Source organism: Lineus longissimus, chromosome 4, assembly GCF_910592395.1.
Source record: "Lineus longissimus chromosome 4, tnLinLong1.2, whole genome shotgun sequence".
Lineage (NCBI taxonomy): Eukaryota > Metazoa > Nemertea > Pilidiophora > Heteronemertea > Lineidae > Lineus > Lineus longissimus.
In genome coordinates this window covers 14,967,247-15,093,686 of record NC_088311.1, presented here as the reverse complement: position 1 = coordinate 15,093,686, position 126,440 = coordinate 14,967,247, and the positions used below count along the sequence as shown (strand labels likewise).

At 41.8% G+C, this 126,440-nt stretch overlaps 2 protein-coding genes across 2 annotated transcripts; one reads left to right on the top strand and one right to left on the bottom strand.

Annotated features, from left to right (window-relative positions):
• Positions 1-4,904: 4,904 nt before the first annotated feature.
• Positions 4,905-84,731, top strand: LOC135486767 (HAUS augmin-like complex subunit 3). The gene is made up of 5 exons (XM_064769865.1): positions 4,905-5,009; positions 19,633-19,732; positions 57,076-57,217; positions 81,136-81,313; positions 84,591-84,731. The coding sequence occupies exons 1-5, from the start codon at positions 4,905-4,907 to the stop codon at positions 84,729-84,731; spliced, it is 666 nt and encodes a 221-aa protein (XP_064625935.1).
• Positions 84,732-121,804: 37,073 nt separating this feature from the next.
• On the bottom strand, positions 121,805-122,851 carry LOC135486766 (putative nuclease HARBI1). Its single transcript, XM_064769864.1, has one exon. The coding sequence runs from the start codon at positions 122,849-122,851 to the stop codon at positions 121,805-121,807; it is 1,047 nt and encodes a 348-aa protein (XP_064625934.1).
• Positions 122,852-126,440: the final 3,589 nt, after the last annotated feature.

The following is a 126,440-nucleotide window of genomic DNA, read 5'->3' as shown; positions in this document are numbered from 1 at the left end:
GTGCCTTGTAATTTATGACCCAATCCGATATCTAGAAGCTAGCCGGACATTTTTATTTCTCATTCCCCATTATAACTGCTGAACGGGACGGACGCCTGATGGGCTTCAATTTTCTGTGACATGTTGGGGTGAGGTGGAGGAGGTGACCTATTGATTTTGGGCCTCATCCATTGCAAATATGCCAGGCTGCCATTTTGGATTTTACATTCTGGACTGTAACAGCAGAACGAGTTGTCTCATGGGCTTAAAATTTCCTGTAGCATGATGATTGTTTGGCAGGGGCATGGATTTTGGACTGAAACTGAAGCCATATCCAATATGGCTTCCTAGTGGCCATCCTGGCTCTTGCATTCTGGACTGTAACTGCTGAATAAGACAACTACATGTAGTAATGCCTTTCAATATTCTCTGTGGCATGATTGGGTGTTGTGGGAGAGGTGCCTTATCAATATTTGGTCTGATTTGAAACTTGAGAAGGCCACCCTGCTGCCCTTGTGGTGGTCTTCATTATAGAAATAGACCACCAAGTCATATCAGTGCAGCGGTATAATGCATAAAGTACCAGCCACATCCTGAAGTGATAGAGGCCGGTATTTTAGAACGCTCCTCGAAATTGAGGAACTCCTTTAGCCCATTGTTGTCATCTCAAGGACGCCTTACTGGATTTTAGAATGCACCTCCAAATCCTCATGAAGGTCTCCTTAAAATTGCTTCCTTAGCTAAAGGGAGGGTTGATTTTAGAATGCGCCTTTCGGGAAAGGAATTCCTCAATTTGGGTGAGGATCTCCTTTATTCCTAAGGATGGTCCGGACCTTCCTTAAGAGCCTCCTCGGGCGACCAACTCGCTCCTTTCGCCACTGGACTTCCACCGGTAATGATGGCTGCGTACGTAAACCGCATTGAAAATATAAGAAGACTGGTGGATATCGAAAATGGACACCCCCGTAGGGTCCGCCATCTCCATTATGTGGACCCCGATGAGAACAGGACGGACGAGGACTTCAGAAAGCGGTACCGATTCACCCGATCACTCGTTGAACGCATGTTCGGTGTATGGAAGCGTCGTTTTCCATGTCTGAAATTCGGGATCCGCTGCAAATTAACGACCACTATGGCAGTAATTGTAGCCACAGCTGTACTTCACAATAGTGCGACGGATTTACGTGAGGACGATTTTCCTGATGAAAATAATGAAGCTGAAATGGAAGGTATTGGGGACGTGGACAACGCCGCATTACATGATGTGCTTGGAAATGCAATGAGGCAAACAATAGTTCAGCGGTATTTTCAATTAATGACAAAAGACATTCAGGTACATTTCAATTAATCATTTATTACATCTGATGATAGACGTTATACAACGGATACGTTTGATTTGACTCATTTGATGTTGAACTTGTTTTCTCCTGGAGACTTTGAAGGAAGTGCTGTTGCATTCTGAGGACTTTCATTTTCATTTCTCGGTGTTCCTCCTGATGAAATTCTATTTGCTGTTTCAAGCATTTAACCTGCAGCTCGTGTTCGATCTCCTGCATGCGAACTGCTTTGCCGAATGCGCATGATGACGTTGGACTGTCTGTTGCTTCCACATATTTCCGTTTGGCTTTCCCCTGCGATCCAGGTTTGACTGTCGATGTGGACTGCTTTGGTTCAGAAAACCCCTCTTCCTCAACATCCTTCAGCGTTACCGTCGCAGTGGCAGCTCGTGGAACCCCGGTTCCTTGTGGACATGTAAAACCAAAAATAGGATAATTTTATAAAACAAATGCAGCGAAATGATGATCTTAACGTAATTTAAATCACAGAACATCAAATGGTTTTATGCTGCCAGTGAGGATAGGCCTGTTTGAATGTCATATTTACATGTGCACCATCTCTATTACTTTACAGCTAAACTCTCTCTTTTCACTTCTATAACTTTACTTAATAACTGCCGTCAACTGTCGTATTGAGCGTTTATTTCAACAACATTCCTGAAAGAAATGGGAGTCACGAAACGTTCTGAATCTGACATTTCTGGTTATTTTTAACAGTACCGGTAGTGTTATGGAAGTGAAACTAGAGTAAGTTAAAATACTTCTTGGTGGGGTAGCCCTCGTCACATTCGGAACGACATGAGGCAAACTGCTTTTCTGTCTACGTGATGGTGCATTTTACCATTGAAAAATAAACTATCTACCTTGTCCATGGTATCCCGCATTATCGTCAAATTCGTCATCCAAGGGTCGTAATACGTCACTGCAAATTGATGTCACAAGGTGGGATGCTTCATCTGCCTTGGTGGCAGGATCAGCAGGACCTCCACCTGTCCGGTACCGATCTTTCTTTTCTTTGCTGACGTCCTTCTTTGCCTTGGCTTTCGTGTTGTCCCACAGTTTCTTGAGTGCCTTCACATTGGACAGTTCCAATCCTTTATGTTGATTGAACCCATCTACGATCCGATCCCAGGCCTGATTCTTGGCTTTTAATACACCCGATGTGTTCTGCTTCAGTTCGACGACACACTTTTCTTTTTCGATAAGTTCGAGCAGCACATTTCTCTCGATATCCGAAAAAGTCCTCCGTTTCTTGGCTTCAGTACGTCTTGAGTCGTCCATAATTTCAGCCGTAATGGGGCCTCTGGTGCACTTGGAGCGACGGGGCAGGCTTTTATTTTAACCTTCAGAACCAAGCGCAATAAACCAACCGCAATGAATTACTTGTTACATCAGATCACGGCATTGTTCGCCAGCCCAGGAAACATTGAGGTCGACCTCGAGTGAGGATTTCCTTTCGAAAGGACGCCTTCAAGGCTACCTTTAACTGAAGGAACTCCTCCAATAAAGGACGAGTCGAGGAAGGTTCTAAAATTGATCTTGGATAAGGACGCCTTACAGGAGGCGGCCTTGAATTAAGGCGTCCTCACAGAAGGCCTCCTTAACCCCAAAATAAAGGAGCGTTCTAAAATACCGGCGAGAATCTTTTTCGCTGGAGGACAACTTCCACCTGTTGTACTTGCTAGAAACAAACTTGCTAAGCAAACTAACAGTGCAGAAACTCAGTTCCTTGGCTTCATTGTCGAACACAATCTGGCAATCTCTGTTGCTGATCATACCACACAATCATTCCCGATGATGTTCCTAGATTCAGAGATAGCAAAGAACTTTGCAGCTGGGAGAACAAAATGCTCCTACATTGTTGATGTCCTTCCTGCGAAAACTGTTGAGGACAGTGTACTAAAAATGACATAAGCACCTTATATAGCCTGGCCGCAGATGGAAGTAATGAAGGTGATCAAAATTACTTTCCCATTATAGTTCAAATTATATATGGTGGTATGATCAGATCGGTGTTGCTAGGTAATATTATTTGTGGTTTATTTCTACTTTCTTCAGAATTCAAACCCCCTCTCCCTTGGCTTTGCCATTAGTGCATATGGACCCCCCCCCCACTGATCACATTAATAAAGGTGTTTTACCCAACCTTGAGGACTACTGAAGGACACTCCCACCCCCCTTAAAACTACTTTTAGGCTCACCTGTGAGCCTTTACAACGACGCAGTGTCCGTCGTCCGTCATTGGACATGGGTGGCACATTTCGTTACCGCTGAAGTTATTGAACTCCAAGTTGGTGCACATGTACCCCTTGGTGACCGCTACTATACTAAGAGACCGAATTGCGACCTCATATGATTAACGGTTTGGCCACCAGTTAAAACATGCGTTTTCTCCCTTAATACTGGTCCGAAAAGTTTGAATAAAATATGGTAGGTACTTCTAGCAATGCTACATCACAAAACCTCCAAGTTTTTGATTTGATTACTTTTCAAGGTCACAGTGGTCAAAGTCTGTCGGCGGCACTGACATTTTCTAACCGCTTTAGCCAGAGATCTCAAATTTGATACAAATGTGGGTGAATCGTTGCGTTATATGATGCACGGTTTGGCCATCAGGGGGCCGAACGTCAAAAGTGAAATTATGCGGTTGCTCCCTTAAAAAAATATGGTTGTACTTCTAGCAATGGTGCATCATATATCCACCGCATTATTTTTCCGACCTACTTTTCAAGGCCACAGGATCAAGGTCGTCTGGCGGCACTGTCGTTAGAGAACGGTGGCATGTTTTGTAACCACTTTAGCCAGAGATCTCAAATTTAGTACAAATGTACCCCTGGGTGACCACTTCTCAGAGACTAAATCATGGCGTCATATGATTCACGGTTTGGCCACCAGGGGGCTAAATTAAAAGTGAAAATATGCCATTGTTCGCTTTTTACTGGTCCGAAAAGTTAGAAAAAAAACATGGTAGGTACTTCTAGCAATGATGCATCATATATCGTCTGCAGTTTTTTTACCTACGGTTCAAGGTCGCAGGATCAAGGTCATCCGGCAGCACCGCCGTTAGAAAAGGATGGCACTTTTTGTAACCTCTAAAGCTACATTTTTACCCTAACTCCTTTTCAGAGACACAAATACAAATGAATTCCCTACACATTCAACCCAGCAGACAAAAGGACCTGGGACACATTTGACCCGGGACACACAGAGACCACTGATTTCACCCCTGCAAATACTACTGCTTTTGCAAGGGACTGCAAACCCCTCGTGCCCCTGGTCCGCATCATGGGGTCATTGACAATTGCTGGTCCAACCATAAAATTATATATACTGCTTTACCAATGTCATAATCACTAACCCCACCATTATCACACCTATCAAAAAGGTACCGCGACCTTCTCTTTGACACAGGTGAGCACATGGTCTCTGGACCATTTCATTTTATTTGATATCATCCACATCATTAATGTATATTGATCTTTGACCCCACGAGCCTGCTTTTTACAAACCAGGTTATGTGTGTCTTGTTTTCTTTATTAGGTGCTGGACCAACTGATAATACAAAGGTCACGATATGAGTTACTCACTATGGCATATGAGATTGAAGGAAGGAATCATTGTGATACACATCGTATCTTGACTGCTACCTCATTGGAATTGAAGAAAACACTCTTAGATTTGGAAGAAAGAGAGGTAAGACTCGCACATGAAATTCTCCTGAATTCTCCTTCTATTTTCATCCAGATGAAAAACAATTAATACTTTTGGCTCACCGTAGGGTAGTCTATTGAACAGCGCAGTGTCTTTCGTCCGTCGTTGTCTTTATCCTGTTTCAAAAACAGTGGCACGTTTCTTAACCACTAAAGCTATGAACTTGAAACTTTGTACACAGGATCCCCCAGGTCAGGTGACTTCTGACAATGAAGTTCTGTTCGATTTGATTTTTGGCTTCGCCACCAGGGGGCCAGAACCGGGAACCTAAAAAGTGTGATATCTCTCTCATGAGCTACTCGTTTTGGATAAAATGTTAGTGGTAGGTTCTCATAGCAAGGATGCATCACCTGTCATACGGGTTTCTGAGTTGACGTAGTTTTCAAGGTCACAGAGGTCAGAAGGTGTGAATTAGCCGTTTGAGTGTAACTATGGCACATATCTTAACCAATAAAGCTATGAACTTGAAATTTGGTACACATGACTCCCTATGTCATGTTACCTCTGACACTAAATTTCAGTCCGATCTGATTCTTGACTTGGCCACCAGGGTGCCAGAAGTGGAAACCTAAAAAGTGTGTTATCTCTAGTCGTAGTTCCACCTATCATAAATCCCCGTGTTTTTTCAAGACCTGTGTCTTCGCCGTCTGCCAAAAAACCCGGTGTGCACTTACACCTATCAGTGGTGTTAGATAATGGTTAATAGCCCCGGCGACAGGTGCTCTGTACGTAGGGAGCTCTCCTGTGTTTCTTTCCGGTCGGAGGGGGATTTCGCATGCGCAATACCGAGGAAACTACACCGCGCCATCTGTCACTGGATCTTAGAACTTGCAATTGCCGTGTCTATTCAGATTCCACCTATCAAAAAACCTGTGTTGAACACGGGTCTAAATTAGCCCCCGATTAGCCCCATCGAGCTCGATGGGGCTAATGGACACGGGGATTTGACACACGAGTCTATTTAGACACGGCAATTCATAGGTGTAAGCGCAAAAGACACGGGGATTTTGATAAGTGGAAGTACGACTTCTCTTATGAGTGACATACTTATCAAGAGGCCAAAGTTCACTTAATCAGGTGGAACATTTCGTTTCCATTTGAGCTGGAAGGTTCTAAACTTGTTTGGACATGTATCTAAGGACCCTCTATTCTACCCCCAAAACTTTGCCTGCCCAGGCATCAAGCGGCCATCTCGAAAATTAAACAAATTCCTATTACTAACCGATGATCGGATTGCACCTAAATTTCAGGTGATTATGTATCTATGTTATCTTTACAATATCCTCAATTTTTAGTCAAATCCGTCTACCAATATGGCTGCCAGTTGGCCATCTTGAAAATTAAATAAATAATAATAATAATAATAATAATAATGATAATAATAATAATAATAATGATAATAATAATAATAATAGTGATAATGAGTCCTTTATATAGCGCATTTCCGTGACACTATAGTTCTCGATCAAAGCGCTTTGGGATATCGTATATTATTACCCCGGTCTCCACAGAAATCAATCAGGGGTTTCAAGGAGCAACCAGAAGGTGTTCACTTGAACTCGACGAGTCGTATTACTCCGAAACTAATGATCTGATTGCAACCAAATTTCATGTGATTATGTGTCTATGTGCTCTTGAAGGGGGCCTATAGGCAGGAGGAGATGGGCTAATTTGGCCATTTTCAAGCGACTAGTATACACGGTAAGGGCCCTGAGTCCTGTCAGACTTAGCACTAAATACATCCCTGGTACAAGCGGTAATCATTTCGACCTACTGTCTTGGCTGCCTAGCAGCTGCCTATAATGTCCCTTTAACAATATCCCCAATTTTCAGCCGCCAGACCACCATCTTGAAAATTACCCCTAAACTGTTGAACTGATTTTAACAAATTTCCATGTGACATGCACACTCTACAATAACCCTGAATCTCATAAACAATATGACTGCCAGGTGGCCATCTTGAAAATTCATTAAATATTTGTTTTGCCTAAACTAATGATTAAATGTCAATCAATTTTCATGTGACAATGCACCTATTTTACTCTCGACAATTATCCCTGAAATTCAGTCAACTTTATAACCAAAATGCTATACTTAGATGGTACCGTTAATTTTCTTTGGTGCCATTGAGCAGAGAAGAATAATATTATTCAGTGGAATTAAAACTGGTGGAACTGGCCAAGATATTGAAGCTTAGGCCTAAGTTATTATATTCCTTGTTTTATGGGCACCCTGAAAGTTACCCAAGGAGGGCAAAATGAAAATTTAAAAAAACTTTCTCCCGTATTTTTTTCTCCAAATTTTGGGCCTTAGGTCAACACGTAAAATAGAAAAAAATGAATTGACCCTCGTATTTTACATCTATCAGATCATAAAATTGTTGCCTTAACTGCTAGAACTATGAACTTGAAACTTTGTGCATAGGACCCCCCCCCCCCAGGTCAGGTGACCTCAGACATTGAATTTCGGTGTGATCTAATTCTTGACTTGGCCACCAGGGGCCAAAAATGGAAATCTTAAAAGTGTGATATCTCTCTTATAAGTGACTCGTTTTCGATAACATTTTTTGTTCTCCTAGCAAGGATATCATTCAGGTTTTTGATTTGACCCAACATTCAATGTCACAGAGGTCAAATGGTGTAAATTGGCCGTTTGAGTATTAAAGCTATGAATTTGAACTTTGGTACACTTGACTCCCTACGTCATGTAACCTCTGACACTATATTTCGATCGGATCGTCTTGGCCACCAGGAGGCCAAAACTAAAAAAGGCAGAAAGTGCAATATCTTGCTTATTAAGACTGCATCACACTACATAGTGGTGCAGTGTTAATTGGTTTTACTCAAAATCTCTCTCCGGCACTTCTGGTCTGGGTTTCTGGACGAGATACCTCGCGAAAGACGGTAGGCATCGCTATCAAAGTTGCAGGATTGGTAGGAATGTAACTTGGCTAGAAGCCTTTCTTGATGAGTTTTGGACAAGTTTGTTGCTCGCCTGTAAAGGTATTCCCCTATGACAAAAATAGAACTTAGATAGATCACGTGGGTGCACAAGGGAATCCCGGTGCCTGTTTATGAACAAGTACATATGCATTCAGGAAAAGAAATGCATTAATTTGTGTGGTGATGTAACATGAATCAAATGTGTCTAAGGTTAGAAATAAAAGTTATTATGTCTAAGGTTAGAAATAAAAGTTATTATAATTTATACTTCATTTGTTTATTTTCGTTTTGACTCTGGAATTCGGTACAAACTTTGTTATGGATGAATTCAGTTTTCAGGTCAGTGGTGATCAGGGCCGTCTGGGTCAATGTTGTCAAACTCGCACAGTGACGAAATTAGAATTAAATTTCAGACACTGGAATTGATCAATTACCGCCATCGTGGTCCACATTTTGCATTTCAAGACCAAATATGGATATGGATTTTCCCTGGAATTTCATGCGGGAATTTGAGAGGTTGTGCGCAGCTTGCAGTGCATGTATGATAAATATGATCCATCCATACAATAACGCATTAGTCTGTACAGGAAAGCCTAGTACACAGTGTATATGCAACGAGATGTTGTCTGCCCTAGCTAGGCTATATAGGCTATGCAAAGGCCCTATGCAAATAATCGTAAAAATGTACAGTGTACTCAATATTGCCCCCCCCCCTCAATGTTATTCTCAGATGTGTGCGTATGACCCCTAAACACACGGTCAACACAGTCCCCATCACATAAGGCTAAAACCCTTAATTGCATATTTCAGTAAGATGAATACCACCAATTTCACCCCCAGCTCCTACCTATAGTCTAGTCCCACTCTGAGAAACCCTTTTCAAAACACCAGGAATACCCAAGTCCGCAATCGCCAACGTGCATTTGTTGACCATTTGAACTGAGCACGTGTGTTGGTTTACAATTTCATTTCCTGCCTCTCAAAGATCACATGACCTGCTATTGTTATGGGGGAGAATTAAGGAAGTGATTCAGGGAAAACTAGCTGTAGAAATAACTTGGAGTCCAGTAGATTCTCCATCAAATATTATGGGGGAGAAAAGAATGATGATGGAAATCCAACTATTCTATTTCTTATAATTGACATAAACTTTCATAAATACAAATACACTCGCAGTTACAGTTTCAATCACAGATGGGAAAACCAAATATGTGACCGGCTCTGGCAAAATCAGTCACATGACTCCAGATTAAGTTACTGATGTTTATATATGCCTTGAAAGCAGAGACTCTCAGCTACAATTTGGTGCAAGAATTGTCAATTTATCTGGATATTTGGCCGAGTTATGGCAGAAAATGTACAGTATGACCGGCCCAGTTTAAAAACGCGCGTTTTTGAGAAAACATGTTTACCGAGGTTTCAACAACAATTTTCAGTGGATGTATATCTTACAAGTGGAGTTTGGGTGATTTTGTGTAATTCATTGGTGTTTTGAACGCACAATTGTCACGATTGTGATGAAGTTTCTGGCTATAATTCCCTAATGGTAATCCGCCATCTCATTCTCCAAGTAATTTATGTCGTTGGTTACCAACTTTCTTGGTGAATCTAATATTATTGTGTAGCACTTCAGGTTTTGGACTCCAGGCTGGGAACACACATATGTGACACATTCTGGCGAAAGCAGTCGCATGACGCCAAAGTTCATTTCGAGTAATTAGCCATTGAAACCAAAATACATTGAAAATGCACTACCAGATCGATTTTCAGTTTTGGTCAAAAATGGATTGTTTAATTACCAAAATATCACCTGAAACAAAGTTTATTGTGATCTACTAAGTATAAATATCTTAAAATCCAGTGTTTTGTAGTCATGGTATTCCAGAAAGATCAATAAATTGTTAAAAAATTCACAAAATCGTCGTATTTTCTTCGTTTGCCATTTCTGAACTATCGGGGGGAATCCCCCATAGGTCATATCAAAATGTCCTGTTAGAAATCCCCTTTTACGTCATAAGAACAGGAATCCCGTGCAACCCCTTCATTAGCCAATAGAAAGCCAGACATTTTGTGAACAAACCTGCTGAAACAGGCTTGTTGCCACGTGTTGTCACCACAACGGCACCTGATTGGCTAACAGCCGGGTCAAGGTGGGTCACGGCTTATTACATGGTTGTATTTTTTTTCCTACCATAGTATAACATGCCTGAGATGTTTTTTTCTACTTGCACATGATGTCTAGTATACCTGTGCAAAATTTTAAGCTTTTGTCTCTGTTCCAAGTGTGTGGTTCCTGTGGATAGTCAGTTAATGTTTAACATGGTTTAAAGGAAATCTTTATCCATGCCACACAGTCACAACTTCTTTGTGTGTCAGGCTTGCCGCATCGATACATGTTTTATTGTATTACAGTAATGGTAGCCTTATAATGAATAAAAATATTTCGATTAATAGCGATAAATTTAAGTCATGGCCCCTGGCCCTGCGGGTAAACTCTAGTTACCAATGAAAAAGGGACACATTTAAATACCCTCAAGGTATTTTGCTCATCACGTATACACTCTATTACACAGTGTGTAGGTAATGTGCACAGCAAGCAAGTCTACACTATACACTGTGGATTACACACGTTATACGTGCATACAAACACAGCGAACCCAAATGAAAATCAGCAGAAAAGACAGCTAACAAAACACCAAATTCACAGTCAAAGAGCATATCTATTCGTATGAATGATGTATTACATGATAAATTAACTCAAAATCAACTAATTCAGTGGGTATCGAGTCAGTTCGACTGTTGAACAAGCATATAGCAGTGATTTCTTTGGGCCCAAAATAAACTTGTTTCGATCGCTTTGTTTACATCACGTGACTGCACTGTTCAGCCGCGAGTTTCAGCAGCAGTTCTGTCACGTTTCATAAAACTTTCCCGAAAATAAGTCTTTGATAACAGATTAATACCATTTTTACAGAGGATAATCTTCACAATATTTATAACGATGTATAGATTTTTCTAGTTGGACAACCGTATCTATCATCTCTTTTTTGAGCGAAGAAGCAAGGATTTTCTCAAAATTATGTAAAATTTTGTCATTAACCCTGTCTTAAAAGACCAAGTAAAAATTAATCACATTCTTTCTTTACCAACAATTGGTTCGACAAATAAGCGGAGGTTACTCTTAATCTGTGTCACACAACTTTGAGCAGTGTTTGCAGGAAAATATAGAAACCAAGCATTTTCCGAACCGTGCCCAATCATCGCAAAATTACCGCCTAACATAATGTTAATGAGAAAAAAATGATGTCATCGTGGTTAGAGAATTTGCCCGAAAATGGCGCGTGGCCAGCTGACTTTAGGTTGTGACCATGAATAATGGACTGGATTGTCACATGCTGAACTTCAAAGGATTCGATGTAAAGGTCCAGACTGCAGTTACTGGTTGTCTACTGGGTTTTGACAGTCCAAGGAACCATCCCAAAATATCCTAACCTTGTCTATCATTTCCTTATCACATCTAAAAATTGTCCATCTGTCAGTGTCGGTTCCCCGGAGATGAATCTTTGCCATCACCTGATGGCTCTAGTATTTTTGCACATTTTACATTCCAGTACTGAAGATGCGCCAACCTCCGAAGATGTGAAACCCCTGATGGATTTTACAATACACATACCTATGTACCTTAGATCACACCCTTCCTAAATTACCCTTTCCAAACAGCAATATTCTATTCCATATCAGTGTAGATGGAACTTGCACACAAAAGCTACATGAACAATTAATTCACCAAAACATGGCCGTAGCTAGCATGCAACTTTTAAGAAAAAATTGGCAAAATATGATCTTAGACCACACCTTTCCTAATAACCCTTTCCAAACAGCAATATTCTTCTATTCCAAATCAATGCAGATGGAACTCGCGCACAGTAGCTACATGGACAATCAATTCACCAAAACGTAACATGCCAGCCCCCCCCCCCCCCCCAACTCACTAGCATGAACACATCACATATCAAACGAGGTTCTGATTTTAAGGTCACAGAGGTCATATGGTGTAAATTGATTGTTGGAGTGCAACTATAGCAGGTTTCTCACCTCTAAAACTATGAACTTATAACTTCATACTCATGACCCAGGTATCAAAGTTCATTACCACCTGGTCGCATATGCAACCCGAAAATTTCAAATGTGACCGTATTTGAAAACGCCTCTCGCACGGTGTGATCTGAACAAAACAGCTATGCGACCTCTATTTTGACACGATGCCTGTCCCAACTAATTTATAGCTCCTTTGGCTGCCTGCCTATTAGGTCAGCCTCGCTCCATGAAATGCGACTGTATTGGCTGGCAGATAACAAAGCAATGCATCATGAAAACACTGGGGACGAGTGAATCTCATACTAAGCAAATACAATGTATGTGATGAGATTATGGACTCCTGACCCATGGAGTCTGTTTGAATTATCTGCTTTGTTTTGGATTACTTTCATGAAAGGCTTGCATGATGTTTGGCAAGCTTGAAGGCCTATTGTTTGCAATTGCAAAATCTGACCACGTTTTCGAGATGCGGTTGCCTTGGTAAAAAAGTGAACTTTGATCCTTGTGACCCCCTACATCAGATAACCTCTGCCACTGAATTTCGGTCCAATCTGATTCACGATATGGTCACGAGGGGAATATTTTGTGGTAGGTACTCCCAGCCAGAATGCATCATGTGTCATATTGGTCTCTCAATTTACCTAGTTTTCAAGGTCACATAGGTCAAATGGCGTAAATTGACTGTTAGATTGTAACTATGGTACGTTTAGATAATTTATCGCTCTATTCCTAGCAGATAGAGGCTTAAGGAGGTCTGCATTCATGTTTTTGTTATAAAATTGAATATTGTTTTGATTGATACCACCACTTGGTGTCACTGAGCAAAAATCTTTGTTTTAACTTGATTTGAATTTCCCTCTTGTATAACTCCAAATGTTGTGGGTTTGATCCCACTGCAGGCCAAAAAAAGGTTACAACTTGAATATTACATTTTCTTCCTTTATTTTTTTAATTTGTTAGGTGGCCATCTTCGAAATAAGTCTCCATTACGTATCACTCAGATTCTTAACCCATGGCGGGGCAAGCATTTAATATTTCTGAACCACCGGGACAAGGCATTTCAGGTTGTTGCAACCAATTCAGAGAAACAATAATAACTACACAATAAACCAAGATAGGCCCAATAAAGTATACATTTTTTGAAAGCTTATAATGTTATCTAAATATTTCTGATTTGATATTGAGAGTAAAAAGAGTTTACCCACATAAAAGGGACTTATTTCACCAAAAAGGTCCCGAGGGGGGTCAGCCAGTCAAACCACCCCTCACGACCACAATCCTTGACCAATCACAATGTAGTACTGTGGATTGAAAGTAGAGATGATAAACCATCAAATAAAGTCGTAAACTTGCCCCTATTCCCTATGCTGGATTCTATAATTCATGTTACTGTAGCATCCTCTATATGTGGCCTGGTCGCGAATATTTTTTCCAAACGACATATCCATTACACTCATTTAAAGCTCTCTAATGGCTAAAGTATATACGTCATCACTCCTCAACGGAAACCTTGATGATCCAATTGTGTTAGGTTTTTTTGTTTGTAAACATTGCCGTGTGTTAGGAGAACGCGTCACCCTGATCCTGATCCCACACAAACTCTCTTAATATGTGAGATTTTTTAAGTTTCGATGAAGGTGGTGCCATCTGTGAAGAGTGCATATGAGAAACCATTTAAAGTTACCTCTCTTATATAGACTTATTGGGGTTGGGGAGTTGGGGTTGGGGAGTTGGGGTTGGGAATGGGGATGGGGGAGGTTTAATTTATGCTTTTTGGCTCACCGTTAGGGGAGTCTATAAAATAGCCCTGTGTCCGTTGTCTGTCGTCGTCGTCGTATCCTGTGGCACATTTCTTAACCGCTAGTGCTGTGAACTTGAAACTTTGTACACCTGACCCCCTAGGTCAGAGGTACTCTGACACTGAATTTCGGTCCGGTCTGGATCATGACTTGGCCACCAGGGGGCCAAAACTGATAGCATAAAAAGTTTGGTATATCTCTTATTGATGATCCTTTTTAGCTCACCTCTTAGCAGAGGTGAGCTTATCCCATACCGTGGCGTCCGTCGTCCGTCGTCGTCGTCGTCGTCGTCGTCGTCGTCGTCGTCGTCGTCGTCGTCGTCCGTCGTCCGTTAGCAGGGCACGTTTCGTAACTGTTAGAGCTATTGAGTTGAAACTTGGTACACATGTACCCTTATGTAATGACACCTTGGAGACTAAGTTTCAATCCGATTCGTTTCATGGTTTGGCCACCAGGGGGCCAAACGTTAAAAGTGAAAATATGCAATATCTCCCTTAATAGTAGTCGGGAAATTTTGAAAAAAATATGGTAGGTACTTCTAGCAAAGGTGCATCATATATCCTCCGGGTTTTTGATTTGACCTCCTTTTCAAGGTCACTGAGGTCAAATGGTGTAAATTGGCCGTTAGGATGTAACGATGGCACGTTTCTAAACTGCAATGACTATTGATACCAAATTTGGTACACATTTACCCCTTAGTCAGGTGATCTCAGGGACCAAAGTTTGGTCCAATATAATTCACCACTTGACCACCAGGGGGCAAAATCCAAAAACCTTAAAAATGTGATTATTCTTTAACTTCTTGCTCGATTGCCACCAATTTGATATCATGGGTACATCTAATCACCATACAGTATATGTCACACAAGTTTTTAATTTGACCTTCTTGTCAAGGTCACAGAGGTCAAATGGCATAAATTCGTCGTCAGGCCGTAACTATGGCACGTTTCTTAACTGCAATGACTATTGATCACAAATTAAGTACACATGTACCCCTTGGTCAGGTGATCTCAGGTACCAAAGTTTGGTGCGATCTGATTCGCCGTTTGGCCTCCAGGGAGGGGGCCAAATCCTAAATTCTTCAAAATGCCATTATACCTAGTAATGACTTGCCCGATTGGCACCAATTTTATATCATAGGTACATCTAATTCTAACAACCATTCAATGTGTCACCCGGGTCTTCTTTGATTTGACCTACTTTTCAAGGTCACAGAGGTCGAATGTACTGTAAATTGGCCATTTTGGGGAAATTGTAATTGCTTGGACCTACATCAAACTTAACACTACATGACACAATACCATGCTCTTTATCCATCTTTCCTCCACATGAGGTGAGCACAATGGCCCTGGCCATTTCATTCAATAGAAATTTTATGGTAGGTACTCCTATCAATGATACATCACATATCATACGGGTTTTTGATTTGACCTACTTTTCAAGGTCACAGAGGTCAAATGGCGTAAATTGGCCTTCAGGATGTAACTATGGTACGTTTCTAAACTGCAATGACTATTGATCCCAAATTTGGTACACATGTACCCCTTAGTCAGGTGATCTCATGGACCGAAGTTCGGTCCAATATGATTCACCACCTGACCACCAGGGGGCAAAATCCAAAAACCTTAAAAATGTGATTATTCCTTAACTTCTTGCCGGATTGCCACCAATTTGATATCATGGGTACATCTAACCACCATACAGTATATATTACACAGGTTTTTAATTTGATGTACTTTTCAAGGTCACAGAGGTAAAATCGCGTAAATTGGCCGTCAGGCCGTAACTATGGCACGTTTCTTAACCACAATGACTATTGATCACAAATTAAGTACACATGTATCCCTTGGTCAGGTGATCTTAGGTACAGAAGTTTGGTCCAATCTGATTTGCCGTTTGGCCTCCAGGGAGGGGGGGCCAAATCCAAAATTCTTCAAAATGCTATTATTCCTTAATTACTTGTCCGATTGGCACCAATTTTATATCATAGGTACATCTTATTCTAAAAACCATTCAATGTATCACCCGGGTCTTTTTTGATTTGACCTACTTTTCGAGGTCACAGAGGTCAAATGTACTGTAAATTGGCCATTTTGGGGGCATTGTAATCGCTTGGACCTACATCAAACCTAACACTACATGAGACAATAACATGCTCTTCATCCATCTTTCCTCCACATGAGGTGAGCACAATGGCACTGGCCATTTCATCTATCTTGTTTTACAGGTGGCGATCCTTTCTGATGCAGAAAGAAATTAAATAAAATGGAGGATTTAAAAACATTTTTATGTCTTTATTTACCATATTTACTGAGAAAATACTTCACTTTGCTTTAAAGAGAAAGTCAAGTGATAAAAGCTCCCCCCAACCCCCCAACCCCCAACAATAGGAACATTATATATGGTGGCAGATTCAAACCAGTTCAGAGCAGAGACCAAAAAATGAATTCTATCCCAAGTATCTAGATAATTAATACATGTATTTTCAAGAGATTGGCACATGTATGCCGTGCGGCAAATTTCCATCTCTATCGTATAAGCAAGATAAGATCTTTGCTCAGTAAATCAGCAGCAACAAGTGCAGTGCGGACCTTAGTTGTCTCGCGGTTGGACTACGCAAATAGTCTGCTATATAACATCTCTGAGGCCAATGCGCGTAAGCTTCAACTGTGCGCACTCCACTGGCTTCCTTTGAAAGCAAGGCTCGAGTACAAGGTTAATCTAATGGTCTACAAATGTCTACATGATTACGCACCAAAATATCTCGCAGACTGCTTGGAAGTTTACAAACCCTCACGCTCCCTGCGGTCAAGTACAATGGGTCTGTGTAAGGAAATCCGCACAAACCGGGTGATAGGCTCCTCTGCATTCGCAGTGGCGGGACCAAAGCTATGGAATGAGCTTCCAAATAGTGTTCGTGGCCAGAGTACCCTGGGTCGTTTTAAAACTGCACTAAAAACTCATATTTTTAAGAAATTCTTTTGAATCCTTTGCACGTTTTTTTTTTTTTAGTAATGACTTTTATTCTATCATGTATTAATGTTATGTTTTATTATAAATTGTAAAGCGCTTAGAAGTTTTAACAACGTTAAGCGCTATAAAAATGTTTTTTAATAATAAATAATAATATACATGATATAATGAACTTTAAACAGTTTTAGCACTTCAAAACCTTAAACAAAGTTGGATATTCATGAGAATAAAAACATTTTTTAAAGAAAGTTTTCAGTTAGAAAATGCGTACAAATATATCCTATGGTCCACCCCTTCAGTGCTGTAATGTAAGAAAGCTTACTTAGCTGTACTTTTGCAATGAATTGTTCTGTTTTCTTAGATTAGGAATTAGTGCGAAGTGAACAGAGATGTGAAACTTCCATCTTGAATTGTTCCAAATAAGGAGTGATGACGTATATACTTCAGCCAATCAGAGAGCTTTAAATGAGTATAATGGATATGTCGTTTGGAGAAAAAAAAATTCGCAGCCTGGTCGCCCCTCAGATACACCAACAAAAGCCCTCAAAATCCATGAAAAAGATTAAATCGAACACACAATGGCGAGAAAACATTCGTATTGGTCATTCTTCACGCCTACATGATGATAACTGATGACTTTATGGAGATTTCCCATTGTGGTGGGTGATTCAAATAACACACGGAACTAGCCGTAGGTGCGCGTTTTAAGTTTTTCAAAAGGCTTCAGCGTATGTAGCGTACAGCGTAACAGGTGCGTTAAAAAATGTTAATTCGTAATCAAATTTTAAAATTTCAAAATGTGTAAATATGTACTCAGTACTAATTTCAGCATTGCTGTTTTGTAGACAGATATATATCATACATACAAAATTTCAGCAAATTTGTGTACATAATAACGGCTCTATGCCATTGTGTATAATAACTGCATTTCTATTGTCCTGGACTACCAGTTATTACGAACTGTATACCCCTATAACTTAGTCACCAGTGGGACAAAAGAGAAAATACATATCCAGTTTTTTTAGCTCACCTGGGTGACCTTTGGTCTTCACATCTTGTCTGTTGTCCATAATCGGTGGGTCCGTCCGACGGTCTATGCGTCGATCCGTCGTCCGTCAATATTGGTGGCACTGTTGAGTCACGAAAGTAGGAACTTGGTGAGTGGATGTCTTATGACAACATGACTTGACACGCACAAATCATTGACATTTGACCTACTTCTAGGATCCAGGCGGCCATCTTTGAAAACCTTATTTTGTCAATATCTCATGAACGCTGATAACTAGAACCATGACATTTTTATCGTTGTCTGTATCCTGTTTCAAAAACAGTGGCACGTTTCTTAACCATGAACTTGAAACTTTGCACACATTTTTTGATGATATTTTTATGGTAGGTACTCCAAGCAACGATACATCACATGTCATACCAACTTTGGTTTGACCTATAAATTATACATTTTTTCTTAACTAGGATGAATTCCTAACCACCAAATACAGTGATGTGGAAAAATATTAGGGCACCCCATAAAGTTCCCTATTCTATGCAACATTCTGTACTATTATTTGCAGGACTGCCTAACCTTAGGCTTAATTTAATAACTTTAAGATATACATGTAGTGTTTAAAGATGTGGACAAATATCATGAATGTAATATTACAATTTGAAAATATCATTGTTTGCAAACTGATGTCATGTTATTCTATTCTATTTTATCAATTTTAAGAGATCCTGCAAAGAAATGTCATGAAAAGTCCTCTTAATTTTGAAAATATAATGAGTTAACGTGAATATCATCTGGCACCTCTTCCTCCCCTCAGAGAAAGAATGGAATTATTAACAGGAGGCGTTATATCTAGTCTATGAGAGCTTGATAACATTGACATTATTCTTCCAAATTTGGAAATTTGGAAAATATCTTAATTTTGATATTTTGTAATATCACAAAGGGGACGTTAGATTTTCAGAATTTCTCTCTTCGGGATTACTTAGAATTTGCCATAGAGTTATATGACAATTTTGTTACCAATTATTTTAAGTATCGAAAAGATGGGGTATTTTGTGATGTTTTCGAATTGTTATGTTTTTGTGATATTTTGTCCAACTCTCTAAAGCACTGTGCATAACATATAAAAGTCATTAAATAAAGCCTAAAAGAGAGCCAGTCTAGTTTTAAGGAGTAATAGAACAGATAATATTCTATCTAATGTATCCATACAGTGAGCACAATGGCCCCTGTCAGTTTCATTACTGTGAATACTTCTGATGACACGACATGATATAGAGGTCACAGAGGTCAAACTCTAAAATTTCAGCAAAGGTGGCATATTTCATCATTTAATTGTTCTAGACTCTTCAAATTAGATATGTAAACACCTAGTGGGCATCTGTACATATTAACAAAAACTCAGGTCACTGTGACCTACTTTTCAGGTGTAATTCGGTCATAAAACTCGGTGTCGGTCATCAAGGAATCTTCACTGTGGGATCTTCAAATGCTGAATTTGACACGCATATGATTTTAAGAAATTTCTTGATGGTTGTAAATACATTTTAGTTCACGGATTGGATACTGCATTGATAAAAGGAGTAGAGCATACATGGCATGTATCTTGTTTGTATATTTTGAAGGCCATTTTGGTGAGTATTTACTGGGAGAAATAGGTGCATATGCTGTTCTGCTCGCAGTAGTTAAACAACATTTTTGGTGCCTGTGCTTTACCTTTAAGTCATTGAATATATATGGATTTTTATCAGCACACCAGTATAAACCTCTTCTTCATTGTATTCTAGGAAGTAATGAAAAACAACCCCGGTCATGCCAGCCAAACCATGCAGAGAGAGACCATCGACTCCAGAGATTCATTCATGGTGGCACTTCATAAAGTATTAGGTATGCACCCTTTCCTGGATTCAGTTTTTATTTATAATAGAGCTGTCATGTCTGATCTCAGCTACTAAGATTATCCTGGGGCTATTGGTTTTCTCACAAAAACTGTGAGGGTGGAAATAAAACACCATCGGAAGGCGCAAATTACAAAGTATTTTACAATTCCCCCCTTTGCTTAAACTTGAGTTGTACACAATCAAAATATTAGAAAAGAATCAAATTAAATTCTCACTAAACTTGTGTTTATAACGCACAAACTCAACCAGTACCATATGCCCCCGTTCAACGAAGTTGAGATTAGGGCATTATGTTATCAGCTAGTTTCCGCGTCCGCACTCAAGAACCGCTCATCTGGCAGATTTACAAAATTTGTGGCATAAAGGCCTAGTGTCTCGAAGGTCACAGAGATCAAACAGTCCAAATTGACCGTTATTGGTTTCTGGAGCATGTCTCCATAACTACTGATGCTGAAATGTTCATCATTGAGTTATATGATTGTCCTATAGTGCATTGTGTACTTTGGCACTTTTGCTCATCAGCAAAAAAGGTCCATTTTCCTCACAAACTACTTAGCTATGTGTCATGAATAATGGGCGTAGCCCACTGAGCGAACTTTACTATCGGGTGTGGGCTGAGGGTTATACTCACTTTGCGCTGCTATTTTTGTGTTTGCAGCTCAGCTGACGAAGTTAGCAGAGCTGGTAAAATAATAATACAGTAGAACCTCTCTATTTAAAGGACACCCTCGAGACTTACAAGTGCTGTCCCTAGTAGAGAGGTGTCCTGATTAGAGAGGTCTAATTGAATGAAAACTACCAATCAGGGACCAAAACTAGTTTCCTTATTAGAGAGGTGTCCGCAAAGGAGGTTATTTTGTAACTGTTCAGATTTTGTTTGTCCATCCATCTGTCAACACGGGGCCATCGTTTCATAACAATAAGACCTAGATATGTCAACTTGAGGGATATATTTTTCTATAATCAAACCGAAAATCAGCATGATTATGTCCCCGCTCAACGCAGTTGAGATGGGGGTATTATGTTCTCAGCTGGTTTTCCGCATCCGTGTCCACACACTATTCCGCTAAATAACTCAAACACCGCTCGTCTGGTGGATTTGCAATTTTTATCGCATAAATGCCTAGTGTATCAAAGGTTGTCTATTGATTTTGGGCTTGAGCCCAAATCCAGAAGTATTAAGGTAGCAGGAAGGGTTGGGCGTTTGTGGTTTCTGAGTCTGAGGGGGTTGGTGTCTGTTGACTGTGCTTTAAGAGAGACTAGGCATGGCGCCAGTCTCTCTTAAAGCACAGTCAACAGGCATTTGGTCTCAGTATTTGGGTTTTGATTGCCATGACTGTACCCCTGTAAAAGTCAGAGGAGAAGTTTGGAATGATGAAAGCATTGAAGAAGAAGAAATGTTATTATTAAGGAAAGCAAAATTTATTATGAGACTAGAAGGCAGTGTCCTGACTTGATTATTTTGAAAATGGCGGTCTGAACACATTAAAAGGTGGAACATGGCATTTTGTCGACTTTGAAGTGTTCCGCAGTTAAAGGGAGACTATAGGCAGCAGCTAGGTAGGCAAGATAAAGTCATACAAATTTGCCAATAGGGGTCAGTCATATCTCTAGGCATGGCGCCAGTCTCTCTTAAAGCACAGTCAACAGGCATTTGGTCTTAGTATTTGGGTAAGTACAGAATCAAGGCAGCTCAGAGAGCAATGATTGAACGATGCTGTGGACAAGTCCAAGGATACTGCATCAGTCACAACCAACTTCTCATCAGAAAGCGTCACCACCAGCATATTCAATGTTCAGTTCCAACCTGTACCAGTCCAATGCACGCCTGTCATGGTCAGCAGTGGTCAGCTTAGCGCGATATGGAACATTCTTCCGAAACTCAAGCGAGGGAAGTCTGCTCATTAGCCTATCTCGCGCACTGCTCCTTCTTGTCAAACATCGTAGTGAAATCGTGGTACAGTGGGGCGTCCTCGAGGATTGCAGCTGGTCGGACAGACGTGAGGTGGAATGTGGGCGGCTGCACTTCTTCGTTGATGTGCGATGGCAGATAGCACAGTTGTTGCGTTGCATGACAGCTGAAAGTGAATGTGATATCATAGAACTGAGGCGTTTGCAATGAGACTATAGGTGAAGTAGAAGCAAGGAGTGAAATGGGCCATCTTCCAGTGACTAATATACAGAGTAAGGGCACTGGGTGTTGTTAGATTCAGCATTGAATGTATTCCTCGTACAAGCGTGAATAGTGTGGACATACAGTGAGAGGTGAGAGACCCCTATTGACTACTTCTTGTAACTTTATCTTGGATATTATATTAGTATTGAACTTCTAGCCATGGAATATGAAGAAATTGAAGTTGTAGGCATGGAATATGAAAAATTATTCAACGGTGAAAGACATTATTCCATGAGGCTTTGCCGTGATCGCAAAGGACGCGACGCGATTGGTTCACATGCTAATGAGGTATGATAATGATAATTACCTCTATAATGCTACTTGGATAGCGACTGTGTCGTTGATTGCAACAGTGGTCGATGTCAATGTGTGCCTGTAATGTCAATGAAGTATGATGAGGTGATGACAATAGTGCAATTATTAAATATTGGCAAGAGATCATACTACAACATAGGTCTTGTTTTTGACAGATGACTGTGCGACATTCCCATTGGGTCTTGTTAGAGTCAGCGCTGCATGTATTCCTTGTACAAGCTTGAATAGTTGTGACGGACTTTGAGGGGTGAGAGACCCCTATCGGCTACTTCGTCTAACTTTATCCTGCCTACCTAGCTGCTAGCAATAGTGCCCCTTTATCAAGAGTGAAACCCACTGTGCGGGGCTAAGAAATTTCCTTTATAATCCTAGTTGGATAACCACTGTGTAGATGATTTGAAGAGTGCTCTGTGGATGTGTGCCTGTAATGTCAATGAAAGTATCATGAGGTGATGACGATAGGGGAATGACGAAATATTGGAAAGAGATCTATTCCTAGAAGAACATATGTCCTGTTTTGACTAGGTGGTGCATTTTAGAATCAGCAGTGAGCACGGTGTCGAAAGTATTGTTATAGGGCCTTCCCTAGGCCCATGGGGTTAAATTTACAATCCACGATTGAAAAGACGTAGTTTGATCGCATTCAACTATAAATCCATTGAACAGTTGTAAACACAAGTGAAATAGACCAAAACAAGTGATTTTGGGGCTTTGGTTTAGACGCATGCGCCACATGCGCCATGCGGGATTATACGGTTAATGTGAACTTGTTGACATCTACATGATCTGGTGCTGTTATTGGTCATGGTACATGGTAGGCCTAATCATCATGGCTTGCCGCTATATGTTTCAGAAAAAGCTCGGAGTAAAATGAACTGCCGATGAATAATGACGTTGTTCATGTTTACCATGTTTACTAGTACATAGCCATAGGGTATGCACTGGCCAGTGCACTTTCTGCACGTCGTCATGGTCATGTACGTGATACATTGCATATTTTGTTTTTGAATGCGCATGCTTTTTAGGCAAAATCACTTGTACCAACACTAATGAATAATGTCTTCTTATCCCAATGACTCCATACACAGTGAGGGCATTGTCCCATTCCCATCAAATGGTAACTTATTGTACCGTATGGGCGGTATTAGGGTGGAAGTTGGGGAGCAGATACCTACCGTTGCACGCCTGTCATAATCAGCAGTGATGAGCTTAGCGCGATATGGAACATTCTTCAGAAACTCAAGCGAGGGAAGTCTGCTCATTAGCATATCTCGCGCACTGCTCCTTCTTGTCAAACATCGTAGTGAAATCGTAATGGAAAACGTCTGGCTTTGCGCCAGACGTTGAGACTAATAAGTGAAGAACTAATAGGTAAAGAACTTCTACTTGCGCGAGACTGCTCTGATAAAATTATCATTGCAGAGACTACGGTGACGTACACATATATTTTTTACAATCAAAAATGCCCTCAAAAGACGACATGGAATGATTATTTTATTGATATTTCCTACTATATACCTTCCAATTATCACTTTATACTAATAGATCGGCGTTAGGTCGCATACTTTTCTTTCCTGGTGACACTATAAAGTAAAATAGTTGCAACCCCGTAAATGCGCTATAAGTCCAATAATAAGTGACGGTGACCCGTTATAAATGTTTCGCCAGCTTCGCTTTTTTGCCGCTACGCGGCGCGTTGGGCCCTTGCGTCCAGGAAGGCTTTCTGGCTGCCATATTGGTTTTTTGCATTCCGCCCGATAACTCAAGAACTGAAAGTTCTGTGGTGTGATGAGCTAGTGTAGGGGAGGTTCCCTATCGATTTTGAGACCGACCCAAAATCCATGATGGCCGACAGACTGCCATCTTTGATTTTTGCATTCTGTCCCAGAACACGAGAACCAAGTAAGTGAAACATCTGAAACTTATGTGGTGTGATGTATGAGTGTAGGGGAGGTCCCCTATTGATTTCGCGTGTGACCCAAAATCCAAGATGGCCAACAGGTTGCAATCCTTTTTTTCGCATTCTGCCCCATAACTCAAGAACTGATTGAGTGACAGTTCTGAAATTTTGTGGTGTATTAGCCTTTGTGTAGGGGAGGTTCGCCATCAGTTTTGGGCCCGACCCAATATCCAAGATTGCTGCCACGCCGCCAACTTTGCTTTTCGCATTCTGCCCAATAACTCGAGAACCGCGGGAGTGACAGACCCGAAACTTCTCTGGTGTGATAGCTAAGTGTAGGGGAGGTTCCCCATCATTTTGAGACCCAACCCAAAATCCAACATAGCCACCAGGCCGCAATCATCGTTTTTGCGTTCCGCCCAATAACTTCAGAACCGAGTGAGTGACAGACTTGAAACATGTGTGGTGTGATGACCTCGGGTAGGGGAGGTGCCCAAGCGATTTTGGACCTGACCCTCAATCCAACATGGCTGCCACATTTGTTTTTCACATTCCACCCCATAATTCGAGAACTGATTGAGTGACAGACCATTTCATTAAGATGTATAGATATTGCAGGTGAAAAGCGGTGTTTAAGCTTCATGCACATGTAGTTCATCAAAACTTCTGATCATGCTGCTTTCACATCCATATGCTCAAATAGAGTTGCTTTTTAGCTCACCTCTTAGCAGAGGTGAGCTTATCCCATACCGTGGCGTCCGTCGTTGTCGTCGTCCGTCGTCGTCCGTCGTCCGTTAGCAGGGCACGTTTCGTAACTGTTAGAGCTATTGAGTTGAAACTTGGTACACATGTACCCTTATGTAATGACACCTTGGAGACCAAGTTTCGGTCCGATTCGTTTCATGGTTTGGCCACCAGGGGGCCAAACGTTAAAAGTGAAAATATGCAATATCTCCCTTAATAGTAGTCGGGAAATTTTGAAAAAAATATGGTAGGTACTTCTAGCAAAGGTGCATCATATATCCTCCGGGTTTTTGATTTGACCTCCTTTTCAAGGTCATAGAGGTCAAATGGTGTAAATTGGCCGTTAGGATGTAACGATGGCACGTTTCTAAACTGCAATGACTATTGATACCAAATTTGGTACACATTTACCCCTTAGTCAGGTGATCTCAGGGACCGAAGTTTGGTCCAATATGATTCACCACTTGACCACCAGGGGGCAAAATCCAAAAACCTTAAAAATGTGATTATTCCTTAACTTCTTGCCCGATTGCCACCAATTTGATATCATGGGTACATCTAACCACCATACAGTATATGTCACACAGGTTTTTAATTTGACCTTCTTGTCAAGGTCACAGAGGTCAAATGGCGTAAATTCGCCGTCAGGCCGTTACTATGGCACGTTTCTTAACTGCAATGACTATTGATCACAAATTAAGTACACATGTACCCCTTGGTCAGGTGATCTCAGGTACCGAAGTTTGGTGCGATCTGATTTGCCGTTTGGCCTCCAGGGAGGGGGCCAAATCCTAAATTCTTCAAAATGCCATTATTCCTAGTAATGACTTGCCCGATTGGCACCAATTTTATATCATAGGTACATCTAATTCTAACAACCATTCAATGTGTCACCCGGGTCTTCTTTGATTTGACCTACTTTTCAAGGTCACAGAGGTCGAATGTACTGTAAATTGGCCATTTTGGGGAAATTGTAATTGCTTGGACCTACATCAAACCTAACACTACATGACACAATACCATGCTCTTTATCCATCTTTCCTCCACATGAGGTGAGCACAATGGCCCTGGCCATTTCATTGGTTCACCATAAGGGAGTCTGTACAAAATCACAGTGCCTGGCGGCGGTGGTGTCTGTGTCCTGTTTCAAAAAAGCAGTGGCACGTTCTTACCCGCTAGAGCTATGAACTTGAAACTTTGTACACAGGACCCCAAAGTCAAGTGACCTCCAACACTGATTTTTGGTCCGATATGGTTCTTGACAATGCCACCAGGGGTCAAACGTGAAAACCTTAAAAGTGTGACATCTCTCTTATAAATGACTCCGTTTCGATGAAATTTTTTGGCAGGTTCTCCTAGCAAGGATGCATCACATATCGTACAGGTTTTTGATTTGACTTGCTTTTCAAGGTCACAGAGGTCAAATGGTGTAAATTGGCTGCTTGGGTACAAATATGGCACGTTTCCTAACCGCTAAAGCTATGAACTTGAAATGTGTTACACATGCCTCCCTGTGTCAGATAACCTCTCACAATGAATTGCGGTCTGATCTGATTCTTGACTTAGCCATCGGGGCCAAAACTGAAAAGGTAAAAGGGCAAGATCTCGTTCATTAGTGACTTATTTTCAAAAATATTGTTACGGTAGGTACTCCTAATAAGAATACATCCTATATCGTTCTTGTTTTTGAGTTGACCTACTTTTCAAGGTCACAGAGGTCATATGGCGTTGTTAGGCTTTAGTATGGCCCTTTTTTTAATTGCAGTAACTTTGTTCTCACACTTTGTACTAATGTACCATACCCTATAGTCAGATGATCTCATGGGCCAAAGTTTCGTTCGATCTGATTCACTGCGAAATCTGGAAAAACCTTACTAGTACGATGATAGCTTTATTACTTGCCTGATTGCCACCAATCAGATATCATGGATACATCTAACCACCATATACAGTAATATACGTCATATGAGTTTTTTGCTCAGCTTACAAAGTCAGTTACTTGTCAAATAGCTATTCGAGTGGTGTCCGTCCTTCCATCAATCCATCCATCTGTAGACAAATTTTGCATTTTGTAACCGTAAGACCTAGGCTCTTCAAATTTGGCCATCTGGAAGAACTGCCCATGACATGCTGCTGACAGAAAATGCAGCGCAATTTGACTGAAATTCAGCTGACCAGGGGGCAAAAGCATAAATTACACCAAAAAATAATGTCGCTTTATTCCAACAGATAGAAGTTTGAAATAAAGTTGAAGAGATCTGTATAAAATTGAAGTTTTGATATAAAACATGTTAGTTCGATTGATGTCTCCAGTTGGCAGTATTGGGCAAAAATGTAAGTTTGCATATTGCCAGTCGTGTTAGAATTTTTGCAGTTCGAGGCAATACTTCAGCATCCCGAGCAATATCACAGTTGCGCAGTTTTGTTCTGCATGCCTGAAGGTGCATGTAGACATTAGCCATTTTTGTTGGAGTGGTGATGCGGTGATAGAAGGAATAAAATCACTTCGAATCAATGGTATAAGTCGTTCATCCGCTCAACAGACCATGTAAGATATCCTGATTAGATTGTCTTTCAGAATTCGATTTTTTTTCTTCACTTTTTGGGTTGAGATGGTCAAGTGACCTGTTTGTGGCCATCTTGGTTGCACTTTTATGTGAAAATTTTTAATAAAACATTACTGAAACTGTATTTCGTATTAGTTTTTTTTCTTTCTGTTTTTTATATATCATTTGCGCTAGTATGTCTCCTTATGCCCCAGCACCAGGGATGATGAGGTCTAAATAAGTAAGTATGTCTCCTCCACAACCCTGAAAAACAATTTGAGAAATTTTTTATTTTTGTTTTTGAAAAGTGACTTGATGTGAAGGAAAAAAAGTGTGGAAATTTTCACAAAATACCTTCGTAACTAGGCTAATGACCCCTTGAAGAAAAAAATAGAACTGAAAAGATTGTCAAATCACTCCAATTTAGCAATCCACTAGCTAGTTCCCATGTTGCCTTTCGGAATGTGATATTTAGCTCACATGGGTTAGCTTATGTCACAACGTCTTGTCCGTTGTCCGTTTAGAAAGTTAAAACTCGGTGTGAGGATGTCTTATCATAACAAGACTTGACACAAAAAATCATCACCATTTGACCTTCTTTCTGGGCTCTTTGAAAAGCTTATTTTGTCAATATCTGATGAACGCTGATAGCTAGAATAATGAAATTTTTACGGTCAATAGTTCTGATGAGACTACATGATATACAGGTTTTTGTTTTGACCTACTTTTGAAGGTCACAGAGGTCAAACTCTAAATGTCAGTGAAGGTAGCACGTTTCATCATTAATTGTCCTAGACTCTTCAAATTTTATATGTAGACACCTATTGGGGTTCTGTACATATTTACAAAAAAACTCAGGTCAATGTGATCTACTTTTCAGGTGTCAGGAGGTCAGCTCATAAAACTCAATGTCTGTTTCATCAAGAAACCTTCACTGTCTGATCCTCAAAGGTGCATCATTGATCGATATTGTCAAGATTGACATAGAGCGTATAACATTTTGACATTGAACTAGTTTCCAAGGTCAGAAAGGTCAAACTCTAAAATTCCACTGAAATTGATACGTTTCACTACTGTCACGGGTCGCAAATGGTGTGGACCGGGGCGTGTTCTCCTCTCCTCCGTAAGATATTTTCCGGGACTGCAGCAAATGGTAGGGACACTCGAATGGCTAATCAAGAGCTCGGGAATCAGATACGCCGAGACGAGAGGAAGTCGTTGAATGCAAGTTAATAACACCACAAACAAGAAACGAATTGTTAGATCGTGCTAGTCACTGATGTCCACACAAGAATGTTCAGTTTCGCAGATTTTATAACAGATGATATCACAATACTGGTGTGAGCTTACTTCCACGACGAATTGGTCAAATGTTTAGCCCTGAAGCTAGAATATAGTCACTGCTCTGAAGCTGACTGATCGTTACGCTCGGAAGCAGAGTTGAAACTATTGCCCTTAGGCTAGACGATATAAACTCTGCTCGGAAGCTGACTGTTATGCTCGGGAGCGGAGTTAAGACTATTGCTGCTACTTCGTTGAGAGCTGTTCGTTCTAAAAACGTACCCTTATTTAGGTATCAAAATCAATAAATACCGAACGAACGGATCTTCAAACCCGTAGAGTGTGCGTCATTGCACTTTTCTGTAATTCTAAATAGTTAGGGTTTCCCAAGGTTATCGTGGTCTGGAAGTTCAAGCTCGAGATGTTGTCTACCTTGTACCATCAGCTTACACAGGTGTTTACGATGTTTTAGAGAGAGCGTGGGCTATGTTAGCTCCAACAATTGCACTACCAACTATCTGACTATGGCAAGATGACCAGGTTTTGATATTGGCTTTTGGCTAAAATTAGGAATGGTTTGGAGATAGGAGTTGTTTGGCCATAACGCTTACAGGTTTTACAAGCTTGTCCGATAGTGATTTCTTAAAGGGTAATTTGATTGTGTACATGAAGTTCCTGAGGCTGATGTAGTAGATAACAGTTTAATTTGTTATTTATACAATGGAATTATATTACATAAGTTGAGTCATAGCATAGGATGGGATTGTTTTACAAATTGGGATGACCCGTAACACTACTATTTGTCTGAGATTCTTCAAATTTTATATGGAGACACATATTGGGCATCTGTACTATTTGACCCAGTTTAGGTCAATTGTGACTTAGTTTATCAAGTTCACAGAGGTCAAACTCTAAAAGTGTCATTGACAGTTTCCAATTTTGTCATATCTGAAAGTCAATTTAACCTACATATGTCATTTCATCTGCAGCTTAATGATTCCCAGGTGAGCGCTATGTCTCAAGGACATTTCATTCATTTTTCTTCACTTTTTTGGGATCAGGTGGTCACGTCACCTGGTGGCGGCCATCTTGGATTGCACTGTTATGTTAAAAGTTCAATACAACATTACTGAAACTTTATTTCTTATTAGTTTTCCTTTCTGTTTTTTATACATTATATGCATACATTATATGCTTTAGTATGTCTCCTCCACAACCATGGAAAAAAATTGAAAATTTTTTAGTTTTGTTTTTGAAAAGTGATTTGATTTGAAAAACTGCAAATGTAAAAATGTTCACCAAGTACCTTTAACTATTGCCAGCGAACCCCAGGAGAAAAGATCATCAAATAACTCAAATGGTAATCCAATAGTTATTTCTGCAGTTAATTCTCAGATTGCAGTCATGTAGTTCTACATGTAGCAAAATTGTGGATTGCCGTCAGTCAGATTAGCATATACAGATCGGAACCTTTCATCACAATGTGCGCTTTAAACACATGTTAATGGCTCAAAATCACCCAAACGCTACTCGTTGGGTAAACCTCCACTGAGAATAATTGCTCTAACTTCGTTAAACATGTCACGAGTGCTGACATCAACCATTTTTGAGATATTTTTTTTGTGTGTGTCACAAGTCACAACTGTAGAAATGTACCGTGAACGCATGTATAGATACACGCATAGTGTAGTAATTGTACACACCAATGTAAACAAACTTGTTAAATTATCATCAAATTCAAAGGTATTGATTGTATACCTCTAATATTTTAATTTTATGCAAATCCTTTGTAATTACGAGAAACTTCTTTGTTTAAGTAATGAAGACATTATTACCTATCATATTCTCAATCATTGTCAATAAACTTCCTTGAGCATTGACACTTTCTGCCGTTACATGTACCTTGATCAATATTCATCATTGGCACCTCATCAATTGTTGTTGGTCTTGTATTTTAAAACTTGGAAAATAAAATGTTTTCTCATTATGTTTTACTGGGAAGATCGACAGCTGCATTTTAACGTTTTTCGGTGACCACATCACAGATGACTGAGCAAGAGGAGAGCTACACTGGACAAGTTAGTCACAACAAACCTACACTTCAAAGGAATTGATGTAAATGTCCACACTGTTTCTGGTTGCGACCATGCATCTACTGGGCTGGTTTGTCTCAAACTGCACTTCAAAGGATTTGGTGTAAAGGTCCAGACTGCCTTGACTGTTTGCCCAAGATTGTGACCATGCATTGACTGAACTGTTTTTCAAAACCTGCACTTCAAAGGAATATAAACAAAGGTCCAGACTGCTTTTACTAGTTGTCCCAGGTTGTGACCATGCATCTAGTGGACTGGTTCGTCTCAAGTTGAACTTCAACTGATCTGATGTAAAGGTCCAGACTGCCGTTACTGGTTGTCTACCTGGTTGTGACTGTCGAAGGAACCATGGCAACTAGTAAGATTTACTCTCTGTCACAACCTTTAATTTATTGCACTCATCATATGAATTTATATGTATAATCGGATGGACCGAGCAAAGCTCCTCGTTTTTTTTCATAATTTCGCATCCAGCCATCTTTGAATCCGTTTTTAGCTCAGTTTTGTTACAGAATATTTATATAAACTGGCCCAGGAAACAAAACTGACCATTCAGCTGCGCGCCAGGCCCTTGGACCTCTTTTTAATTTGACCTCAGTTTAGAGGCCAGTGACAGATTTTCCTAGATGGTGAGCGTTAACCTTTTCTGGATCTTGTTCATGAAAGTTATTGCCAGCATGTGCCGAATATTCATGAAGTCACCAGGGGATGATAAATGATGACAACTACATGTAGCCATGTGTAGCTGACCTAGTGGTCCTACTTCTCAGTATAAACAGGGTATCTTGTTGCATTCAACAACATACCCATTTCATTTACAATTGCCTGATCTTTGCATAGCATGAGTTGGTGTGTATACTGTAGGCCTTGATCAAAGTATGTTCGGTTTTGTGGTGGATTTGATTGATGTGTGGCACTCATTCAGTATTTCTTAATGTCTTACTCTGCAGAGTGCTGATTATCTCTCTGGATATTTTGATTCCCATATTGCCTTTGGTGCTCACAATGTGGTGCCTCATTAGCTCAGCTGACAAAGTCAGCGGAGCTAGTCTGCGGAGCTATTCGAATGGTGTCCGTCCTTCCTTCCATCCATCCATCCCATGCCGATCCACCGACGTTGTGTGTATATCCATCCTTCACCGCCGATAACTCCCCCTGATCGGCCATCAGAAGGGCTGTTACTTTATTGGTAGTCTCCCTGCATTCCCTTCCTTTCCCAAGCGTCCTCTGTCGCGACAATACTAAGATTACACTCACTCGTGGTTGTCGCACAAGACGCACACTGGAAGCCATCATATTTAAAGACCAGGTGTTCAATTAATAACGGTTCCAGGGATGCTGACCTGACCCAAATGCACAGTGCATGTTGTAAAGAAGAAGGGTAATCTGATCCTGAGGTTGGCACTATAATTCAGGCCTTCATTCAATTACTTTGTGTCGAGTGATTTGATTGGCCACCCATTCATGATGGTGCATCCGACAGATTACCTGGCGGGAGTTATTGGCGGTGAAAGGAGGAGACTTTAGGACTGATATTCGCCGCCGATAAGTTGGCATGGACAAAATCAGGCATTTTATAACCGTCAGACCTAGGCACTTCAAATCTTGGATTTGCTGCTGACAGAAAAAATTAGTGCGGTTGGACTCAAATTTAGCTCACCAGGGGGCAAAAAGCGTAAATTACGAAAACATTTTTGACGCTTTATTCCAGCAGATAGAAGCTTGAAGGTGAAGAGGTCTGCATGATACAGAAGTTTTGATATAAAATAGATTAGTTAGACCATATCCACAACTCCGTGGATATGGTCTATTGTTTTTACTGAGCCGATCGCCAGGACCCGAGGGATGTGGTTTTCGACACGTATCTCCGAAACTGCCGCACGGAACGACCTGGAATTTGGTTAGGTTATGTTTCATAACCTGCTAACGAACAACGTGTACTTTATTTTTGCAGCCGTTGCTTACTTTTTTAGTTTTCGGGTGATTTTTGATGAAAATCGCCGGTTCTGAACCGTTCCGGTAATAGCACTGCCTCCCGCGTTTTTACCGATTAGGCAAGTTGCTCAACGTTGATCTGTCCCGACCTGAACAGGTGGGAGGATACCCGCTACATTGAAGAGCCAACAGACATTTCGTCTACGCATTCTAGACTGGGTGAGTGTGAATTTTTCGTGATTGTAATCGCCCTCAAATTTGTGTTGAAACACTGCATCAGACAAAATTAACTCATCAGAGGTCAAGAAAAGGATCTTAAGAATATATATTCGCTGTTAGTTTGGGTGATTATAGGGAGCACGTCCATCTTTTGAGGCAAACTTGTCATCCGAAAGTTTCCAGATCCCCGCAATGGCGGATATACATTCATCAAAAAAATTACGAATTCGGGCAAGTTTCATCAAACTGTGCGCCTTAAACACCTAAGAATGTCTCAAAATCACCCAGACTCTACACATGAGATATACCTTCACTGAAAATAATTGCTAAAACCTTGCTTAACGTGTCGCGAGTGCTGAAAGCAACAGTTTTGGAGATCGTTTTTCTGTACATCCTGCTCACTCCTGTAGAAATGTACAGTAAAGCACGTATACACGTGCAGTGTAAATGGACACACGAATGTACACACCTTCTGAAAATATTGTCAGCAAAGGTGATAAGTGTTTGTTCTGAATTATGACAATGAAATTCATAGACTATTAGCAGGTAGTCAGTGTCTGTTGGTCTGAATAATGAATGATAAAACTTCTGGTGAAGTTAAAATATTTCCTCGCTCTGTTTTACAGCCTGACGCAGTGACGGGGATGATCAGCATCTGTTCTGTTCTGCGACCGCATCAGTCACGGATATAGGAGCCTTGACCACGAGGAGCTGATGAGGCAAAGTCGTATAACCGTCTTAACCTTGACATTGGTGCAGTGCTGAATTTGCCGTCCGAAGACAAACCAGTATAATATTCCAGCCGTATTTCGTTCTTTTCACTGTAATACTTTTACTTCAAAAAGACTGAATAAATAAACCTACTGTGGCAGTTAGTTTAAAAAGATATTATTGCATTTTACGTTTTTACTCTTAGTGCTGATCGGTCATACCCCTTGGGCCTGGCTGTAACCTTGCATACTGGTTGTCTCGATGCCGTATGCTATGACCATATATATATCTACTGGACTGGTTTGTTGCACCATGTCGAAGGAATTTTATGTAGAGATCAAGACACTTCCCTCGCATCACAATCTACACCTCAAAAGAATGGTTGTAAAAATCCTTGCCATGATTCCCGGTTGCCCCTATGTTGTGACCATGCATGCATCAATGGCCTGGGATGTTGCAACCTACACTTCAAAGGAATGCGAAGTCTAAATCACATTTATTTTTTGTCCCCAGGTTGTGACTTTCCTAACAGCAATTGCAGACCATATCCCTGGTGATAGTGTTTTGTCATCTTAAAAATGAGCACCAGGACAAAGCACCAAAAACCTGCCACTTAAGATCAGATCAGAAGTTACCTACGTGGTGCCAGTACCCACAAGTGCATGATTGACACCTAGATCATTTGAAGAAAAAATTGGCAGCAGAACCATGTGTGCATGGAGGGAGGTATTATAATATAAATACTGTGGAGACGCAATGTATTATTGGTCGTCCCAACATTGGGAGCTTTCATCCCCACCAGCCATAACAGATGGCCAACTGGTTTCCCTCACTCGACCAGAAAACTCATCAAAAGATACGAAAGATGTTGAGATTCAGATTACATTTGCTTGTTGTCTGCTGGATTCTGACCATCCATATACTGAGTTGTTGCAGTCCCAGAACCATCGCTAATTCTAGTATTTATGATGCACCTACAGTCACAACCTAATTCAGCTGGTTATTCAGAGTTATTTGCCTCTCATTTATCTGGTTATATCCTGGTGCAAACCTAATTTCTCAACATGACAAAATACTTTCACCAGGGATATGGTCTGCAATTTGCTGTTAGGCGAATTGCCCAATACTAGTTTTGATTGATATCACTAGTTGTTTGACTCTGGTTTGAATTTCCCGCCCCCAACTGACATACATTTGCATCCCTGCTAGAATTGGCTGCCATTATCGCCAAGTGTGCTGGATTTGCTCAAACGCAATGTATAATGTACAATGACTTTCGAACATGGAAGCTAATAGTGGCAGAGAGGATAAGGCTGGTGATGCACTGTGTGAGTTTGCTTGCCCGCTGACATCATGCACTGAAAAAAAATGGTGACCTTTTTATATTGACCTGATTGATCTTAGGTAAGTGACAAATTTCATATTTTAAGCCATTTCTGAAATTAATTATGGTACGAAACTTCACACATTCATAGAAAATATTCAGCACAGTTTGTTTATATGCTCTGTTAACAATAAATTCAACCAAATTTGGCTAAACAACCTTCGAAGTGAGTTGACATTCTTTTCTAGATATTGAAGCAATGATCTCATTATTCAGTGCAGTGTCTGTAGCAATGTACATTAAATGCAACATTATGAAAATGACAAATTTTGCCTATTTTCACAGCTTGTTTTTCCTGTCCAAACTCTTGCTGTCCATTCTTGATGATTCGGTAGTCAATTTATTTAATTATTTTACCTTTTTACCCGCAATTTATTTAGATATCATGCTTTCTATCGCCCGACAGAACTGGGTTTAATATATGCACAAGCAGTGCCAAGTCACTGTCACGTGATACCTAAAGTTGTCAAAATGGCGGCAGAGTATCTGATCTGAAACGAGAGACAAGACCACCATTGATTTTTTAAGCCTTTTAGCAGTTAAATTGTCAATGTTTGACCACGACGCATTCAAATACTGCATGGGGTTGTGAATCTGAAATTTTGATTTTATATTCTGGACAGTCAGGCAAGTAAATGGTGAAAAGTAAACTGGTAGTTGACTGCGGAAATTTTTTGATAATCGACAAATTGGACAGACATTGATATTTCCACTCTTTTCAGCCAACTGGCAGAAAAATCTCAAAACACGCCCCCTATTGCCAAATTAGCAAAATTCAAAATTAATTATTGATCAAATAGATTATTTATATCTGTAAACTTGCCACACCAAATATCTTTTCAATACCTCTACAAATATGCACTTGGCAGTTTAAAACATACTCGCGTCTAATTGATATGTCTGGAACCTCCAACCTATGAATATTCAATGGTGGTCTTGTCTCACGATGTCAAAGTCGGGCTCTAACAAATGGATTACTCAACAAATAACTCATGTTACATAGCAGAACTTATGTGAATGAACAGGACAATAATAAACATACTTCTGAAGTAATTGGTAAGGTTGACAATCTAAATAAACAGCGCAATTGATGATCTACTCTGGAAACTTGAAATGTCAACAAACAATGCGATACACACATGCACACTGTACATATCACAATGCATCCACCACCCTCACCGAAAGGCAGTGCACTGAAAATGACTGCATCACACTGCTTTTGACTGAAACCCCCACTGCATATGACTGTCTTAGGCATATCATTTTTTCTTAATGTTTTAATACCACTGATTTTGACTGAAAGACCACTGCAAAGGACTGCCACTTGCATATCATTATGAACGACGTATTTCAAAAACACTGCCTATGACTGAAAGACCACTGATTTCCACTTCTCCAACTCTGATCGAAACCCGTGGCATTTTCAACATGACTGAAAACCACTGCTTTATGACTGGTGAGATTAAGACTTGATGGCAGTGTAAAGCAGTGGTAATTGCAGTCAAATTCAGTGTTAAATATCACCCATAATGCAACCTGAGACAGGAAGCTAGTAAGTTTGAATTTGATAGTCACACATTCAGGAAATCATGGTAGCTCTTCATATTTCTCGATATTTACCCGAATTTCAATATGAGAAGAGGGGAGTTTTAGTCAGTTTGAATTGGAACACATAAGGAGCCAAATGAATGCAAAAAGGGTAATCTAGACAGACACTGAAGTTGTATTTTCAGCAAATCAAGAAGGCTGTGGGCCCTATAGGTGTTGTAATGCATGCATACACTGCAAGATATCTGCATGTATCTTCATGCATCTACTGTAGGCCCTATAGGTGTTAATTGTAATGTATGCATACACTGCAAATTATCTGCATGGGAGCTCAATACACATCAATCAGTAGATCATTATTCTACAGGCCGCGTGCAGTTACTTTATTTGGACGTCAATTTGATCTAGCATCCCTGACATCACTGACAGTAGCTATGTGCCAATTGTGTCGTTTCAATTGTCTAGTAACCCATCTGACCACTGTCATTATGACAAAGTTTGCAATGACGTAGGTCAAGGACGTGAATTTGTCATCTTTTTACTGTGTCACGTCATCATGCAATGGCGATGTCCTCTATTTGTGCAGATGACGTCATCACTGCCATATTGGATGCAAACACACCGTCTAAAATAGGAGAGGAAAAGTAACAGTTTGCTAGAGGTTTTTGCTTTTTCGAACAATTTCTTTGGTTGTCATCAGCACAGGGGGTTCACGTCCCCCAAACCTCTCTCGGCATTCGTGCCTGCATGCCATTAAATAAATTATTCATATTAACACTGAAAATGACTGCTCCCTCCAAGAGGTTTTGGAAATGGCAGTCAAAATCAGTGGTGTTTCAGTGTGGATTCAGTGTGCTGCGAAATATTTAAATTAACACTGAACCCCACTGCCAGCCCTGTGCATGATGCATAGTGAGGAGTCATTTTCAGTGTCAAAAGCAGTGGAAATCAGTCAGCCTAAATATTTAAATGAGCACTGCTTTTGACTGCCTTACCACTGATTTTGACTGTCTTACCACTGCTTATGACTCCCTAACCTCTATTTTGATTGCTGTATAACTGTATGCTTTGGTATTGCGTGACTGAAAAACACTCCCTATGACTGCTTTCCACTGATTTCAACACTGCCATAAAAATGTGAGGTAACACTGCAACCTGACTGAATCCTGACTGATATCACACTGCTTTTCGGTGAGGGCATGGGCTGAGCATCACACTCTGATAATGTTCTCAATTATTGATCATTATATATCCCTCACCGAAAAGCAGTGTGATATCAGTCAGGATTCAGTCAGGTTGCAGTGTTACCTCACATTTTTATGGCAGTGTTGAAAGCAGTCATAGGGAGTGTTTTTCAGTCACGCGTTACCAAAGCATACAGTTATCAGCAATCAAAAATAGAGGTTAGGGAGTCATAAGCAGTGGTAAGACAGTCAAAATCAGTGGTAAGGCAGTCAAAAGCAGTGCTCATTTAAATATTTAGGCTGACTGATTTCCACTGCTTTTGACACTGAAATAACTCCCCACTATGTATCATGCACAGGGCTGGCAGTGGGGTTCAGTGTTAATTTAAATATTTCGCAGCACACTGAATCCACACTAAAACACCACTGATTTTGACTGCCATTTCCAAAACCTCCTGGAGGGAGCAGTCATTTTCAGTGTTAACATGAATAATTTATTCAATGGCATGCAGGCACGCAGGCCGAGAGAGGTTTGGGGGACGTGAACCCCCTGTGCTGATGACAACAAAAGAAATTGTTCGAAAAAGCAAAAACTTCTAGCGAACTGTTACTTTTGCTGTCCTATTTTAGATGGTGTGTTTGCGTCCAATATGGCAATGATGACGTCATCTGCACAAATAGAGGACATCGCCATTGCATGATGACGTGACACAGTAAAAAGATGACAAATTCACGTCCTTGACCTACGTCATTGCAAACTTTGTCATAATGACAGTGGTCAGATGGGGTGACTAGACAATTGAAACACATGGCACATAGCTACTGTCAGTGATGTCAGGGATTGAAGCTAGATCAAATTGACATCCAAATAAAGTAACTGCACGCGACCTGTAGAATAATGATCTAACAGACTGATTGATGTGTATTGAGCTCCCATGCAGATATCTTGCAGTGTATGCATACATTACAATTAACACCTATAGGGCCTACAGTAGGTGCATGAAGATACATGCAGATATCTTGCAGTGTATGCATACATTACAACACCTATAGGGCCTACAGCCTTCTTGATTTGCTGAAAATACAACTTCAGTGTCTGTCTAGATTACCCTTTTTGCATTCATTTGGCTCCTTATGTGTTCCAATTCAAACTGACTAAAACTCCCCTCTTCTCATATTGAAATTCGGGTAAATATCGAGAAATATGAAGAGCTACCATGATTTCTTGAATGTTTGACTATCAAATTCAAACTTGCTAGCTTCCTGTCTCAGGTTGCATTATGGGTGATATTTAACACTGAATTTGACTGCAATTACCACTGCTTTACACTGCCATCAAGTCTTAATCTCAACAGTCATAAAGCAGTGGTTTTCAGTCATGTTGAAAATGCCACGGGTTTCGATCAGAGTTGAAGAAGTGGAAATCAGTGGTCTTTCAGTCATAGGCAGTGTTTTTGAAATACGTCGTTCATAATGATATGCAAGTGGCAGTGCTTTGCAGTGGTCTTTCAGTCAAAATCAGTGGTTTTAAAACATTAAGAAAAAATTATATGCCTAAGACAGTCATATGCAGTGGGGGTTTCTGTCTAAAGCAGTGTGATGCAGTCATTTTCAGTGCACTGCCTTTCGGTGAGCGTAGCACTTCCTCAGTAGTTCCTGCCTTAACCTTGATCAATAATCATTAGTGGCTTATCAGGTGTTTATGGCAAGCTAAAGTGGAAATAATCCAACCCTGGGAATATACTCGCAACATTCAAAAAGTGCATGCAACATTTTTTTTGTTCAAAATTGTTTTTCATCCAATATTTTTTTTTGTCCAACATTTTTTTCATTCAACATTTTTTTTGCCCAACATTTTTTTTGTTCGACATTTGTTTGGGTGTGAAATAGACAGTTTAGTAAACGCCTATTATGGACCCTATTGGCATGAGTGATCGAATCTATTTACAGACTTTTATTATGATGTAATTTTTAACATTCGTGTTGTATTGTGTAAATGTTATGTTTTTAGTCTGGAATATACAGTCCTCAAGGAAGGAAGTGCGTGGTCTGAGTGAGTTCTTCATGATGAGATCGAAATGATACCGAACGAATAAACATGGTCTCTCCGACGGGATATGGTGCGAACGAATGAATTGATACAGTGAACCCATTCGGGGTTGAAATAGTGAACCCATTCGGGGTTGAAATTGTGAACCCATTCGGGGTCGAAATAGTGAACCCATACGGGGTCGAAATAGTGAACCCATACGGGGTCGAAATAGCGAACCCATACGGGTTATTTGGATAGTATAGTATAGTATAGTTTGGATGGTATAGTACAGTTTAGTGACTTAATTTGTGGCGAACCCAATCGGGGTCTTATATATAGTGTTATAGTTTGTGGAATTCATCATGGAACGACTGGTGAAAAAGAGAGATGGTCTTAACCATCAAATGAGATTCATTCATGACTCTTTGAGTAAATTATATGGTCTGAAAACTTTAGATCCTGCGCTTGTCTCTAAAAGGGACTTGGAAAAGAAGTCGAAATCAGTTGAAACGTACGAAGAACGATATAAGCAGTATTACGAAGAAATGAACGATCTTGCTGATGAGGAAGATATTCCCGAACTAGACAAATATTATGCAGAGTTTCAGACTATGTGCAGTGAGATAACGAATATGATTGACAAACTGATGGATACGTATTTCCCACCCGTGGAATTGAAAACGGAGGATAGCAGTGCTGTAATGCAAATGGTAAAGAACTTTGTGAATCGCAGAGTAAGTTTCTTTCCACTTTTAGTGACATAGCTACAAGCGAAACAAAGTCATCCGATGGTGAACAATTTGCAAGACTGCCTAAATTAGAGTTGAAAATATTTAGTGGTGGATACACCGAATGGAATGAGTTTTTTAACATTTTCCTGTGTGCTGTTCATGAGCGGAGGAATTTGGCACCTGTACAAAAGCTGCAATATCTCAAATCGTGTTTGAAGGGCGAGGCTCTAAATGTAGTGAAACAGTTGACTCTGATAGATGAGAACTATGAGCTCGCGATAAGACAGTTGAAAATGCGCTATGACAACTTGAAAACGATTCGAGATGCTCATTTCCAGATTATATTTAATCTAGCAGCCTTGCAGTCACAATCAGCAGTTGGTATTAGGAAATTAGTAGCCAAGTTGTTTGAAAACGTACAGTCGTTGCAGAATCTAAAGGAACCGATTCAGTTCTGGGATTCTTGGCTCATTTACGTTTTAAAGACAAAGTTGGACCAAGACACACGTTTAGAGTGGGAACGGCATGTCTCTACCAATGACAATCCGAAGTTTTCTGACATGGTGAAATTTCTGAATGAGTTTGCAAACGCAATGGAATTATCAGAAACCAAGTCAGCAAAGGGTAAACGGCCTGTCGTGGAAACTACGTCACGTTCGAGTGGAAATGTGAGCTTGCATACGTCATCAGTTAATCAAAACGATCAGTGTTTTCTGTGCGGTAAGGAACACCGATTACCGCAATGCGATGAGTTTCTTGCACTGTCACAAGAGGAAAGGAAACACAAAGTACACGGTTTACGGTTGTGTCTAAACTGCTTTTCTCGGAAACAATTCGTGGCAATCTGTCCTAGACCAGCCAGTTGCCGTCAGTGTAACAGAAAGCATCACCCAACGTTACATTTTAATTCTAGTGGAAATGGAAGTGTTAACAAGGATTCACATTTCGCATGTCCAAGTGAGGAAAACATGGAAGTTCTTTTGTCCACAGCTTTAGTGTATGTGCATACAGCTGGTGGTCAATTACCATGTCGCGCATTGATAGACCCAGGATCACAAATCAGCTTTGTGACATCGGCTTTTGTGCAACGCGCTCGCTTGCGGAAGGTCCGGTTGAAATGTGACATTCAAGTTAGGGGTATTGGTGGCTGTTCTAAGGGTGCTGTGACGAACAAAGTTGAATGTGAATTATCTGCTATTAGTAGTTGTAGTAATCAGCCGAGTGTAGCATTTAGGCCCTATGTAATGGATAAGGTTACTAGTGGTGACTTGCCCCATGATAAGGTGAACATTCGTGATTGGCCCATGCTTCAAGGTCTGACTTTAGCTGATAAACATTGTGACGTACCAGGTCCCATTGACATGCTCATTGGTGCAGATACGTATCCAGAGATTTTATTGAATGGAATGATCAAGAGCCCGAATGGGAAATTGATTGCACAACAAACTGTCTTTGGATGGATGGTGTCTGGCAAAGTGTGTCGGGCTGGTAATACGGGTCCGGAGTCAAGACTAAGTAACCTGGTGGTTACCGATACAAGCACTGATGATATTTTGAGGCGTTTTTGGGAAGTTGAGACAGTGCAACCTAGGAAAGCCTGGTCTTTAGAAGAAAAGGAGTGCGAAAAACATTTCGAGAAAACTTGCGTTCGGAACACTGATGGCCGCTATGTTGTCTCGCTTCCTTTTAAAGATGGTCCCGAATTAGGTCAAAGTCGTGATAGGGCGATAACGCGATTGCAGCAGATCGAGCGAAAGCTTGCTCGGAACCCTGATCAGAAAAAGCAGTACAGCAATGTTGTGGAGGAATACTTCGAGTTGCATCATGCTGAAAGGGTCCCTGAGTGTGAACTAATGAGAAAGTCTTACTACATGCTACATCATTGTGTGATCAAGGAATCAAGCACAACGACAAAGCTACGGGTTGTATTTGAAGCGTCGGCGAAAACGACAACAGGAGTGTCATTAAATGAACGCTTGATGGTTGGTCCAAAGGTTCAGGACAAATTGTTTGACATTATTTGTCGTTTTCGGAAATATCCGATTGGCCTGTCTGCCGATATTGCCAAAATGTACCGACAGGTTAGGCTATCAGATGAAGATAAAGATTTTCATCGCTTTGTATGGAGAAGCAATCCTGGCCAGGAAATATTCGATTATAGAATGACTGTGGTTACATTTGGGGTTGCATCTTCACCTCATCATGCACAGCGTGCTCTGAAACAACTAGCCCATGATGAGAAGGACAATTTTCCATTAGCCGCACCTATTCTTGAAGATGATTTTTATATGGATGATTTGATCTCTGGTGCTCATGAAACAAGGGGCGCCATCTTGTTTAACATCCGAACTTGATGAACTGCTTGACCGTGGAGGGTTTGATTTGAGAAAATGGAACAGTAATGAACCCGCTGTTCTACAGAGTGTTCATGGGGCCGAGGTCAGCCAGCATGTACTTAATATAGACTTGGACAATCCAGTTGCGAAAACCCTAGGAGTTTATTGGGACTCTAATTCGGACACGTTTCTGTATCGAGTAAATTTTGGTGAAAGTAACTGTAAAGCAGTGACAAAAAGGCAATTGCTGTCAGAAGCTGGGAAAGTGTTTGATCCATTGGGGCTTCTCACACCAACTCTCATGTGCGCAAAGATCATGTTTCAGAAACTTTGGTTACTGGGTCTTGGCTGGGATGATCCCCTGCCTGACACTGAATTGCGCATATGGCTTGACTGGAAATCTGACATGCAGGAAATAGATAATTTGAAATGTGAGCGGTGTATAGTGCCAAAGAATGGAGCTAGTGTTGTTGACTATCAGTTGCATGGTTTCAGCGATGCGTCAGAGCGTGGCTATGCAGGCGTAGTGTATTTGCGTACCGAACAGTCGAATGGGACTATCTTAGTGACACTTGTGTGTGCGAAGACAAAGGTAGCGCCAACCCAGCAAATCGCATTGCCTAGATTGGAACTTTGTGCAGCATTGTTGCTAGCTAGACTGTTACATAAGGTTCAATCTGCATTGAAGTTACCGGTTGTGACACTTCATGCTTGGTCTGATTCTACTGTAACGTTAGACTGGAACCGGGGAAACCCAAATCGGTGGAAAACATTCGTGGCCAATAGGGTTAGCGAAGTGCAAAGCTTGATGAATCCGTCACAGTGGAGATTTTGTCCTGGTATTGAAAACCCCAATGATTGTGCATCGCGCGGTATCATGCCTAGTGTTCTGATTGACCATAAACTGTGGTGGAATGGTCCTGAGTGGTTGTCAGAAACTGCAGATAACTGGCCTGCTCCGCACCGATTGCAGGGCACAGACATGGCAGAGGAAACATCGATTGAACTGAGAAAAGGACGCATTTGTAATGTGGCTGATAAAAATGGGACAAAAGAAATGGACTTATTCCCATATTCCTCATTGTCTCAAATAGTACGTGTTTCCGCTTGGTGCTTCAGATGGTTAAACAACCACAGGTCACAAACCCCGAACAAAGGCCACTTGAGTTGTAGTGAAATAGACAATGCATTGACGTATTGGATTAAGGTGGCTCAGAGAGACAGTTTTGAGAATGAAATTGCTCGATTGAAGAACAAGGAGGAACTCTCTAACAAGAGCACCTTGTTACCCTTGTGCCCGTTCTTAGATAACAATGGTGTGCTACGAGTGGGTGGATGCCTAGGACTTTCTAAACTGCCCTACTCGAGGAGACACCAGATCTTGCTTCCAAGAAAGCATAGGCTAACTGAATTGACCATGCATTCCGAACATAAACGAAATCTACATGCGGGACCTAAGTTACTTGTTGCCGTTTTACAACAGCGGTATTGGATAATAGGTGCGCGGGACTTAGTTAGAAACTGTGCCCATTGTCTACTGATCCCTCGGACTTTCAAGCTCTCACACCAGATCATTTCTTAGTAGGTACGGAACTTAACGCTTTACCAGAAATTGATCTGACGGATGTAAAGGTTAACCGCCTGAATAGATGGCAGCATGTACAGTCCTTGTACCAACTGTTCTGGAAGCGTTGGTCGCTGGAATATATTGCTAGGTTACAGAACAGGCCGAAATGGACAAAGGTTCAACGCAATCTTGAAATTGACGATTTAGTGATTATTCGCGAAGACAATTTGCCACCGTTGAAATGGTTGATGGCTCGTGTGGTCGAGTTACATCCCGGAGAGGATGGACTGGTGCGCGTTGCGACGTTGAAAACGGTTAACGGTGTAGTTAAGCGTCCAATTAGAAAACTAGCAATGTTACTAAGTAGCCAGGCTGACACATGTTGATTGAGTTGAAAGGCTGGCGGCATTCAAGGCTGGCGGTATGTTTGGGTGTGAAATAGACAGTTTAGTAAACGCCTATTATGGACCCTATTGGCATGAGTGATCGAATCTATTTACAGACTTTTATTATGATGTAATTTTTAACCTACGTGTTGTATTGTGTAAATGTTATGTTTTTAGTCTGGAATATACAGTCCTCAAGGAAGGAAGTGCGTGGTCTGAGTGAGTTCTTCATGATGAGATCGAAATGATACCGAACGAATAAACAACATTCATGTGACCTAGGTACAGTCACATGACCTCATAACTGATGATGTGTCAGACTTGTTGGAGTCGTCCTAAGAGTTTACTTTAACCTTACTATTAACGTCAACAACAACGCCGGTGCTGATGTCGTCGGGATAAACTCGTAAGAAAATTCCAGATGGGCCGCACAGAAAAGTATGAGTTCAAATCACTTAAAAATTGTAAGTACTTGATCTTCTGTTGTACTTATAATGCCGTAATAAATTGTTTTTATTCCAGGAATTATTTTATTCAGCGCACTTATAAAACTCGGTACATACTAGCACAACTGTCGGACTTGGCAGGATGGTGGTACCAGTCTTGAATTGACCAAAGTTCTAACTGTAAACAAATACAAGTGTTCCATTCTAAATATAATAAGGTTGCATATGCGCAACGGTATACCTCCTCGAGTGACTCACCCATACATCATCAGTTATGAGGTCGCGTGACTGTAGCTTGGTCACATGAATGTTGAACGAAAAAATTGTTTGATGAAAAAAGGATGAACATTAAAAAAATTGATGTATTTTTCACGGGTTGCATGTAGTTTTGAAATTGTTGATGTAATTTTCGAAATGTTGCATATATTTTTGGAAATGTTGCATATATTTTTGGAAATGTTGCATGCACTTTTTGCGAGTATTTTCCCAGGGATGGATTTTTTCTACTTTGGCTTGCCATAGATTTGTTGGTCTTGTATTATAAAACTTGACAATCAAAATTGAAATGTTTTCTCATCATGTTTTTGCAGGAATAATCATAGCTACATTGAACGTTTTTGGTGACCACATCACAGATCACCGAGAGAGGAGCTGAGCTACACTCATACTCATAGAACTGAACTAACACCTTACTGCACCTTCCATCCAACTTCAGTGCTCACCTGTGTAGTCATCAGAAGAACCAGTCAATTCTAGTATTTCATTCTTTTTCACTGTAATACCTCAAAATTGATTAAATAAAGAAAACCGTATGTGGCAGTTGGTTTACCAAAATCAAGTGTATATGTTAATTTTTTCTCGCTATCAATGCGGGCCAAGAAAATCATACCCCTTGGTCCTTGCTTTGCACTTTGGAGCTATTGGTTATCCCTGATATAAAGCCGATGACAATTACTGCATGGCTTTCCCGGCTTAGGGCGGACCTTGTTCACTGGACTAGTTTGTCTCAACTAACACTTCAAATAAAAGGAATTGATGTAAAGGTCAAGACTGTTTCTGTTTGTAACAATGCATCTACTGGGCTGGTTTGCCTCAACCTACGCTTCAAGGGATTTGGTGTTAAGGTCCTTAAAACTGTTTGCCCCAAGGTTGTGACCAGGCATCGACTGGGCTGGTTTTTCACAACCTGCACTTCGAAGGAATATATACAAAGGTCCAGATTACATTTGCTACATGATGTAGTTGTCCTAGGTTGTGACCATGCATCTAATGGACTGGTTGTCTCAAGCAGTACTTTGACGGGTTGAAAAGGTCCAGACTGCAGTTACTGGTTGTCTACTGCGTTGCACCATCCCTGCAGACTACAAGTTAATGTTATAGGCCTTTTTTATAATATGAATGGGGTATTTGTGGCCCCTTTTTTACCTATAACTTTGGTTACGCAAGATATTTCTAGGCAGGTTCACTCAAACCAGCCTGCATCTTGTAGTGGCACCTCTTCCAATTTTACAGCCTGTAATCCAGGGCACTTAATCTAAAACAATGCCTTGGAGAGAAAATACAAGACTCGTGGCAGGGGCTACAAATACCCCGTGGCCTTGGAGTATTTGTAGCCCCTGACAGAAATTTTAAATTGCATTTTTTTTATAACTGTTTATTTCGTTAATGAATAGATGTACATTTACACTAGTGTATGTGTGAAAGTGCTAGCGTGCAGTGTGCTTTACATGTGATACCGAGGTAAAACATATATACAACTTACTGATTTGGTACACCAATACTAATACACTGAGAGCACCAATAATAGCATTCAGATATTGGGGGTTTTCAATGCACGCACAGGAGCTCAATGATCTTACTGGTGTCTGCGTGGTTTAGGAGGTCGTGTCCACAGTCCCTCGGTTTTCAAAAGTTCCCTAATCTGTGTCCCAACCTGTTTCACTCGTTCCTTGCTTTGGGTACCAAAGTGAAGTATTAAATCTGCAGCAAGAGGATTTTTGTTAATGTTGTACTTAGTACACAAGTGATTGATACTATTGCTTAATGGTGATCTGCTCCCTGCAAGGACCAGCCGCCAACCCAATTGAAGTACTGATTAGACGATGCTGCTAGAGAGTTGAACAAATTCCAAGCATGCTTTTCAAGGGTAATTTGTATATGACAATCATCAATTATAACCGGAATCAACTTGCAATGAGTCCGTGGAGGTACAATTAAATTTTCAGCAATTTACTCTTCGTGGCATTGAATTTTAGTGTATACTTGATGGACAATTTGTCACAAACCCCGAGCATTGTCCTCAAAGCGATGGTGCAAGGATTATAACAGCCTCCACGTGAGCAAATGCCCCACAAAAGATGTGACCTATGGCAGCCGATACCTATCCTCTGCAACCCATCCACGAGCTCTCCTATGTAAAAATTGAACAGTATGGTGATAAAACACCGCCCTGTTTGTGCCATTTGAAACCCTGAAGGGGGGGACACATATTGGTCCCACTTAATACAAATTGTCTGTGTGGTGTACAGCGTCAGTTATAAACGTTAAATAAGAGGACAAATACCTCTATCTCGCGGAATCTTGAAAGCTTGATGTAACTCACATAATCAAATGTTTTGGATGCATCAGAGTCTTTATATTAAAAGGTCAGGTCACTGCAGGTTTCCTTTGACCCCACAGCTCTTTCGGGCAATTAAGTGGAAGCCATGATAAAGCCCTTTTTAAGTCAGCTACGAACTGAGTTGATGTGCAAAACAATGATGGAACGACCAAAATTCTGTTAAAAATATTTACTCTGCATATATGAGGTACACATATGATTTATCGGGTTACAAATACATGTACATACAATTTAAATTATATTGATGAGAACGATCTAAAAAATTAGACAGATGTGTTGATAAGCTGCTAATTGCCAAACCAATAATCAAACCACAATTAAACTGCATGCACTCTCATCTCTTAGCAATTTGTTATAAAAATCCATAATTAGGTTGCAATCAATGGCAACATATACTGTAAATTGTTTCTGATGAGGTGACTCAAAATTTGATGTACACATCATAAATGTTTGTAAGGTTTAAGCCAAATTGCGTGTTTAACAACATTGGAACGGTATACCTCACACCACTTTATTCGTGCCAAAACAAGCTCATCGATGGCAAAATGAACCATTTTCTAATCTAAATAATCTAGGAACTGGGCTTCAAAATCGCAAAACTATCAAATATCCCATTAACAGTTACATTAAAGTAGCAAAATTTAAATCGACATAAAATGGGATTTCAAACATGCGAACATCTAACCACAGAAAACGGGACGTTTTGCATATTTTCTTCTTTTTTTTCGTTTTTATACCGCGAACGCGAAATTAAACCTGCTATAAAACTAGTTGTAGTCGGTCAAAATTAATTAATAAGATATTATTATCCCATTAGATGACAACAAATGGAACCATGTAATACCCTTAGATGGTCCATTATGTACCGACAACTCACTAAACTGCTGACCACAAAAATATTGGATGATGTGGCGTAGAAAAACGCATTTTGAAAATTATTCTCAAACCAACTTTTTTGGCTCACCGTTAGGGGAGTCTATACAATAGCCCTGTGTCCGTCTGTCGTTTGTCGTCGTCCGTCGTCGTCGCATCCTGTGGCCCGTTTCTTAATTGCTAGTGCTATGAACTTGAAACTTTGTACACATGACCCCCTATGTCAGAGGTACTCTGACACTGAATTTCAGTCTGGTCTGGTTCTTGACTAGGCCACCAGGGGGCTAAAACTGAAAACATAAAAAGTGTGATATATCTCTTATTAATCATCCGTATTCCATAAAAATTTTATGGTAGGTACTCCTAGCAAGGAAACATCACATATCGTACAGGTTTTTGATTTGACCTACTTTTCAAGGTCACAGAGGTCAAATGGCGTAAATTGGCTGTTAGGATGTAACTATGGCACGTTTCTAAACTGCAATGACTATTGATCCCAAATTTGGTGCGCATGTACCCCTTAGTCAGGTGATCTCGGGGACCGAGGTTCGGTCCAATATGATTCACCACTTGACCACCAGGGGGCTAAATCCAGAACCCTTTCAAATGTGATTGTTCCTTAACTTCTTGCCCCATTGCCACCAATTTGATATCATGGGTACATCTTACCACCAGACAGTATATGTCACGCAGGTTTTTAATTTGACCTACTTTCAAGGTCACAGAGGTCAAACGGCGTAAATTGGCTGTCAGGCCGTAACTATGGCAAGTTTCTTAACCGCAATGACTATTGATCACGAATTAAGTATACATGTACCCCTCGGTCAGGTGATCTCAGGTACCGAAGTTTGGTCCGATCTGATTTGCTGTTTGGCCACCAGGGAGGGGGCCAAATCCAAAATTCTTCAAAATGCTATTATTCCTTAATTACTTGCCCGATTGGGACCAATTTTATATAATAGGTACATCTAATTCTAACAACCATTCAATGTGTCACACAGGTCTTTTTTGATTTGACCTACTTTTCAGGTCACAGAGGTCAACTGTACTGTAAATTGGCCATTTTGGGGAAATTGTAATTGCTTGGACCTACATCAAACCTAACACTACATGACACAATACCATGCTCTTCATCCATCTTTCCTCCTCATGAGGTGAGCACAATGGCCCTGGCCATTTCATTCATATAAATGTTATCTTTGACATCATATGTAAATAGTTTTATAGAGATCAGTGACTTTGAAGCAGGCGTTTGCTTTAAAACGGGGTGTTTGAAACGGCCATGTTCAGCTGATCAAAGAATAGTTCAAAGTCCAGTTGTGAGGAAATGGCTTGGGTGTACCATGTGACCAGAGAGAGCTCTGTCCCAACGCGCCTCTTCCGAAACGGGTGGCAGCTTTGATGTTGAAGCCATACTGTCCCTAGTTGCCTGACTCTTTATTTGAAAGACTCCGGATGCATCAAGCATGACACAATACACAGGGGTGTCATTGTTATTGAAATGCCTAATAACTTCTTCAACCATAAAACTGCAGCATGTAGTTGACAAATTCTTTTTGAAACCAAATTGGTTGTCTTTTGTTAACAAAAGCTCACTATATTAATCTAGAATGATATAATCTAAAATCTTATCAATTATAGTACTAAGTGCAATACCACGGTAATTCTCCGAAACATTCAATGATTTTCTCATATTCTTAGGAATAGGGACAACAGTAGGCCTAGAGTAATCAATAGGGCAGAAACCATGAGATATCATTGTGTTTAACAGGAAGGTGAGATAAACATGCAGCTTCCGTTGTGCATATATAAAATTATTAGAGGATACTGTGACGTCCTGTATGTATATTGATATATGTTAATTAAGGCATATCGGCTATGGACCAAAGGGATGTTACAATGGAGACGAGGAACCGTATTATCAAATGAACTGTTGATTTTATCTAAAAGTGTTTGGAAAACGGTAGGAAACAAATTTTTATTCGAATAAATTTTTTCAAATCTTGAAATCCAAGATGGCGGCAATCAGTCTACCCAACTTCCCAGAATTCGATCTTGTCCCAAGAGAAACTGCTCCGATATGATTCGCCAAATATATCAGACGCATCCAAATCATGTTTGATGCAATGACTATCAAAGAAGCCAAACAAAAGAAGGCAATGCTACTGCACTATGTGGGTGACTGTGCAAGCGACATATTCGAGACATTGGTTGTGCCTGAAGTCGATGCGACAGACACCTCGATTGACAATGTCTATGAATGCGTGGTAAAAGCCTTTAGTGCGTACCTAGAACCTAGAAATGTATCGATCATTTGGTCTACTCATTCCGGAGAGAGAAACAGTTGAACAATGAGACTGAAGGTGAATTCTACGCACGACTTGTAATTTTGGCAAAACGGTGCGAGTTCGCAGTTGTTAATCTTGAAATAAAACGCCAAATTATACAAAGGACGCACAATAATCGACTACGCCAGAAATCAATTGAAGAATCGTTGACTTTAGATAATCTGCTGAAAACTTCTAGATCTATGGCACTAGCAGACAGTCAAACAGTGGACATCAAAAAGCACTGTGATACGCACCAGTCCAATGCATTGCATAGGAAAATCATCGAAAGGTGAACCGTCGTTTCGAAACCCTGGCAATGGCAATCGCAATCAACGTGATCGTAATAGCATATGCGGTCTATGTGGTGGATCATGCCCACATTGAGGTGACTGTCCTGCAAAGGGCAAGGAGTGCAATCGTTGCGGTCGTTTAAATCATTTCGGGAAAGTATGTCGTACCAATACCAGCAGGTCTACCAACCAGAATCGAGACAAATCTCAGCCGAGACTGAGTAACCATGGCAACCAGAGACTTCATCAAAATGGCAACCACCGAGCTAGAGCTGTTGAGTCCAAACGTGATGAGGACACCCAGAGCCTTAGTCACAACACCACGGAAGACGACGATGAATATTCATTCCACATCACCACCACATTCATCAGTGATAAACCAGTCTTCAAAGTTACAATATGCGGCACCCGCACACGAGTAATGGCTGACTCTGGTGCAACAGTGTATATTCTGAATACGGAAGAATATCGCAATATCATACTTCTACCACGGCTAACCCCATCGAAAACGATAATTTTTCCATATCTATCTGATACTCCTCTAAATTTGTGCGGCAAATTTGAAGCAGAACTCCGCAATGACAATCGTCAATGTCAAGAAACATTCTACGTCGTGGAAGGACCAAGCGGTTCGCTAATCAGTTGGAAAACATCTCAAAAGCTCACCCTAATCAGGGTAACTAACGCCTTTACCCATGAAACCAAAATTCCTGATTGTCTTGTAGATTTCCCTAACGTAACCAAAGGTATGGGAGCCTGCAAAGGAGATCCTGTGAAAATACACGTTGACCCAAATGTCATACCAGTCGCACAACCTCATCGAAAGTTACCGTTCAATGTTAGAAAACGAGTCAAAGACAAAATTTTGGACTTGGCAGATTCCGATATCCTCGAACTCGCAGAAGGACCTACTCCTTGGATATCGCCTATTGTAGTCTTACCTAAACCTCATAATCCAGACGAAATCCGATTTGCGTGGATATGCGTTGTGTTAATCGTGCGATCATTCGTGAACGTCATGTGATTCCAACTATCGATGACATAACTGCAGACCTCAATGGCTGCACTGTGTTCAGTAAACTCAATCTTAAGCAGGGATGTCATCAAATTTTACTTGATCCAGCATCACGTCATTAAATTTTGACAACTTTTTCATCTCATATCGGATTATGGCGCTATAAGAGGCTGAATTTCGGTATGTCCTGTTCGGCAGAGATCTTTCAGAAAAAGATCAGTGATGTGATTAAAGGAATCCCGGAGTACGCGACGTAAGTGACAATATCTATATTGGCGGTAAAAACACAAAGGAACACGATGAACGGCTTCGCCTTGTGTTACAAAGACTATCTGAAAACAATCTAACCGTCAATCTACCAAAGTGTCTATTCAGAGTTGCTAGCATGATATTCTTCGGACATTAGTTCAGCGCAAAAGGGATATCTCTGGATCCGAAAAAGGTTGCGGATCTTCAGGCGATAAAAGCTCCGACAAACGTCACTGAAGTCTTAAGTTTGTTAAGTACCGCATCATTCTGCAGTCGATTCATCAAGGACTTCGCAACCATAACGAAACCAATGCGACGCCTAACGTGCAAAGACGTCCCATGGCAATGGGGAGAAGAGGAACTAGCGTCACTGAACAAACTGCAATCAGCTCTGTCTGAAAAGACTACGCTAAGTTACTTTGATCCCGAAAAGCAAACCATTCTGTTTGTTGACGGCAGTCCCGTTGGCTTAGGTGCTGTAATTACGCAACAGGACTTGAAAACTAATGACATTATCCCGCTTCACTTCGCTAGTTATCCGCTGACACCCACCGAATCCAGATATCCGCAAATTGATTGCAAGGCACTGTCAATATACTGGTCGATCAAGAGATTCCATTTGTACTGTTACGGGAAAGAATTCCGCGTGATAACCAATCATTTACCATTAGTGAATCTTTTCAACAATCCTACGTCAAAGCCATCAGCCAGAAAGAGAGATGGCTAATGGATCTTCAACACTACCAATTCACAGTGGAATACCGTCCAGGATCAAATAACCCCGCAGACTATGCATCACGTATTCCAATAAGTGTCCCAGGGAAAGTGAACATTGATGAAGGGGACGGGACAATCCGGTTGCGTACATTGTGGAAAATGCTATACCGAAAGCAATGACACTAAATGGAATTGAACTGGCTACCGCGCAAAACCCATTATTGCAAGCCACAATGTCGTCATAACGATATGGAAAATGGCACGATCCACCACCAAGCGTGTCATTAGCAGAACTCGGTTTGAAAGAATTAAAGATGAACTTACATGTACTGATACCCTAGTCTTGAAATCGATCTGCATTGTACTACCAACTAGCCTTCAGGAAAGAACTACCGATATCGCACATTCAGGACATCTTGGAAACTCGAAAACCAAAGGACTACTAAGAGAAAAAGTCTGGTTTCCGCTTATGGATAAGGTGGTAGAGCAAAAGGTCAAATCTTGTCTGCCATGCCAAATTGCTACACCAGTGACAACCCGTGAACCATTAAAAATGTGCCCCTACCAAAGGGGCCGTTTGAGAAAACAAGTGTTGACTTTGCTTACGCAGAAGGTGAAACTGTGCTTCTCCTGATAGATGAATACTCCAGATTCCCATTCATTGAGCCAATCCGTACCACTTCTGCTCAGTGCGTAATTCCAAAGCTAGATAGGATTTTCTCAACCTTTGGTACTCCAGAAACTGTCAAATCCGACAACGGGCCTCCATTTGATGGACATGAATTTGCAAAGTTCGCAGATACCCTTGGATTTGAGCACCACAAAATTACACCTCTTTGGCCCCGTGCCAATGGCGAAATTGAGAGACTCGTACAAACATTCAAAAATCATGTGAAAGTGTCAAAAGCACAAGGAACCAACTGGAAAAAGGATTTGCAATCGTTCCTGAGAGACTATAGAACTTCACCGCATGATACTACCGGCATCGCTCCCGCAACATTGTTCTTAAAGCGTTTAGTCCGAAATAAACTACCGCAAATACCAGAAATTGATCCAGCTGTGGAAATAGTCAGAAAGCGTGATCACGAAAAGAAACCCATGCTGACAATAAATCCTATGTGAAACCGAACGATCTGGCAATAGCTGATTCTGTGTTTGTGAAACGCCCATTCAACATGGCAAAAGGAAACACTCCTTATGATATAACACCCCTAACTGTCATAGCGAAGAAAGGTAGCATGATAACAGCAAATACAGATGGGAGAAATGTTACTAGAAACTCATCATTCTTTAAGAAACTACTGTTCAGAGACAAATCAGAGCTATCAGAATCGAATGCTGACAGAACCGGCATCAACAGTGAGGCCAAGGACCAAGTGCCAATTTCACCTGGGGCTGAGGTAGAAAATTCAGACAGCTCTGACAAGTCCGTTGTAAATACACCAAATGTAAACATACCCGCTGCTTCAATAGTGCCTGACAAGAAAGAAAATTAACTGAGTGTTGACAAATCAATTTCATTACAAGGACCTGATGTAAATCCTAATAATAGTCAGTCGCGGTCGAGTGAACCAAAACCACAACAACAACTCCGCAGGTCAACCCGAGACAGAAACCCTATAAAAAGGCTGACATAGGAATGAGTTTATGAATTAGAGACAATTGAGAGTTTATGAATCGAGGGACAATTTTATCGGTTTATAGTTATTAATTTTACAGTCATATATCATTCATTAGTTTACATTATATACAAAACCAAAAAAATATCTTAATTCAAAGTTTACCAGTTTATGTTATGTTTTATCTATAAGGAAGGTGATGTGACATCCTGTATGTATATTGATATGTTAATTAAGATGTATCGGAGGACACCAACAAAGTCGTATATTAAATGTGTCATATTATATCTTGTATTCCTTGATTAATACTTATCGGCTATGGACCAAAGGGACGTTCAGATACGTTATTGATACTGTACTTTTTACCCTTCTTCAGGCATTTAATAGCAGCAGCTATATTGTCTACTTCGACATTGTGAGAGGTTTTGCATTTACCGACACAATTGTTTATGATATCATTTTCTATTTTACCCTGCACTATTTCAAATCATCATCATGATATGAGACAGAGTTATAGAGCGCTGAGCGCAGAGCCTGCCAACGGAGATTAGCCAGTATACCAGTTTTATGTATGATAACATAATGTTGCAAATCAGACTAATTGTAAAACACAAAGTTCTACCACACCAGTAACTTTGAAAATATTTTATTTTGAAATAATGTGAGATAAATTAGAATAAAACCTCAAATGTGTCATTGTTGGTACATATAGGGTTCACATTGTATCTAAATCAGATAGATTTATGGTTAAATGATATAATTCAGTTGTAAGAATAAAGAAACCTAGCATCTTCATGATTTATGACAGGATATAATTGAGCTATTTGTAGGGGCTGCAAATACCCCACACCAACGGGCTACAAATACCCCAAGGGTACGGTACCTTGGTCCGAAACGTTTGCTTTTGATAATGATATCAAATGCCACATACAACATTCTCTACACTCAATACTGATAACCTGAACTAGGTTTGAAATATATCAATGCTCTATAAGTGTGGAAAATTCATACCTGCAAAAAGTTCGATCCCAACTTTCTTTGTGCCTGTGTCCGATTTGTTTACTTCTTTCATATCCATGATTGGGTTGGCTGAACAATTCCATGGTTACCGGAAGATGAATCAGAAACATTGCCAGGGGCTACAATTAGACCGGGGCTACGAATACCCCATTTCACCTTACTTATATGTACAGTTTACCAAACTCCACTGGCCCAGCAATTCCTGTCTGATTTCCTTCCATTTTATCAGACAACAGGAGAACTGAGCAATGGTTATCAAGTGTGTAACCCTTTAATTCCCACTGGTGCAATGCGCTGGATTAGATTCTTGGAGCAAATTTACGAAAAGGGTTAAATCTAACAGTCCAGCACGTAAACGAGTTGTTGGTGTAAAGTAACTCCAAATGTTTCAAAACGGCTGGATTTTGGGTCACCGGATGGTTTCATTAATCACTGAAGTGTCTGGTTAGCTGGCTGGAGGAAAGACCAGGAACTAAAATAAACTTTTTAAAAATCACCAGTGACCGCTCATGAGAGTGGGCAATTAAACTGTGATACTGATGCTGATAAGAGTTTTCTAGATTCTAGGTAGGATTCTGTCACTGTCCTTTAAACGGTACTGTTCAAGGTCACAGAGGTTAAATGGCATAAAATGTTCTCTTTGGCTGTATACTATAGCATGTTTCTTAACAAGCATGATTTCTTAACAACCAAATATCTATACGGTGAGCAGAATGGCCACTGGTCTTTTCATTAGCCCTCAAAGTTTGGCTATCACCTTCCCCATCATACTGTACCATTATATGGTTTGGACAAAATTTCAGCTGAGTGCCAGGCCCTTGCTATAAGTTAACTATTGCCATCTCCGGGCTCAGGAAAAATCTCTTCTGAGTCATCTGGAGAAATCTACAAGAGAAGCTTTGGTATTAATATCAGATGATGGGGTCAAGGTCAAGGCTACCCATGTTAGGTGGCTGAGTGTCAGAAATATCCAATAATGTAATATATAAATACACCTTTTCTTTCTTCTACAGGTAATCCTGATAATGTAATATATAAATACCCCTGTTCTTTCTTCTACAGGTAATCCTAATCACCACCAACAGCTATTCCTGACCTACAGTTCTTTACAAGATGCTGCCAACAACATTGAGGATGAAGTGTTAGCAGCAAGAACTAGTGTAGCTACAATATCAACAGCCAAAGATCAGAGAATGGCAGACCTGTACGTAGCTTTCTCAGAGCTTCTCTCTTACTTTCGGTGGCGAACTTTGACCAACAACTTGCCAGATTTAATGATAGGGACATCACTTCCCAATCTTTTTCTTTGTTTAGTATTAAGGTAAACTCGTATAATGACTCCAGCCGGGCCGCAAAGTAAATGAGAAATATGATTTCTTGTATGTGCAGATCCTTATCAGTATGTTACTTCAGAAATTATGTCTTATGCAATATGATACTGATAGTGATTGCTTATTATGATTTCCTCTATAGCGATGAGAGGCAGTTTTGGGCATGACTTGTGAATTTTAGGCAGGTCCTCCGGTTACATTGGCCCGGTTGTTCAAAGCCTGGTTGGTTTAGCGGCTACTACTTTTTAGCAACTGCTACTTAACTTGGCAGATTCCTTTGGGTTCCACTAAAACTATGCAGCAGCCCGTGACAAAACCCTTGAGGTATCGCTAACTTAGAGGTGACATAGCGGCCGCTTTGAACAACCCGGCCTCATACTTCTAGTGTACTGTATCGATCCAATTGTGTTACTCATGAATGAAAGAGGCAACTCGTATGAAAACATTTATAACTTTGCTTGTCGGATACATTATACAGAAATCATCAGCTCATTCCAAGGCAAAGATTTTGCCACAACAAAATCTTATTGAGGATAAGAAGTTTGATGAGGCGGTTCTGCTAGGTCTCACCTATTGTGCCGCTTGGAGGTAACATTCACCTCAAACTGTGGCGGTCGTTAGCAATCCTCAGTAATTCTGCAGTCAATTATTTACCATCATAAGAAAGTCAGTACCCTCACCTCTATTGAACCTCAAATGAACTGCAAAAAGCCAACAATAAGGCCAAGCGAGTGTAACAAAACACAAATTTTGTCTAATTGTTAATCAAAGGGACTGAAGCCTTTGAGACCTAGCACTACAGCTAGCATTATATGTGAAGGTGTTTAAACATCGGCATGCTTACAGTCCTTTTTAGCTCACCTGTCAGGTGAGCTAATACGATACCGCGGCGTCTGGGGTCCGTCGTTGTCGTCGTCGTTAACTTTTGACAAAATCGTGGCATGTTTCTTAACCGCTTGACCCAGAAAGTTCATACTTGGTGTGTGGGTACCCCTAGGCAAGACCTTCCTTCAGAATGAAAATCAGCGCAATTTGACTGCTGGTCTGCCATATGGGGGGTGCTCTTTGAAAACCTATTTTTGTCATTTTGAAGCTTATGGTTAAAGCTAGAGCGATGAAAATTTTATGGTGGGTGTATCTAATAAAGGTACATCACATATCACACGGGTTTTTGATTTGACCTTCATTTCAAGGTCACAGAGGTCGAACTCTAAAATTTCTTTGATCATGGCACGTTTTTTTTACTATTGGTCATAGACTCTCTAAATTTGATATGTGGACACCTATTGGGCATCTCTACATGTTGACACAGATTTAGGTCAGTGTGACCTACTATTCAGGTATAAGTAGGTCAAGGTTAAAAAAGCCCATTTTCTTTATTCCAGCAGATTGAAGTTTGAAATGAAGTTTTAGAGGTTGCCCTGATATTGAGGTTTCGATATTAAATAGATTAATTTCGTTTCATATCACTAGGTGGCAGTATTGTGCAAAAATGTCAGTTGGCACATTGCCAGCAGTTTTGAATTTCGCGGTTCGAGACAATCCGTCGGGGTATCCCAGATGCGCAGTGTTGTACTGCGCCACTAGATCTGCATACTACAAGTATGGAAGACAGCCATTTTATGAATTTGAAGCGAGACGAAGAAGGAATTAAATCACCTTGAATCAATGCTAAAACTTAATCATCCGCTCTTCGGATGAGGTTGTATGTGTTGATTACATTCTTGTGATTGGTTTGAGATTATTAGTTTGTCCTCATTGCCGGTTGTTTTAGAAAATTTTGACTGTGATTGGAAGGTAAAATGAGAAACTTGTCACACTGTTCTTCGGCTTGGAATGGGGATAGTCAATGCAGAGCCAGTTGGTACAAGCTGCCTTGCGAATCGGGGTGGCGTAATAATACTGTGAAAGAACAATAAAATGATGAATTGTAGCAGTGTGTGTCAGAAATTATGTGATTTCCATTGCATTTGACGATCCCAAAGTTTCGAGAGTATGGCAAAATGGCGGCTGGCGTCATTGCAGATTAGCGTCAAGCTGGAACCTTTCGTTATAATGTGGGCTTTTAAACACAAGTTAATGGTTTATAATCACCCAGACGCTACTCATTAGGTAAACCTCTACTAAAAACACTTGCTTTAATTTTTGTAAACATGTCACGAGTGCTTAAAAAGAACCATTTTTGTGATCGTTTTTCGTCGCTGTAGAAATGTGCACAGTCAGAGTCAGTCAGTGTGTCAACACAACAACGGTGTAAGCCCACACGAATCCATGATACACGTAGACACGAATGTAAACATTTGCCTGTTCACCGTTACCGATCACTGCCCCAAGAAAGGTCATCTGAGCTGGTTGACTAAAGTAGATGATGATAATGATGAAAGTGTAGCGCAGCTGTCATCAGTGCTTTTATAGTTAGGCCTAGCCTAGGCTATAGTCGGATTCATAAGTAAATGTCACTGACTGCCCTTTTGGGTCGCTGTGCAAAAACTATTGGGCCGATTTCTTCAAAGTTTGGTTTTTCTTGAATCTAATTTCGGGACCCAACACAATTTCCAGGTTAGAGATTTGCAAATTATAAAGAAAAAATTTTTCAACTTTGGAGCCCTTTGGCCTCTGGCCATTTTGGGGGAATCGGGAGGGCCCGATTTTTTTTGATGGATAGTTCTAAATGAAACTTGGCAGCTTTAAAGATACACACGAAAAAAAATTACCTGAACATTTCAGCAAAATGCATCCAGAAATAAGCAGTACAGAGGAGAAAATGTCAAAATCAACACACTACGTCAATGTACACCAATACATACAAAAAAATTATTTCGTAACCATGGTTACTGAAATATGAAAATCCTCTTGGGTCCCGAAATTAGATTCAAGAAAAACCAAACTTTGAAGAAATAGGCCCAGTAGTTTTTGCGCAGCGGCCCAAAAGGGCAGTGACATTTACTTATGAATCCGACTATAGGGCTGTCTTGTAACTATGTTATTGTCTCAAAAATGAATACAAACTGCTACCTAGTTACTCAGTACATCATATTCTATACTGTGCATTCCTTGCTTCAATTGTTCTTGTATCATATTTTTCAACATTTCTCTCTAATCGCAAGCCGAGGATAAATACTCCTTTCAAGATAGCGTATTCACACGCAATTCCACAGGTACATCCCATTCATTTGAAATTTCGGCCAATGACAGCAGGTTTTACAAAATGTAAATGCGCTGTTAATTTTCAATAGTCACTGAATAGCTAAGACACATGTAAACCCGTCTTAATTGGCCAGAAAACATCTCCCAGCTTCTCCCACAAATAACGATTCACTTATTCCAACGTCAGTTACATGTGCACGCGGAAAATAATACGACTAACTCCACTTTTTCTAGACAAACCACACCATCCCACAACTATTGCTTGATTAACCCCTAACAATGACAAGTTCTTCCTCATACTCTCCCTTTCATATCGACAGGTGAGCACAATGGCCCTGGCCATTTCATTCAAAATTAGTTCCAAAACCTGTAGATTTCGCTACATGACCTGGAGTGTGATACAAAGTCTTGATGAAAATATCTGAAATACACGAGATCATTCTCATGCAAACCAGACTAAGACTGTCAAAATATATTTCTTTTTTGCGTCATTTTCATAGTCGTCCTCCGTCGTAGTCGTCGACATTGTCTGTATCCTGTTTTAAAAACAGTGGCACGTTTCTTAATCGCTAGAGCTATGAGTATGAACTTAAAACTTTGTGTACAGGACCCTCAGGTCAGGAGACCTCTGACAGTGAATTTCTGTCCGATTTGATTCTTGACTTGGCCACCAGGGGGCCAGAAGTGGAAACCTAAGAAGTGTGATATCTCTCTTATGAGTGACTCGTTTTCGTAAATTTTTAGCTCACCTCTTAGCAGAGGTGAGCTTATCCCATACCGTGGCGTCCGTCGTCCGTCGTCGTCGTCGTCGTCGTCGTCGTCCGTCGTCCGTTAGCAGGGCACGTTTCGTAACTGTTAGAGCTATTGAGTTGAAACTTAGTACATATGTACCCTTATGTAATGACACCTTGGAGACCAAGTTTCGGTCCGATTCGTTTCATGGTTTGGCCACCAGGGGGCCAAACGTTAAAAGTGAAAATATGCAATATCTCCCTTAATAGTAGTCGGGAAATTTTGAAAAAAATATGGTAGGTACTTCTAGCAAAGGTGCATCATATATCCTCCGGGTTTTTGATTTGACCTCCTTTTCAAGGTCACAGAGGTCAAATGGTGTAAATTGGCCGTTAGGATGTAACGATGGCACGTTTCTAAATTGCAATGACTATTGATACCAAATTTGGTACACATTTACCCCTTAGTCAGGTGATCTCAGGGACCGAAGTTTGGTCCAATATGATTCACCACTTGACCACCAGGGGGCAAAATCCAAAAACCTTAAAAATGTGATTATTCCTTAACTTCTTGCCCGATTGCCACCAATTTGATATCATGGGTACATCTTACCACCATACAGTATATGTCACACAGGTTTTTAATTTGACGTTCTTGTCAAGGTCACAGAGGTCAAATGGCGTAAATTCGCCGTCAGGCCGTAACTATGGCACGTTTCTTAACTGCAATGACTATTGATCACAAATTAAGTACACATGTACCCCTTGGTCAGGTGATCTTAGGTACCGAAGTTTGGTGCGATCTGATTTGCCGTTTGGCCTCTAGGGAGGGGGCCAAATCCTAAATTCTTCAAAATGCCATTATTCCTAGTAATGACTTGCCCGATTGGCACCAATTTTATATCATAGGTACATCTAATTCTAACAACCATTCAATGTGTCACCCGGGTCTTCTTTGATTTGACCTACTTTTCAAGGTCACAGAGGTCGAATGTACTGTAAATTGGCCATTTTGGGGAAATTGTAATTGCTTGGACCTACATCAAACCTAACACTACATGACACAATACCATGCTCTTCATCCATCTTTCCTCCACATGAGGTGAGCACAATGGCCCTGGCCATTTCATTTATTTGTTGTAGGTTCTCCCAGTAAGGATACATATCATACGGCTTTTGATTGGATCTAATTTTCAAGGTCACAGAGGTCAAATTACGTAAAGTGTCCATTTGAGTGTAACTAGGGCACATTTCTTAACCGATAAAGCTATGAACATGAAATTTGGTTCACATGACTCCCTACATCATGTAGCCTCTGACACTAAATTTTGGTCTGATCTGATTCTTGACTTGGTCACCAGGAGGCCAAAATTTAAAAAGGCAAAAAGTGCAATATCTCGCTTAATGGTGACTTTTTTTCAATGATATACTCTTGGTATGTACTCAGAGCAGGGATACATCACATATGCTTCGGGTTTTTGATTTGACCTATTTTTCAAGATCACAGAGGTCAAACGGTGTGAATTGGCCGTTTTAGTGTAACTATTGCACTAGCTATGAACTTGAAATTTAGTACAAATGACTCCCTATGTAATGTTACCTTTCACTTCGAATTTCAGTCCGATCTGATTCTCGTCTTGGCCACCAGGTGGCCAGAAGTGGAAACCTAAAAAGTGTGATATCTCTCTTATGAGTGATGCCTTTTCCATAATATTTTTATGATAGGTTCTCCTAGCAGGGATACATCACATATCAGGTCAAATGGTGTAAATTGGTGGTTTGAGTGTAACTTTGGCACGTTTCTAAACCGCTAAAGCAATAAAAATGAAATTTAGTACACATGACTACCTATGTCATGTTACCTGGGACAATGAATTTCGATCTGATCCGATTCTCGACTTGGCCACCAGGAGGCAAAAGCTAAAAAAAGGTAAAAAGTGCACTATCTCGCTTACTAGTGAATTGTTTTCGATGATATTTTACTCCAAGCAACGATACATCACATGTCATACCAACTTTTCTTTGACCTATATACTATACATGTAGAATGTTTCTTAACCAGGATGAATTCCTAACCACTAAATATCTATATGGTGAGCACAATGGCCCCTGGCCGTTATCATTGTCCTTTGTTACATCATTATGGCGGAATTCAGCCATGTCACGAAGACAAATATTTTCAGCTCACATGGGTGAGCTTGTGTTGTCACGTCTTTTCCGTCGTCCGTCACCGTCCGTCTGTCCGAGTCTAGAATTTTGAAACTTGATGTGAGGATGACAATTGTCATATGACAACATGACTTGACACAAAAAATCATCGCCATTTGACCTACTTTCTAGGCTCCAGGCGACCATATTTGAAAACCTTATTTTGTCAATATCTCATGAACGCTGATAGGTAGAACAATGAAATTTTACTGTCAATACTTCTGATGAGACTACATGATATAATATAAGAGTTTTTGATTTGACCTTCTTTTGAAGGTCACAGAGGTCAAACTCTAAAATTTCAGCGAAGGTCGCGTGTTTTGACATTAATTGTCCTTGACTCTTCAAATTTGATATGTAGACACCGCCTTTCGTCGTCGTCTGTATCCTGTTTCCAAAACAGTGGTATGTTTCTTATCTGCTAGATTTATGAACTTGAAACATTGTGCACAGGACCCCACAGATCAGGTGACATCTGACGTTGAATTTCAGTCCGATTTGATTCTTCACTTGGCCACCAGGGAGGGGGCCAGAATTGGAAAAAGTGTGATATCTCTCTTATGAGTGACTCGTTTTCAATATAAATTTATGGTAGGATATCCTAGCAAGGATACATCACATATCATACAGGTTTTTTATTTGACCTCATTTTCAAGGTCACAGAGGTCAAATGGTGTAAATTGTCCATTTGAGTGTAACTATGGCCCGTTTCTTAACCGCTAAAGCTATGAACTTGAATTTTGGTACACATGATTCCCTTCGTCATGTCACCTCTGACACAAAATTTTTGATCCTAATTTTTCCTCGACTTGGCCACCAGAAGACTAAAACTAAAAAAGGCAAAAAGTGCAATATCTCGCTTATTAGTCTAGTGACTTGTTTTCGATGATTTTTTATGTATGGTAGGTACTCCAAGCAAGTTTACATCACATGTCATACCGACTTTTGTTTGACCTATATACTATACATGTAGAATGTTTCTTAACCAGGATGAATTTCTAACCAACAAATATCTATACGGTGAGCACAATGGCCCCTGACCAATTCATTAGAGTAACTGATCAGCGCCGTACTTTTGAACAGGTATTAAGTAGATACATTTTTACCGAAAAGTAAACAGTAGGCTGAATCGCTAGCCGTGCGAAATCCGCTTTTAAGCTTGAGGTATGAAAGACTCTTTGTTGAATTGCACGTCCCCGCTGCAAGTTTGTTTCCTTTCGTAATAAATACACAAAAACACTTCAACAGAAATCGATGTAGATTGAAGAATCCAAATGTTAGGAACGTGTTTATTGTATTATACCGCAAATTTGAACATAAACTATATAAGGTGTGTAAAGTAATCGGAACAGCCACCCTCCCGGTTTTTCTCAGGGTTTTGTATACAAGGTAGGAGTATCAAAAACCAGTATCTTGGGGTTTAAGGCTGATAGCTAGAACCATACTGTCAATACTTCTGACGAGACTTCATGACATAATATACAGGATTTGATTTCACCTACTTTTGAAGGTCACAGAGGTCAAAATCTAAATTTTTAGCAAAGGTGGCTCAGCCATATATCAAAAAACCTCCACTGTACTGTATGATCTTCAAATGTACATGATTGATTGATATGATCAAGCTTAACATAGTGCTTAAAACATTTTGGCCTAGTTGCCGAGGTCAGAAAGGTCAATCTCTAAAATTTCACAGAGGTTGGTATGTTTCACTACTTCATGTCACAGATTCTTCAAATTTCCTAGGTCATGCACCTGCAATAAAGTTTTATTTATTTATTTATTGTAAAACATTTCTATAGCGCCCTATTCATAAAAGCAATGCTCCCCTGGTGCTAAGCCATTTAAAACCTTTTATGATAAAAGCAGCAGCTTGAACTGAATACGTAAGTGGACAGGTAACCAGTGCAACCCCTGAAGAACTGGTGTAATGTGATCACGCTTCTTTGCACCGGTTACAAGTGGGGCCGCTGTGTTCTGCACCTTTTGGAGTCTTTTCAAATGACTGTCAGCTATACCATACAGGAGGCTGTTGGCAAGGTCCAGTCTGGAGATGACAGTAGCCTGGACAAGAGACTTGCATGCTGCATCTGTGAGGAATGGCTTAATGCGACTGATATTACGCATATGAAAGTGACAGACTCTTGACACATTGTTTACAATCTTTTCCATGGTGAGACCCGAATCCAGAAAAACACCTAGGTTTTTTACACAGGATGATGGTTTTACACTGCAGTTTCCAATTGTTATGTCAAGGTTCAGCTCTTTAACAATACTTTCAAGGTGTTTAGGAAAGAAAATGGCAAAGTCAGTCTTGACGTCATTCTGAGATAGACCATTTGCGATTAGCCACGGCTTTAACTCTCGGACGCATGATTCGATGGCCTGGATAGCAGGTTGAACTCTCAGGTTCAACTTTCGCACAATGTGCTTAGTGTTTACATTGCAGTGTCATGAAGCTAATAGCCAATCAGATTCAAAGGTTGAAAACTTTGCAGTTTGTACCAGTGACACATAAAAACATTCTGTAATCTCATTACAGAGATATTTCCTAAAAACGATTTTCATACTTTGGCTTCCTATGATTGGTTCAAATGACGAATTTCAATCAAAACTGATAGATTATGCCAAAGAAATTTTTGAAAACATTGTGCAAAGTTCAGAAGCTCTTCGCATGATGGTTACAGGCAGACATCCTCCCACCCTATTTATACTCCAGGTGCCCCTTTAACCTCTAGGGCAATGAACTTGAAACTTTGTACACAGGATCCCCGATGTCAGGTGACCTCTGACAGTGACATAGATTTTTAGTCCGATCTGATTTTTGACATGGCCACCAGCAGGGCTGCGTACCTGTATGGAATGGCCGTATTTTGGTACGACTGAATTCCCGACTTTACGGAATACGGTTTTTACCGTTATGGTACGGCCTTAACAGTGCTGAAAATACGTTTTTTTTCAACTTAAAAATACGTTGTAAAATGTTTGTATACGGTTTAATTCTTGAAATAAACATTCAAATTTCTAGTTTCATTTAGTTTCTTAGCCTTTAAACCCGATATCTGATCCTGGCGGGCCCGATATTAGAAGTTCCAACGCCCGTTGCCAAGGAGAGTTTTGCTTTATTCAGTACGCAATCTACTGATTAGTCTCGCGCACCGCGACACCGATCGTAGTTATCACCCTATTTTGAGGATCTGGAAACTTGTATCACATGTGTACAGCTGCTGTGAGAGACTACCCTGCATAGAATAATGGCGGCGGCCAACAGCTTTGGTGTGCCGAGACAAGACCACTAATGAATATTCATAGGTTGGAGGGTCGAGGCCTATCAATTAGACGAGTGCATGTTTTTTACTCTCAAGTACATATTTGGAGAGGTACTGAAAAAATATTTGTTGTGGCAAGTCTACAGATATAAAGAAATTATTTGATGAAAAAAATAATTTCGAATTTTGCTAATTGGGTAATAGGGGGCGTGTTTTGAGTTTTTTCTGCCAGTCGGCTGAAAAGAGTGGAAATATCAAAGTCTGTCTAATTTGTCGATTATAAAAAAATTTCCGTGGTCAATCACCAATTTAAATCACACCAGTTACTCGCAAGACTAACCCGTATATCATACCTGAATTTCAGTTTCACTAGTTGACGCATTATTTGATGCGTCGCGGTCAAACATTGACAATTTAACTGCTAAAAGGCTTAAAAAATCAATTGTGGTCTTGTCTCTGCCTGTTTTGAAATTTACACTATGTCATGATACTACGGGAACTTATGGCAAAATACAGGAAAATTTCAGCAATATTACAGGAAAAATTATTAGATGGTAAGCAGCCCTACACCAGGGGGCCAAAAGTGGAAACCTAAAAAGTGTGATATCTCCCTTGTAAGTGACTCATTTTCAATAAAATGTTCATGGTTGGCTCTCCTAGCAAGGATACATCACATATACGTTTTAATTTGATATAACTTTCAAGGTCACAGTTGGTTTCAGGTTCCAGAGTTACAGAGGTCAAATGGCGTAAATAGTCTGTGAAATCCATACCCACGTTGGCAAATGGAACTGATAAATCAGTACGGAAGTCCGGTAGATTAGGGCTCTGGGGCAACACAAAAGCCCGACTAGACACTAGTCTGCAAGTCACGCAAGAATGTAGCACATTTCTAACCTCGGCCCTCGTGGATGGAGTCCAGCATTGTCTCCTACAGTGGCACCGAGTCATATCTTGCACACATCACTATCGCGGAGAGTTCCAGTTGGGTTACTATCGGTTTTACATTTGTTTCAACGAGTTCACTCTTAGAATTAAATCAAAACCACGTGATCACCTTGTCGTAGATAATAAACAGTTCCCATCGCTACTAAGCTGCTATCATAGAACAAATGTAACTGCACAGGACGATCATGGTCCAACTGATACCGACGCGGGTGCTCAATTTCATTACACAGTTTAAGTCCTGAACAATGTCCTGGTTGTCTTTCAGTTGAGGGCAATGGAATATCCTAATCGTTTTTCGCCTCCCTTAAATGCGGACTGAATAATCTGGCCTGAACTATCACTAATTGAACAAGACCCAATGGATTAAACAGGGATGACACACCACAAAGCACATGGCGCTTTGTAATGCTATCAGATGTGTCACATTGTAGTTCCTTTTTGGCTCACCGTTAGGGGAGTCTATACGATAGCCCTGTGTCCGTCGTCGTCGTCATCATCATCGTCCGTATCCTGTGTGACACGTTTCTTAACCGCTTGTGCTATAAACTTGAAACTTTGTACACATGACCCCCTAGGTCAGAGGTACTCTGACACTGAATTTCGGTCTGGTCTGGTTCATGACTTGGCCGCCAGGGGCTAAAACTTAAAACATAAAAAGTGTGATATGTCTCTTATTGATGATCCGTTTTCAATAAAAAGTTTATGGTAGGTACTCCTAGCAAGGATACATCACATAGCATACGGGTTTTTGATTTGACATACTTTTCAAGGTCACAGAGGTCAAATGGTGTAAATTGGCCGTTAGGATGTAACGATGGCACGTTTCTAAACTGCAATGACTATTGATCCCAAATTTGGTACACATTTACCCCTTCGTCAGGTGATCTCAGGGACCGAAGTTTGGTCCAATATGATTCACCACTTGACCACCAGGGGGCAAAATCCAAAAACCTTAAAAATGTGATTACACCTTAACCTCTTGCCCGATTGCCACCAATTTGATATCATGGGTACATCTAACCACCATACAGTATATGTCACACAGGTTTTTAATTTGACGTTCTTGTCAAGGTCACAGAGGTCAAATGGCGTAAATTGGCCGTCGGGCCGTAACTATAGCACGTTTCTTAACTGCAATGACTATTGATCACAAATTAAGTACACATGTACCCCTTGCTAAGGTGATCTCAGGTACTGAAGTTTGGTGCGATCTGATTTGCTGTTTGGCCTCCAGGGAGGGGGCCAAATCCTAAATTCTTCAAAATGCCATTATTCCTAGTAATTACTTGCCCGATTGGCACCAATTTTATATCATAGGTACATCTAATTCTAACAACCATTCAATGTGTCACCCGGGTCTTCTTTGATTTGACCTACTTTTCAAGGTCACAGAGGTTGAATGTACTGTAAATTGGCCATTAGTTTCTGAGTCTTTTAAGACAAAGAAATGCGCAAGAATGTGTGAGTCCTCTTCACTCCATGGGTGATCTGCTTCGATGTATCTCTTTTCTAGGTGTTCTTGCATAACATCACAGTATGAGTTCATTAATTCAACTTCTGAAGACATTTCGTCACTTGTGATAGCCGTCACTTCCAATGCTCTAGGTTGGATGGCAGATCATAGTTATCTTCTTTCCACGGCAATGGCGCAAAGTATTTTCTGTCTCTGAATTGTATTTTCTCACGATAGTCCGCTTTTAAATATTCATAATCAATTTAATTTGTGACAACATCTGTCGTGCCTATTTCACTACATCGAAACAAATTTGTCAGTCTATTTTCTAACTCTCGATTTGACATCGACTTGTTTTCTTCAATGAACACTGGCTCGATTTGCTCAACTTCGTGGGTTGGGCAAAAACACGACATCCCACTAACAGTTAGTGACACAATAGGTTCATTGCCTGTAGGCCTACACAATGATCCAACTAAGACTGCGCCAAGACTGGACATTTGAGCGACAGGGCCATAACCGCTCACCATTTAAAAACATCCATGCACAGTCAGCGCCTATTAGAATGTCAACAACGAACTTTCCATGGCAAAAGTCATCAGCCAAATGCAAATCATATAATTATAATATATTAGATAGATAAAGGAAAAGCACTTGTCCCATCCAACTTGATTGATGGGTGCCATGATTTCCTTCACGATGAGAACAGGTGTCTTACGCAATCCCTGCGACATTTCCACACCAATTGTCGCTTTGCCATAACGTTCCCGTGAAAAGGTTCCGTGAAAACCATTTATTCCAAGAACGAAGTATTATTCCGATACTATGCCAAGTTGTTAAGCAACATGTTCTGTAAGGTAGCTCCGCTGTGAACCTTCATCGAAGAACACACGCAATGCTGCCTCTCTACCGCTGCTCACTGCAACCGTTTTAGCCGTTTTTACCAATACCATTCCATTGAACTCCAGGAACCGAAACATGATGTAATCCACTGCATATCTACACCTTGACATGCTTTCACAACAGTTGGAAAATGTCCAGGAAGTAGGCATAGCTTACATAATCGCTTTGCTATAACCAAATCACATTTCTGCTTAAAATGTCATGTTACATGCGACAGCACTGTGCAAACTAGATCCGCAAGGGCACGGACCGAGTACGGGGAAGGGCAGTTAAGTGTTTCCACCGCCAAGCTCTGGAACCAACTAAACATCTTCAAAAAAATGCTAAAAACGCATCTTTTCAACTAGTGCCTTCTGTAAGCCTATGTAACTATGTAAAGCACCCATGAACGAGCATCAGCTTGAAATGGGCGCTTTATAAATTTGGTATGTATGTATGTATGTATGTGTGTATCTCATAAGGGTGCTTGAAATATAACCTGGGTTTTTGATTTGACCCACTTTTTAAGGTTGCAGAGGTCAAAGTTCGCTATCAGCATCGTCACTAGGCAGTAGCGGCCTGTTTCGTCGCCACTGGTGTTACAGACTTGAAATCTTGTACATATGTACCCCTAGGTCAAACGACCTCAGAGACTAATTTTCCATGTGATTTGATTCACAGACTGGCCACCAGGGGGCCAAAACCCGAAACACAAAAAGTGGCATTTATCCCAAACCAAAGGCTGGACCAATTCCAAATATTTATCATAGGTACAACTTATAAGGGATCACGTCCAAAGTCTGCACACGAATGGGGCGAAAATTTGTCTGGTCGAATATCGCCACACTCATTCGCCTCCAAATCGCTGCCTCCTTCGACAATTATAATATGACCAGGCGAAAAATTCAGACAGAAAATCGCAGGCAAAAAACTATCAATAATCGTGCCTGATTCGCTCTCACCAGCCATCGGAACGAAGCGTATATTACATGTGTTGTATGATGCGAATTCCAACATCAGTTGAAAGCAGACCAAACATAAACACAAACTCGAATTCCAGGTCCACCTGACTCCAGTAATCAAATACATCGCATCTATCCACGAGGAGCTACAAAAATTTGGCACAGAGGTTTGAGGTTGTTAGTATGATGGTTTGCATTCTGAAGGATTGTGGCGGAATGTTCCGAATCATACAGCTAATCATTGTTAGGCTTATGTTTCCGAGTCTGAACCAACCAATCAAGATTGTTGTAGTAATCAAGCCTTTTGTGGGCAGGCAGTGTAACGGCTCTTCATTTGATGAAATAAACACAATAACGATGATATGCCGTTTTATCTTCTTTTATTGCGTCTCTTGTTATAACAACCTTTGATGCAACATCCTTTGGCGTGGCTTTTAATATGGAACTGTCTCTGATGTCACGTTGAACTGAAAGTACACAAAAGAAAGACTAATAAGTCCAAGGACAAACAACCTAAATTCTCAAAAACATGTCTCAGGCACAACCTAAGACGAAGACGTCACAACCTTAAAGACATGACCTGAGACATCATATAGTAAAGAAATACAAATACACTATTGTCAGCAGATTTTAGCTTGCCCAACATTGATCTCTTAAAAGGCCTCAAAAACATAGCCAAAAGACTTCCCACAAAATCCCAGGACACCTTAATGCTACCCCAAGAAGACAAAACTAGAAATGAAAAAGGATTTATGAAACCGAGATTCCCGCTACGGTGCTGCCACCTACTAACAATCGGCAGAACTGAACGAAAAAGATTGTCCTCACAGTTTGTCTCTCCAAATACACCCTTCTTACAATAATAAGTAACCTAACAAGCATTGAAATGCTACTTCAGATGATATAGACTATACATAGCCTGATGGCACAGTGTCAAAGCTCGAAAATACCACAAGAATCAACTTTCAAAAGTGTGTCTGTTGTGACAGAGGGATTATACACGTCAGACCACAATGCAACACTTCCAAAATAGATGTAAACATCGCACCCTTCTTCGCCAAATTACGGCTCATCGGGTCTCAAAAGACAAGTGCCAATCATACACATAATTTCTATACATATTGTTCTTTAACTTACCCGAGTCCGGGCAGTAAACTCCTGTAAGAAAGCCATGATAACTTTGACTAAAGATGCCCGAAATTAAATGTGTTCTTCAATAAATCAATATGGCGGAAGGCGCAGCTACTGCGCACGCGCAAATTACGTCATGAGTGCAGGAAAACCCCGCCAAATTCAAATACTGGAGGCCCCGTAGTAGGGCTGACACATGGCTCCCCTAAATTGTCTAACAATTTACTCAAATAATTGGAGGCTAAACGTGCCTTAGCAAACTATGAGACAAAGGCAAAACAACCCCAGGACATGTGGGTATGAACTGCACACATATTCCAGGGGGGTGTGGAAAACCAAAATGTCATTCTCTCATAACAATTAGGTTTTCAGCACATCCTAAACTCTATAGATTCTGCTCACTTCAATATCAGACATAAAATAAAACCAAGAAAATTGCTCAATGCTAAAGGGTAAATGCACAAACACTCAAAATGAGTCGGTCCAGTCCCGAAAAAACTTGGGAAAAGCTCCAAGGAGAGGAATGTTCATTGTATTCACATCAGCTGAGAGTCCATTGTGTGAAGTGGGGCAACTTGTTCTATAAACACTGTGAATGTCAGTCTTTAAACTTCCTCAGACGAATAATGCCCACAACAACACGCTGTTGCAGGTAGCTGGCTTGCTCTATACATGGATGTTCCAAATCAGAATATGTGTATGTTATCCAAATATCAAATGACTACTGCCCAGAGGCTCAAAAACACACAAAGCTCTCGGAAGTGAGTATCTCGATAAGTTGCATTTTATCAAATATAGTAAAGCTAGACTCAAAGAACAACCTGTACCGGTACCAGGGATCCGAGAAGCTATACCAAGGCAAGACAATTATCCAAATTTCAGTTACTACTGTAAGTCTGACCAAAAATTATACAACCTGATCGAAAAACACCCACAACAGAAAGCTCTGAAAACCACACAGCCAAGTTTACTGGGCAGATCTCTAAAACAGGATGTTCCTCCATACAGAATCTGAAAGGAGATCCCTTGAGCCATAATTTTCAAGATCTAGAAACCCTATACTACACTAGGGTTATTTTCCACTATTAGAACGCAGAGAGTAAGAATAGCAGGCATGACAAGTAGCATTAACCAAACTGTACCCATATCAACCCTAGAATTCCAGTTAGTCAAATAAATAAATAAAAGAAGCCTATTAACACTAGAGACTCCCAGAATGCTATTTTGTCAGGACCACAATTCCAGCTCTCAAGCTTTGTAATTTCACTATTTAGACTCCACACAAATGGCTCCTCGATCGGGAATTCTTCGCGTCTCTCCTGTAACGTAACGAATAGCGTCGAATTTACGGATTTTCCCTTTTTTCAGGTGTCAGAAGGTGTACCAGTTTGTGAACTGGCCGAAGGTACTCAGCTCCTTTGGCCTTGTCTCGTACCTTCCTGACAAGGCCATCCTCTCCGGGGAAGGTTTCGATTATGCGGCCTAGGGGCCAGCTACATCTCGGCTCTCCTTCGTCTATCAGCAAAACGATGTCTTCGACTGCCAAGTTGGGCATTGACTTTTCCCACTTGCGTCTCTCCTGTAGTGTAGGGGGAAACTCGCGTCTCCAGCGGACCCAGAACTCATTGACTAGGAACTGTACCCTGCGCCATCTCTTGCGACAGTACAGATCGGTTTTCTGAAACAGACCAGGGGGCGGCATGACGATCCTGGTCTTGGCTGTCAACAGCTGATTAGGACACAATGGCTCAGGTTCCTTGGACGTGCTCATATCAACACAAGTCAGAGGACGACTGTTCACAATATTCGCTGCTTCGGCAAATACGGTGATCAAGGTTTCGTCATCCAAACTAGTACCATGGGTAATCATCAGAGCTGAGATGGCATTTTTTGCTGATAAAATCATTCTTTCGTAAACTCCTCCCATGTTGCTACCTAAGGGGGGATTCATCTTGAACTCGATCCAATCACAACCATCCTTCAAAAGTTGTCTCCTGATTGTGTTGTTGTCCATTCCCTTGAGTGCTGTTTTTAATTCGGTGTTAGTTCCAAGGAAGTTTGAACCTCTGTCTTCAGGAAGCTCTCCCATTTTCTGCTTGGTGGGAGTCCCTCTCAGTTTCTTGCAGACGACGCATCTGTTAATGCAATACATGACGCTGGACCGGGCTCCCAAGATCCAATAGCCGGAGGATCTCAGCTCGCCCATCGTCATACCCCGTCCGGAATGTCCCGTCCTTTGATGATAGTGCTGGATCAGTAGTTGGACTACGTGTCCCTTCTTTGGCAAGATAAAAGGGTTTTTCAGCTGTGAGGGTACTTGTGCTCTTCCTATCCTCCCTCCGACTCTGATTTAGCCGTCTTGATGGAGAAACGGGTCCAAGCTAACAAGTTGACTTGACTTGTGTATTCTGTTGGCGTCCCTTTGCTTGTCATCGTTTGCCAAATTCTGGGCTTGCAATTTGGCTAGCTCTCCTGGGAATGCTTCTGCTTGAAGCAATCCGATGATGACTCTCTCTGCTGTCTCGATTTCTGCTGTATCCACCGGGCGATATTCCTTCAGACATTCGGCGATCTCAATATGGTCCTTGGGTTTCTTTGTGATGCAATTGCGCAGTCTGTCTTTGAATCTGAGACAGACTGCTACTGCTCTCTTGACTGAGTGCCACATAGAAAAGGCATCGAAGCGGCTCAGCGTACGAGTGGTTGCCTCTTGAGTGGTCCTGGTCGCCAAGGATACAGTCCTTTTCAACTGTGGGTCTCCTGGCGATACCTCAAATGTCTCTGTGGGATTCGGCGGCGTTGCCTGAGAATGTAGGAATGCTGGCCCATTCCACCACAGCTCATCCTTTACAAGGTCCTTGGCTGATGAACCGCGCGACGCGATGTCTGCTGGATTCTGGGCTGTAGGGACGTGGTGCCACTGCTCTGGCGATGTGCGATCTCTTATCTGTTGGACCCAATTGGAGACGTAGACGTGAAGTCGCTTTGACTCGTTACCAATGTATCCAAGCACTGCTTTGCTATCGGTCCAAAAGTGCTCTACCATATTTGGGTATTTAAGCTCTGCCTTCAAGAACTTGCTCATCTGGGTAGCGCTAGTAGCAGCAGCAAGTTCTAGCCTGGGTACCGTGACAGTCTTGCTCGGTGTTACTCTGGATCTGCCCATTACAAGACTGGTGGCGACGTCTCCTTCTGCATTGGTTTGTTTCAGATAGCTACAGCAGCCTAGACCTTGGAAGCTGGCGTCCGAAAAATGGTGAAGCTCTACGGATTCAGGGCTGAATCCCTTGGGTTTGTAGTATCGAGGGACCTCCAGTTCACCAATGTCGACGATCTGGCTTTTCCATTTTTCCCACTGACGGCTGACGTCCTCACTGACTGGTTCATCCCATCCTTTACCATCGCGACATATCTCCTGTACGATACGCCTCCCTTCCAGTACTGCAGGGCTAACAAGTCCTAGTGGGTCGAAGATTGAGCTGACGATCGACAGGATGCCACGTCGGGTAGTAGGCCTTTCCTTAAGCTGGGGTTTGAACTGCAGCGTATCCGACTCCATGCTCCATTTTACTCCAAGGGTCCTCTCGGCAGGCAAAATGTCATTGCGTATATCGAGTGAATGCAGACAGCTCGCTCGCATCTCCTCCGGTATGGAAACTAAGACGTCTCGATCGTTGGTTGTGACGCTATGAACAGGAAAACCGCCCTCGCATAGTCCGATCACGTTTTTGATCAGCGCTGATGCCTCCTTGGGTTCTCTGACTGATCCCAAGGTGTCGTCGATGTAGGAGTTTTTCCTGATGAAATTGGCCGCCTGGTCCCCGTACTTGTCCTCATACTTTTTTGCAGTCTCTTTTAATGCATAGTTGGCACATCCGGGCGACGATGATGCGCCAAACAAGTGGCGGCACAATCGATATTCGGCTGGCTTACTGTTCAGATCACCATTTTCAAACCAGAGAAATCTCAGAAAGTCTCGATGTTCCCTACTGACTTCCACTTGATAAAACATCGATTTTATGTCGCAAGTGAAGGTGACATCTTCCTTTCTAAATCTTGTCAGAATCCCGGTGAGATTATTCACAAGGTCTGGCCCTTGTAGTAAGTGACTGTTCAGTATCTCCCCTTGGTATTCTGCGCTACAATCAAATACAATTCGGAGCTTGGTCGGTTTTTTAGGATGATATATGCCATGATGGGGGACATACCACACTCTTCCCGGTGCTGCTTCCAACTCTGACTCTGGGACCTTCTCTGCATATCCTTTCTCGAGCATGTTATTCATGAAGGCATAGTAGTCCTCCTTAAACTGAGCATTCTTCTTCAGCTTGTGACGTAGTCCATTCAGCCTCTTTTCAGCCATCCCTTTGTTGTTAGGTAGCTTGGTCTCTCCCTTGAAAGGTAACGGTATTGAGAAGTGACCATTGGGCAATTGCTGTATCCCGTTCTGGACCTGAGTCAGAAAACTCTTATCAGCTAGGGAGATTTTTTCGTGATCAGCATCTGTGTCTTCGAATCCACGCTCGAACATGTTGTGTACCTGGACTGGGTCTATCTTCATCTCTTTGCACCTGGTGGTAAATGCAAAGCAATCTCCTTCGCCGGTGACCGTTGACCAACATGACTTTGCCGCTGCTCCGTCTCTAACTGCTACTGGGCCAATGACACCCCATCCTAGGTCTGTCCTTATCGCATAAGGATCACTTTCTTCGCCTGGTATAATCTCCCTCGGTTTTAGTGCCTGTATGCAGTTAGCACCAATGAGGAGACTGACTTCCATCTTACGTCTCTCGGGCAGCTTCTCAGCAACTGTGGACAAGTGTGGCCAAGAAAGTAGGTCCTCTTTCCTGGGGATCTGGATGCTTTCAACGGGTATTCGTTGTCTCGTGTAGGTGGTTGGCAATTTGATGACTTTGGATCCATCTAGGTTTGATATCTTCAGCTTCTCTATCTTCCTACATTGAACCATCTCTTGCCCCAACATTGTGGACGGACGTAAATTTACCGTCGGGCCTTTACCATCAAGTTTGGAGCACAGGCTCTCCGTCAAGAAGCAAGTATCTGACTGGGGGTCGAGGAGGGCGTAAGTCTCTACGTGTTTTTTCTCTGCCATCTGAATCTTCACTGGAACGATCAGCGTGTGCTCCTGGGGTGCTTGTCGCATGTGTCGTTCCCTTGGCAGTGTTTAATTTTAGGTCTGGATCTGTCTCCATGCGGTATTCATGCAGCAGAGTAGGGTGGGGTTTCTGTTTCTTACACACATCACATGTGTGACGGCGTCTGCAGTCTGAGGACTTATGGCCATAACGCAGACAACCATAACACAGCCTATTGTCCTTCACTGCAGTAAGGCGCTCAGCATGAGTCTTTTTCTTAAATACCTCGCAGTGTAGAATATTGTGTTGACCCTTACACATTCCACACTTGGGAGTGAACTTTCTTGCGTCCCTGTTCAATTGGGTAGATTCGTTCTTTGTTTCAGTATTGGTCGCCAGCATCGTACCCCTAGGATTGCGATGCTGGTTACTGTTAGTGTTACTAGATTGTTTTGACGAGTTGTTTTGTTCGACGAGCGGATTGCAAGCGATCCTTTCCTGTGTTTGCACAAACTCGCACAAGTTCGCTAAACTCGGGATATTCAGAGTCTTGGCACAAGTAAGCACCATTGCCGTAAAGCCTTGTATCGACGATGCGGATCCACCGGTCTTGTACGCTCCTCGGCAGCTTAGACATAATTTTCTGATGTTCAGACGGATCATCAAGTACTTTTAGTTGGGATAGTTTTCCCATGGCGGTTTGGCACGGCGCCAAGAAGTCACCGAAATCTCGCAGGCCGTTGCCGTCCCCGTATTTGACGGTAGGCCAGTTGTCGAGCTTTTGGCGAAAACTTTTCGCCAGGACTAGCGGGTCGCCGTATCGTTGCTCTAGGATGCGAATCGCCTTGTCATATGCACATGTAGTGTTAAGATTAAGAAGACCCTCAATTGCTTTCTTGGGGGCTCCTTTCACATATCGTCCCAAATAGTAACACCTGTCGGCGATCTCTTGGTATCGGTTCTCGACCAAGACTCAAAAGGAGTTCCTCCATGTTGGGTATGCAAATATATCGCCGTCGAAGGTAGTCGGCTCTTTCTTCGGGAGGCCCTCTCCTTTCGTACTTATCCCGTCGGCTAATTTAGCCAGGGCACTAGCTAAATCCGGCTGCTCGTCTTCGTGCGATCTTGGCGTACTTCTAGTTCGATTAGTGGACATCTGAGCTGTCCTCGGATGTCCCACAGGCCCCGGCACCATAGTCAAGCGTTGGGCTACCTGTCAGATCTCCCAAGTTCGGCAGCGCCGGATCATTGTCGTAATACATCTTGGATGTCCTATCGGTTCAACTGTAACGGCTCTTCATTTGATGAAATTAACACAGTAACGATTATATGCCGTTTAATCTTCTTTTATTGCGTCTCTTGTTATAACAACCTTTGATGCAACATCCTTTGGCGTGGCTTTTAATATGGAACTGTCTCTGATGTCACGTTGAACTGAAAGCACACAAAATAAGTACTAATAAGTCCAAGGACAAACAACCTAAATTCTCAAAAACATGTCTCAGGCACAACCTAAGACGAAGACATCACAACCTTAAAGACATGACCTGAGACATCATATAGTAAAGAAATACAAATACACTATTGTCAGCAGATTTTAGCTTGCCCAACATTGATCTCTCAAAAGGCCTCAAAAACATAGCCAAAAGACTTCCCACAAAATCCCAGGACACCTTAATGCTACCCCAAGAAGACAAAACTAGAAATGAAAAAGGATTTATGAAACCGAGATTCCCGCTACGGTGCTGCCACCTACTAACAATCGGCAGAACTGAACGAAAAAGATTGTCCTCACAGTTTGTCTCTCCAAATACACCCTTCTTACAATGATAAGTAACCTAACAAGCATTGGAATGCTACTTCAGATGATATAGACTATACAGCGCCTGATGGCACAGTGTCAAAGCTCGAAAATACCACAAGAATCAACTTTCAAAAGTGTGTCTGTTGTGACAGAGGGATTATACACGTCAGACCACAATGCGACACTTCCAAAATAGATGTAAACATTGCACCCTTCTTCGCCAAATTACGGCTCATCGCGTCTCAAAAGACAAGTGCCAATCATACACATTTTCTATACTTATTGTTCTTTAACTTACCCGAGTCCGGGCAGTAAACTCCTGTAAGAAAGCCATGATAACTTTGACTAAAGATGCCCGAAATTAAATGTGTTCTTCAATAAATCAATATGGCGGAAGGCGCAGCTACTGCGCACGCGCAAATTACGTCATGAGTGCAGGAAAACCCCACCAAATTCGAATACTGGAGGCCCCGTAGTAGGGCCGACACAGGTAGCCTGTACGAATTCATTAAATTGAAAAAAATAAATTGCCTTAGTTGACGACAAAATTGCTGTGGAGAGCTTCTAACACCACAGTTATAAAAAAATGCTACTGTGTGCATTCTGGGAATTTCCAACCCTGCTTATTCAGCGTGTATCGAGCCAGTTCCACAGATTAACAAAGATATAGCAGTGATTCTTTGGGTCTGAAATTAACTTTTGGTTAGATCAATTTGTTTATGTCACGTGACTGCACTTTTCCGCCGATAAAACAAGGCGAAAATTGTTGCAAAATCGTTAGCGAATATTGGACAAGAGCCACCAATATCATGAAATCGCTCCATTACCTGGAGCGATATTTGGGCGAAATCGAAGAAAAGGCACGATTATGGGCGAATTTTGCATATGACATAGCGGCGATTTCATATAATCCCCATGCATTCGCCGGTAAATTTTTAGACAGATTTCGCAGGCGAAATACTGTAGGGCTGATTACACCGGTGAGTATCGCGTGCGGACATTGGACATTATCCCTAAGGATACATGACATAATAGCTGGGTTTTGGTTCACCTGTCTTAAGGACAGGGGAACTATAGGGATAGCGCATTGTCCGTCGTCTGTCGTCCGTTAAACAATGGTGGCACGTTTCTTAACCGCTGGACTTAGAAACTTTAAACTTAGTGTGTGGGTCTCTTGGGGCAACAGTAACGTGTATGCCGAAATTCGCGATTTGATTATTGTTCTGGCATATAGGGGGCGCTTTGTGAAAACCTTCTTTTGGCCATAACTACTAAACGCTGCTAGCTAGTATGACGAATGTTTTATCGTGGGTTCATCCGGTGATGGGGCATCACATATAGTATGGGTTTTTGATTTGACATACTTTTCAAGGTCACAGAGGTCAAATTTGGAAAAAACAAAAAAATGTGGCATGTTTTGCCATTGTTTCACATAGCAACTTCAAAACCTGTAAAAAATGTATGATAGGAAGACCTTCTCCGGGGCACAAAATTTCAGCCTGTTACAACTTCAGATATGGCCTCCAGGGGGCTAGATCCAAAAGGGATCCAAGTGCTATAACTCAAAAGCAATTTGATCTGGGGTGATACATTACCTCAATATGACCTCCAAGCGCATGCCAATTTTGGCACGGTTAGTTTTCAAATTTGACGACCAGGTGGCCAGACACGAAAGTAGGCCTTATCTAGCTAATGAGTCATGTCATAACACAGCTGCTCACAAAATAGCGTATATTGGCTGATGTGTACAGGTTACCACAGCGGCCCTGGCCGCTTCATTTTTATTTGACGTATTTTTCAAGATCAAAGAGGTCAACTTTGAAAATTTCAACGAACATTGCACGTTTTCTTACTATGTGACCTAGATCATTCTAAACTTGTTCAAAGATACCTCTAGGCAAGTCCTACCCAAACGACCAATTTGCCTAGATTCAATTACAAATGTGGCCACCAAGGGGCAAAGTTTAAAAAATCAGCAATGAATTCAAAACCACCCATCATGTCCGAGTCAATTTTTGCCTACCATTAAGCCATTTTACCATATGCAGAACTATTGCATTTTTTACAACAAGTTTTACTTCAGGTTCACCCTTTTATGTTGACAGTTGAGCACAATGGCCCTGGCTGTTTAATTCTTACATGATATTCCACCATTTTTTTTAGAGAGAGGCAACTAAAGATTTATGAGAAAGTGCTCTATTCTGGATCATCCACCTCTAAGGGGTTACCACAGCTAAGTTCTCCTCAACTTGTGGACATGATGACAAGACTTGAGGCCATGTTGAGCCGATTAGAGACCACCATCAGGGACACCATTACTGACGTGGAACAGAAGAAAAAGGTAGGAGTTATCCATTTACTTGTAAGCTCAGTTTGAACAAATTAGAATATAAATGGACACAATTTTAGGCCATGCTTAATTTGACTAGGATTGTGGAATCCATCCACATCAAAAACCCAAAGTTGAAAAACATTCCATTTTAAGTTCCATTTTCACCTGAATTTTTTATTTCCTGACACTCATTTTCAATTCAAATTATGGCAATGACCGCCGTACGTGTGCTTAAGTCTCATTGCTAGTATATCTTGTCTCATCTAACCCAAAATAAATGCACAAGTATTTGTAGCACCAAGGTACTAGCAATGTGTAGAAATCAAAAGATATCCACATATGCTTACCCACTTAGTTCACAGTCTGTTACAGTGCCATCTTCAGAATACCGCAGTAGTTCGAAGGACCTAGCATCCATGCTTGTCCTACACTATCTGCGGTACGGCTGTCTTCCTTTGTAGTTGATTCACCATGACGTTTCTGATAAATATACAGTCCTGGCTTTGTTGTTGCTTACCTCCATTTATTTGAGCGTTGATGTTGGCTGGTCCTGCGAGATTTTATATATCTCTAGGATAGATTGACACATCATCTTTGGAAGACATTATTATGTCAATGCAAACTGCCTATAAAGGACCAATTGCATTACTGAGGACATTTTCCCAATCTGTTGGCTGCTATTTTTGTGTTTGCAGCTAAGCTGACGAAGTTAGCAGAGCTGGTAAAATAATAAAACAGTAGAACCTCTCTATTTAGGTCTAATTGAATGAAAACTACCAATCAGGGACCAAAACTAGTTTCCTTATTAGAGAGGTTGCCCTTATTAGAGAGGTGTCTGCAAAGGGAGGTTCTTTTGTAACTGTTCAGATTTTGTCTGTCCGTCCATCTGTCAACACGGGGCCAACGTTTCATAACAATAAGACCTAGAGATGTCAACTTGAGGGATATATATTTCTATAATCAAACCGAAAATCAGCATGATTATGTCCCCGCTCAACGCAGTTGAGATGGGGGTATTATGTTCTCAGCTGGTTTCCGCATCCGCGTCCACACTCTATTCCGCTAAATAACTCAAAAACCGCTCGTCTGGCGGATTTGCAATTTTTATCGCATAAATGCCTAGTGTGTCAAAGGTTCTCTATTGATTTTGGGCCCAAGCCCAAATCCAAGATGGCTGCCATCTTGGTTTTTAGCTCACCTCTTAGCAGAGGTGAGCTTATCCCATACCGTGGCGTCCGTCGTCCGTCGTCGTCGTCGTCGTCGTCGTCGTCCGTCATCCGTTAGCAGGGCACGTTTCGTAACTGTTAGAGCTATTGAGTTGAAACTTGGTACACATGTACCCTTATGTAATGACACCTTGGAGACCAAGTTTCGGTCCGATTCGTTTCATGGTTTGGCCACCAGGGGGCCAAACGTTAAAAGTGAAAACATGCAATATCTCCCTTAATAATAGTCGGGAAATTTTGAAAAAAATATGGTAGGTACTTCTAGCAAAGGTGCATCATATATCCTCCGGGTTTTTGATTTGACCTCCTTTTCAAGGTCACAGAGGTCAAATGGTGTAAATTGGCCGTTAGGATGTAACGATGGCACGTTTCTAAACTGCAATGACTATTGATACCAAATTTGGTACACATTTACCCCTTAGTCAGGTGATCTCAGGGACCGAAGTTTGGTCCAATATGATTCACCACTTGACCACCAGGGGGCAAAATCCAAAAACCTTAAAAATGTGATTATTCCTTAACTTCTTGCCCGATTGCCACCAAATTGATATCATGGGTACATCTAACCACCATACAGTATATGTCACACAGGTTTTTAATTTGACCTTCTTGTCAAGGTCACAGAGGTCAAATGGCGTAAATTCGCCGTCAGGCCGTAACTATGGCACGTTTCTTAACTGCAATGACTATTGATCACAAATTAAGTACACATGTACCCCTTGGTCAGGTGATCTTAGGTACCGAAGTTTGGTGCGATCTGATTTGCCATTTGGCCTCCAGGGAGGGGGCCAAATCCTAAATTCTTCAAAATGCCATTAACCCTTTCACTGCCGGTAGCTTCTAATTTTTAGCTACCTCACCTGCCGGTAGGTTTCTTTGTTTTAACATGATTTTGAGTATGGATATTTCTCCACCCTGTAGAGAGAAAGCCTCTGGAGATAGAGCAAAACAATGTATATAAAAGTTGTTCAGTGTTGCCTAATCTTCAAAATGGGACCATAATTTGCCCTAATTTGCATACCGCCATCTTGAATTTATAATGAGGACGACAATTTTTTTGAAAAAACTATGTAATTGGCAAAACACAATATACACACTCTCATTATCGCTAATTTGTTCATCATTTACATCAAAGTCAGGATCTAAATCATCATCATCGACGAACTCCTCACCAGAGTCCGAATCGTTCACTTTATCCAGCTCATCAAGGACCTCAGACACAGTCAGTTTCTTCTTGGTCATTTTGGCTTCAAATTACTCGATAAACTTCCAAACATCGAAATATAAAACCATCCACCATGTTTTGCTGAACCATCTATACTACCGCCCCATCTATCAAACTTTACGCTAACCACGCTCAATAACGAAATTTCAATGGTTTTATAGTGTATGGATAATTGTCGCATAAGTGCGCCTCCGGCAGTAAAAGGAATACTATTGATTGTCGCAGAAGTGCGCCTCCGGCAGTGAAAGGGTTAATATTCCTAGTAATGACTTGCCCGATTGGCACCAATTTTATATCATAGGTACATCTAATTCTAACAACCATTCAATGAGTCACCCGGGTCTTCTTTGATTTGACCTACTTTTCAAGGTCACAGAGGTCGAATGTACTGTAAATTGGCCATTTTGGGGAAATTGTAATTGCTTGGACCTACATCAAACCTAACACTACATGACACAATACCATGCTCTTTATCCATCTTTCCACCACATGAGGTGAGCACAATGGCCCTGGCCATTTCATTCTTGTTCCACCCCATAACTTAAGAACCGTTGAAGTGACAGATGTAATTCAAGGACATGTCAAATGACAGACCTGAAACTTCTGTGATGTGATGGTCTAGTGTAGGGGAGCTTCCCTCGCATACATTGTCAATCACCTCAATCACATAATGTCTGGTTTCTCAGTTGGTTCTTTGAAGTGTTCAAGCAGGCTTTGTGTAACAAGGATACTTTCCTGCTTGTTACATCTATTCTTTCACTGATATATCAATAAAAAGGATGCTTTCCTGTATGTTACAGCTAGTCTTTCACTGATATACCTGTTCTGTTTTCAGATTCTCAAGAGTGATCCACTTCAAATAAAGGGGCGAAATCTCTTTGTTTTCTTCATGAATGACTTCGCTATGTTGCAACAAGCAATGGTGGAAATTGAAACTCGATGGGAAGCAAATCGTGTCAGCACAGAGAGACAATGAAAGATGTTGTGTCAATAAAATGACACCCAAAATGTGATTTATTCTTCAATACCATGAAGTCATATAAAGTTACCTATCTGCTTCCTTGGTATAACTTCAGATCCATTTGATAAAACCAACTACATTGTATTAAACTAATTGATAATCATATGTAGACAGGGCTCTCATTTACACTAAATACACACAATTCAGTGGTGTGATCAATCCAAAAAAGGGGGTTAAAATTATTTATTTTTTAAAATTGATTTTAAGACCCTCATGAAGCGGTTTTTGTTGGTTTAAGTGGCCCAATATGCCTCTAAACACCTTGACTCTCATACTTGTGCCAAAAGAAGACCAAATGTTTGCGTGAAACAATGTTTGGTTTGAACGCAAACAAATCATGGTAAAATAAGCCAACTTAATGGAAAGTAGGGTGTGTCCCAAATGATGTAATTGAGAGCCCCGAGAGAAAACTGGAAAAATACGGTCTTGCAGTTGCCCTCCACTGATAACTGAGATATCAGGGAGTGAACATGAACAAGGATACATCCAATGTTTTCATAACAAATTGAAAAATTTACATATTCATGGCCGAAGCAATACATTAGTTGCCCGCCCCAGTAGAACGAAAATACCCCCTTCCGTATGTGTGGCACAGGTATGGTGACAATATGTGTAGTACAGTCGCTCTACCATGTATCAAAGCCTACATTGTATATTTTGTATGGCTCTTCCATCTTCAAACAATGGTTCCAACTAATCTACTTTAACAAGAACACAGAATGAACCCAGGTAGTGCTATTTTACCAGCAGATGGTTAGGTTTTTGAAATCTCAGAGCATTGCTGAACCTATTGACCAATGGAAGGCTTTGTTTTTAGCTCACCTGTTGGGAGCTTATACGAAACCGTGGAGACTGTCGTTCGTTAGTGGAGCACATTTCGTAACCATTAGAGCTAGATGGCTGCAACTTGGCATGATGGTAGCTTTGGTCAATATGCCCAGAGTTATTTTTCATTTTCACTATTTTCACTACTTTCTGGCCTCCAGGTGGCCATCGTGGAAATTCGTTGTTTTGCCATTTTGAAGATAATGGTTATAGCAAGAGCAACATAATTTTTATGGTGGATGTAACCAAATAGGCTACATCACATATCACCCGGGTTTTGATTGGACCCACTTTTCAAGGTAACAGAGGTCAAACTTCCTGAATGGGTGCCCATTTCTTCACTTTTTGTCTTTAAATTTGATACTTAGATTTTATGTCGTTCATACTCTACCCAGGTCAGACTTTTGCATATGTACTCATATCGGATCTACCCGAGGAATTATTTAACTAATTACATTAGAAAATAACCAGCCAGTTCACAAGGCTACGTCCAGGCGGCGCCCCTGTACAGCCCATCAACCGTGCAAGCCGCCATATTGCCAGTACTTTTTCCTCGGCGCCTTGTATCACAAGCACCGAGTTTCTGCTGCTGTTTGCGTTGATTCCCCCGCGACAGTATTGAGAAGGATCCTCCCCCGGACGTCCGTTTTGGAGCTGCCGATTTCAGGAAGCGGGTGAGACCATTCCTTTACCCATCTTTCTCTGAATTCGTCATTTAGAACGCTTTTTCTTCGCCGTTCTCCCAAAAATTTTTCTCGCTCCAGGCTCCGGTCACGTGACCAAATAAATCCAAGTTTTTCTTATCGTTCACTTTCTTTGTGTGGCCTCTCAAGATGCTGGCTCTGCCGCTCTTGTTAGCGTCCTTCTTGTCCTTATTGGGCTTTCCAGCCCTCTTATTGGGCCTGTTACCCTTCTGGGTATTCAGGTGCCCGGGTGCCGGTGTATCGGGGATTATTAGTCCCCGTCCCGGTTCGTCCCCGGCTCGCCAGTCCGCCCCGTCGGACTCGGCGACTGCGGTTTCGTCCGCTGCCGGGACGCTGCCTTCTGCTTCTCCGGCCCCTCGGCCGTCGAAGAAGCAGAAGCCGACCCGGAGAGGCCCCAGAAAGTCTGGTGCGGCCTCTTCTAAGTCCCCCTCCGCTGTTTCTTCTCAGCGGGGGCGAGGCCCCCGGAGCTCTGGCGCCGTTTCGGCGCCCGACTCCGGGGCTCGGGCCGGGCACCCTCCATTCGGAGGTGTGCCCCCCGGGTTCTCTCCTAGGTTGAGCGCCGGTGACCCCCTCATCGGGGCGCCCCCTAGGGAGATTGGCTCCTCCCCCCTTTCACAGGGGGTCGAAGTGAGCGGGACTCTGGACGCTTTGCGTCCCGATCCCCTGGGCGTGGAGCATACCCCGCTGGAGGCAGACCTCCTGATTCAGGAACTCCTCCGGCTACCGGCCGTGGAGTCCTTAGTCACGTCTAAGCCCCCACCTGGCCGGGTTTCCTCCGCCCTCCCCCGTCGGGACCCCCCTGCTGCGGCATTGGGTCGTCCCCCGTCCTCCTCCGGGTTGGATGTGCCTCCGGCAGTGTCTTCGGTTGTGACTGTCTCGTCAGATCACACCGTCACATCTGACCGCTCTGAGGCGACGGGGCGTATCCCATCGGGTTATGAGGCCTGGCAGGCGGCTCACCCCAATTTCCGTCCCCTTCTGAGGACGTCGACCGCCTCCCCGTGGGTTACTGCAGACTCGGGCGTCACCCCCCCTGTTCTGCCGCCCCCTCTTGTCTCGCACGGAGGTGACCTACCCCCCTGGGGTAGGGGTGCGACAATGGGGCATTACGTCCGTTCTAGAGACCCTAGGGTCTGTCCGGACGTCGGGAGGGTTCGCCCCACGATTTCGCCGGTGCGACCCCGTCCCTCCCTGTCTGGCTCTGCGGGTCTGAGCTCCACCCCCTTTGTGGTGAGTAGCCCCCCGCCATCCCTGCCTGCCCCAGGTATGTCCAGACAGGATCCCCGGCCTATCGCACCGGGCCTTACGGCCCAGCAGCGTCAGGTCCTGCAGAGTTTGGCTGCCCATCTGGAGACCAAAAATCTCTCAGATAGGGCCCCTCAGCAGCAGGCCGGGAGACCAGTGGCCTTTGAGCTGCCCCAAGTCCCCATGGAGGTCGACTATCAATTCGATGAGTCGCAATCTTCCATCGGGCAGGCCCCTCAGGCTGACTGCCCCTCTGGAACAGAGGACCCCACCATTGTGGCTGGGATGCGCGATCTTCGCGCGCTCGTCCGGCAGTTCGTGCCGACCGAGCATTGTCCTCTCCCGCCGGTCAACCCCGCGCTCGGCCGTGCTCCCTTCGATCTTTTCGGGGATGCCGACGAGCCGGACTTGGCTGCCGTGCCGGACCGGGCACTCGATGAGTTGCCCCCCTCCCCTGCCTTGATCAGAGCCTCTCATTGGCTCGATTCAACGCTTAGGGACACGGCGCCGTCCTGCGGGGGCCACCAGCGCTCCCTGGTCTCGACTTTGCCGTCGACTGGACCGGGAGCCTGGACGAAGGCGGGGAAGCGCTTCACGGCCACTTCCCCTCACAGTCCTTCGTATAGGCCAGAATACTATAGAGTATCGCCGTCGGGGACTGACCCGGTCTCACTCATCCCCTTGAGGGATGATGTGCAGCTCGCCGGGTTGGTCGTTCCGAAAGTCCTCACGTCTGCTCCTATGAGGGATGCCAAGAACGATGAGGCCCTGACCAAGGAGACGCAGTCGGTGTTATCGTACGCCGACTTGACGCTCTGTGCCCTGTCCAGGTCGTTGGCTGCGGACGCCACGGATGAGCAACGCATCCTGGCTATGTCCTTACAGCAGTCACTGCAACATGCCAGTGACTTAGCTGCCAAACAAGCAGCCAACGCGGTGCTGAAGCGCCGGGACCTCCTCATCGAGGGGCTGAGTGTGGTCCGCGCCCAGTTTCTGCGCGGGGCCTTGCGGACCGCCCCTTTGGGCGGTCCCTTCTTATTCCACGATTCGCTGCCTGATACCTTAGGGGCTCAGCGCGAGTCGGATAAGAGTCGTGAGGGGGACCCTCCTCCCCCCAGACAGGCCCCCCGCCCGCGTTCCTCTTCATGGTCCGCGGGCCGGGGACGTCAGCCGGAGTTTAGACGCCCCCGGGGTGCGTCGGCCTCTCGTGGGCCCTCGGCCTCGCAGGGCTCCTCCGGGTCTTTTCGTCCCCGAGGGCAGACAGAAGCTGCGGCTCCAGCCCGCCCCTCCAATAAGCGCCACCGCTCCTCAGGTCAGGGCGGAGGTGGCGGGCAGCCCAAGCGCCCCTTCCGGCCACAACAGCGGAAGGGTCGCGGGGGCAGGCGTCGGTGACTTGTCACCTTCTCCTCGGGCGCTAATAGGCGACACTCCCTCGGTCTCTGTCGTTGGGGGCCGACTGCGCCATTTCGCAGCCTTTTGGGTCGGATGGTGTCAAAAAGGCTCCCCAGTCCCGGACATGCTCCGGCACGGGGTTCGCCTCGATTTTGCCCATCCTCCCCCAACGACATCGACTCCCCACCCGGTATTACCCCCCGTGGACCCGGCCAGGGCCGAAGCCCTTCGGTCCGAGGTCAACTCCCTCCTCCAGAAGGAGGCTGTCACGGTGGTGGAAGACCACTCCTCCCCGGGCTTTTACAGCCACATCTTCTTGGTTCCGAAGAAGTCGGGAAAATGGAGATTGGTCATAGACCTGTCCAGCCTGAACCGGTTCCTCAGGGTACCCAGTTTCAGGATGGAAACAACAAGGTCAGTGGCAACAGCGGTGCAGCCCGACGATTGGGCCGTCTCCATGGACTTGCAGGATGCGTATTTTCACATCCCAGTCCATCCAGACTTTCAACATTTCCTTCGCTTTTACTTCGAAGGCAAAATTTATCAGTTTCAGGCCTTGCCTTTCGGCCTGGCTTCCGCTCCGCTTATTTTCACAACCGTCGTCAGGGCGTTCGCCGCCCCGTTTCACGCCTTGGGCTTCAAGCTCCATTGCTACTTAGACGACTGGCTGCTGCGTTGCCAATCCCGTCCCCGTCTTCTCAAGCAGACTCGGTTCTTGCTCAAGACGGCGACCCAGGCCGGGTGGATAACAAACTTAGAAAAATCCGAGCTAGACCCGTCTCAGGATTTTGTCTTCGTGGGAGTACGTTTCCGTACCAGAGAGGGCCTCATGTCCCCACCTCAGGACCGGGTCACCAAGATCCGGTCTCTGATTCGGGCTTTCCGTCGTCGAGACAGCGCCACAGCCAGACAGTTCCTGTCCCTGCTGGGCCTGCTCAATTCAGCGGCGGACCAGGTTCCTCTCGGTCGCCTGTATATGCGCCCCCTCCAGCTCCTCCTACTCTCGAGTTGGCGCCCCTTCTCGGACCCACTCGATCGAGCAGTAGCACTCCCTTCCATGCTACTGGAGGACGTTTGGAGGTTCTGGGGGACGGGGACGGAGCTCCTCCGCGGGGTGCAGCTCCGTCCGTTACCCCCCCAGATGTCCCTCTTCACGGACGCCTCCCTCTTCGGATGGGGGGCTCACCTGAACGAGGGCGACCTGACCACCAAGGGCACGTGGTCAGGGGAGGAGTCTCGCCTTTCGATCAATATTCTCGAAATGCAGGCTGTCATCCTAGCCGTGAAGGCCTTTTCGTCCCGGTTACGGGGTCACAGGGTATCTCTGTTCTCCGACAACTCGACTGTCGTCGCCTATATTCGGAGACAAGGGGGAACGAGGTCCGACACTCTGTGTCGTCTGACATGGGACCTCCTACAATTTTGTCGTCGGCTGGACATCCAGCTCTTCCCCCGTCACATCCCCGGCAAGAGGAACATCCTGGCGGATGCTCTCTCCAGAGCCGATCGCTTAGTCCAGACCGAGTGGACCCTCCATCAGGAGATTGTGTCCCGGCTGGCCGGGATGTGGGATGCGCCGATTGTGGACCTTTTCGCCACTCGCCTCAACAAGAGATTCACCCTGTATTACTCCCCTCTCCCGGACGACGAGGCCTTGGGAGTAGACAGCCTGTCGGCCTCCTGGGACGGCCTCAATGCTTATGCATTCCCGCCAACCCCTCTGTTGCTGCCGGTTCTGAACAAAGTGGCCTCATCGCGCGTCAGGCTTTGCCTGATCGCCCCTTGTTGGCCGAACCAAGCTTGGTTCCCGGTGTTGCTGGAGCTCCTGACGGACCACCCCCGCAGATTGCCGGAGTGGGACCGCCTGCTATATCACCCGATAGGCCGGGTCTACCATCAGGACCCTTCTTTCTACAGGCTTCACGCCTGGAGACTATCGGGCATTTCCTCCGAGAGAGAGGCTTTTCGGAGGACGTTATCCGAAAAGTCGCTCAGCCTCAGAGACAGTCTACCCTTACATCATACGACAGTAAGTGGCTCGTCTTTCGAGACTGGTGCGGAGAGCACGGAGTTTCTCCGATCGCTCCCACTCTTCCCAACTTCCTCGATTTCCTAAACTTTTTGTTTACGGTTCGGAAGTTTTCGGTCCAGGGGGTTAAGGGCTATCGCTCTGCCATTGCCGTCACCCTTAGACTGACAGGCTCCTGGCAACCGGCTTGGGACGACGCCTTGTCATCGTTGCTTCGCAACATGTCTCTGGAGCGTCCCCGCTCCTTACATTGCGTCCCCAAGTGGGATCTCTCGGTGGTGTTACGGGCTCTTATGAGATTTCCATTCGAGCCCTTGCACCTAGCAGATAGGAAGCATCTTACCTTTAAGACCGTCTTCTTGGTGGCCTTAGCTACGGCCCAGAGACGGTCCGAGCTCCATGCCCTAGCTTTTGACAAGCTAGCCTTCAATGAGAGGGGCGCGGTCCTAGAATTTGTCCCAGGCTTTATTGCGAAGAACCAGGCGCCTTCCACCTCCAGGCGCCCGGTTCTTATTCCATCCCTTTCCAGGGTGGTCTCTCGAGACCTCCCGGATAGAACTCTCTGCCCCGTCCGGGCCTTGAGGTTCTATGTCGATAAGACCAAAGACCCTGCCGTCCGTCTCGGCAGAAAGCGTCTTTTTCTGTCTTATCGCGAGGGATTCACACGGGAGATTGCGCCCGCCACGGTCGCCAGATGGTTGGTGGCCACCATCCGGCAGGCCTACTCCATGACTCTTCAGTCTCCGGAGCTTCGCCGCCTGGGTTCCGTGACGGCCCACGAGATTCGTGCCATCTCGACTTCATGGGCCGAATATAGGGGAGTCGCCTTGAACGAGGTCTTGGAGGCGGCGACGTGGAGTTCTCACTCCACTTTCTCCCAACATTATATGCGCGATTGTTCCGTGATGACTGACGGTATGCTGTCTCTCGGTCCAATCGTCGCTGCTCAGCACGTAGTCTAGGTTCTCCCTGCCTAGCCTACCCGCCGGACTCCTCACTCCGGATTCTCCGTCCTTCCCTCTAAAGATGGGGGGGAGGTGCGGACATTCATGCCGGGACGTGGTTCCCCTGTGCATGTGCCCCGTCCGGATGTCTTAGGTTGAGCCGCCTAGACTTTGTGGGTTGTCCCCGCACGCAGAGGGTGGTTACCCTCTTAAGTCCACACATTCTTTTGGCGAGGTGTGTGCTGAGCAAGTACCATGCGATGTGCTACCTTACTCTAGGGGGTAGTTGATAACCTTAGGGCCTTTCCATTATTCTTTTATATGGTGGCCTGACCGTTGAGCCATGAGCATCCCCATTTCTCTTTGGTCTGGTTATCCCGGTCTCACCCGTTGGGTTCTGCTATGCGGCTTGGAGACAGTTCACGTCGCTACATGGTAAGTCACGTTTACCCACCTTCCTTAGGTTGTTGGTATTCGATGCAAAAGTCTGACCTGGGTAGAGTATGAACGACATAAAATTCCCATTTCCTGTGGAAATGTGATTTTATTAGTTCATACCTACCCAGGTCAGACTGCCCACCCGTCCGTCCCCACAGCAACGGGACTTACTTGAGTTGCTTGAGTAAAAAGTACTGGCAATATGGCGGCTTGCACGGTTGATGGGCTGTACAGGGGCGCCGCCTGGACGTAGCCTTGTGAACTGGCTGGTTATTTTCTAATGTAATTAGTTAAATAATTCCTCGGGTAGATCCGATATGAGTACATATGCAAAAGTCTGACCTGGGTAGGTATGAACTAATAAAATCACATTTCCACAGGAAATGGGAACACCTATAGTATAAGGCATCTCTTCATATTGACAAAGATTTAGGTCAGTGTGACTTACTTTTCCGGTCAGTCAATGTCATAAATCATATGGGTCATGTAACAAGAAACATTCTCTGTGTGATCTTCAAATGTATGTCATTGATTAATCTGAACAAGCTTCACAGTGGGAAGGTGTAAATTGTTGATGAACATGTTGATGGGGATCCTTCAACTTTGGTGGCTTGACATTTGTTTGTTTTTTAATGTTTTTCAATCAAATTGCATCGTCTGGTGAGGTGGTAAAAAGGAAAATAGAATTTTTGAATGACAGTGACAGTATCATAAAGTTTTAGGCCAAAATAGTTGGGCCTCTCAAACTATTGTGTCCATCCAAGATGGCGGATCTTATGTAAAAGTGAGATCAGAGTCCACATCAAAATGCATTTTACTATGAAAATATGAAATGGCAGTCATTAAATTCCACTTAACATGAAACTTTTATTCATATTCATTCTGACAGTGATTCATTTGACCTGTGTGCTTCCTTAGAATTTTCATAGTCTGGGTCATAATAGTACCAGTTTTTAGCTCAGCTGACAAAGTCAGCAGAGCTTTTCTAATAGCTATTCGTTTGGTGTCTGTCCATCCTCTGTGGACAAAATTGGGCATTTTGTAACCGTAAGACCTAGAGACTTCAATTTTGCATTTCTGGATACTTCTGGTCAAACTCTACTTTCAAAACAAAATTTGTCGCCATTCGACCTACTTCCTGCGAGCGAGAGTGCATGAAGGAAACTGGCCTATATCGGCCTAGGAGCAGCAGAATTAGTCGAAATATGCTCTAATCAGTGTACAACCTGGGTCAAAACTTATACAAAATAGGCCAAAGTCAGCCTCGTTCTGGATTGACCTAGTTTGTGTACTATCTAGTGCATTCCAGTTTCAATGCACTATGATCTCAGATAGTGCTTTGATAGCTGGGGTCATTATTTGAAATGACTCTGACACAGCCCAAATCTTTTTTTACCTCAATAAACATGCTTAATATTGTTAGATACATACCACACTACAATCCTAATGCAACATGTATTCCATTTAAGCACTTTTGAGAGCATAAAATGCATTTCATTGTGAGTACTGTCCAACACACACCCCACCCCCAACTTCTAATTGGGATAGAAAAAGTTTCTATGTCTAAAACAAGAGACCATTGATGGGAGACCTTTGATTGACATCTTGGCTGTGGAATTCAACCACTTTTCTCAATGAATATGCACACCCCTTGATGTATGAGGCTTATGAATGGCTGGAGTCCACCCAGCACAGCCCCCTCCCCCTCAACTAAACTGTCAATAACATTCTTGGTGGTCAACTTGTGTATGGTATCATGATACAGCCTGGTACAGGGACCTTTCTGCTTGATTAATTACACACATTTGGGTTAATTTGTTTATACACTTGTCTGCTATAATTTCTCAAACTCAGCAGGCTGCTTGTTTGCAAGGCGGCATATTCCTTTGATCTTGTAATAGGGATAGATTTTGTTTCTGATACTTCAAGTGCAGAAGGTCAATTCCATGGTGTTGACCATGTCTTACTGTAGTGAATGAGTACAATTTACACCCTTTCTGGTCATCAACGAAGTGGCTATCACATTTTTGATGTTGCTTGTCCAGCTCATTATCAGCCGCTCATTAGCATATTGACCACAGTAACCATGATGAAACACGTGGTGGTGAAGATCAAGTGCTTCCTGCCTTGTCAATTTTGTTACATCTTTCCTGGTTCCAGTTCTTCTGAACAGGTTAAACTTATTTTGTTGTTCCTTTGGTGGATTATATTCTTACTTCTTTTGGATTATCAATGTTTCACCTTTGTAGGCCTATATTCATTCAGTGACCCTTACTTTGACTTATATTTTTCGACCAAAAAAGGAATATGGAATGAAATAATTGTTTGGATATTTGGATATTCTTGATTCAATGGATTAGGGATGTTGAGAGGGTAATTTTATTTATTGTACTGCAATAGTGAATTCAATGCACATTTCAGATGGACAAACTCCACTTTCCATGCATGGCACTATTATTGTTTACATTCCTAATATAGGTAAACTAGGACATATTATGCATGAATCTATGTCAGTGGGCGGCCAAGTTTATGCTAAAAAGGTATACTAAACCGAGGCTATAATCTGCCAGCAACTGGGTCACTTTGGATATCAGTTACACTTTGGCTACCCAGAGCACTCACTGTAATATTAAGATAAAATTCTTGAAAATCTATTTTATTGAGAAAAAGTTCAAAATTTTAACAGGAGCGGGCGCTACCTGCCTTTTGATTATTTCTGCCGATTCAAATTCCCGCCCGATGACGTCAGCCATCAATGAAGTCTCCTATTTGCCAGTTCTCAAAACATGGCAGCTACACAACAAAAGCAGTAGCGCCAGGAATAAATCACTGTTCACTTCAGCTTCGTAATCGATTGTACCCCCACTTTATTGTGTTTTGTGTGGTGTTCCTATTCAATCAACGATGTAAGGCCTTATTATGTTGGTTTTAATTGAGAAGGTGCATTATAAGCGGCCTATGAAATACCGAAGCGCAGACAAAATGGCGGCATGTTGTTTACGCTATGTGCATGGAGCTCAATGACACTCAAGTACCCAATTTTCTGCCTAAAAAGTAGTCTGGTAGGCAATATTATCACTAGTTCGTTTCAGTGGTAGTCATAAGGTCTTTAGGGACTACTTTCAGAAATTAGTTCTTGAAAATTTGGCCACATTTCTGTGAAAACGATATCGGAAGTGTATGCTCTGTTCGCGATGACATCGCCGATGTATTTTGAAGTGGAGAATTCCCACAGTATGTGCAGTGAATCGGCATGATTCTGTTCGCCTATTAAGTTTTAGTTCTACGATTCTTTCATGAGTAAAAAGTAGACATTCTGAGCAATCCAATAATGTCACTCCCATAAAAATTGATTGGAAATTGAGGGAGCTACGGCATTCTGTTCGGCAACTGGCAGCGCTGAAAAAATACATTGCATACTGTACAATACCAAATAGCACATTTTAAAAAGCGCTCATTGGACAACGTAGGGAATCACCAGAAATGACGTCATCGCTGGTCTAAATAGAAAACTACGGTGGCGCAGTAGAGCACAAGAAAAGGTTTAGCATTAACTTCGTCATGCAAGCTTCAGCAACAAAACGATTTCTCATGAATTATTTATTTGATCATCATCAGCTTGTTTCCCCTGATAGATAAAAAAATGATTTACAATTTCCATCAAAGTTTTCTATTTTGTGTATAGTCACATGTTATTTAACTGGCAAGGAGCCAAGCAGTTTTGAATATTCGCGGGAAAATACTTTGTACTTGTAAACGAGGCTATGACAATGAGTATCCTCATTCATGGCATAAACTTCATGTTTCGGTAAATATTTTCATACGATGATTTCACCCGAATTATGGTCAGGATTGAGGAATGAACAGTGGCATAATTATGTCAACCAAAAACATTGGTACCGTAGTGAACGCAAAAGGATATCAAATACCATGGAGCATGCCATTTTCATGCATAATGAACTAAACACCGGGAAGATATTAATGATATTAACTCAGCTGAGCGCCAGGCTCTTGGGCCTCTTGTTGCACTCAACACAAGTCATTATTGTCATACTGATATTATGACTGTTATTTTACAAGTATCCAAATCACGATTGAACACTTTGATTTTTGAAATGACAAACCTACCCCCTTGTCACATCCTGACATAATAATAATAATGATAATTTATTCAGATGTAGTGCTAAAATAATGTGCATACATTTTCTAAGCACTTTACACCGATAAAAACATAGATTTACAAAGGCTAAGATAATAGATTGTTGAAAGACAGGTGGTATATAGTAAAAAGAATGATTAATAAAAGTGTTTTCCAAAAAGGTGCGTTTTAAGGTGCTTCTTAAAAAGACCACTGTCTGTGAGACTGCGCAAGGCAGCCAGCAGTGAATTCCACAGTCTGGGAGACAGGACACTGAATGAGCGGTCCCGTAGGTTTTGCACTTGGGACGTTTTAAGTCCAGGAGCCAGCTGTCCTCGGCAGAACCGGCAAGCGACCCGACCTCCGCAGACTGAGGAACTCGCGCAGATAAATTGGGCTGCAATCATTGTGGAGAGCATTATGAACTATAAGAAGAGTTATATTCAATGCGCAGTCTCACAGGCAGCCAGTGAAGTTCTTTTAAAACAGGTGTTATGTGTTCCTCCTTTTTTGTACGGGTTAAAAGCCTGGCAGCAGAGTTTTGCGCCAACTGCAGTCTCAAAAGTTCACACTCTGGTAACCCCAGTAGAAGACTGTTGTTAAAGTCCAGCTGTGATGCAACAAGGGCATGGAGAACTCTGGCACATGACACATTGTCAAGGTGCTTCCGTCCTATTACTCCTAAACTGTTGAACAGATGTCAACCAATTTCCATATGATATGTACACTCCTCAATAACCCTGAAATTCGGTCAACTGTATAACCAAAATGCTATAATTAGATGGTACCGGTAATTTTCTTTTGTGCCATTGAGTCAAGAAGAATAATATTATTCAATGGAATCAAAACTGGTGAAACTAACCAGAAACTATTCTCCCCATATTCACTGCAAAAGACATGCATTACATTACACGAGGTGAGCACATGGTCCCTGGACCATTTCATTTTTTGAATACGAGGTAGGAGTATCGAAAACCTGCATCTCAGGATGCTTCGTCAGGGTTCCTGAGGCCAGTCCGTTTGATGCTACGTCAGCTTTACTGAAATTGATTGATGATATTGATGATGAAAAGGTACCTCTATTATGGACACCTTTTGAACTGGCAATTGATGCCCAAAAATGATAGATAGATTACTGGTGCAGGTATGAATAGTTTTGATAAAAACTGTGTGATAAGAGACACCCCAGCGATTCTGAGCAACTTACTATAGAAATCTTGCCAACCTGTCTGGTACTGTAGACTCCCTTTATGTGGCGTACTTACTAACTTTGCACAACGTTGCAACTCGGGTTGTCATCAGTGCATCATCTGAGACCATCATAATCGGTTGGTAACTGGCCTCAGAAGGTCCTGATCGTCGCACTTGACCACCTCCATCCAACTAATCCAATGTTCTTCTTTTTGGATCGTCTCACTTGGATCTAGGGCTCGGTCAGGTTGTTGCCTTGCCCACCCTCGGACTCAGAGAACCCTCACAAAATAGCTAGGATACTATGGTGGCAGCCGGAGTTAAAGGTGTCCCTTGTATCTCGGTAGTCATCCCAATCCGACTGTATGGACCCAGACATTGGCAACTACTCGGATGGACAAATTACCACTTCCATAAATCATTTTATCGATACTTTCTCTTTCTCATCACTCTGAACAGAAATCTGTTCTTAATTGGGAGTTATGATAATTTTTGTGTAACTTGGCAATGTTTTAAAAATGTGTATTTCATAAAAAAATTTAGTGGAGAAGCTTTGCGGACACTCCTCAACTGCCAAATTTATTCAAAGAAAATAAACAATGATAATCAGTAGTTTCGGTCCTTATGCGCCGATACCCTATTGTGCCCAGGACCTCATCAGCTGGAATGGTTTATATCAAATTGCAAACACTTATGATTTTGGAGAATGAAAACAATGACTTTCCTCATAGAAAATAGCGATGACACAAGAAGAAACAGCTTCAGTCCTGCGAAGCAAGACATATCTTTGATGTATTAGCCCAAGGAGAACACACAAAACACATCTACCTTCTATGATTATTTATTCCGGACTAACTAGACCAAAGCATAGGTAACTTACAATGACGTAACCGCATTAATAGCCATGCGTAACATAATAACATTCTAAGTGGAGGGATTAATAGTTCATTCACAACACTCTTCCCTCCGTAAAGAAAACAAACAATATTTAAGACCCTCTCGTTATTCAAAACTAACACTAAAACAGTAAACATAATTAAAACCATGACGTGTATATAAAACCAACTAGATGAAAACTGAGTCCATGAGTCCATATTTCCAACGTACTCTCTACTGTACAACAGTAGAGCATTTCACTGTTGTCGATATCACATTAAACAGTGAATATTCTACTGTTTGCTTTTGCGCACATTCTCTGACAACGAAGAATACCATTGAGTATTCTGGAATATTGTTGAATGACCACGTGTTTTTAATTTGTAATATATATATAGTTTTTGACTGTAGCCGAATAGATAATCAATCAATAAATCAACTTGAATTTGAAATTTCGACTCTTTTATTTCATTTTAGCAGTGAGGATGGGCGGCTACAGGCGGTATCATTTCCAACAACATGTCACAATAAGAGACCTTTTTTTCCCCTATGTGCCAGGAGTATGAGGAGGGGTTGGGACGGTTAAGTCCTCTCATTCCCAGCCGCCAGTCACAATCTGGTAACTTTTTGTCTCATGTATGAAGTTTGGCAGTGATCATGGGTCGGGGTCCTATCATTCACAGCCACGAGTTACAATCTGGTAACTTTTTGTCTCACGTATGAAGTTTGGCAGTGATCATGGGTCGGGGTCCCATCATTCACAGCCACGAGTCACAATCTGGTAACTTTTTGTCTCACGTATGAAGTTTGGCAGTGATCATGGGTCGGGGTCCTATCATTCCCAGCCGCGAGTCACAATCTGGTAACTTTTTGTCTCACGTATGAAGTTTGGCAGTGATCATGGGTCGGGGTCCCATCATTCACAGCCACGAGTCACAATCTGGTAAATTCTTGTATCATTATAACGTTTGGCAGTGATCATGGGTCGGGTTCCTATCATTCACAGCCACGAGTCACAATCTGGTAACTTTTTGTCTCACATATAAAGTTTGGCAGTGGTCATGGGTCCGGGTCCCATCATTTCCAGCCGTAAGTCACAATCGGGTAACTTTTCCATCTCGCATATAAAGTTTGGCAGTGATTAGGGGTCGGGGTCCTATCATTCACAGCCACGAGTCACAATCTGGTAACTTTTTGTCTCACGTATGGGCCCACTCATTGTTAGTTCAAGAAGCGGATAATAGAGGGCGAAAGCATTTGGCCAACTGTGAACTGTCTACTGTGTAAGCGGTAAATGGAGACAATGAAGAGTTCACTGTTTTGTGCGGAGCATGCTCTGATATTTCACACTCGGTAAGTATTCATTCAATCGTGACCATAAATCAAGAAATCAGGAGCTTTCCTACTCCTTGTTGATCGTCTAAGCCCAGGCACCGAACTCTCTCCTGTGACACCGGGTGTAGACAGACTTGGCGTTTCATCATTAGTACCGACAGTCTGTCTAGACTCCGGCTCAACTGTCACCATGGAGCTATCTCCAGTAGGCCTAATTCCCTCAAAAGGGGAAATACCCGAACCAGGTTCACTCTGCCCTGACATGTACACATCATTTTCTCCCTTATTGTCTTTCAACAATGAGATATCAATTGGGCGCAATTGATCTATGTGTCGTTTCCAAATCAAATCACCCACGGTAACATGATAAGAACATGGACTTAAACGTTCAGTCACAACCCCTGTAACCCAAGTATTTGATCTCTGACGGTAGTCCTTGGTTATCACAGAAGCACCCACGGAAAGTTCTCGAGTGGGTTTGGTCAGAATGTTCCTTTGAATCCTTTCAGAAGCATCCGGATGTACTAAGTCCAGACGGGTTTTCAACCGCCTACTCAGCATTTCTGCTGGCGTACGTTTAGTTGTGGTATGGGGTGTGGTGCGGTAGGTCAGCAAAAATTCACATAGTTTATGATTCAATGATGTCGGCCTCTCCGCCCTTGCTTTCATACCCTTTCTAAATGCCTTTTTGAAAGTTCTGACGAATCGTTCTGCCTGTCCGTTTGTGCTGGGGTGATACGGGGCTGACAACACATGTTTTATGCCATTACCCTTGAGAAAGTCTCGAAATTCGGCTGATACGAATTGCGGCCCGTTATCTGATACTAATTCAGTACAGATACCATGTTTCCGCGAATATCTTGCGCATGATTTCTATTGTACATGCATTTCTATTGTATTGCACATTTTGGCATGCGCCACATGTTTGAACCAATCGTTCTATGTCGATATCGAGATTAGTCCACCACACATGTAACCTGGCAAGACCTTTCATGCGTACTATTCCTGGGTGACCATGGTGTAATTCCTCAAGTATTTCTCCCTGCAATTTCTTTGGGATTATGGTGCGTATTCCCAATAGGAGACGGCCATCCTCAGTTGTGATTTCGTCCTTGCAATTGTAGTACGGTTTCAACTCGTTTGAAATGTCCTGGGGTTCGGGCCATCCTGTGCTGGTGAAATGCGATACCTTTGACAACACAGGATCATGTCGCACTCCCATTGCAATGTTCTTAGCCGTAACAGGGAGGGTACTTATCTGCGCGATATTGAGTTATGTTGCGTCTGCTGTCCACTGAATAAACTCTTCCGTACTGCCCTCCACAGGTAGCGGTAGCCTCGACAATGCATCGGCATTGCCATTAGGTTCTGATTTACGGCACTGAATGTCATTATCATAAGCGGCTAGTTGGATTGCCCACCTTTGTATTCGCGCGGCTGCAAGAACAGGTATACCCCGTTTGGGACCAAATATGTAACTGATTGGCTCATTGGCTAATATTTATAAAGACTAGTAAATGCTTTTACTACAGTTTTCTAAAGAGATGGCTAGTGTAAATGTACATGAAGTTTAAAGTAAAAGCATTTACTAGTCTTTTATAAATATCAGCCATTGTCAGTAATTAGGGTAAACTTGCGTCCATATAGGAACTGGTGGAACTTATGCAATCCGAATATAATTGCCAGTCCTTCTTTTTCTAACTGCGAATAATTAACCTCTGCTTTAGTGAGCGTCCTAGATGCGTAGGCATGGGGCGTTCCCCGCTGTCAGTAATATGCGACAAAACGGCACCTAACCCCTTGGGTGATGCGTCAACTGCCAATGTAACGTCCTTCCTAGGATCATAATGTACCAGTACACCGGCCTACGTTGTCAACAGTCTTATGATTTCCTGGAACGCAGTCTCACATTCGGGAGTCCATATCCACTTCTGGTCCTTCCGTAACAGATCTGATAGAGGCGCTGCGATCGAGGAAAGGTTTCGAGCGTATCTGCGGTAATGATTTACTAATCCTAGAAACGACTGCATTTCAGTCCTACTGGTTGGACGCGGTGCGTCACGGGCTGCCGCAATGGTGTCATCGGCCATGCGTAGTCCATCTTTGTTGACTACAAAACTTAACAACTTCATTTACGGTTTCATGAACGTGCACTTTGGGAGTTTAAGGCGGAGTCCATTATCATCTAGTCTTTGAAGCACTTGGTCCAGATTGTACAAGTGATCAGGATCGTCCTTTCCGGTCACAGCTATGTCGTCCATGTTGCACGCGCAATCAACTCCCTGCAGCACTTAGTCCATCATTTATTGGAACAGTTGAGGGGCACAGCTGACCCCGAATGCCAAGCGCGTGTAACGAAATAAACCTAGCGGAGTGTTTATAGTGAGATATTTTCTGGATTCCTCCTCGACCTCAATTTGTTTATATGCGTTGGAGAGATCTAGTTTGGAAAACTTCTCACTTCCGTTTCATTTCTGGTACAGTTCATCCATGTGTGGCATTGAATGCTCAGGATTCTCAATGTACTTCTTTATAGTCACTTTGAAATCACCACAAACCCGTATTGGCCCGTCTGGTTTTCTAACCGGTACAATAGGGGCTGCCCAGTCACTATATTCGACTCGCTCGAGAATCCCTTCTTGTTCCTCCTTGAGAATAGATTCCTTTACATCCTCAAGAATAGCATAGGTAACAGGCCTTGCTTTAAAGAATATAGGGGTCGCATCCGATTTCACCCGCAGTTCAGCTTTAAAGTTCTTGGCTTTTCCCAATTCGGATTTGAATACGTCCTTGTGCTTTTCCAGAATTTCGCTTAATTCTGGTAGTTGATCGCCATTGTGATTATCTAGTATACTATTGACACGATTCACACACAATGCGTCCTTTCTTTCAAAGATCAAAGATCCAAAATCAAAGACAGCAATGAGGAAGACTTACAGCAAAACAAAGACATTTGAATGAGGACATATAACAATACTTGCTTGGAACCTGTAGAAACTAGTATGACATGTAACTGTGCAATGAGAATAAGACATGAAAAGAGCTTGACCCCTAGTCCTACTGAAACAAAATACAAAAAATACTGCTACTCGTATATTGAGATGATGTCAATAATGACCTACAAATGAAGACACAAATATGAATAGAAAACTGGAAGATTCTACTCGGAGGGATGAGCTTGAAAAGGAAGACATCTACTGATAATGAAGACATAACAAAGACTTCTTATTTCTGAGCACAACTCACATAGATTAAAAGATTACTGATTACTCCTAAACACAATTCATATTGATCAAAGATATTGTTAATTACTCCTGAACGCAACTCATTAAGATCAAAGAGACCGCTCAGCATCACAACTAAACATGATCACCATGATCAAAGAGATTGCTAATTACTACTATTATACTCACTGAAATCAATTGGATTGCTATTAACACCCGAAAACGACTCTTATAGATCACAGCTGTGATTTACTCCTGAACTCCACTGGCCAAGATCATTCATAGAGATTGGTAATTGCCAATTGCTCCTCAATACATGCCCAACCTGAAACCATTGTATGGCGCGCGGTAACGGTCACTATTAATATAAAGTGTTCAACACTTCGTGATTTGTGTTCAACACAAATCATTCTTAATTGATGACAGGTTGGTTATCCGGCGACCAATCAAATGCCCTCTTACATTCTTACATTCTGGATGAGTCAATCAATCAATCAATCATTTGGGATTTAAGGTGCCTATATCCACAAAAAAAAACATGATCAAAGACACCAGAGAGACCAATCAAAAAAATATAAGCTGCTGGCCATTTTGACAGACTGCTGTCTAGTTAGAGAACAGGAAAGTTTTCAGCTTTCTCTTGAAGACAAGGATACTGCTGCTCGCACGAATTTCCTGTGGTAGCCCGTTCCACAGGCGCGGCGCAACACAAGCAAAAGCCCTGTCTCCAGAGGAAGCCATCCTGCTGCGTGGTTCCACCAGCAGCAGTCTGTCCGAGGAACGCAATGATCGGGACGGGTTGTACATTGTTAGAAGATCTTGCAAATAAACTGGCGCAACACCATTTATGCATTTAAATGTTAACAACAGAACTTTAAATTTAATTCTGCTGGCTACGGGCAACCAGTGGAGGTCACGGAGAAAGGGAGAAATATGATCTGATCTTGCAACTCCAGTCACCATCCTCGCTGCACAATTCTGGACCCTTTGCAATGAAGCAACACTCTGCTGAGGTAGACCAATCAGCAGTGCATTCAGCCCATCCAATTTGGATGTCACGAATGCATTTACAAGCGTAGCGGTTGCATCAGGGGTCAGAAACTTTCTGATCAGACCAATGTTGTGCAGGTGATAATAACTGGACCTGCAGATAGATCGTATATGGTGGTTCATTGAGACATGTTCGTCAAACAACGCGCCTATATTTCTAGCCAAAGCGACTGCAGCAATGTTTTGGTCCCCAATCTTGAGAGATGTTGGATGGCCAGCAAAATTTCTCCTTTGATGCTTTGAACAAATCAGAAGAAACTCTGATTTGTCGTCATTTAGCTTGAGGAAATTTTGTGCCATCCATTGGCGAACTTCCGCAATACAGGCTTCAAGTTTGCCGATTGACTGTACTGAATCGGTCTGCTCAAAACATATGTAGAGTTGAGTATCATCAGCAAAGAAATGAACCTGTATACTTTGACGTCGAATCACATCAGCCGGTGGAGCCATGTAAATGCTGAAAAGCAATGGGCCCAAGACTGATCCTTGGGGAACGCCTGATCCTTGGGGAACGCCTATGAGGATGTCATTCATAACCCTGACCAAGGCTGTTTCGGTACTATGGTTGGCCCGGTATGCCGACTGCATGCATTCGAAAAGCTCGTTTTCGGACATGTGGTCACGTAACTGGTGGTCAACTACCCTTTCCAAAATTTTGGAGATGAAGCTTAGGTTGGAAACAGGCCGGTAGTTTTTAAGGTCCTCCCTTTGTAGACTAGGTTTCTTCAAAATTGGCGTGACATTGGCTGATTTGAGACAATCCGGAACTGAACCAGATAAAATTGACGAGTTTACAAGCTTACAGATTGCAGGAGAAATTGCTTCAGCAATCGCATCCTCTTTAAGAAGATGTGTGGGAAGAGGATCAAGTGCACAAGATTTTGTTGGCGACTTCTTGATCACCCTTCTAATTTCATCCTCAGTAACAGGTTGAAAGAAAGACAGCTTTTGTTGGCAGCTAGTTTGCTCAGCGTCAGTAACCAATGACCCCATTGAATCGCGGAGCCCTGAAAGGTAGACATTGATGCCATTGACCTTATTTTGGAAAAAATGAGCAAATCTATTGGCTAGCTGCTGCCCTTCCCCAACAGAGAAGTCAGGCAATGAGCTGTCTTTCTTCCTGTTGAGTAATGAGTTCACAGTTCTGTAGAGTTTACGCTGATCACCACCATCGTCCTTAATTTTTTTCAACTAGAAAGTCCCTTTTTGCCGTCTCAATCTTCCGAATAACCTGCACATGCTTTTCACGGTAGACCTCCCTATGGATTTCAAGCTTTGAGTGGCGCCACTGTCTCTCAGCCTTTCTGCGGATTATGCGTGCCTCGTGCACCTCAGCATTATACCATGGTACCTTGTGCCGTATTGTAACTGCCTTAGAATGAATTGGTGCATGCTTGTCCAAGATTGCCTTCAGATCGTGGTTGTAGGTTTCCACCAAGACTGAGGCATTGTCTTGGACACATTGGTTCACTGCAGATGCTGCAACATCAAGAGCAAATGCACCAACATCTATTGACCTCAGCCTTCTCACATCCATCATCACACGATTTGGCTGTTTCACGCGTTTGCCTGGGAGAGTGAAAGTCACAGGGCAATGGTATGACATCAATGATGCACCAACCGACAGATCACCAATCACGTTCATGTCAGTAGCACGCGTGATAACCTGATCCAAGATATGACCCTTGATATGAGTTGGATCCTTCACGTGTTGGACCAGGCTATACGTTTCCAAGATATTGAGGTATATTATAGCATCTCAATCACTGGGGTTGTCAACATGAAAGTTGAGGTCGCCCATGATGATCAGTGGACAGGCGATGGAAGACAGAGTCTCTAACAGATTTGCGAACTCCTCGAAAAACAATGTTGTTGTCAGTTTGTTCTTGTAATTAGGAGGGGGTCTATACACAATAGCAAGTCTTATACAGTCTGAGTTAGTCTGTAACCTGAACTGAATGATCTCGAAGGAACTGTATACACTATCAGTCAAAATCTTGGTGACATTCAGCTGATCTCTATAGACAAGACCAACACCTCCACCACGACCAAGTCGAGGTTTATGCTGAAGCTTATAACCGTGGGGTAGCATCTGACCAATGTGAACGCTGTCCTTTTGTGAATCTGAGTCAAGCCATGTTTCTGTAAGAGCAACTAGATCAATTTTCTCATCATCAAGAAAGTCACACAAGGTTGTTGCCTTGTTTCTCACAGATCTAATATTCAGCAAAGCAATATTTACACCTTTTTCTCCTGAGGGGGTTAAAGGCTTGTGTTTACATTTACCAGCCCCTCTACCATGCCGCCTAGTTCAGGCCCTTTTGTAAATGTTCAGAGACCGGAGTACACATTCCACTGGCTTTGAAACTGACACATGCCAATTTCTGAGTGCCTTAAGGTCAGCACGTGAATAATCCACTCCACTCATGTTGTCCAGTACTGAGTGCCCTGTACACTGTTAAAAATATTTCGGTAAATTTACAAAAAAAGTCTGTGAAGCACAGACGCATGTAAATTTACAGAAGTTTCTGTAACGCCCTAACTGTCTGTATTTATACAGATCGTCTGTTATTTTACAGATTCTTTCAGTACATGACTACAGAATAATTCTGTAAAAAAAACAGACTTAAGTTTCAGTTGCTTGTAAATTTACAGGCTACATCAGTACAAATGTACAGAATGGTCTGTAATTTCACAGGCATATTCCAACCGTCTGTAAATATACAGGAATACTTTTACATATCTTCTAGGTAGATTTACAGAAAATGGGCAATTTTACAGGAGGTTCCGTAAATTTACATGCGCCTGTGCTTCACAGACTTTTCTGTATCTATGGAAAGAACAGCAAAATCGGTAAAAACACAGATAAATTTATTCATAGAAATAAAGATTTTAATTACATGTATTGCAATTTCAATAATAAGCCCTATTATACTACTGCACCAGTTTCCCATACACATGGAACATATTAAGTATAGTCCTCTCGCCAGTTGAACAATATTAAACTCTTAACTGCACCAGTTTCCCATACACATGGAACATATTAAGTATAGTCCTCTCGCCAGTTGAACAATATTAAACTCTTAACTGCACCAGTTTCCCATACACATAGAACATATGAAGTATAGTCCTCTCGCCAGTTGAACAATATTCAACTCTTAACACAAAATTCACTCCAGGAATGATCACAGTTTGAAACAACATTCAACTCATAAACAAAATCACTGTAGAAGGTCTACAGTTTGAAACAATATTCAACTCTAAAACAAAATTCACTCTAGAAATGATTACAGATTGCAACAGAATTCACTCTAGAAATGATTAGATTGCAACAGAATTCACCCTAGAAATGATTACAGATTGCAACACAAGTTGCCCTAGAAATGATCTACAACAGAATTCACTCTAGAAATGATTACAGATTACAACAGAATATTCACCCTAGAAATGATTACAGAAAACAACAGAATTCACTCTAGAAATGACTACAGATCGCAACAGAAGTCACCCTAGAAATAATTACAGATTGCAACAGAAGTCACCCTAGAAATGATTACAGATTGCAACAGAATTCACCCTTGAAATAATTACAGATTACAAAAGAATTCACTCTCGAATTGATTACAGATTGCAACAGAAGTCACCCTAGAAATAATTACAGATTGCAACAGACGTCACCCTAGAAATGATTACAGATTGCAACAGAAGTCACCCTATAAATAATTACAGATTGCAACATACATACATTGGAATACAATGTCAATGAGAACAATGCAACCCTATGGTAGAATCTGCTCTTTTGGGAGGAGCAAGATGTCCAGCGTTGTATCATCAGCACAAGTAGAGGGTAGCTCAATTCTTATCAAAAGCGAGTATTAGTGGGTACTTTCCAAAAAACAGATACAAAATGTAATTATTATTACCAATAAGAGAAAGACAGATAAATTACATGGTATGCAAGTACAGCAGTGGGTAAGCAAAATACTAGTATCAGACACAGGCGTTTGTGAAGGACTTAATCAGTCTAGGAGGACTCAATCACTGAATCAGTCTAGGAGGACTCAATTAGTCTAGGAGGACTCAATCAGTCTGGGAGGCCTCTATGATCGAGGGACTATTTTCCCATTTACACCACCCCATGCACTATGTACACATGCTGTACTCAATGTACACGCCTCTGTACTGTTTAGGGTATGTATCCAGTACGGAGGCGTGTACATTGAGTAAAGCATGTGTACATAGTGCATGGGGCGGTGTAAATGGGAAAGTAGTCCCTCGATCATAGAGTCCTCCTAGACTGATCAAGTCCTTCACAAACGCCTGTGAAGATTGATCAGGTCAGTCAGTTACCAGTCACTAAAATAGTTAGCCAGGTCCCTGGCAAGGCTGAGGACGGCTGGCTTCACACTCGCCTTTCCTTTTCCTTTCTTCTTCGTGATATGTAGAACCGATCTGCAAGTAAAAAAAAGGTGAAGAGCTTAGATTCAAGGCACATCCCAAAGAAGTACCGGTATTTTCACAAACCATGATGAAAGTACTGTTGTGAAAGAGTATTGGACTCCTTCCCAGAGAAAACAAAGGAGCATTTTTTACCCCTCTGACCCCCAAACTCCTCTTACCAAAAGCCCTGTAAAGCCATGTGATAATGGAGCAATTTATTATACTTACTTTTCGATGAATTCCATGGTTTTTTCTCCCATCTTCGGATAGCATAACCAAAACACCCAGTACACTGCAACTAGGAGAGCGAGTGCCTCTTCGAACGAAGGAATTTGCCGAAATGCAACATTCCCATCCACCATGATTTGATACATGTACAAGGTCGCTCCTGAAAAAAGAACAGGGAACAAATGAATCCTACATGTACATCTTCGACACTGGAGATACAATGGGTCAAGGAAAGTGATGTTTCAAGGTGGGATCAGGATGTACACAAATCGCAAAAAAATTGGTTAGTTTCATTATATTTATAGCGTACCCGCATCATTTTCAGTTGTCTTCATTACAATCAATGGGCTTGGGGGTACAGACACATTCGACCTGGCTCGCTCATAAGGAACTTCCTGAAACAAGTAAAAAAATGTTTTATCGTACACCCTAAGTAAAGTGATCCAGGAGGCAAAAGCATAGATCACCAAAACTTTACTCTGAAAAGTTCATTCACATTCTTTGAAAGTCACAGGAAGTGAACCAGGGACAGTATTTTACATTACAAGTCAAGAGACAGTGTCTTTGTTGCCCTTTATAAACGTTCAGTGTGTATTATGAAGAAAAAAAGATTTAAATTAGAAAAAAAATCTTTATTGCATGAGTGTGATCCATCCATGCGATAAAATCCGTATTGCACGAGAATGCTCGAGATAATTTCTCGTGCAATACACAGAATTTGAAGCTATACAGGCATGGTTATCAAGGCACATGGCCACTATGTTGAAATTGTCATCTGGTTGCTTACCTCCAGAAGACAATCAGCATCTTCTTTGAAGTAATTTGCAAGAACAGTGATCAGGGCGTACGGTTTCTCCACATCAACTTTTGCAAATCCCTTTCGTTTGGCATCCTTCATGTATTCCAGTATCTTTGGTGTCTTCTTTTGAATGACAAGGCCCATGTTAGCGTCAACTTTGTGGTCAATGAGATGCAAGAAATGTTCAACGAGGAACTCGCGTTCGAACAGAAATGGAAAGTTCTCCATGATTTCCTCGATAGGCAGTGCATTGTCAATAAGCTTGCGTTGAGCTTTGTACGTGTCAGACATGTATCCTCCAACTTTGGACAGATCCCACTCCTTTTCTGCATGGTGTCGCTTCATCCATTCAACCTTTTCGTCCATTGATTTATCTGTGCCATCTGAAGTTGCACTAGTTGATGCTACAGATACAGGAACACTATAAGCGTCATCATCTTTCGTTTTCTTTTGTTTCGGCTCCTGGTTCCCATCCTTTCCTTTCAATTTTCTCAGGTCCATGTACACTTTGTTTTCTAAGTCAATGGCCAATGACTCGAATCCAGTGTGGACCACCGCTCCACAAATTTCATCCCCGAAGGTCTTTGGGTATCGAGCAATGACCTTCATTGCCACCTTTCGCACATTGAAACGAAGACAGGGTGGCTTCTCTGATTTGATCAGAATCTCACTTGCTATCACTTGAATCACCTGACGCCGTTCTGACCATGAAATAGTCTTCCCCTCCTCACACTTTCCAATCACACGAGATGAAACTTTATTCCACGGGATGGAGAATTTTTCTCCCCAGAATTGTTTACTCTGATCCCAGTCGGGGTACTCGACTGTTGATGCCGCTGAAGTGCTTGAAAGGGAACTGACATCAAATCCTGTAGACTGATCCAAAGAGGCCACTTCTTCCTCACCAGTGCATCCAGTGCTTGTAAAGCTACTATCCACTGAAAGATAAGATTGGAGTTTTAGATATAACATGTAGGATTGCAAGTGAAGATGTATTACAATATTAGTAAGAGAAATGTCATGAATGTGTTTTCTGTTTCATGCATCCTTGAATTTGATAATTATGCTTGGGAAGTTGAAGAAAACCTGCTGAAAAGCATGAATTGTACCTGAAATAAGATTATTATTTGTCAACGGAATGTCACACTGGTGACCTGCACTTGCAGTAGAGGTTGAGCCAATGCAGACAGCCGTGGTCTCATCAGAGTGAAGGATGGGAAAACAAAACTGCTGTTGCCATAATGCCAGACCTGCTTGTAGTAGACAACAACAACAACAACAATAATTTATATCTAGTGCCAGACTCGTCCCAACCCACAAGCAGGGTTTCAGATGGAACGAGAACTATTTTTTATGTCACTGAAAAATTGATCTTCAAGTACTTGCCTCCTGACATAGTTTTGCCTTTCTGTATAAATCTTCGGGCTTCAATTAATTTCAGCAGGGGGATAACATCTGTTTCAGAAAGGAAGTCGGCCACATCTTTGCTCCTCTCTGCCCCTAGGGTTGACAATTTCTGCAGCAGCTCACTTCTTCTTTCAGTGTTCAAGTTCAATTCATCCACCATACTTGTCAGAGTGTCACTCGCAGCCATTTTAGAAATGTAACCAGGACCTGAAAAATCACAACATTGACAATTGTTAGTCCATGTTGTCCTGGAACATGAGGAATGTAGATCATACAACCACCAAAATATCAGTCATGAATAAATTTTGTTGAAAAGGCCAAATAAAAAATATTGCAAGAAAACATGGCTGGCTTAATTGGGGAGTGATGGATCTCAAGGTAGACATTTTTCAGATGAACATACATACGTGTGCTATTGCATTTCTCTGTCCCATCAACCAAAAAAATACTTATTTTCAGCCCCCCTCCCCCCTCTGTTTAACAATGAAATGTCCTTGGGACATTGTGCTCACCTGGTGTTGATTTATTCCTAGATATTATGACAGATTTGTAGTTTGGTAATTGACATGAATTAATTGGTGTGGATGAAGGCATGCAGGCTACTTGCCTACTGTTGAAATATTGCCTAATTTAGCTAGAGTCTACAAATACACAGAGAGGAATGACACTGACTTGGTCAAGTCATGTGTAACCTTGGGCAACACCATTTTCTATTATATTCTCTACATAGGATTTTACAAACTTGACCTACTTATCACTGAAAAGTTGGTCACATTGACCTACTTTTTGGTCAATATGTAGAGATGCTCAATAAGTGTCTACATACCAAATTTAAAGAGTCTACAACAAATGATGACGAAACGTGCCACCAGGGGTGAAATTATAGAGTTTGACCTCTGTGACCTTAAAAAGTAGGTCAAATCAAAAACCCAGGTATCATGTCATGTAGTCTCTTCACAGGTATCCACAGAAAAAAAATTCAAGATCCCAGCTATCAGCATTCATGAGATATTGACAAAATAAGGTTTTCAAAGATGGCCGCCTGTAGCCAAGAAAGTAGGTCAAATTGCAATGATTTTCGGTATGTCAGGTCATGTTGTCATAAGACATTCACACACCAAGTTTCAACCTCCTAGACTCAATGGTGAGCAGACGTGCCACCATTGTTGACGGACGCTGGACGGACGACGGACAAGACGTGACGACACAAGCTCACCCAGGTGAGCTAAAAATGCCACAGATCGGAGAGGGCTGGAATTTCAGAGTTTCGTAAATACACTTTTCCTTGGTAATTTCTGAAGGATTAGAAGCTAGTCTGTACAAAGTAGGGAGCGCATACAGTTTTTTTGGCCTTCTCTTACAGTGATAAAACACCATTTTACAATGTATCAATGCAGCATTACAATATTACAGCATATCGTGACATTTACAGTACTGTTATAAAAACATGCCCAATTTGGACAAAATAATTTGGGCCTAGGGACCTTTTACCAGTCCTGGTTGCATGTAATCAAGAGGCTGGTAATTCTGCATTCCCGCTACCACATTGTAAACTACACAAAATAAGGTACAGAGTGTTTTAAGTACACCATGACTTCACCCCTGACAACATGTCCTGGAAGGGGGTTCAGGTCCAGCAGATCAGTCACACTTTGGCAAACTACACTTGGACCTGATCTCGGACTAAGAGGATGTAACTGATACAATCGTTTTTCCACGATGAAGTCACTTGTATGCCTGTGAACAACAAACAACAGGTTGCAAAGGTTGGCCATCTTTCCTGAAAGCATCAACATGATTTTTCCAAACATTAAGTTGTTGCCATCAGAAGTTTGCAGAGCAACAAACTGACCAGTTTTGAAATTGACTCCCCTGAACAACACTTTCGTAAATGTGTAATACCCTGAGTGGTTATCACCAGCACTATGAAGGAATGAAGAAACAGCATTGTTGATATCCTCAGTATAGATATCAGGAATAAATTCACATGCATTCTGAAATTCCATTTCACTCCCAAAGAGAGAGCCAGAGGAGTAATAGGCCTGCAGCAGTTGGTGTCTGTTTGACATGGTATGCGTAACATTGATAAAATTCTGGCTCATCCTAATACATCTTTTAAAGTGTGTATGCTTTGATTCAAAGCGAAGGGTGCAGACCCGCATAAGAGGACCAAACTGAATTATGAGCTCAGGGTAATGACTAACATAATGATGCTTTGGTCTCAGTGGGGTGTCTTCAAAAAGGTTCCTTCTCATGTCTAAGTATTCCTGAATGATAACATTCAAATGGCAAACCTGGGACAAGGTAATTTTTTAGCACATACATAATTCACAATGTCAGTCAGCAGAAGTAGCATTTGCCAAACCTTATCAGTATAATCTTGTATTTTGTCACCTATGTATAATGGCAGTAATCTCAAAAGGCACCAATTCTGGACAGCATGACCTTTTAATCTCCCTGATTTACCAACCCATTCAGCTGGTTTATCATTAATTTCAAAATCCTTATATTGAAAATCCTCAATTCTTTTATCAAGATATTCATCAGAAAACCACTTCTTAGTCTTAATGAAGTAATTAAGATACAGGGGAACATCATATTGCACAACGCCCTCAAACAAATCGTGACCTAAGCATGGTGGCAATCCTGGTGAGCAAACATGAAAATGGTCTAGTTTGTTGAACACTGAATCAAATTTGACTCCTTCATGAGGTTCTGAATTTACCCTTGACTCTTTAACGGCTGCATTGTATGAATCTGGTGTTCTTTTTTTATGAAGATTTGCATGCACCTTTGTTTGCATATCTTCCTTTCTAATTAGACAGTATCTGCATTGGTATAGTGTGTTAAACTAAAATTTTCAGGTAAACCCGAAATGCTGTGGCTTCCTAAATTATCACCTAATATTGCCACCAAGGAACCTTTCACCTGTTTGCCCAAGGCAGGAATAAAAACCCCACATTTTTCAATACTGCACAGGTCATCAACTAATCTTTCAAACAGCTTCTGGGTACCAAATTTTTTTACAAGTTTCTCTTTGCAAACAAAAGCTAGTTGCATTGGATCAATCTTTGATCTAGCATATGGATGTAAATTACCCAAAGTAAAATACACTCCGAGGATCTTATGCTTTTTTATGCCGGAGCCAAGAGGATTTACCACTTCAAAGCTATCCTGATATAACAGAATCTGGAGCCCACCGCTTTGAAAAATATGACTTGACCTAACCCTCTGTCCATCACTTATATCTTGTAAAACACCTGGTTCAGCAGTGCTTTCAAGGTATTGCCTTCGAACTTCATTTTGGTTGAACAATGATTTGATGGTCTCTGCTATAGGAACATAGTGGTAATAACATGGCTTGTCTTGATCTGAAAACCCTAATCGAATCTGTAAAGGTTCAATGTAGTTCAAAGATTTCTTGAAGTATTCAAGCCTCAGATATTCTGAACTGAGTTCCCCCCCCCTTTGCATGTAATGAGTCAATTAAGTCATCCTTAAAAACGTCATCAACTAACTCTTCAAGTCTACTGCTATCTTCAATCTCAGCTCTCAATTTTTTTAAAAGTTTCAGTTTTAACCGCCGAACACCCATGTTGTTGATTTCAGCAATACCATTTGCAATAATCTGCACTGTTGCGCTCGGCAAAAGATATTTGGATTGAAGATTTAGGTAGAAGAGAGCCAAGTAATCTGTCAGAAGATCATCAATATCATCCTCCAATTCATCAGAGGATTCATTCCCCTCATCATCCATGTTCGCATCATGTTGCTCTGAAACGATATGTTCCTCAGGTTCAGGGCATGACTGACATGACTGATGATTTTTTTGTCCGAAGGACAACAAAGGACTATCACCAACTGCAGCACCCTCCTGAACCTGAAGGCCATCCCTTGCCTAGGCCAGGCGGTGGGCACGACTAAGGTGACAATTAAATGAGGATTGAGCAGAGTATTTTTTTTCACATGTCAAATATGGACACTTGATACATTCCTCTTGCCTGAGGTGAACCCGAAGGTGGGCAAGTAATTTGGTGTAATCACTACATTCCTCCTCACATTCATTCAAGGGGCAAACAAGAGAAATCTCGTTCGGGCCTGGGTTTGAGTTTGACCCTCTACGCAAAACACGAGTTTTATGACATAAATAAGAATGGTCACGGGTAATATGGCTGCTGAGTGCACTGTAGCCTTTGAAAGATCTATTACAGTTTTTTTCTCCACAGGGTATTTGCCAATTTGGAATGTTTGCGTGAACCCGGCAATGCCTTGCATAGGACTTAAGTGAATGTGTCTGAACTGAACAAACTGAACAAGCGTACATTTTTTGCCTGTAAAAGAAAGGAATATACATTTAGGCCTACATTTTAAGGGTTTGCTATAGGCAATACCATTTTCACTAGAACGTGAAATCTTGGAGCAGTTTTAAATTAGAACGTCTTCCAAATAAGTTCAAAGGTGAATTCAAATTTCAATGATGGTATGCTGTTCTTTGTTTTCCACGGAACTGCATACCAGTCTTGAAATTGGTATTAACTGCATTTTGAATGAGTTCTATTCTAGTTGCTCCAAGATTTCAAGCTCTAGGCAGTCTAGCCAAAATGGCGGTGCCTATAGCCAACCCTTAATTTAAAATTTCTTGACAATCAAGGCACTCCATTTTCATATTGAATATCCCCCCCCCCCGTGCATTTTCAAGCCAGTGTCGGAGTGTGACTCACTAATCTAACCCTGACTGAGCCGAGAAGGCGTCGACATGCAGCACAACAACATATACAATCAACCCGCCACTTACCCATACCCTTGTAATTTACAAACAAAGCCTCGTGGAAGTGTAACAACATGATAATTGTACAATGATTCATGAAATCATGCCTGGACACAAGACTTGCTTGAAATCGACCAACTTTACAATTACATGACCAGCTACATACATTGGATGATGACGTCACCAGCTTGTTTGGAGGCGGGAAATTTGACCCTTGCGTTTTTGCTCCCATCGTAATGATACCGCCGCCTCATATTTTATAGTACAGTGTCTTTAGGCCTAAATGATTGTGATATTGGGCCCAAATACGGAATAATGGGGGCGGAGGCGCACACTGGGAGAGCATGTACATCAGTGTACATGTAACCATTCAACAATCCAGTGTACCCGAATCAGTGCCTTTTCTCCACGCTTCCACGATTTCACTACATTCAATAATCTATCGCCCTAATAAATCAGATATCACCCAATATGTAGAACGGCTTTTAAAAGCAGATGTCATCAATAAGTACACGATTTTTACGGATCAAAACTTACCTTCTGCGAGCTCTGTAGGACATGTGTGGGGTAAAATGGCGACTTCTCGTGAGACTGGGAGTGATCTCGTCAGACAGTTCCCGAAATCGTATGTATCTTTTATTGCGTTATCGGTATAAAATACCTTACGTTTGTGAATTTACCAAATAATCGTTGTAAAACGTATTTTACAGACAGAAACTGTATTTATGCACTCCATGACAGACATATTTATGGAAGATTTTGTAAAAAAGACAAGTTTTCTGTAAAATTCGATTCCAAATTGGTAAACATCACATTTTACAGTAGAGATCTGTAATATTTTACAGATTGTCTCAGTAATTTTACAGTCATTTTTAACAGTGTACAATGTACAGTAATGGCTTCCAGCACTTTCCCAAGTCCAGCAAGGGCCAGAGTCACGTGACTTGTCCTGAGGAAGCACCATACGCTGATCAGATACGATGCGGAGATTTTGATTGACATAGCACGGATTGTATAGCTTGGCACCATGACGAAGTTTTTTGTTGCCTTCTTTGTAATTTTTTCCCTGGCAAACTGCGCTGAAGGGCCTCCACCGCCTGAGAGATACAATATTCTTAACTTTTTGGAAGTATGCAGAAATGTTGTTCAGGACGTGGGTAGGTACTTGCACCAGGACATGGATAGAAATCAAGTGACGATTGCGGTGCAACGACTGGAGGGTATCCGGACAAATTTATTTCGTGCGGCACACGATTGACTGCAAATCGGAGAGCTAGCTAATATTATACAAACTATGCTGAGACAATTGGAAACGTTTGAAATTAATAGGTGAGTGGTTTATCTGTCATACGCTTGTAACCTAACTGTCTCCATTAGGCTGTATATATGCCATGCACCCTATTTTTCCGGCACGTGCAATCCATGCACGGATCATCATGCATGGTAGCATAGGGCTACCCGGCCCCGCGCATGGCCACAGTGTATTGTATTCGGATTGCTTTATAAGACTAATGCAACTTCTAGACCGTGGGGCATACCATGAAAACTGGCCTAGAAACTAAGTTCCGTTTGACATCTCAGCGAACTAACTGAAAAGACTCGATATTGGGTAATTTGGGGGTGCTGAGCTCAAAAAAGAGGTTTTCTAGGTCATAAAGTTGCACATTAACCCTCCACGGGCGAAAAAATATGGTAATTAGGTAAAGACCCTGGATGTGTGCAAGACATGGTTAAAACACAAATTAATTATATTACGAGTATTAATTATGTGTGGTAGATATCAAATACCAAATACACCAGCTTTTAACTGAAAAGAAAACACAAATTAACCCTTTTCACCCTTTTAACCCTTTGTGGCCCAAAAACAAGGATTGTTTTAATTACATTAGCCATTGGAATTATGTTAAAAAGAATTAACTTATGAATCATATATAATAATGGTTTATGACAGGGCTTCTGAGAACATTCACTGCAGTTCTTAAAACTAGGCATTAACCCTCCTCGTGCCACAACAAGAAAAATATACCATGGGCTTTATGGTTTAATGCATTCACCTACATGCGTCTAATCCATACTCAAACCATGCTCGTATCAGTTAAAGTGTCCAATGTCATGTCATGCCATGCCATGTATAATTTTATGTCACACCATGCAAATATATTGATTTGGTACATAAAAAACAGTCTTACCTTTTAAAATATCTTTATTGGTTGCAAGTCTACACTTTCTCTGTGACATGGTAAATCCAATTATAGACCAATTGACAAATTTCTTTAGTTTCAAGTAGTTTCAAGTTTCAAGTATCTCTGTGGCACGGACACTTCGATTATAGTGGTTTCCTGTCAAAACCCCTTTAATGGATCCCGCAGCAATTACACCAGATTCCACCAGGATGTCTTGAATTCCTGAGTCTTGAAACCTCTTTCCAAGGACAGCAAGATATGCCTTTGCAGTGTGGAATTGGCCTAAGCGGATAACTAATCGTTCCTGAAAGATCTGGTTTTTCCATCTTATCTGCTGTGCTTTACAGTAAATGGCTTGATCAAAAACTAGAGTGATGGTATTAAGTTGTAGCTGGTCAGTTATTTTGATACTCCTATGTAAAATTGTGTTAACCGTTGTCATTTCTGTGGGACTTTCATCTATAATTGGTAGATATGAAACTTGGCTCATGGATGGAATAGTGTGGCATAACAATGTATTAAAACCTGTCCAACCAGGGAGAATTTGTTCTGTCGACAATGCATTCTTGGACTTCACAATGGCATAAGCAGCATTAAGGTGGCGAGCCCTTTGTTCTTCACTACAAGTTGGCAAATCTGTGTCTTCCTGAAACTGTTTCGGTCCTTCCTTCTTCCTCCCATAATACTCCACCAGCTTTTTTTCTGGAGTACCAATGGTTCGGCGGCGTGATTTTGGTAAGATTATAGCAGCACTGTTGCATTGCACTGGTCCCTGATGACGTTGGATGGCAATGCAATTGGTGTTATGTGTTGTACCTGCTCCAGTGAGGGTTTCCTCCCCAAAATCATTATTATCCCATGCCAGTGTTGTGGGAAAACCCTTGACAATGCCCTCTGGAAGACCATCATTCACACTTGCTTGCCTCTCTGCTAATGCCGTATCATATTCTAGGACTTTTGTATGTGACACTGAATGTCCAAGACCATTCATGAGTCCAATAATTTGGGAGGATCCTGTCAGGTGGCGCATTGTCATCCCCAATGCCAGATGTTTTGGAATGTCTTTTTTGCCCTTGGAAGCAAGATATACAATATCTTGTGCTATTGAAAAGATTTGTGTTGGACATCAGAATCTTTGATTGAAACATATCCCTCCAACTGAACATCCTCTGTTTCACCTATACACCATGCCAAGAAATTCTGTAGTTCAGCAGGGACAAACTTCTTTATTGCCTCATCATCCAGGAATTTGACAGTGGGTGGCCAAGGTCCACACTCATTTGGAACCAAAGAGATCAAATTACGCATGAACATTGCTGATTTGTACAGAGTTCTAACAGATTCCTGAGAAAAGCGTTCTCCATACCCTAATTCACTAATGCCCTCCCCAACATCAAATTCAGAATCTGAACCACTTATCTCTGTGGAGCTCTCTTCTGGCACAACTTTAAGATTTTGCACATGATCTTAGAGAACCAATTCACAAAGATTACGTGTCCTGTTTTTTAGGAAAATAAGGTCATTATATTTCACTGCAGACGACGCTTTAGAAGACAGTTTTGATAACTTGGTGGTAACTCCTAATTGGGATCTTCGGTCTTATATTGCATATACATTGTTGTCAGTTTGTCCATACGAATAATTTCCCCACCCAACATGATTCTAGGCTCAATAAATTCTGCACATAACTTTTCAAATGCTTTATCTCCTTTATCCTTTGTTTCTTCAGCATTTAATTGCTTCAGTGAACGGGTGTACTCTCTGTAACACTGAGCACTTGTGATAATAGGCCTCTTTTGCAACAAGATCAACATCTATTACTTTTAGCAAAAGTTGTTCATCATTATATTGTTTCGCTGCTGCCTTCAAGGCATCTGCTGCATCATATGTGAGACACTGGGTAAGGGCAACTGCCTTTCTTTTTCTAGTGGCAGCCTCTTTCCTATATTTTGCTTTGCGACAAATACAACATTCTAATGGGAATAGATCAAGTCTTTCTCTAACCCCTGGTCCCCCCTCAGATAATTGACGGACTGACCTACGGGCACGGAGTTTGGGTCTCTCGTTATTTTCATTCTGTCCACTACTACTAGCACTAGACATAGCAACCTGGGCCGGTATTCATAAACGTTCCTAAGTTAGGACCCCTAAACTACGAGCGTACCACTCAGCTAGGTGTAACACCTATGTCGGTATTCATAAAGGACCTTAAGTTTTAGACTTGGCTCAGCGTAAGACCTAAAGTTAGGCCTAGCGAATAAACTTTTTCTGCGCCGTTGCTAGGGTTTGCACTCACATTTCTTGCGGTTTATGTGGTTATGGCAGGGGTTCATTGCATGGAGAACGTTTCCATATAAGGCAATGCCCATTACTCACATCTGTTATAAGTCGCTAGCAAAGGCCCGATGCATTCTGTTTGCTTGAATCATGGCAGGGAACAAATCGGGACGGAAGAAAAACTTCACTGATGATGAGAAATTTCGTTTGTGTGACGAATACGAAAAGTTATTTTGTGTTTTGACGTCGAAATTTAGTTCCACAGTTTCAAATGGGAAGAAACATGATGCGTGGTTAAATATCACCGATGCAATGAACAAAAGGAATCCCTTCTGTGTAAGAAGTGAGAAAGATTTCCAGAAGAAATGGCAGAATATATGCTCTACTATGAAAGATGAATATCGAGTCTATAGGAAGGAACTCGCAAAGACAGGTAACAATGGGCGCCAATCACTATTTATGTACAATAGGCCTATTTGAAAATACTTGTTTCTCATCAGCGCACGTGCCGTTTTTTTAGATGCCGTGTGGTTTGTAACCATTTTCTTCTATAGCCTAAGCCTGGGTTTACATAGAGCTACACGGTATACGGACACGCAGGTGAACAAAGGCCCCACAACGGGTTCATGACCATAAAACTTTTGTAAACCAGCGTATCAGCTCAATGAAAACCAAGCCTTAAAGATATGCATCCTTACTCTATACGTTGTATTGTAACAAACTAATATCCCTTTTGTAGGAGGTGGTCAAGCACCAGTGGAGCCGTCATTAATTTCGCAGAAAGTGGCTGCAATACTGGGAGAAAACGATCCAACTGTACATGGTATAGAAGGTGGTATCGACAGTTCCATGAAAGATGCAGGATGTTCCAACCAGGCCAAGTCACATGCTGCAACTTTGACACAGGATGAGCCTTCAACATCGGCTATTCCCATTAGTCCAACAAGGTATTAATCACAATTTATGAATGAGATACGAACTGACAAGCTTTTTATTAATACCAATTTAGACAGTAATTAACATTTCAATGTGGCATGAAAGGAGAAGCTACAATAGTGCATCTCATTAACACAAATTTGTATTTGTTTTCCAGTCCATCCACAAATAATGAAGCTGTGGTGCGTTTCACGACAACGCGACGTCTCAATCCACCTGCAGCATTGCCGTTCAAGCTATGCCCGCCATTGCGAGGAAACTGAAAAGAGTAAGAAACGTAAATGTGATGACGCTGCTGCAGAAGTTACAGAGATGCACAAGGATCTTTTGGCTCTCGAGAAGACTAGACTCACATTAGAGATTGAAAAGCTGCAAATGGAAAAGAACAAGCTATCGTTAGAAATAGAGGTTCTTCAATTAAAGAAGCAAAAGTTAGGTTATGGACAATTCATGCCTACCACCTATGGAAGTAATCAAGTACATGCACCACATTCAGACTACAATTTCACAAATCTTTGAATATTTGTAACTTCGTGCAATTGTTGAAATACAGTCATGATTAACATTATAATTGTTCACATCATTTATTTCACTTACATTTATCTGAAGCGGGTATTGACAATTTGATCTCTTCTTCCAGCCCCATTGATCCTGTCTGGCAAAACAATCACGTTTGCTGGGTCGACTAATGGTTGTGGGCGGTGTTCAATTGGTTCTTCATCAAAATCTGGTAAAGCTCTGTCTTTTGCAAGATTGTGGAGAATGGCGCAGACAGCAATGATTTCGCAACATTTCTGTGGTGTGTGCCTCAACATCCCATGTAAGCAATGGAATTGTCTTTTCCATTGGCCGATTCCTCTTTCAACCAAGCACCTTGTTCTCTTGTGGGCTCTGTTGTACCTCCGTTGCTGTGGCGTATTTGGATTAAGAAATGGCGTCATCAGCCATGGTCGCACGGGATATCCACGATCGCCTAAAAGCAGTTCCTCGCCATTTCGTTCCTCACATATAGTTGCAAGGCCACTTTCTCTTAGAATAACGGAATCATGTGTACTTCCTGGCCATCTTGCAACTACATTGATAAATCTGTATCTTGCATCCATCACTACTTGGGTGTTTATTGACGTATAGTTCTTCCGGTTGACATATCGCCACTCGTGTTGGGTGGGGCCCAAAATCCACACGTGCGTTCCGTCTACTAGGCCAATAACTCCGGGAAAATTGGCAATCTCATGGAACTCATCAACCATATTGGGAATATCTTGATTCCTTGGAAATTGCACGACTCTTGGCAGTAAAGGGAGCAAAGCGGCTGTAACTTGGGTAACTACACGGCTCATAGTTGGCTGTGAGACGTGTACTGTGTCGCCTACAGTCAACTGGAACGATCCGGTAGCATAAAAGCGTAAAGCTGCTAAAACCTTCAATTCCCTTGGCAATGCGTGGTTTCGTAGGGTGATGGGATCGAGTTCATCTCCGACAACATCTATCAATTCCAAAATCGTTTGACGGTCAAATCGGTAACGCTGGTACAACTCAACATCGTCATATTCATCCAGTGGATGCAGACGGTCTCTAAATACCCTTTCGCGACAAATCGCACGCACTCCAACTAACTGTTCTCGTAACAAAAGAAATGCTGCCATTCCTCTTGGCTGTCTTGTCCAAAATGGATGGAAAATATAGTTTATGGCGAACGGACTTCGACTTAAGACACCCTTGGGGGTGTCTTAAAGTTAAGTGCAAAATTGGGTGTAACGAACCACTTGGGTAGCATATTGAATACGACTTGTTCGTAACACCTAACTTATGGGGTACTTAGGTGTTACACCTAGACATAAGTACGTTTATGAATACCGGCCCTGATCCGTAAATAGAGACTTAGAACGTAGCTTATCAACTCTTTTCTTGGCAGCATTTATCCTATTTCTGTCAGTGAAAAGAGAATAACAACGTTTGTGATGACCAAGTTCAGAAAGATAAGGTAAACACATAGAACAAGACATGCAAGATACATCACCAGAAAAAAGAAAGTCATGTTCAGGGCAATTAGTATTCTTTCCTGAGAGAATGCTAGCTATTTCAAGTTCCCTTCTATCCAGACACTTCCAATCTTTCAAACAGTCACAAATCCTATTGTAATTAGCCACAGAGATCTTAGAAATAGGCCCAGATTCATCATCTATAAGATGTGAGACAAGACCACAATTGATTTTTTAAGCCTTTTAGCAGTTAAATTGTCAATGTTTGACCGCGACGCATCAAAGAATGCGTGGTATTGTGAATCTGAAATTAAGATTATGTTATTCCGGACAGTCGGGCAAGTAAATGGTGAAAATAAACTGGTGATTGACTGCGGAAATTTTTTGATAATCGACAAATTAGACAGACTTTGATATTTCCACTCTTTTCAGCCAACTGGCAGAAAAAACTCAAAACACGCCCCCTATTACCCAATTGGCAAAATTCGAAATTAATTTTTTCATCAAATAATTTCTTTATTTTCGTAGACTTGCCACAACAAATATTTTTTCAGTACCTCTCCAAATATGTACTTGAGAGTTAAAAACATGCACTCGTCTAATTGATAGGCCTCGACCCTCCAACCTATGAATATTCATTAGTGGTCTTGTCTCAATGAAGGTACATTTCAGGGGTTAACATTTTGAGAATTTTTTCAAACTAATGTAGATGACATCCCACAACTCTCCAACAAAGGAAAGTCATATCTGGACATTTTTGGAGAAATGAGAGACATTTCAAAGAGTGGTACAACTGTGCCAAAGCGACGAGAGGACAAAATCGACAAAAAGTCATGATTTTGCAGCCAACAGCATCAAATTCAAAGACCTGCCCTGGCCAGAATAAGCAAGCTATGGAGCTGAAAATTTAGGATGTGATTTAGGAATATCTTTGCTGCTTAGGGCACAGCTTTCAGAATCAAGGCCTAAGTAGTTTCAAAGAAATTACAAAATGAATGGCAACACAACAAGACTTATAAATATGAAACCGAACTTAGACCGGGGTTAGGTTGACTCTTATTTGGGTAAAATTAAGTTTTTTTCTCATTATTTTAGCTTGTTTTGACCTTAAATCATCAGCAATACAATATTCTAAATGAATTAGAGTGATTTGAGCACATTCAAATTTTTCACTATATTGACCCAAAATGTAGTGTAAATGGAGACAAGACCACAATTGATTTTTTAAGCCTTTTAGCAGTTAAATTGTCAATGTTTGACCGCGATGCATCAAAGAATGCGTGGTGTTGTGAATCTGAAATTTAGATTATGTTATTCCGGACAGTCGGGCAAGTAAATGGTGAAAAATAAACTGGTGATTGACTACGGAAATTTTTTGATAATCGACAAATTAGACAGACTTTGATATTTCCACTCTTTTCAGCCAACTGGCAGAAAAAACTCAAAACACGCCCCCTATTACCCAATTAGCAAAATTCGAAATTAATTTTTTCATCAAATAATTTCTTTATATCTGTAGACTTGCCACAACAAATATTTTTTCAGTACCTCTCCAAATATGTACTTGAGAGTTAAAAACATGCACTCGTCTAATTGATAGGCCTCGACCCTCCAACCTATGAATATTCATTAGTGGTCTTGTCTCAATGAAGGTACATTTCAGGGGTTAACATTTTGAGAATTTTTTCAAACTAATGTAGATGACATCCCACAACTCTCCAACAAAGGAAAGTCATATCTGGACATTTTTGGAGAAATGAGAGACATTTCAAAGAGTGGTACAACTGTGCCAAAGCGACGAGAGGACAAAATCGACAAAAAGTCATGATTTTGCAGCCAACAGCATCAAATTCAAAGACCTGCCCTGGCCAGAATAAGCAAGCTATGGAGCTGAAAATTTAGGATGTGATTTAGGAATATCTTTGCTGCTTAGGGCACAGCTTTCAGAATCAAGGCCTAAGTAGTTTCAAAGAAATTACAAAATGAATGGCAACACAACAAGACTTATAAATATGAAACCGAACTAAGACCGGGGTTAGGTTGACTCTTATTTGGGTAAAATTAAGTTTTTTTCTCATTATTTTAGCTTGTTTTGACCTTAAATCATCAGCAATACAATATTCTAAATGAATTAGAGTGATTTGAGCACATTCAAATTTTTCACTATATTGACCCAAAATGTAGTGTAAATGGAGACAAGACCACAATTGATTTTTTAAGCCTTTTAGCAGTTAAATTGTCAATGTTTGACCGCGATGCATCAAAGAATGCGTGGTGTTGTGAATCTGAAATTTAGATTATGTTATTCCGGACAGTCGGGCAAGTAAATGGTGAAAAATAAACTGGTGATTGACTACGGAAATTTTTTGATAATCGACAAATTAGACAGACTTTGATATTTCCACTCTTTTCAGCCAACTGGCAGAAAAAACTCAAAACACGCCCCCTATTACCCAATTAGCAAAATTCGAAATTAATTTTTTCATCAAATAATTTCTTTATATCTGTAGACTTGCCACAACAAATATTTTTTCAGTACCTCTCCAAATATGTACTTGAGAGTTAAAAACATGCACTCGTCTAATTGATAGGCCTCGACCCTCCAACCTATGAATATTCATTAGTGGTCTTGTCTCATGTTAACAGCATTTCATGGAGGCTGCCATTTTGCCTCTTTGTTGATGAAACAAAGGAAGCTGATTGGTTAATGAGGTCTTCCGGAGCCCTCTGTGATTGGAATTTTGAGCTACAGTCAGTGTAAAACAAGGACTTCAGATTGGTACCTGGTAGAGTTTTTAAATGACTGTTACTAATTAATGTGCAAGTAACTTTTCCAGAAAAATGGGTTTCTAGGACATGTTTATCATTATCTAGAAGATACAAGTGTCAGATCATGGTTTGGTGTAATGTCAAACGAAACTTTACAATTTCATGGCATGCCCCATGGGCTATTCCGAGACATTTTGAAAAGTGATGAGGCTCTTTTTAGCTCTCCTCTCTGAGAGGTGAGCTTTGCCTTTGCGTAGCGTTGGTCGTCCGTTAGCAGGGCACGTTTCGTAACTTTTAAAGCTATTGGTTTGAATCTTGGTACACATGTACCCTTATGTATTGACACCTTCCTTGGTGACCAAGTTTCGGTCCGGTATGTTATTTCTTGACCTACATCAGACTTAACACTACATGACACAATACCATGCTCTTCATCCATCTTTCATTCACATGAGGTGAGCACTGTAGTGTACGGGCTTTCGCC

What these genes read in the sequence shown, in the direction of transcription:
- LOC135486767 (XM_064769865.1), top strand. Translation starts at nt 4,905, where the DNA reads ATGGCATATGAGATTGAAGGAAGGAATCATTGTGATACACATCGTATC. An exon ending in GGCACTTCATAAAGTATTAG is followed by an intron (nt 19,733 to 57,075) that starts GTATGCACCCTT and finishes TTTCTTCTACAG; the next exon opens with GTAATCCTAATCACCACCAA. An exon ending in ACGTGGAACAGAAGAAAAAG is followed by an intron (nt 81,314 to 84,590) that starts GTAGGAGTTATC and finishes TTCTGTTTTCAG; the next exon opens with ATTCTCAAGAGTGATCCACT.
- LOC135486766 (XM_064769864.1), bottom strand. Translation starts at nt 122,851, where the DNA reads ATGGCAGCATTTCTTTTGTTACGAGAACAGTTAGTTGGAGTGCGTGCG.